Here is a 118,920-nt window from a genome sequence, read left to right as displayed (position 1 = left end):
CAGAAACAGATTCACAGACACAGGAAACAAATTTATCATTACCAAGGAGAAAATTCTGGGGATGGGTAAATTAGGAGTTTTAGATTAACAGATACACACTACTTCACATAAAATAAATAACAGGACCTACTATATAACACAGAAATCTATTGTCTTGTAATAACCTATAAACGAAAAGATTCTTAAAAGGTACATATTTAGCTACACAGATATATAACTGAGGGCTTCCCTGGTGGCTCAATGATAAAGAATCTGCTTTCCAATGCAGGAGATGTAAGTTTGATCTCTGGGTCATAAAGATACCCTGGAGGAGGAAATGGCAACCCACTCCAATATTGTTCCATGGGAAAACCCACGGACAGAGTAGCCCAGCAGTCTACAGTGCAGAGAGACAAAAAAGAGAGGGATGTGACTTAGCGACTGAACAACAAGAAATGCATAAATGAATCACATTGCTGTACACCGGAAATGAACACGACATTGTAAATCAACTACATTTCAATATAAATTAATTTTTAAAAAAGACTGAGATAGAAAAACACGTACCTCACCACGTGACAAAGTATTGGGCTTCCTTCAGTCTTTGGATTTAAATGTTCAAACACTCACATTGGTCTACAGTCCACAGAGGGATGCTTTGAGGTCAAACGTGAAGGCCGTGTGAAGCCCTGAGCTGGGAAATATGATGATCCCTGGGGAATCCCACTGTGAATGCAGGACCTTGCAGCCACAACACCTTTATGATGATAAAAAAGATTACAGATGATATAAGTGGCACAAGTTACATGCTATGTTATCTTGGACATGTGCTATACATCTTGGACATGTGCATATGTAGGTTAGTGTCTCTCAACATAACACGACTGCTCACCGCTAGTTTCACCAGGTGGTAATCCTATGCAAACCCACAGGGGCATGCACACATAGGGACTTCTGTGAAATGGGTCTTGTAAGGAAATTTCTCCACAGCTTCCATCAGTAACCACTGCTGTTTTTCCTTTCCTGCTCTGGCCAATATCATTTTAATCCTAATCAGTTCAACAGCATTTTACTTTTGTTCTTGTTTAAAGAAAAAAAAAAAAGTAAGAATACGAGCAACATCGAAGCACTGCTGTGTCCCAATCATCCATATGAAGATAACAGACCTTTTCCTTGAAATCATCATTTCTTATCTCCGAGGATATCATGACCCTCGACCCATGGCTTTCCAACAGTGAATGTCCTCTGCTCTGGCTGATGTTACTGAACTCTTAAATCATTCAATGAATTGACTGGCATACATATGTGTCAGCAAGGAAATGTGCCATATTTGAGAATGCACAAAACATGTAAATCCAACCATGCGGAAAATCGAGTATACAATGATGGAGGAAATAACTCCGTTTAGGACACAGTGGTGTGAATCCTGCAAGTGTTATGGTGAAAAGAGAGAATAAGCCATATCTGGTAGTTTCGTAAAGTGATGTAAGGTTCCCACCAGATGTCACGTGAGAGATGGGACTGGTCAGTCAGACGACTTCCAAATAGAATATGTTCTGTCCTGACTGGCATCTGAAAGCAACTCAATTATGCAGCTAAGCAGTGTTCATCTATGTGGTTCATCTGGTGAAGTGACGTGAAGTGACGTGACGGTGGGAGGTGGGAGGTGGAGGTGAAGTGAAGTGAAGTGAAGTGAAGTGAAAGTCGCTCACTCGTGTCCAATTTTTGTGACCCCATGAACTATACAGTACGTGGAATTCTCCAGACCAGAATGCTGGAACGGGTAGCCATTTCCCTTCTCCAGGGGATCAAACCCAGGTCTCCCACATTGCAGGCAGATACTTTATCAGCAGAGTCATGAGGGAAGCTGGTAGTGGTAAGGATTTAGCAGAATACAGTGTTACATGGCCTTCCAAGGTGGTACAATGGTTAAAAAAAAAAAAAAAACCTGCCTGTCAACGTAGGAGATGTAAAAGATGTAGTTTTGGCCCCTGGGTCAGGAAAATCCCCTGGAGGAGGAAATGGCAGCCCACTCCAGTATTCCTGCCTGAGAATCTCATGGAAAGAGGAGCCCAGTCCACGAGGTCACAAAGAGTCAGAAGCCATCTACTGATTGAGCATGGATCCATTTACAACCAAAGTGAGCAGTATTTACTCAAGAAACAGCACTGATGGTGGTTACAAAGCACGGGGTCTGTTGTGTCCAACTTGGGACTGCCAAGCTCAGCCCCACCCCCAGAAGCAGTGGCCTTGCTGCTGACACGGGTGCTGAGTAGTCTGCAGTTCTGCATAAATTTTCCTCGTCAGGGATGTTTTCAAAAGAACATTCGTTGATTGGTGCCAACTGAAGGGGAAAAAGAAATATTACGGGTGCCCAAAATGATCATGCAGCTGACCAGCCAAGAGGCCGTGAAAAAATGTTTCAGGGAGATGGGAAAGATGAGGTAGACCTAGAACACTCTGGAGACCTTTGGTAGGTTCCTGGGGGTGTGGAAGGCTGTGTCCAACTGAAAAGCTAGGGGAGTGACAGGAAAGACAGAATAGATCTCTGGTCACCCAGGGCTTACTGTAAGCTACATGCACTTTGAATGCATGTTACACTGATACGAAGGCCTCCAAGCATAAGATATTAGTGACTGATCACTTGAATTGTTCAAAGAAAATGGAACAACGGTGGTTGACTATTATCCTATGCCTCCTGCATGGATCACTGCCTTGTGTTGCAAAGAATATAACCAATATCATTTTGTATTGACCATTTAGTGATGTCCTCTGTAGAAGTCATCTCTTGTGTTGTTGGAAAAGGGTGTTTGCTACAGCCAGTGCATTCTCTTTGCTAAATTCTGTTAGCTTCAGCCTTCCTTCATTTTGTACTCTAACGTCAAACTTGCCTGTTACTCCTGGGATCTCTTGACTGCCTACTTTAGCATTCCAGTCCCCTATAAGGAAAAGGACATCTTTTTTTGGTGTTGGTTCTAGACCGTCTTTTAGGTCATTATAAAAGTGTTAAACTTCAGTTTCTTCAGCATTAGTGTTTAGGGCAGAGACTTGGATTACTGTGATATTGAATGGTTTGCCTTGGAAACGAACAGAGATCATTCTGTCGTTTTTGGGACTGCATCCAAATACTGCATTTCGGACCCTTTTGTTGACTATGAGGGCTACTCCATATCGTCTGAGGGATTCTTGCCCACAGTAGTAGATGTAACGGTCATCTGAATTAAATTCGCCCAATCTGGTCCCTCTTAGTTCACTGATCTCTAGATTGTCAATGTTCACTCTTGCCATGTTCTGTTTCACCACTTCTGATTCACCTTGACTCATGGAGCTAACATTCCAGGTTCCTATGAAATGTTGTTCTTCACAACATCAGACTTTACTTCCATCACCAGTCACATCCACAACTGAGCCTTGTCTTGCTTTGGCTCTGGCTCTTCATTCTTTCTGGAAATGTTTCTCCACTCTTCTCCAGGAGCATACGGGACACCTACTGGCCCAGGGAGTTCACTGTTCACTGTCACATCTTTTTGCCTTTTCATATTGTTCATGGGGCTCTCAAGGCAAGAATACTGAAGTGGTTTGCCATTTGCCATTCCCTTCTCCAGACTTGTGTGGAAAATGGCTAGGCATAACTTAGTGAAGGCATGAGTAATTTCGTCTAGGGCCACCCAAGAAAGACGTGTCATACTGGAGAGTGCAGCCAGAACATGACCACCGGAGGAGGGAGTGGCAACACACTCCAGTATTCTCACAGTGAGAACTTCATGACCTGTATAAAAAGGCAAAAAGTTACGGCACTGAAAGATGAGCAACTCCACCCCATGTCAGAAGCTAGCCGATACTGCTACTGGGGAAGAGTGGAGGACACCTACTAATAAACCCAGAAAGAATGAAGGTATGCTCACTTATCCCCAATGAAAGGCAATGCCAAAGAATGTTCACACTAAAACACAGTTGCACTCATCTCACACACTAGTAAAGTAATGCTCAAACTTCTCCAAGCCAGGCTTCAGCAATAAGTGAACCGTAAAGTTCCAGATGTTGAAGCTGGTTCTAGAAAAGGCAGAGGAATCAGAGATCAAATTGCCATAATCCACTGGATCATCAAAAAAGCAAGAGAGTTCCAGAAAAGCACCTATTTCTGTTTTATTGACTATGCCAAAGCCTCTGACTGTGTGGATCAAAATAAACTGTGGAAAATTCAGAAGGAGATGGAAATACCAGACCATCTGACCTGCCTCTTGAGAAACCTGTTTGCAGGTCAGGAAGCAACAGTTAGAACTGGACATGGAACAACAGACTGGTTCCAAATAGGAAAAGGAGTATGTCAAGGTTGTGTTTTGCAAACCAAAATACAACCAAATCTGCTCCTGGGGAAGGGATAGGAATATACAGGCAAATAGCTTTAGGACATAGTTACAAAGGAAATTCAGTAAAATAATTATCATATAGGAAAAACTGTTGGAGAAACTGGAAATTCATATGACCAAAAAAAATAATAATTTCACCACATTCATTGCTCCATGTTTTACAAGTAACACAGAGAGACTCATAGACCTATATGTAAGACAGAAAGCAAGAAAGACTCTAGAGGTAAAACACAGGTGGATACTCTGTGGTCAAAGTTTAGTTGGTTACTGATTAGAATCTACACCAAGCAGGATCCCACGCTGGGAACAGAACGGCAACAACCAAGCCTCAATCAAAATACATCTTTACATCTTTGTGGGACAACCTTAGGGAAGCACAAGAGAAGCCAGCAACAGAGAGAAAATATTGGCACATCTTTATCTTACAAGGGACTCATGTCCAGAATATCTTAAAACTCTACAAACTTCATAAAAAATAAAAACTTTATTCACTCAGGAATGAACAAATGACTTGCAGAGCCACTTCACATACAGAATCAGTTCAGTTCAGTCGCTCAGTTGGGTCTGACTCTTTGTGACCCCATGGACTGTAGCACGCTAGGCCTCCCTGTCCATCACCAACTCCCAGAGTTTACTCAAACTCATGTCCACTGAGTCAGTGATGTCTTTCAGCCGTCTCACCCTCTGTTGTCCCCTTCTCCTGCCCTCAATCTTTCCCAGCATCAGGGTCTGACAATGAGTCAGTTCTTCACATGAGGTGGCCAAAGTATTAGAGTTTCAGCTTCAGCATCAGTCCTTCCAAGGAACACCCAGCACTGATTTCCTTTAGGATGGACTGGTTGGATCTCCTTGCAGTCCAAGGGACACTCAAGAGTCTTCTCCAACACCACAGTTCAAAAGCATCCATTCTTTGGCACTCAGCTTTCTTTATAGTCCAACTTTCCCATCCATACATGACTACTGGAAAAACCATAGCCGTAACTATCGCACAAAGAGAATGGACATATGGAAATCACCCCTCTTTATTCACTCAGGAAATGGAAATGGCAACTGTAACTGCATGCCATCACACACTATACTATCTGAACTGAACACAGCTGACCACACGAATGTTGGCAAGGATGGAGCAATGGCAATTCTCATCTCCTGTTGGCAGGAAGCAAGAATCAGAAGGCACTGAGATACACCAGCTCCACCCCTAAGTGACTACCCAGCCAGATGAGCAGCTTAGTTCCTTACAAAACCTTGTCTATGAACATGTATCCATCAACACTGCAAAGGATGAAAAGAGGACATACCCTGAAGGCACTATGCAGGGCCAATGGGAACGGATCTACAAAAAACATAGGTATTTACTCAGACCAATATGCTGAGGGAAATAATCCAGATACACACACACACAGATTCAATACTTTAAAAATTCTAAAGAATACCAATTAATGTATTGTGCCATAAAACTGAGGAGTGGGTTCCCAAGTCTGGGCTGGGAGAGCTGGTTGAAAAGCAGCAGAAGTAGGTGTGACAAGGGAGTCCAAGGATAGTTTTGAAGCTGACAGATATACTCAGATCCTAATCGGGGAAAAGTTTTCACAGCTCTATTCATCCAAACTTTATCAACTGTACAATCTGAAATACGTGAGTTTTTGTTGTGTATCACTTACATCTCAAATAAGAGTTTTAAAAACTCATCTTTCAGTTCAGCTATAGCGTTTAGTTCAGTAACACGGGTCTAGGTCAGTTTCTGTATTTTATATCTCTGATCAGGTTCCATCCATGTACTTTCTTATTATGAACATGATCATCATAGTGCTGGTGACCTCATGGGAGCAAACCACCCAAGTGAGTGTCATTTAGAGAGTGGATGCCCTCGGTTTCTTTAATCGAGTGTGCCTGATTCATGGACAGACAGGATGATGGTTGAAAGAACCTGAAGCTTAGTGTCGGGGCTACATATAAAAGAGCAACCTGATAAACCGTAGTCAGAGTACAACACATGTACACCCATGGTGGATTCATGTCAGTGTATGGCAAAACCAATACAACACTGTAAAGTAAAAAAATAAATAAATAAAACTGAGAGAAAAAAATTAATGCAAAATGAAACTGCAATAACGAATTAGGGAAGGATCCTTGAGTAGGGTAGAAGATGAGAATTTGCTCCTGTTGAAAATATTTCATTCAATTTAAATAAAAATATAAAGAAGCCATGGTAATGGTTTTATGCACTAAGTCATGTCCCACACGTGTGACCCCAGGGACTGTAGATTGCCAGATCCCTCTGTTCATGGGACTCTCCAGGAAAGAATGCTGCAGTAGGTTGCCACTTCCTTCTCCAGGAGATCGTCCCGACTCAGGGATCGAATCTGCACCCATCTCTCACATTGGCAGGTGGATTCTTTACCTTTCATGCCACCTGGGGAGCCCAAAGAAGCCACAGAATGTGTGTGCATATGTGTGTAAACACACACACATACACACACACACACAGTTTGTGTGTGTATCATACACAAATACAGTGGAACACTCGTGCATATATATATATATATGTATATATACACACACATCTATGTGTATCCATACACAAATACATGGAATTTGTAATTTGTAATTTTATTTAAACTTGTGCATTTGTAAATACATATATATGTGTTTATATATGTACACACACACATGTATATGTGTGTGTATCAAACATGAATCAGTGGAATACTTGTCAACCATAAAAATGTGAAGTGTACAATACCATGGATGGACTTTGAGGGCATTATGCTAAATGAAGTAAGTCAGATGCAGAAAGGACAAATACTGTATGATATCACTTATATATGGAATTGAAAAAAATGAAACAAACATTTTAATATAACAACAAAGGAGCAGACACAGAGAGAACAAACTAGTGGTGATGAGTGGGATGATGCAAAGTGGTGGGTTAAGACAGGAGGAGTGCAATAAGAGGTGCAAACTACTATATAGAGAAAAAATAATGTACAAAAACATACTGTATAACATAGGGAATAAAAAAGCCAATACTTTTATAACATTAGAAAGAGAAATAAAATTATGCATATCTACATGACACCTAAGAACGACAACAACAAAAACTGTACATCAATTATACTTCAATTGAAATATTAAAAAAAATACCCCTCTGAAGAATGCCCTGATAACTGATTCCTGGTAGAGACACCATATATTTATCTTCTTAAACCAGACAATGTCATCTTTAGTTTTAGAAAATAAGCTTTAAAAGATCTCTTCAATGTGAAAGAAATAACACAGGAGTTTCGTAAGAAGCACAGAATGCCAAAAAGCTCAGCTGCCAAGCAGGATGTCAGAAGCTGATGTCTCTGGAACTAAAGTCTTGTGATAAACCACAGTTTGATCAATATGTATTCTGCCAAGAGACATATCCTATAAAAAGTGGAACCGACTCACAACCTCTTCAACACCTGGGGCGCCCTCAGCTTGTCTAGAAGGAGCAACACAAGAGTCAGAATGAAGATTGTGTGGCCGAGTCTTGTCCTTGTCCTGGTTTGTGCTGCCCAGGAAACTCCAGTTGAGATAGACCCCTCAAAGGTACCCAGAATGAGCTGATCTGCTAGAAGGTCTTGCTTGCTTGTGTGTGTGACTGTGTGTTTGCATGGGTGTGTCTGTGAGGTTGTGTGTGCGTGTGACACAGATTTCGTGTTTATATGTATGACCAGATTGTAGATATACCATGGCCCATTAACTACATGAGATGCTCTTTGTATTTTTTTTTTTTTTGGAGTTGTTGTTCTTTCTCTTTATGTTCAAAAAAAAAAAAAGCCTAACGTGGTCATTCAGAAAGTGATGAACCCATCACAGTCTTTATTGGCTTTCTTTTAGCTATTTCAAAAAACTCCGAATTCTGTGCAAAATTCTCTGAATTCTATGATTTCTGCTCAAATAGGAATCATGAATTCATGTCATGTTATTCAACAAAGTAGGGGGCAGACCTCTTCTTTGTTTAATGAGATTCAATTTACTTCTGCTCTGGGGTAAATGCAGAAGCAAAGATGTTGCTGTATATTGGTGAGGAACCAGAAAAAAAGTCCGACTGATGTTCATGGAAACTTTCTTTCTTAGGTCAGAGGAGACTGGCGCACCATTTACTTAGCTGCGGATAACAAGGAGAAGATTGTGGAAGGGGGCCCACTGAGGTGTCTCTATCGTCAGATTGAATGTATTGATGGCTGCGAATACCTCTCCCTTACATTTTATGTCAAGTAAGCACAATCTGACCCAACTGAGAACAAGGAGGCTGTTGACTTCCAACACGGGGTGCAGTGGGTCATGGCTGTGGAGTTGAGCATGTGAACTCTACTCACAGAAGGGTGTCCTGAAGTACTGGGGCATGGATGGTGAGGAGAGAATTTCTCGTCTGTTTTTCAGGCTTGACGGGACATGCCAGTTGTTCCATGAAGTGGCAAAGAGGCAAGAAGGAGATGTTTACATCATCGAATGTGAGTATCTGAGCTTTTCCAATGGGTTGTCGCATGAAACGTGTTCAGACGGATAGTCTCGGTTCCATCCAAGACTAGATGTCTGAACGGGTGGCCTATTCCCTCTACTCATTACCAAGGCAACCTTGGAAAAGCCAGTTAATTTTTCAGGAATCTCTACTGTCCCACAACATCAGGATGAGGTCCAAGGGTATAATGTCGCCAGTGATGGTCCCTGAGAAGAAGCCCCAGCATGTTGACTCCTTGTGTTCCTTGGGCATGAGGAAGTGCGAGAATATAATGACTCTCTCCTGCACTGTTCTACCTTTTATTTTACCTACATGATCAAATTTGCCTTAAGAAATTCTTTAAATATTTAAAGCTCTTTATTAGCAAGTTCAGTAAGTATAACATGATTAATTGAAAGCCCCAAATGAGAAAACTTACGAGCAAAAATAAGAGCAAAAATTTCAAACTGATTTATACATAATTTGAATGGGACTTTAGCATAGACTTCTATCTCTATAGTTTAAGATAAGAAATAAGTCTCAAATATGAATAGAAATACAAAATTTGAAATGGGCCTTAATATAGACATCTACCTTAGTAGTTGAAAATAAAAGGAAATAATTCTCAAATATGAATATCAATTCTGTAAGATTATATTGTGATCATATGTCCCTATGTTTCATTTTCAAGGAAAAAAATGTACAGCAAAGCACTGTAACCTTGGTCTGATGAATTTATATTAATTTCAAATGTGGACATGCAGTAACAGGATCTAACCTGCAATAATTTCAGAGTATATATGTCCAACATTTTGCAGTAATTTGTACCTGTTTAATTACCTCGTGTACTAGGAAATAAATCTGGATGATGTATTAACTCTCATTCTAACATTATTCATTTAATTTTTTAGAATTCCCTTCTACCCATGACTATACTTGTAAACTCGGTCACAGAATTCCTGAAAATTTAACAGACAGCTCTTGTGAGCTGGTAGGAGATGGTTGAGGTTCAACACTCAGGATGCTTGCAATAAGAAACTTTGTTATCATTTACAGACTCCTCAGGTTAGAAGACTGGATGTCTTAATTATCTTCAGGTGAAAGCAGTGTGTAGAAGGCTTTCCTAGTTCACTAGCTGTCATAACTGGTACTAACAACACACCACTACAAATGTTAATGAGATAAAGTTCACAATTAGAGGGAAGACAGACAATAGCGTGTGAAGCATAAGACATGTTCATTGGAAAGGAAAGCAAATAATCATAGTGAAATTTGAATTCTTTTTCTCTCACAGTCGCAGGTACAAATGTTTTGCGACTGATTCATGCATCAGACCACATGCTGGTAACTTACATTGAAAACTATGATGGAGAGAAGATCACAAGAATAACTAAAGGCGTCGGTATGTACTGTAGCTTATCCAATACAAAGCAGATGTGTTCATATGATCAATATTTTTATAGTAAGGAGAGAGGAAAACACAGACCTTATATTAGTGCTTCCCTGCTGGCTCATATGGTAATGAATCTGCCTGCAATGAGGGAGACCTGGGTTCGATCCCTGGGTTGGGAATATTGCCTGGAGGAGGGCATGGCAACCTACTCCAATATTCTTGCCTGGAAAATCCCCATGGACAAGGAGCCTGGCAGGCTAGAAAATTCCAAATCATTTCCGCCCTCCATTCATTTCATGAGGGTTCATGAAAACCCCAGGGATGGAATTCTAGGATGTAGACAAAGTGGACAGGAAGAGTTAGTGCCGGGAGAAATTCTGAGTCTCAAACCCACCGTGACCTTCTCCGATGTACCACGAAGGACTGCATCTCACTGGGGCAGGCTTAAGCTCACAAGCGAATGATCTGTAGTTTACTCACTAGTTGGGAGAACTGAAACATGATAACATGTTAATTATGTGGACTCTACCCGCCATGGACCCATCTGAAAACCTGTGTCCACGCTCGGGCATGACTGTAGAAAAATACCTGGTGAGCAGAGTTTAGGTGATGGTGGAGGGCAATGGTTATGGTGAGACTTAGCAATCACTACAGCTACGAGCCGGGTGATTCTCTGTAACCTATAAAAGATTCTAACACACACCTCTTCTGCCTTCTTTGCTATGAAATCCAGCCAAAGGAGACAGTTACACTCAAGAAGAATTTCAGAAGTATCAGGAACTGAACAGTGAAAGGGGGATCCCAAATGAAAATATAGAAAATGGCATCAAAACAGGTAAAGCCCCGGAAGACAGCAGGTATCCAAAGTGAAAACACACCACGAGGACGTTCAAGTCAGATTTCCTATTTACAGAGACATCTTTGATAAAAGCTGTTTTGAAATAATCCTTTGAAATAGAGGCATGTCAATGGTAATTTCTCCCCTCATTCATTCTCTCTCACAGACAACTGTCCTGCATAAGAAAAGAGAACATCAGTTTGGGTGAGTAGAAATGTGACACAAACACACAGCTTTTTTTCACTCGGCTCACACTTTCTTTTTTTGGCGGGGGGTTGTACTGCCTTAAGAATGGTTTTCGTATATAACGGAATATTATCTGGCCATGAAAACGAATGGAATAATGCCATTTCCAGCAACATGGATGGACCTGGCGATGATCTTACTGAGTGAAGTGAGTCAGGGAAAGAAAGGCAAATATCATATGCTATCACTTCCACGTGGGATGTAAAATATGATGCAAATGAACCGTTCATAACACAGAAATAGAATCTCATACACGGACAACATTAATAGTTACCAAGAGGAAGTAGGCAAGGGATAAACTAGGAATTTGAACAGATCCACAGTAAAATATATAAAATAAACAATAAAGACCTGCTGGAGAGCACAGAGAAGTATCCTCAATGTCTTGCAGTGATTCGTAAGAACAAGAATGTAAAACGGTATCCATTCACCTACATTTACTGAGGGCGTTCCAGGTGACTCAGAGGTCAAGAATCTGCCTGCCAATGCAGCAGCCACAGGGGCGTCAGGTTCTATCCCTGGGAGGGGAAGATCCCCGTGGAGTAGGAAACGGTACCCCACACCAGCATTCTTGCCTGGAAAATCCAAAAGACAGAGGAGTCTGGCACGCTATAGTCGATAGGACACAAAGAGGAGGACACGACTTAGCGGCTAAATAACAACAACAAATGTATAAATAAATCACGTTGCTTTACGGCTGAAAGTAACACAGCATTGCAAACCAAGGACTTTTCAATTAAAATTAATCAGAAAAAAAAAAAAAGAATAGGATAACAAGGCAGTCCACCTTGCCAGGCGGCAATGGCTCAGGCTTCCTTCGTATTTGGATTAAGTATCTAAACATTGACAGGATAGAGTCTCCTCCATCTCAGACCTCTGAATATGTAACGTAGTGACTCTCAGCGTAAGAGCTGATACAAGACTGCTCACAGCTAGTTTCACCAGGTGGTAATTTTGTGCAACCCCACAGGGACACACACAGAGGAACTTCTGTGAAAAGGGTCTGGTAGGATAATTTCTCTGCTGCTTCCACCAGCAACTGCTTCTCTTTTATCTTTCATGCTCTGGCCAATATCACATTAATCCTAATCAGCTCAACAACGTTTTACTTTTTTTTTTTTTTCATGTTTAAAGAAAAAACGAAATACGCATATGAGCCGCATCGAACCACTAATGTGTCCCAATCATCCAGGTGAAGATATAAGACCTTTTCCTGGGAAATCATCCTTTCTTCTCTCCCAGGATATCAAGAATCTGAATCCATGGCTTTCCAACAATGAATCTCCTCTGCTTTTGCTGATGTTACTGGATTCCTATACTGATCAATAAATTGATTAAAGCACATACTTGTCGTGAGCAAAGGTGCCATGTTTGCAAATGCACAAAACATGTAATTTCAACTAGGCAGCCAATCTAGTGTACAAGGAAAGGGGAGAAAACTCTGTTTAGGATGCATGGTGTGACTCATACAAGTGTCTTGGCGAGAAGAGCGAGTATACCACGGATGGTAGTTTTATATGGTAATATAAGATTCCGACCAGATGTCACATGAGAGATGGAACTGGTTAGTCAGACAACTAGGAACAGAATCTGAGTTGTTCAAAGTGGCACCTGTAAACAGCACAACTGTGGGGTTAGGCAGCATTCATCTGATGTGTGGCTGCAGGGGTGGAAAGGATTTTGCAGAATGCAGACTTACATGGGGTACCAGGGGGTGCGGTGGTAAAAAAAAAAATAGATAAATAAATACACCTACAAATGCAAGAGACGCCTGAGACACAGCTTAGATGCCTAGGTCAAGAAGATGCCCTGGAGGAGATAATGGCATTAATCTTGCCTGGAGAATCCCATGGACAGAAGAGCCTGTCAGGCTACAGTCCATGGGGTTGAGGTTGCAAGATCAGACATGATTTACCAACTGAGTACACACACAGACACACATAGAACAAAAGTGAAGAGTGTTTACGAAAGAAAGAGCACTGATGATGTTTACAAAACACGGGGTCTGTGGTGTCCAACTGGGGGGGGGGTGCTACTCTGAAGCTCAAACCCCAGAAGCAGAGGCCTTGCTGCAGGTGCAGAATTACCTAAAGCTCTGCATACAAGCTCCTCATCAGAGATTTTTCAAAGCAATAGTCATTGATGAGTGCCAACTGATTTGAAAAAAGGAGCATCTTTGGCATCACGTAGGTCATGCCACACGAGCAGACAAGAGACCAGGAAAAATGTGTTAACGGGGATGGGAAAGACCAGGCAGTCCCAGACCACTCCAGAGACCTCTGGTAGAGTCCTGAGGATGTGGAAGGCTGGGTGCACCTGAAATGCTGCAGGATGACAGGAAAGAGCAAAGGGAGTGATCACGTACCCTGCCAGGGCTCACTGTAAGCTGCATGCACCTTGAATGCGAGTTACAGACAGACACAGCTCTCCAAGGTCAAGGTGTTTGTGCCCCCTGACTCCAGCTGTTGCCAGAATACAGAACAAGAGTGGCTGTCGACTGAGCTATGCCCCCTTCACGGATGACGGCCTTGTGTGGTGAAGGGGCTGCCATAACTCAGCGAAGCTATGAGCCATTTTTCGTGCAGGGCCACCCAAGACAGATGGGTCACAGTGAAGAGCTTTGACTGAACATGAGATCCACTGTGGCAAACATGTGATCCATGTGGCAAACATGAGGTCCACAGGACTGGCAAACCACTCTAGTATTCTTGCTCTGAGAGCCCCAGGAACTGTATAAAACGGCAAACAGATATGACACGGAACACAGCCCCCCAGGTGGGAAGGTGTCCGATATTGCTACTGGGAAGGTGTGAAGGACAGCTGCTAATAGGCCCGGAAAGAATGAAGCTATGCTCACGTAGGTCTCACCAAAGCCAGCCAGCCTAAAACAAGAATGAAAGCTAGGAAACAGGAAGCAATAACTGAGCAGTGGAGCTTCTCTAGGCGTCCAGTGGTTCAGAATCCACCTGCCAATGCAGGGAACGCAGACTGAATTCCTCATCGGGGAAGATTCCACATGCTGTATGACAACCAAGTCCATGCACCTCATCACCCGTGTTTGTGCTAAAGAGCCCAAACAAAGAACCATCACCGTGAGAAGCCCTCCAACTGCAAGGAAGGGAAAAGCAGAACACAGCAGTGAGACCCAGTGTGTGTTTTTAAATTAAAAAAAAAGAGCTGAGCAGAGGTTATAAGAAGTGTGACGACTGAGACATACCACTAAAAGAGTTTTTAAAATGCTAAGAGAAAGAGGTGCCGCTGAGCAGAGGTTATAAGAAGTGTGACCACTGAGACATACCACTAAAAGAGTTTTTAAAATGCTGAGGGAAAGAGTTGCCATTTGAATAATGAAAACAACATTAGGAACCAGGCAGGAAATAGGAACCATTAAAAAATTTTGTCTGAAAAACTATTTTCAACGATATTTATCCAGTTGAAAACATATCAAATCCTGAGGAAGAGGGACCATCTCTCATGAGGGGATGAGGTTTAAACAGTTTAAACGTAAAAGTTTAAACAGGATATACGAACGCTTAGAATTTTGCAGGGACTAAAGGAGCAGGAAGGTAGAGTCAAAGAAAAAATGTTGCTGGTGATTTACATAAGAAACAAGTTATCTAACACATCTGTCTCCTGACATGATAGTTACCCCGTGTGCGCGCGCGCGTGTGTGTGTGTGTGTGTGTGTGTGTGATAAAAATGCTTAAAGTTCTGATTTAATCGCATAACAGGTGTATGTGCACACACTTATTACAACCTCTGAAATGAGCACACAGAGTCCTGGCAAGGATGGAGCAATGGAAAGTCTCATCTCCTGTTGATAGGCATCGAAAATCAGAGGCACCTGAGATCCAGTAGTTCAGCCCCTAAGCCTCTACCCAGGAGATAAGATGGCTCACTTCCTTACTAAATCTTGTCTATGAACATGCATTCATCAACACTGGAATGGATAAATGTGGGACATTTCCTGATGATACTATGCAGGAGCAATGGGAAAGGAGTCTACAAAAATATACAGCTGTTTATTCAAACGAATCTGCTGAGGGAAAGAAGTCAGTAACACACACACAGGGAGTTGAATAAGAGGTACAAAGTACTATGCATAAAGTAAATAATATACAAAGATTATTTGAAAACTAAACATTGGAAAACATAGGGAATAAAAAAGCCATTATTTCTATAACTCCAATGGTAGAAATAAAATTATGAATACCTATATGGTACACCTGTAACAAAAAACATTGTACATCAACTATACTGCAATTTCAATATTAAAAAAAAAATATTAACCTCTCAGGAATTTCCTCATAACTGGTGCCTGGTAGAGGCACCACATATTTATCTTCTTAGACGGAAGGTGCCATCATTGGTTTTAGAAAGCAAGCTTAGAGAACATAGGCAAAACACTCTCCGACATAAATCACAGCAAGATCCTCTATGACCCACCTCCCAGAATATTGGAAATAAAAGCAAAAATAAACAAATGGGACCTAATGAAACTGAAAAGCTTTTGCACTACAAAGGAAACTATAAGTAAGTTGAAAAGACAGCCCTCAGATTGGGAGAAAATAATAGCAAATGAAGAAACAGACAAAGGATTAATCTCAAAAATATACAAGCAACTCCTGAAGCTCAATTCCAGAAAAATAAATGACCCAATCAAAAAATGGGCCAAAGAACTAAACAGACATTTCTCCAAAGAAGACATACAGATGGCTAACAAACTCATGAAAAGATGCTCAACATCACTCATTATCAGAGAAATGCAAATCAAAACCACAATGAGCTACCATTACACGCCAGTCAGGATGGCTGCTATCCAGAAGTCTACAAGCAATAAATGCTGGAGAGGGTGTGGAGAAAAGGGAACCCTCTTACACTGTTGGTGGGAATGCAAACTAGTATAGCCGCTATGGAAAACAGTGTGGAGATTCCTTAAAAAACTGGAAGTAGAACTGCCATATGACCCAGCAATCCCACTTCTGGGCATACACACTGAGGAAACCAGATCTGAAAGAGACACGTGCACCCCAATGTTCATCGCAGCACTGTTTATAATAGCCAGGACATGGAAGCAACCTAGATGCCCATCAGCAGACGAATGGATAAGGAAGCTGTGGTACATATACACCATGGAATATTACTCAGCCATTAAAAAGAATTCATTTGAATCAGTTCCAATGAGATGGATGAAACTGGAGCCCATTATACAGAGTGAAGTAAGCCAGAAAGATAAAGAACATTACAGCATACTAACACATATATATGGAATTCAGAAAGATGGTAACGATAACCCTATATGCAAAACAGAAAAAGAGACACAGAAATACAGAACAGATTTTTGGACTCTGTGGGAGAAGGTGAGGGTGGGATGTTTCAAAAGAACAGCATGTATACTATCTATGGTGAAACAGATCACCAGCCCAGGTGGGATGCATGAGACAAGTGCTCGGGCCTGGTGCACTGGGAAGACCCAGAGGAATCGGGTGGAGAGGGAGGTGGGAGGGGGGATCGGGATGGGGAATACGTGTAAATCTATGGCTGATTCATATCAATGTATGACAAAGCCCACTGAAATGTTGTTAAGTAATTAGCCTCCAACTAATAAAAAAAATAAAAAATAAAAAAAAAAGAAAGCAAGCTTAAACAGACCTCTTCAATGTGGAAGAAATAACACAGGGCTTGTATAAGAAGCACAGAATGCCACAATGCTCAGCTGCCAACCAGGATGTCAGGAGATTACGTTCGGGTCACCATGATCTGGTGATTAACCACTGTTTGATCAACAGGTATTCCGCCAAGAGACGTATCCTATAAAAAACTGGAACCGATTCACATTCTCTCCAGCAACTGGGGCGCCCCCAGCTTGTCAAGAAGAGGGACGACAAGAGTCACAAGACGCAGATTCCATTGCTGGGTCTTGTCCTGGTCCTGGCTTGTGCCACCCAGGAAACGCCAGCTGAGATAGACCCCTCAAAGGTACCCAGAATGAGCTGATCTGCTAGAAGGTGTTGCTTATTATTGTGTGCCTGTGTGTGCCTATGTGTGTCAGACGTTCTGTGTGCACATGACAGAGATATTCTTATGTATGTGTATGAACAGATGGTACACATACCACGGTCCACGTATCTACATGAACGAAACACAACACTCGGTCTACCTGCTCTTGGTATTTTTCTTCTATCTTGTTTGTCTGTAGGTAAAACAAAGCAAAACAAAAAGGCAAACATGCCAACATTCATTTTATTAGTATAGCCTCCAAGTAACAAAAATAAATGAAAAAAAAAAAAAAGAAAGTTATGGACGGTCATGGTCTTTACTGGCGTTGTTTCAGCTGTTACAAAAAAACTCTGAATTCTATGCTTTCGGCTCCAACAGAAATCGTGATCTCAGGTCATGTTAATCAGCAACGTAGGACGTGGAACTCCTCTTTGCTGCAGTGAGCCAGTTCAGTCGCTCAGTCGTGTCTGACTCTTTGCAACCCTATGGACTGCAGCACACCAGGCCTCCCTGTCCATCACCAACTCCCGGAGCTTACTCAAACTCCTATCCATTGAGTCAGTGATGCCATCCAACCATCTCATCCTCTTGTCGTCCCCTTCTCCTCCTGCCTTCAGTCTTTCCCAGCATCAGGGTCTTTTCTAGTGAGTCAGTTCTTAGCATCACGTGGCCGAAGCACCGGAGTTTCAGCTTCAGCATAGGTTCATCCAATGAATATTTAGGACTGATTTCCTTTAGGGTGGACTGGTTGGATCTCCTTGCAGCCCAAGGGACTCTCAAGAGTCCTCTCCAACGCCACAGTTCAAAAGCATCCATTTTTCTGCGCTCAGCTTTCTTTACCCTTCAACTGTGACATCCATACATGACTACTGGAAAAACCATAGCTTTGACTAGATGCACCTTTGTTGGCAAAGAAATGTCTCTGCTTTTTAATACACTGTCTAGGCTGGTCATAACTTTTCTTCCAAGCAGCAAGTATTTTTTTATTACTCTTCTTTGCTTAATAAGATTCAGTTCACTTCTCTTCTGTGGTAAATGCAGAACCAAGACAGTGCTGTGTATCGGTGATGTTTATGAGACTGACTGACGTTTATGGAGGCCTTCCTTGTTAGGTACAGGAGAGTGGCGCACCATTTACACAGCTGCAGATAACAAGGAGAAAACTGTGGAAGGGGGACCACTGAGGGGTTACTATCGTCAGATTGAATGTATCGATGACCGCGAATACCTCTGCACTACATTTTATGCCAAGTAAGCACAATCCTCCTCAGCTTAGAACAAGGAGTCTGTTGGCTTCTGACATGGGGTCCAGGCTCCAATGTGCAGTGAGAGGTGTGAGTCAGGGCTGTGAGGCTGAGTGTGTGAACTCTGTTCCCAGAAGGGGGTCCTCAAGCCCTGGGGAGTGAACAGCGGGAAGGAATGTCTTGTCTCTTTGGTTTTCAGGGATGACGGGAGATGCCAGTCATTCACAAAAGTGATAAAGAGACAAGAAGGAGATGCTTTTGTCTCAGAACGTGAGTATTTGATGGGTTGTCTTCCAGAAAACCATGGGACATGTTCAGATGTATATAGTCTTGGTTCCATTCAACACAACTAGATGTCTGGATGGGTGGACCACTTCCTCTACTCATTACCAATGCAACCCTGGAAAAGCCACTTAATTTTTCGGCAATCGGTTCCAGCCCACAACACCAGGATGAGGTCCAAGGGTCGAATGTGGCCATTCATGGTCTCTGAGGAAAATCCCCAGAACACTGACTCCTTGTGTTCCTCGGGCATGGAAAAGTACGTAGACTTACTTAGGATTGTAATAACTCCCTCAAAAAAAATTTTTTTATTTGACCTACATGATCAAATTTGCAATAACTAAAGAAGTTCTTTAAATATTAAAAATTCTTCATTAGCACGTCCAATAAGTAGAACATGATTAACTTAAAGCCCAAAAAGATGAGAACAGCAAAAGTAACAGCCCAAAAGTTTAAACCAATTTTTACATAATTGAAAGGGACTTTAACATAGATTTCTATCTCTATAGCTTAAAATAAGGATAAATAATTCTCAAATATAAATACCAACACATAATTTGAAAGGGGCATTAACAGAGATTCTAGCTCTGTAGTTGAAAAATAACAGAAAATAATTCTCAAATATTAATATCAGTACTGTAATATAATAAGTGATCAAATGCCCATATATTTCACTTTCATGGAAAAAGTGTAGAAAGGAGGATTCTAATCTCTATCTGAAGAGTCTTTTCTAATTTCAACCATGGACACACAGTCGCAGGATCTAATCTGCAAGCCCTGCAGGGTATGTATGTCCAACAATTTGCAATAGACTAATTTGTACCTCTTTTATTAGCTCTTGTACCAGGAAATAACTCTGGATTGGGCATTAAATTTATTTAACTATGATTCATTCAAATTATTAGAATTCCTTTCTAACCATGACTGCACCTCCATATTGGGTCACAAAACTCCTGAAAATTTAACAGTCAGCTCTTGTGAGCTGACATGAGACGGCTGAGGTTCAACACCTGCGAAAGCTGCAGTGAGAAACTCTGCCTCGCCCACAGACTGCTCAGTCTAGAAGACTGGAAGTCTTAATTCTCTTCAGGAGAAGGGGGTGTGGAGAAAGCTTTCCTAGTTCACTAGCTGTCTTAACTGGTTCCAACAACACACAACTAGAAATGTCAATAAGATACAATTCACCATCTGAGGGAAGATGGATGAAAACATGTGAGGAAAAAGACAGACTCAAGGGAAAAGAAAAGAAGTTAATCATATTGAGGCTTGATTTTTTTTCTTTTTCTGTCACAGTCTCAGGTACAAATGTTTTTCAACTGATTCATGTATCAGACAACATGCTGGTAACTTATATTGAAAATGATGATAGAGAGAAGATCACAAAAATTACTGAAGGTGTTGGTACGTACTGTAGTTTTCCAATACAAAGTAGATGTGTTCATATGATTACTGTTTTTATAGTAATGTGAGAACTACACAGATACCTTATATTATGGCTTTGCTGCTGCTCAGACAGGAAAGAACCCACCTGCAATGGAGGACACTTGGATTCTATCCCTGGGTCAAGAAATCCCTGGAGGAGAGCATGGGAATACACTGCAGTATTCTTGCCTGGAGAATCCCATGGACAGAGAAGCCTGGCAGACAAGCGTCCACGGGGTCAGAAAGAGTGGAGCAACTAACCACAGCACCTCATATGAAGAACCCTGGAACAGACGTATGTTCACAAGGAGAAATCAGACTTCATGTGACATGAATCAAGGATATAGAATGTATGTCTGCTAGAAAAATGAGTAATTATATCTACTGAGAATTCTATCAGATGGCATTTTTTTCCATTTATTTTTATTAGTTGGAGGCTAATTACTTTACAATATTGTAGTGGTTTTTGTCCTACATGGACATGAATCAGCCATGGATTTACCAGACCAGGCTGGATGCATGAGACAAGTGCTCGGGCCTGGTGCACTGGGAAGACCCAGAGGAATCGGGTGGAGAGGGAGGTGGGAGGGGGGATCGGGATGGGGAATACAGATGGCATTTTTAAACATGAGGTACACTTGTCCCAGATTTCAAATGAAATATTCCAGGAAACTCCATGAGTTTCTCGCCAAGTATCACACAACAGAGTTGCCAGGTCCTGACGCCAAAGTGAACCAAGGTTTAAATCTGAGTTTAGCAGACTCAGGTCCTGGCCATGGCTGCACTCATCTCTACAACAAACGCTTTCTTCTTCGTCAGAATATTTAACATACTGCCTGAACCTGAACACAAAGCTCTGCAGGCATCTCTCGATGATACTGAATCGTGCAGAGGAAGTGTGGCCAGGCATGTCAATCATTCTGCCATCCGCCCAATCCCCTGGGTTCTCTGACATCCCTTTATCCTTTCTGGTACTATACGGGCATTGGAGGTGGATGGCTGTTCTGTCTCGTATTTGAGGATGACAAAGCCTGAACGAATCCCTGAGTAGTGTGTGTGTGATGTTGTTACCAAAAGTGGGTTCCTGCTGCCCGCCTTTCAAAAGCCAACTAAGAGCCCAGTTTCCTAGGAAGGAATGTCTGCTTTCATTCATATGCCGATGACAAGTGGGGAGAGTGGACTTCTGTCCAAAGGCTGACTGCCCCACCCCACGACTGGCAACCGGTGGGGCAAGGGCTTTTATAGACAGAGGGAGGGGGCTCCTTGCAAAAACAGCAGTCAGCCTCGACAGTCATTTTGAAGTCGGTCATGAGCGGTTGACCAGCGTTATCTGGATGCAGTCAGGACAGTTCATCTTCAGTTCCAGGGTCGCTATCTCCCCGTGCCCTGGACATCAGTTCTCTAAACGGAGGCAGCTTCTGTCATGGCTGCAGTCTGGTCACCATACAGTAAACCTGTCCACTGGCTGGGGGTCTCAGTGTGCATAACACCGCTCACAGGATATGACCCAGAATAATGTCTATTGCCCTTGGGGAGGAACTACAGGTCCCTGTCTTTGCCTCATGACTGCATTACTATTATTTCATCTCCTCTGTCTGTTTTCCTTTGCTATCCGACATTCTCCATTCTCTGATTCAACTTACTCTTTCACTAAAATCCTTCACAGACAAAAGGCAGGCTGAAAATATCAGGGGTGGGGCAAGGAACATAAGGTCCTGCACTGTCTCACACTGTCTCAATGGGGTCAGTGTGCTTTTGAAAATTCCAGATCATTCCCCACCCATTCATTTCATGAGAGCTCATGAAAACCCCAGGGATGGGGTTTTCTAGGATGTAGACAAAGTGAACAGGAAGAGTTAGAGTTGGGAGGAATTCTGAGTCTCAGACTTGCCATGAACTTCTTCAATGTACCAAGAAGGGTTGCATCTCACGGGGGCATGCTTAAACTCACAGGTGAATGATGTGTAGCTCACTCAGTACTTGTGAGAACAGGAATGTGGTATCTTGTTAGCTATGTGGATCTACCCCACGGAAAAATCTGAAGACCTATGTGCACACTCGGGCACGTCTGTGGAAAACTACCTGGAGAGCAGGGTTTAGGTGATGGTGGAGGGCAGTGGTGTTGGTGAGACTTACTAGGCACTACAGGTATCAGCTAGGTGACACTCTATAGAGGATTCTAATGCTAACCTCTTCTGCCCTGTTTGCTATGAAATCCAGGCAGAGGAGACAGCTTCACTCCAGAAGAACTTCAGAAGTATCAGGAACTGAACAGTGAAACGGGGATTCCAAATGAAAATGTTGAAAATGTCATCGAAACAGGTAAAGCCCCAGAGGACAACAGGTATCCGAAATGAAAACACATCACAAGGACATTAATATCAAATTTCCCTTTCACAGAGACATCTGTTATAAAAGCTGCTTTGAAATAATCCCTTGAAATAGAGGCATGTCAATGGTCATCTTTCCCCTTATTCATTCTCTTTCACAGACAATTGTTCTCCATAAGAACAGAGAACATCAGTTGGGTGAGTAGACATGTGACAAATGACAAGGCTGAGCTTCTTTTTGGTAGGCTAACACTTTGGGGAAGGGTTTTTTTAACTTCTTTAAGAATGGGACACATACAGAATGTCATATTACCCAGTCACGAAAAAGAATGAAATAATGCCATTTGCGGCAAGATGAATGGACCTAGAGATGACCTTACTGAGAGAAGTCAGTCAGAAAGAGAAACACAAATATATGCTAAAACTTCCATGTGGAGTCTAAAGTGTGATGCAAATGAACCATTCATAAAACAGAAACAGACTCTCAAACATAGACAAAATTAATGGTTACCAAAGGGTAAGCAGGCAAAGGATAAATTAGGATGACCAGATACACACTAAAATATATAAAATCAACCAAAAAAGATCCACTGGATAGCACACAGAACTCTACTCAATGTCTTGTAATAACTTAGAAGAAGAATCTATAAAAAGGTATACATTTACCTACATATGTATAAATGAGGGCTTCCAAGGTGACTCAGAGGTCAAGAATCTGCCTTCCCATGCAGGGGACACAGGAGAGGAGGGTTCTATCCCTGGGTCAGGAAGATCCCTTGGAGTAGGAAATGGAAACCCCATCCAGTATTCCTGCCTGGAAAATCCAATGAACAGAAGAGTCTGGCAAGATATAGCCCATAGGACACAAAGTTAGGAACACACCTTAGCGACTCAGCAACAACAAATGTATAAATGAATCACCTTCCTCTATACCTGAAACTAATAAAACATTGCACATAAACTACACTCCAATAAAAATCAATTTTAAAAAATAATGGGATGACAAAACATTTCACATTGCCACAGGTCAAAAGCTCAGACTTCCTTAAGTCTTTGGATTCAATATCTAAAGACTGACATGGTCTAGACTCCACAGAAAGATGCTTTGAGGACAAAGGAGGAGATTGTGCGAAGCCCTGAGCTGTGAGTTACGATGATCGCTGGGGAATCCCACTGTGAATGAAGGACCTTGCAGCCACAGCCCATTCATGATGATAAATGAGACTTCAGAAGATGTAAGTGGCACGTTTCACATAGTTTATAATCTGCTACATTTCAGAGCTGTGAATACGTACCTTAGTACCTGTCAACATAAGACCGGATACCAGACTGCTCACAACTAATTTCACCAGGTGGTAATTCTATGCAACCCCACAGGGGCAAACACACACAGATGAACTTCTGTGAAATGAATCTTGCAGGAAAATTTCTCCACTGTTTCCATCAAAAACTGCTTTTCTCATTTCTCCTCTGGGAAATGTCATGTTAACCCTAGTCAGCTCAACAACGTTTTACTCTCCTTTCAGGCTTAAAGAAAAGAATGACGTAAGAATGCAAGCACCATTGAAGCAGTAATGTGTCCCAATCATACGTATGAAGATAACAGACCATTTCCTTGAAATCATCATTCCTTCTCTCCCAGGAAATCACGACCCAGAACCCATGGTTTTCCAACTATGACTGTCCTCTGTTCTTCCTGATGTTACTGGATTCCTAAACTGATCAATAAATTCATTAATGCATATATGTGTAGGAAACAAAGCTTCTACAGGCAAGTGCACAAAACATGTCAATTCAGCTGTGAAGAAAATCGAGTGTACAAAGGAGGAGGAGATATTGCTGTTTAGGGCGCATGGTGTGAATCCAGCAAGTGTGTTCATGAGAAGAGAGAATAAACCACAGACGGTAGCTGTATATGGTGATATAATGTTCCTGTCAGATGTCATGGGAGAGGTGGAATTGGTTAGTCAGACAAGTTCAGATAGAATCTGAGGTGTCCAATGTAACACCTGAAAACAACTCAAGTATGGGGTTAAGCAGCATTCATCTGCTGCAGGAGACACAAGAATGAACCTTTGATCCCCGGGCCGAGAAGACGCCCCAGAGGAGGAAACGGAAATCCACTCCAGGATTCCTGCCTGGTGAACCCCACAGACACAGGAGCCCGGTGGGCTACAATCCATGGGGTCGCAAGAGTCAGACACAATTTAACAACTGACCTCACACACACATACAGCGAGAGTGAACAGCATTTACGAAAGAAGGAGACCTGATGGTGTTTACAGAGCACGGCGTCTGTGGTGTCCGACCAGGGGCTGCCCCTCTGCAGGTCACACCCCAGAAGCAGAGACGTTGATGCTAACGCAATGCAGGTGCAGAGTTACCCAAAGCTCTGCATCAGAGTTCCTCATCAGACACTTTTCAAAGTAATAGTCACTGACTGGCACTAACTGATGGGAAGAAAGGAGCATCATGGGTACCAAATAGATCATGCAACCGGACGGGACAAGAGAGCAGGCAAAATGTTTAAGAGAGACGGGAGAGATGAGGCAGTCCTAGACCACTCAGGGGACCTTCGGTAAGCTCCTGAGCTTACTCCTTGGAAGGAAAGCTATGACCAACCTAGACAGCATATTCAAGAGCAGAGACATTACTTTGCCAATAAAGGTCCATCTAGTCAAGGCTATGGTTTTTCCAGTAGTCATGTATGGATGTGAGAGTTGGACTATAAAGAAGGCTGAGGGCAGAAGAATTGATGCTTTTGAACTGTGATGTTGGAGAAGACTCCTGAGAGTCCCTTGGACAGCAAGGAGATCCAACCAGTCCATCCTAAAGGAGATCAGTCCTGAGTGTTCATTGGAAGGACTGATGCTAAGGCTGAAACTCCAGTACTTTGGCCTCCTTGTGACTCATTTGAAAAGACCCTGATGCTGGGAAAGATTGAGGGCGGGAGGAGAAGGGCATGACAGAGGATGAGATGGTTGGATGGCATCACCGACTCAATGGACATGGGTTTGGGTGGACTCCGGGAGTTGGTGATGGACAGGGAGGCCTGGCGTGCTCTGGTTCATGGGATCACAAAGAGTCGGACACGACTGAGTGAATGAACTGAACTGAACTGAGGATGAGGAAGGCTGGGTGCACCTGAAATGCTGCAGGAGTGACAGAAAAGACAGGATAGGGCATGGTCACGTATCCTGCCAGGACTCACTCTAAGCTAGATGTGCTTTGAATGCTTGTAACAACCACACCGTGGTCTCCAAGCTCAATATATTTGTCTCCATTAACTCGAGTTGTTGACAGAAAATGGAACAGTAGCAGTTGATGAGTAAGCTCTACCTGCTTCCTGGACCACTGCTTGTGAGGTGAAGGGGTTGGCATAACTCAGTGAGGCTATGAGCCTTTTCGTGTAGGGTCACCCAAGATAGACATGTCATAGTGAAGAGTTCTGACAGGATGTGATCCACTGCAGGACGGAGTGGCAGACCACTCCAATATTCTCGCTGCGGGAACCCCATGAGCTGTACAAAAAGGCAAACAGATATGGCACAGAAAGATGAATCCCCCAGGTTGGAAGGTGTCCAGTATTGCTGCTGGGGAAGAGTGGAGGACAGCTCCAAATAGCCCCGGAAAGAATGAAGCTATGCTCACTTGGGTCTCACCCAAGGAAGCTGCCTAAAACAAGAAGCCAATCAAAGAAACAATCACACTGACTTTCGGGTCCAGTGGTTCAGAATCCACCAGCCAATGCAGGGGACACAGAGACTGAATACCTGATCCAGAAAGATTCCACGTGCCGCACAGCAAATAAGCCCATGCGCTACATCAACAACTGATCCTGTGATCTGGAACCCCAACTGGAGAACCATCACCATGAGAAGCCCTCCAACCGCAAGTCGAATAAACCAGAGCATAGCAACCAACACCAGTGTGTGTTTTAAAACTAAAAAAATATATCAAACTGAGCAGAAGTTATAAGAAGTGTGAGCACTGTGACACACCATAAAACAGCTTCAAAAACTCTAAGAGAAACATCTTCAATTTGAGTCATGAAAGCAACATTAGAAACCAGACAGGAAATATGAACCATTAAAAAATTTTTTACCTGAAATATTATTTTCAAGTATCTTTATCCAGTTAAAAATATATATCAAATCCTGGGGAAGATGGAACTATGACAAGTATGCTGAGTTTAATCACTGTTGACATGGGAACCCGTAGAATTTTGCAAGTGTTCAGAAGCAGGAAGGCAGAGACAAAGAATAAAGGTCACTGGTGATTTACATAAGACACAAGTAAACTAACACATCTGTCTCCTCACACATAACCCCGTGTGTGGATGTTTGTCTGTGTGTCTATGAGATAAAAACACATAAAAGTTCTACTCTAAGCGACTGACCAGGTATTTGTGCAATACTATTAGTCATAGTCACCATGCTTTTCCTTGCATCTTTCTTTAAATCACATGACCTCCTTAGGTAATGATAGCTAGACAGGAAAACATACAAAAAAAAAAAAACACAAAAAACAGTAGAACTTACTTAAGTTAATTAAAGCCTTATGTTTGAAACCGACTATCTGCTTATGTTGAGAACTCTGCAGGCAGCATTTATTCAAGGATTATTTGGTTTGGCTCTAAAACATAGCAAAACTGATGCCTTGCTCTTTCAGACACCCTTGGTGAAATGAAATACACACTACTCTGGCTTCCCTTGTGCCTCAGCTGGTTAAGAATCTGTTGCAATGCCTGGAGACCTTGGTTTGATCACTGGGTTGGGAAGATCCCCTGGAGAAGGGAACAGCTACCCACTCCAGTATTCCAGGCTAGAGAAATTCCAAGGACTGTATGGTCCACGGGGTCGCAAAGGGTTGGACATGACTGAACAACTTTCACTTTCAATGATCCATAAATGGATGAGAAATTCTATTTCCACAAGCTTTGAACCATGAATGCTTTGCTTTTGACACAAAGTTGTTGAAGGCCACCCATGTAATCTTCATGTTCTAACTGTCATTAATACTGTCCCAAAAAAGGAGGCAAGAATGGGGAAACACAAACCAAAACACAAACAAATCTGCTCGTGTGGAAGGGACAGGAACATACAGACAAAGAGATTTGGGATACAGTTACAAAGGAAATTCAGAAGGAAATAGTAATCTTATAGAGAAAACTATTGGAGAAATTTGGAGAAGGAAATGGCAACCCACTCCAGTACTCTTGCCTAGAGAATCCCGTGGACAGAGGAGCCTGGTGGGCTGCTATTCATAGGGTCACACAGAACGAGACACGACTAAAGCGACTTAGCATGCATGCATGCATTGGAGAAATTGGAAACGCACATGCAAAAAAAAAAAAAAATATATATATATATATATATGTATATATAAGAGCTTCAATCCTTTCGTTGCTCCATGTTTGACAATTTACACAGAGACTCATAGATCTACATTTAAGACCAAAAGCAAGAAAGACTCTAGAGGTGAAACCTAGAGGTGGATAATCTGTGACCAAAGATTAGGTGGTTACTGATTAGAATAAACACCAACCAGGATCCCACACGGGGAACAGAACATGAATAACCAAGCCTCAATCAAAATATTTACATCTTTGAGGGACAAGCTTAAGGAAACACAAGACAAGCCAGTGAAAGGTGAAAACTATTGGCATATCTCCGTCTGAAAAGAGACTCACATGCAGAATGTGTTGAAAAACGTACTAACTTCACTGAAAACAAACAAACAATTCACTCAGTGATGAACAAATGACTTGCAGAGACATTTACCAGAGAAAATAAACAGACAGCAATTCCACCTCTTTATCCATTCAGGAAATGGAAAGCATGACCGAAACTGGATACAATCACACATTATTATAATAATGAAATGAAAACAACTGACCATACTGAATACTGGGAAGGGCAGACCAATGGAAATTTTCATCTCCTGTTGGCAGAGATCGAAAATCAGAGGGCGCTGAGATCTAGCAGTTCCACACCTAAGTCTCTACCCACGAGATGAGATGGCTCAGTTCCTGACAAAGACCTGTCTATGAACATGCATCCATCAGCACTGGAATGGATAAACATGGGACATGTCCCCATGATACTATGCAGGGGCAATGGGAACAGGGTCTAAAAAATATATATAAAAACATAAATAAGTATGTTTATTCAAACGACTATGTTGAGGGAAAGAAGTCGGAAACACACACATGAGGAATGGAATAAGAGGTACAAAATACTATGTATAAAATAAATAATGAACAAAGATTATCTGAGAAATAAAAACTGTATACAACACAGGGAATAAAAAAGCCAATATTTTTATCACTTCAAAAATAGAAATAAAATGATGAATACCTATATGCTACACCTGTAACAAAAAAAAATTGTACATCAACTATACCGCAATTTCAATATTAAAATAATAGAGACTCCTTGGAGGAATTCCCTGACAACTGGTTCCTGGTAGAGGCACCACATGTTTATCTTCTTTAACAGAACAGGGCCATCATTAGTTTTAGAAAATCAGCTTAAACAGACCTCTTCAGTGTGGAAGGAATAACACAGCAGTTGTTCAAGAAGCAGAGAATGCCAAAATTCTCAGCTGCCAACCAGGATGTCAGAAGACTGCATCTATGTTACCTACGTCTTGTGATTAAACACTGTTAGGTCATTATACACTCTGCCAAGAGACGGGTCCAATAAAAAGTGCCACCAATGCCCATTCTCTCCATTAACTGGGACGCCCTCAGATTCTCTAGAAGAAGGATGACGAGAGTCAGAAGTTGAAGGTTCTGTTGCTGAGTCTGGCCCTTGTCCTGGTTTGTGGGGCCCAGGAAACTCCAGCTGAGATAGACCCCTCACAGGTACCCAGAATGAGCTGATCTGCTAGAAGGCCTTGCTTGTTTGAGTGTGTGAGTGTGTGTTTGCGTGTGTGTGTCTGTGAGGTTGTGTGTGCATGTGACACAGATATTCTTGTTTATATGTATGACCAGATTGTATACATACCTTGCTCCATGTATCTACACGAGCGTAATACAACCCTCTGTGTATCTGCTCTTTTTTTTTTAATCTTATTTGCCTGTATGTAAAAAAAAAGTGCTATCATTCAGAAAGTTATGAACTGTGACAGTCTTTACCGTCATCGTTTTACTTATTTCAAATAACTCTGAATTCTCTGCTAAAATCTCTGAATTTGATGCTTTCTGCTCCAATAAGAAAGATGATTTCATGTCATGTTATTCAGCAAGGTAGGGGGTAGAACTCCTCTTTGCTTAATATGATTCAATTTACATCTCTTCTGTGGCAAATGCAGAAGCATAGATACTGCTCTATATTGGTGACAAACCAGAAAAGAGATTGACTGATGTTTATGAAGAACTTCCTTCTTAGGTTACAGGATGCTGGCGCGCCATTTACATACTGTGGATAACAAGGAGAGGATTGTGGACAGGGGCCCACTGAGCTGTTACTATCATCAGATTGGACGCAAAAATGACTGCAAATACTTCTCCCTTACATTTTATGTCAAGTAACCACAATCATCCCCAGCTGAGAACAAGGAGTCTGTTGACTTCTGACATGGGGTCCGGTCTCCAAAGAGCAGTGAAAGGTGTGAGTCACAGCTGTGAAGTTGAGCGTGCAAACTCTACTGACGTAAGGGTGTCCTCAAGTCCTGGGGAGTGAATAAGGAGGAAGGAATGTCTTGTCTGATTGGTTTTCAGATCTGACGGGAGATGCCAGTTTTTCTCCGAAGAGCTAAAGAGATAAGGAGGAGATGTTTACATGATAGAATGTGAGTATTCCAGCTTCTCTGACGGGTTGTCTTACCCAAACCATGGAACGTGTTCGGACTGACAGTCTCCGTTTCACTGAAAACAGCTAGATGTCTGGACTGGTGAACCATTTCCTCCACTCATTACCAATGCAACCTTGGAAAAGCCATTAATTTTTCAGCAATCAATTCTGTCCCATGACACCAGGATGAGGTCCAAGGTTGGAATGTGGCCGTTGGTGGTCTCTGAGAAAAAGCCCCGGAACATTGACTCCTCATATTCCTCGGGCATGGAGAAATGTGATAACCCACACAGGATAATAACGACTCTTTCACAATTTTTGCTTTTATTTGACCTACATGATGAATTTTGCCTTAACTAAAGAAATTCTTTAAATATTAAAAGTTCTTCATTAGCAAGTTTACTAAGTAGAACATAATTATCTTAAAGCCCAAAAATGACAACAAGTAAAGTAAGAGTGAAAATTTCAAACTAGTTTTTACATAATTTGAAAGGGACTTTAGCAGAGACTTCTATCTCTATAGCTTAAAGTAAGGAGAAACAATTCTGAAATGTGAATATCAATACATAATTTGAAAGGGGAATTAACATAGATTTCTATCTGTAATTAAAACAACAGGAAATAAATCTCAAATATTTATATCAATACTGTGACATTCTATTCAGTGATCAAATGTCCATGTTTCATTATGATGGAAAAAAATGTACAACAGAGCACTCTGATCTTGGTCTGATGCATTTATTTTCCACTGTGGAACACAGACACAGGAACCAATATGCAATCATTTCAGTGTTTATGTCTGACATGTTGCAATAGACTAATTTTTACCTCTTCTATTAGCTCTTCTACTATGAAGTACCTCTGGATGATGTACTAACTTTGATTTAAATAAGATTCATTTAAATTTTTTCAATTCCTTTGTAACCATGGCTGTGCTGGCAAACTGGGTCACAAAATTCCTGGATGTTTAAGTCAGCTCCTTTGAGCTCGGATGAGATGGCTGAGGTTCAACCCTACTGCAGTCGCAATGAGCAACTTTGCTATCATTCACAGACTGCCCAGTCTAGAAGACCGCACGTCTTAATTCTCTCCAGGAGAAGGGGGTGTGGAGAGAGCTTTCCTAGTTCACTAAATGTCTTAACCAGTTTTAACAGCACATCACTAGAAATCTCAGTGAGATAGACTACCATCTGAGGGAAGGCTGATGATTGCATGTGAAGAATAAGACACTCTCAAATGAAAAGAAGTTAATCATATTGAGGTTTGATTTTTTTTTCTCCTTCTGTTACAGATGCGGATACAAATCTTTTCCAAGTGATTCACATACCAGCCAATATGCTGGTAACTTATTTTGAAAACAATGATGGACAGAAGATCACAAAAATAACTGAAGGTGCTTACAGGTACTGTAGCTTACCCAGTACAAAGCAGATGTGTTCATGTGATCAGTATCATTACAGAAAGGAGAAAGGTATGCACATCACTTATATTAGGGCTTGACTGGTGGCTCAGATGGGAAAGAAGCCACCTGCAATGCGGGAGCCCTGGGTTGGGAAGATCCCCTGGAGGAGGGCATGGGAACCCCCACCAGTATTCTTGCCTCAAATCCCCACGGACAGAGGAGCCTGGTGGGCTACAGTCCATGCGGTCGCAGAGAGTTAGACACAGCTGAGTGACCAAGCAGAGAACTTTTTTATAGCACACTGAACAGACGTGTGTCCACAAGGAGAGTTCAGATTTCATGTGACGTGAGTCAGCGATATAGAGTTTGTCTGCTAGAGAAATGAGGCCCTGTATCCACTAGGATTCCATCAGATGGCTCTTTCAAAAGTGAGATACACTTATCCCCCCCGATTTCAAATGGAATACTCCAGGATGTTCCATGAGTTTCTCACCAGGCATCACACAACGGAGTTTCCAGGTCCTGAAACCAAAAGGAACCGAGGTTTAAGTCTGAGTTTAGAAAGCTCAAGGGTCCCGGCCATGACTGCATTCATCTCCACCACAAATGCTTTCTTCTTTGTCATGATCTTGAAAGTACTGCGTGAACCTGAACACAATGCTCTGCAAATACCACTGGATCACACTGAAGACTGCAGAGGAAGTGTGGTCTCGAATGGCAGTCATTCTGCCATCCGGCCAATCCCCTGTGTCCACTGACATGTCCCTTCATTCATTCTGATCCTACACCCTCATTGGAGACAGGTGGGTGTCATGTCTGGTCTTTGAGGATGACAAGCGTGAGTTTTTCCCTCTGCAACATGTGTGATGTTGTTATTAAAAGTGGGTTCCTACTGCCCACCCATCAAAAGCCAAGTAAGAGGCCAGCTTCATAGAAAGGAAATTCTGCCTTTGTTCAAATGCCCACAACTGGGAGGAGGGGGGACTTCGGTCCAAAGGCTGACTGCCCCACCCCACAACTGACTCTCAGGGAGTTAGAGCTCTACAGACAGACGGAGGGGGCTCCTTGCAGAAGCAACAGAGTCAACGCCGACAGTCACGCTGGAATTGGTCACCGGTCTGACAGACCTCATCATGATCAGTTTAGGCACAGTTAATAGACACCTGCAGGGTCACTATAATCCCATCTCCTTGAACTCAATTCTCTGAACCGTGGCAGCTTCTGTCATGGCTACAGTCTGGGCATCCTGTAGTTAACCTGTCCACCGGGTGAGGGTTTCAGTGTCTGTAAGACAGGATATGACCCACAATAGTATCTACTGCCCTTGGGGAGGAAATAGAGGTTCTTGTCTTTGCTTCATGAATACATTAGCATTTGGTCTCCATTGGCGGTTTTCCTTGCTTTCCCATGTTCTCACTGTTGACTAAACTTCTTCCTTGACTAAAATCTTTCACAGACAAAAGGCATGCAGAAAACACGGTGGGTGGGGTAAGGAACACAGGGTCCCGTACTGTCTCAATGGGGTCAGCGTGCTTCTGAAAAATCCAGATCATTCCCCTGCCCCATTCAGCTCATGAGGGTTCATGAAAACCCCAGGGATGGACGTCTAGGATGTAGACAGAGTGGACAGGAAGAGTTAGAGTTGGGAGGAGTTCTGAGTCTCAGACTCTCCATGGCCTTCTTTGATGTGCCACGGAAGACTGCATTTCACTGGGGCACGCTTAAACTCACAGCTGAATGATCTGTAGTTCACTCAGTAGCTGTGAGAACTGAAACATGTTAACTGTGTGGACTCTACCCTCACGGACACATCTGAAGACCTCCGTGCACACTCAGGCACGTCTGTAGAAAACTACCTGGAGAGCAGGGTATGGAGACGGTGGAGGGCAGCGGTGTTGGTGAGACTTACCGATCGCTACAGGTATGAGCCACGTGACACTCTATAACCTATAAAGGATTCTATTGCACACGTCTTCTGCCCTGTTTGCTACGAAATGCAGCCAAAGGAGACAGTTTCACTCAAGAAGAACTTCAGAAGTATCAGGAACTGAACAATGAAAGGGGGGTTCCAAATGAAAATACAGATAATGTCACTGAAACAGGTAAAGCCCCAGAGGACCACAGGTATCCTAAATGAAAACACATCACGAGGACATTCAATTCAAAATTCCCACTGGCACAGAAATCTTTTTCAAAAGCTGTTATGAAATAACCCTTGGAAAGAGAGGCATGTCAATGGTCATTATTCCCCATATTCATTCTCTTTCACAGACAACTGTCCTCTATAAAAGCAGAGAACATCAGTTGGGTGAATGAAAATGTAACACATACAACACTGAGCTTTTTTGCACTAGGTTAATACTTTGGGGGGTGGCTGTTTACTGCTTTAAGAATGGAATACATACACGATGGAGTATTACCCACCCATGAAAAAGAATGAAATCATGCCATTTGCAGCAACATGGATGGACACAGAGATGAACTTACTAAATAAAGTCAGTCACAAAGGAAAGTGAAATATCATGTGATCACTTCCATGTGGAATCTAAAATATGATGCAAATGAACCATTCATAAAACAGAGGCAGACTCTCAACATAGAAAACATTAATGGTTACCAAAGGGGAAGCAGACAAACGGTAAATTAGGAGTTTGAGATGAGCAGATACACACTAAAATATATAAAATAAACAACAAAGACCTACTGGAGAATGCAGAGAACTATATTCAATGTCTTGTAATAACTTTCAGAAGAAGAATCTAAAACTGTATACATTTACCTACATATATATGAAAGTGAAGGCTTCCCAGGTGCCTCAGAGGTCAAGAATTTGCCTGCCAATGCAGGAGACACTGGAGAGGCAGGTTCTATCCCTGGGTCGGGAAGATCCCTTGGAGTAGGAGATGGTAACCCATGCCAGTGTTCTTTTCTGGAAAACCCTTTGGACAGAGGGGTCTGGGAAGCTGTATTCCATATGCTCACAGAAGAGTGGGAAATGAATCAGTGACAAAACAACAACAAAAGTATAAATGAATCCCTTTGCCGTATACCTGAAACGAACAAACACTGCACATCAACTAAATTAGAATAAAAATGAATTGAAAAAATATGGGATAACAAAACGCTTCACCTCGTCATGTGCCAAAGGTTTGGGCTTCCTTAGAAGCCCACTGATGCAAATACCCAAACACTGACACTGGTGTAGCCTCCACAGTGAGATGCTTTAAGGACAATAGAGGAGCCTGTGTGAAGCCCCGAGCTGTGAATTATGATGATCATTGGGGAATCCCACTGTGAATGAAGGACCTTGCAGCCAAAACACCTTCATGATGATAAATGAGACTTCAGAGGATGTAAGTGGCACAGGTCACATAGGATATTATTTCCTACATCTCAGATTTCTGATTATGTAACGTAGTAACTCTCAACCTGGCAGAGGTCACATATGATATTATTTCATACATCTCAGACTTCTGAATACACAATATAGTAACTCTCAACAGAAGAGTTCATACTGGTCTGCTTACAGCTGGTTTCACCAGGTGGTAATTCTATGCAACCCCACAGGGGTACACACACAGAGGAAATTCTGTGAAATGGGTCTTGTAGGAAAATTTCTCCACTCTTTCCATCAACAACTGCTTCTATACTTTCTTTCATGCTCTGGCCAACATCATATTAATCCTAATCAGCTCAACAATGTTTTACATCATTTTCATGTTTAAAGAAAAAATAAATAAAGTAGGAACATGAACAGCATCGAAGCACTCATGTGTCCCAATCATCCAGATGAAGATAATAGACCTTTTCATTGAAATCATCATTTCTTCTCTCCCAGGAAATCAAGGCTCTGAACCCATGGCTTTCCATCTATGAACCTCCTCTGCCCTTGCTGATGTTACTGGATTCCTAAACTGATCAATAAATTGATTTTTTTAATGCCCATATGTGTAGAGAACAAAGGAGCTCTATTTGCGAATGCACAAAAGATGTAAATTAAATTAAGCAGGAAATTGAGTGCATGATGAAGGAGGTGATAACTCTGTTTAGGACGCATGGTGTGAATCATGCAAGTCTTTTCGAGAAGGGAGAATAAAGCACAGATGGTAGTTTTATAGGGTGAAATAAGGTTTCGACTAGGTGTCACGTGAGAGATGGAACTGGTTAGACAGACAACTACACACAGAATCTGGGCTGTTCTAAGTGGCACCTGAAAAAACTAAACTATGTTGTTAAACAGCGTTCATCTGCCATGGGATTGCCAGGGGTGGTAAAGATGTTGCAGAATGCAGTCTTACATGGGCTTCCAGGAGGTGCAGTGGGAAAAAAAAAAAAAATACACCTATCAACACAGGAGACACATGAGACGCAGCTTCGATCCCTGGGTCGAGAAGATGCACTGGAAGAGGAAGTGGTAACCCCCTCCAGTATTCTTGCCTGGAGAATCCCATGGACAGAGGAGCCTGGCGGGCTACAGTCCATGGGTTTGCAAGAGTCAGACACGATTTGTCAACTGAGCACAAAAACACACATAAGAGAAGTGAACAGTGTTCACTGAAGAAAGGGCCCTGATGGTGTTTACAAAGCACGGGGTCTGTGGTGTCCGATGGGGAGGGGCTAAGCTGCAGCTCAAACCCCAGAAGCAGAGGTCTTGATGCTGCTGCAGATGCTGAGTTACCTAAAGCTCTGCATGAAAGTTCCTCATCAGACATTTTTTCAAAGTAACAGTCATTGATTGGTGCCAACTGATGGGCCAAAGGAGAATCAAGGATACCCCACAGGTCATGACACTGGACTAGACAAGAGACCAGAAAAAACGTCTAAGGGAGATGGGAAAGATGAGGCAGTCCCAGACCACTCTGGAGACCTCTGGTAGGCTCCTGAGGACGTGGAAGGCTGGGTGCACCTGCAGTGCTGCAGGATGACAGGAAAGACAGAATAGGGCACTGGTCATGTACCCTGCCCGGGCTCACTGTAAGCCGCATGCACCTTGAATGCATGTTACAAACACACACGGCACTCCAACGTCAAGGTATCTGTGTCCACTGACTCGAGCTGTTGACAGAAAACGGACAGGAGTGGTTGACAAATAAGCACTACACCCTTCACGGATTACTGTGTTGTGTGCTGAAGGGGCTGGCGTAACTCAGGGAATCTATGAGCCATTTCGTGTAGGAACACCAATGACAAACGTGTCACAGTGAAGAGTTCTGACAGAACATGATCCACCGGAAGACCGAGTGGCAAACCACCCCAGTATTCTTGCTGTGGGGACACCACGAGCTGTGTAAAATGGCAAACAGATACGACACTGAAAGATGAGCGCCCCCCTCCACCGGTTGGGAGGTGTCCAACACATTGCTCCTGGGGAAGAGTGGAGGACAACTTCTACTAGGCCCAGAAACAATGAAGCCATGCTCACTTAGGTCTCACCCAAGGAAGCCACCCTAAAGCAAGAACTAAAACTCAGAAAGAACAACCTGGGCAGAGGGACTTCTCTAGGCGTCCAGCGGTTCAGAATCCACTGCCAATGCAGGGGACACAGACTGACTTCGTCATCGGGGAAGATCCCACATGCTGTATGACAACAAAGTCCATGCACCTCATCACCTGTGCTTGTGCTAAAGAGCCCAAAAGGCAGAACCATCACCGTGAGAAGCCCTCCAACTGCAAGTAGAGAAAAGCAGAACACAGCACCGAGACCCCAGTGTGTGTTTTTAAATTCAAAAAAAAAAAAAAAACTGAGCAGGGGCTGTAAGAAGTGTGACCATCAAGACACACCATGAAAAGGCTTTTAAAAATTCTAACAGAAAAAGTTGCAGATTGAATGATGAAAGCAACATTAGGAACCAGGCAGGAAATATCAAGCATTAAAATTTTTTATCTGAAAAATTATTTTCAGGAATCTTTATCCAGTTGGCAATATATCCAAATCCTGGGGAAGAGGGATCCTCTATCACAAGTGGGTTCAGTTTAATCAGTGTGGATATACCAACTCTTAGAAGTTTGTAGGGAGATAAGGATCAGGAAGGAAGACTCAAAGGAAAAATGTCACTGGTGATTTACATAATACACAAGTGAACTAACACATCTGCACCTCACTATACCCCCTGTGTGTGTGTGTGTGTGTGTGTGTGTGTGTGTGTGTGTGTGTGTCTCTGTGTTAGAGATAAAAATACTTAAAAGTTCTCCTCTAAGCAACTGACAGGTTATAGGTGCAATCCTATTTGTCGTAGTCACCATGGTGTTCATTACATCTTTCCTTAAATCACATGAGCTCTTCAGATAATACAATCAACAGAAAAACACATAGGAAAAAAAAAATAGAACTTAAGTTGATTAAAGCCTTATGTTTGAAAGTGAATATCTGCTTCTGTTGAGAACCCTGCAGAGTCAGCGTTTACTCAAGGATTATTTCTTTTGGCTCCAAAATGTAGCAAAACTAATGTCTTCCTATTTCAGGCACCTTTTGTGAAAATCAAAACAGACATACAATACTCTAATGATCCACAAATGGATGAAAATTCTACTTTCACAAGCTTGTGAACCGTGAACATTTTGCTTTTGACACAGAAGTGCTGGGGGCTAGTCATATGACCTTCATCCTCTAACTGTCTTTATCAGTGCCTGAAAGAATATATCTACATTGGGGAAATTCAAACCAAAACCCAACGAAACCTGCTCTTGGGGAAGGGACAGGAATACACTGACAAACAGATTTTGGATACAGTTACAAGGAAATTCAGTGAGATAATTATCGTATAGGGAAAAATGCTGGAGAAACTGGAAATTCATTTGACAAAAAAAAATAATAATAATAACTTCAACTTATTCATTGCTCCATGTTTTACAAGTAGCACAGACTCGTAGATCTATATGTAAGACAGAAAGCAAGAAAGACTCTACAGGTAAAACACACGTGGATACTCTGTGGCCAGACATTAGGCGGTTACTCATTAGGATATACACCAAGCAGGATCCCAGACCGGGAACAGAACGTTAATAACCAAGGCTCTATCAAAATATTTACATCTTTGGGCAACCACATTAAGGAAGCAGAAGAGAAGCCAGCAATGGGGGAAAGACACTGGCACATCTCTATCTTAAAGGGGACTCATATCCAGAATACTTTAAAAACCTACAACCTTCATAAAAAATAAACACAATTCACTCAGGAATGAACAAACGACTTGCAGACACACTTCACAAAGAGAATGGACAAATGGCAATCGCCCCTCTTTATTCATTCAGGAAGTGGAAATTGCAGGTGTAACCGCATCCCATCACATACTTATCATACTATCTAAACTGAACACAACAGACCACACAGAATGCTAGAAGGGATGAAGCAACAGCAACTGTCATCTCCTGTTGGCAGGAAGCAAGAATCAGAAGGCACTGAGATCCACCAGTTCCACCCCTAAGTGACGACCCAGCAGATGAGCAGCTTAGTTCCTTACAAAAACTTGTCTACGAACATGGATCCATCAACACTGGGAAGGATAAAAATGGGACAGACCCTGAAGATACTATGCAGGGCCAATGGGAATGGATCTGCAAAAAATGTAGGTATTTACTCAAATGAATATGATGAGGGAAATAAGCCAGATACACACACACTAATTCAATTTTTGAAAAATTCTAAAGAATACCAATTAATCATCTATTGTGCCAGAAAACTGAGGAGTGGGTTCCCAAATCTGGGCTTGGGGAGTTGGTTGAAAAGGGCTGGAGCAGGTTTCACCGGGGAGCCCAAGAGTAGTTTTGAAGCTGACAGATATACTCAGATACCACCTGGGGGAAAGTTTTCACAGCTCTATTCATCCAAAGTTTATCAACTGTACAATCTGAAATATGCGAGTTTTTGTTGTGTATCAGTTACATCTCAACCAAGAGTTTTAAAAATTCGTCCTTCAGTTCAGCTATAGAGTTCAGTTCACTAACACAGGTCTAGTTCAATTTCTGTATTTTAGGCTTCTAATTAGGATCCATGCATTTACTTTTTTATTATTACCATGATCATTATTTCTTCTACTAAGGGATTCCTGTCCACAGTAGTAGATATAATGGTCATCTGAGTTAAATTAACCCATTCCAGTCCATTCCAGTTCGCTGATTCCTCAAATGTCAACACTCACTCTTGCCATCTCCTGTTTGATCACTTCCAATTTGGCTTGATTTATGCACCTAACATTCCAGGTTCCTATGCAATATTGCTCTTCACAGCATCAGACCTGACTTCTGTCACCAGTCACATCCACAACTGGGTGTTGTTTCTGCCTTGGCTCCATCTCTTCATTCCTTCCAGAGTTATTTCTCCACTGATCTCCAGTAGCATACTGGGCACCTACCGACATGGGAGTTCATCTTTCAGTGTCCTATATTTCTGCCTTTTCATACTGTTCATGGGGCTCTTAAGGCAGGAATACTGAAGTGGTTTGCCATTCCCTTCTCCAGTGGACCACATTTTGTCAGAACTCTCCACCATGAACCGTCTGTCTTGGATGGCCCTCCACAGCATGGCTCATAGTTACACTGAGTTAGACAAGGCTGTGGTCCATGCGACTAGATGGGTTAGTTTTCTGTGATGGGGGTTTTCAGTCTGTCTGCCCTCTGATGTAAAAGGATAAGAGGCTAATCAAAGCTTCCTGATGGGATAGACTGACTGAGAGGGATACTGGGTCTTGTTCTGATGGGCAGGGCCATGCTCAGTAAATCTTTAATCCAATTTTCTGTTGATGGGTGGAGCTGGGTTCCCACCCTGCTATTTACTTGGGGCCAAGGTAATGAAGATAATGGTGACCTCCCTCAAAAGATCCCAGGCATGCACTGCTACAGTCCGTGTCCCCAACTCTGCAGCAGGCCAACACTGTCCACGCCTGCGCCAGAGACTCCCGGACACCCACAGGCAAGTCTCCTATGGGCTCACTGCTCCTGTCTCCTGGGTCCTGGTGCGCAAGCTTCTGATGTGCCCTCTATGAGTCTATTTCCCAGTCCTACGTAAGTTCTGGCTTCTCTACAGTGGGGTTAATGGCGACCTCCTACAAGAGGACTTATGTTATACCCACACCCAAACTCCCTGACCGTGCGGCAGACCACTGCCAACCCATACCTCCACCGGAGATGCTCAAACACAGTTCTGTCTCAGTCTCTGCGGGATCTCTGGGTCCTGGTATGGAAAAGGTTTGTTTGGGCCCTCTGAGAGTCTCTGGCAGGAACGGGGTTTGATTCTAAATGCAAATTCGCCCCTCCGACTGTCTTGCCATCTTAGAGAAATGGAGTAGCCATCATAGTCAACAAGACAGTTGGAAATGCAGTACTTGGATACAATCTCAAAAACGACAGCATGATCTCTGTTTGTTTCCAAGGCAAACCATTCAATATCGCGGTAATCCAAGTCTATGCCCCGACCAGTAATGCTGAAGAAGCTGAAGTAGAACAGTTCTACGAAGATCTACAAGCCCTTCAAGAATTAGCACTCCAAAAATATGTCCTTTTCATTATAGGGGATTGGAAAGCAAAAGGAAGACGTCAAGAAACACCTGGAGTAACAGGTAAATTTGGCCTTGGAGTGCAGAATGAAGCAGGGCAAAGACTAACAGAGTTCTGCCTAGAGAATGCACTGGTCATAGCAAACACCCTCTTCCAACAACACAAGAGAAGAATCTACACATGGACATCACCAGATGCTCAACACCAAAATCAGATTGATTATATTCTTTGCAGCCAAAGATAGAGAAGCTCTCTACAGTCAGCAAAAAATAAGACCGGGAGCTGACTGTGGCTCAGATCATGAACTTCTAATTGCCAAACTCAGACGTAATTAGAGAAAGTAGGGAAAACCACTAGACCTTTCAAGTATGACCTAAATCAAATCCATAACAATTATATAGTGTAAGTGACAAACAGATTTCAGGGACTAGATCTGATAGACAGAGTGCCTGATGAACTATGGACAGAGGTTCATGACATTATACGGGAGACAGGGATCAAGATCATCCACAAGAAAAGGAAATACAAAAAAAGCAAAATGGCTGTCTGAGCAGGCCTTACAAACAGGTGTGAAAAGAAGAAAAGTGAAAAGCAAAGGAGAAAAGGAAAGCTATACCCGTTTGAATGCAGAGTTCCAAAGAAGAGCAAGGAGAGATAAGAAAGCCTTCCTCAGTGATCAATGCAAAGAGACAGAACAAAACAATGGAATGGAAAAGACTAGAGATCTCTCACAAGAAAATAAGAGATACCAAGGCAACATTTCATGCAAAGATGGGCTCAATAAAGGATAGAAATTGTATGACCTAAAAGAAGCAGACGATATTAAGAAGTGGCAAGAACACACAGAACTGTACAAAAGAGAGCTTTATGACCCAGATAATCACAGTGGTGTGATCACTCACCTAGAGCCAGATCCTGGAAAGTGAAGTCAAGTGGGCCTTAGGAAGCATCACTACGAACAAAGCTAGTGGAGGTGATGGAATTCCAGTTGAGCTATTTCAAATCCTAAAAGATGATGCTGTGAAAGTGCTGCACTCAATATGCCAGCAAATTTGGAAAACTCAGTAGTGGCCACAGGACTGGAAAAGGACAGTTTTCATTCCAATTCCAAAGAAAGGCAATGCCAAAGAATGCTCAAACTATCACACAATGCACTCATCTCACACACTATAATGCTAAAAATTCTCCAAGCCAGGCTTCCATAATATGTGAACTGTGAACTTCCAGATGTCCAAGCTGGTTTAAAAAAAGCAGAGGAATCAGAGATGAAATTGTCAGCAACAGCTAGATCATCAAAAAAGCAAGACAGCTCCAGAAAAAAAGCTATTTCTGCTTTTTTGACTATGCCAAAGCCTTTGACTGTGTGGATCACAATAAACTGTGGAAAATTCTGAAAGAGGTGGGAACACCAGGCCACCTGACCTGAAACTTGAGAAATCTTATGGCATCTGGTCCCATCACTTCATGGTAAACAGATGGGGAAACAGTGGAGACAGTGTCAGACTTTATTTTGGGGGGCTCCAAAAATCACTGCAGATGGTGACTGTAGCCATGAAATTAAAAAGACGCTTGCTCCTTGGAAGAAAAATTATTACCAACTTAGCATATTAAAAAGTTGAAACATTACTTTGCCAACAAAGGTCTGTCTAGTCAATGCTATGGCTTTTCCAGTAGTCATGTATGTATGTGAGAGTTGGACTAAAAAGAAAGCTGAGTGCAGAAGAACTGATGGTTTTGAATTGTGGTGTTGGAGAGGACTCTTCAGAGTCCTTTGGACTGCAAGGAGATCCAACCAGTCCATCCTAAAGGAAATTAGTACTGAATGTTCATTGAAAGAACTGATATTGAAGCTAAAATTCCAATACTTTGACCTCCTCATGCAATGAGCTGACTCATTTGAAAAGACCCTGATGCTGGCAAAGATTGAAGGCAGGAGGAGAAGGGGACGACAGAGGATGAGATGGTTGGATGGCATCACTGACTCAATGGACATGAGTTTGAGTAAGCTCTGGGAGTTGGTGATGGACAGGGAGGGCGGGCGTGCTGCGGTCCATGGGCTCGCAAAGAGTCGGACACGACTTAGCGACTGAACTGTACTTACGATCATCACAGTGCTGGTGTCATCCTGGAAGCAAACTGCCCAAGCGAGTATCATTTAGAGAGTGGCTGTCCACAGGTTCTTTAATCTAGTTTGCCTGATGCATGGACAGGTAGGAGGATGGTTAAAAGAACCTGGTGTCAGGGCCTACATGTAAGGCAAAAATCTCATACGTTGCACTGAGTGTACTTATAACCTAAAAGCAAAATTGAACTGGAGAGACAAATTTGGGAGGGATCCTTGAGTGGGGTAGAAGATGAAAATTGGCTCCTGATGAAATTTTTTTCGTTAAAATTAAGTAAAATATAAAAGAAACCATGGTAATGATGGTTTAGTCACTAAGTCATGTCCAGCACGTGTGACCCCAGGGACTGTAGCCCGCTAGGCTCCTGTCTGCATGAGATTCTCCATGCAAGAATACTGAAGTTGGCTGCTATTTCCTTCTCCAGGGGATCATCCCAAGATCCCAAGTCAAGGATGGAATCTGCACTCATCTGCAGGTGGATTGTTTACCACTAGCAACACCTGTGAAGCTCAAAGAAGGCATAGGAAATATCCATATCCATATATATATGTGTATACACACACACACACACACACACACACACACACACGTTTGTATTTCTTATTCTATTTATATTTATATGCATCAGTTCTGCTCAGCCGCTCAGTCATGTCCGACTCTTTGCAGCACCATCAACTGCAACCAGCCAGGCCTACCAGTCTTTCATCACAGTCCAGAGTTTGCTCAGACTCATGCCCACTGACTTGGTGATGCCATCCTCTGCCGTCCACTTCTCCTCCCACTTTCAATCTTTCCCAGCATCAGGGTCTTTTCCAATGAATCAGCTCCTCACATCAGGTGGCCACATTAGCAGAGTTTCAACCTCAGCATCAGTCCTTCCAATGTATATTGAGGAATAATTTCCATTAGGTTGACTGGTTGGATCTCCTTGCAGGCCAAGGGACTCTCAAGAGTTGGAGAAGTCCAACACTACAGTTCAAAAGCATCAATTCATCAGTGCTCAGCCTTCTCCATGGTCCAACTCTCACATCCATACATGACTCCCGGAAAAATCACAGCTCTTAGTAGACGGACCTTTGTTGAAAAAGTAATGTCACTGCTTTTTACTATGCTTTCTAGCTCGGTCATAGCTTTTTCTCCCAAGGAGCAAGTGTCATTTAATTTCATGGCTGCAGTCACCAGCTGCAGTGATTTTGGAGCCCAAGAAAATAAAGTCTCTCACTGTTTAGATTGTTTTCCCTCTATTTGCCATGAACTGATGGGACCAGATGCTGTGATGTTAGTTTTTGAAGGTTGAGCTTTAACACAGCTTTTTCATTCTCCTCTTTCACCCTCCTCAAGAGGATCTTTAGTTTCTCTCACTTTCTGCCATAAGGGTGGTGTCTTCTGCATATCTGAGGTTATTGATATTTCTCCAGGAAATTTTGATTCCAGCTTGTGCTTTATCCAGCCCAGGTTTTCACATAATGTACACTGCATATAAACTAAATCAGCAGGGTGACAATATACAGCCTTGATGTACTCCTTTCCCAACTTTCAACCAGTCTGTTGTTCTATGTCCGGTTCTAACTGTTGCTTCTTGACCTGCATACGGATTTCTCCGGAGGCAGGTGCGTGGTGTGGTGTTCCCATCTCTTGAAGAATTTTCCACAGTTTGTTGTGATCCACATAGTCAAAGTCTTTAGCGTAGTCAATAAAGCAGAAGTAGATGGACTTCCCTGTAGCTCAAACAGTAAAGAACCTTCCTGCAATGTAGCAGACCAGGGATCAATCCCTGTGTTGAGAAGATCCTCTGAAAGCGGGAATGGCAATCCACTCCAGTATTCTTGGCTGGAGAATTCCATGGACAGAGAAGCCTGGCAGGCTATAGTCCGTGGGGTCGCAAAGAGTCAGGCCCGACTGAGCAACTAACACACACACAGATGCTTTTCTGGATCTCTCTTGTGTTTTTGATAATCCAATGGATGTTGGCAATTTGATTTCTTATTCCTCTGCCTTCTCTAAATTCGGCTTGAACATCTATATATGTATACACACACACATACACACATCTGTTATATCCATACACAAATCAGTGGAACACTTGGTAACCATAAACATGTGAAGTTTAAAGTAATGTAGATGGACTTTTAGGGTATTATGCTAAGTGAAATAAGTCAGATGGAGAAAGACAAATACTGTATGACATGGCAAATGACTGTGACAGTTTATGACTCTATGAATCATAACATGTTAAGATGTTTTTAAGCCCACAGACAAATAAGATGAAGAAAAAAATAAAAGAATGGATAGCCAAAGGGTTGTAATCTACTTCAGTTCAGTTCAGTTCAGTTCAGTCACTCAGTCGTGTCCGACTCTTTGAGACTCTATAGACTGCGGCACACCAGGCCTCCCTGTCCATCACCAACTCCCGGAGCTTACTCAAACTCAAGTCTATCGGGTCGGTGATGCCATCCAGCCATCTCATCCTCTGTCGTCCCCTTCCCCTCCTGCCCCCAATCCCTCCCAGCATCAAGGTCTTTTCCAATGAGTCAGCTCTTTGCATCAGGTGGACAAAGTACTGGAGTTTCAGCTTCAACATCAGTCCTTCCAATGAACACCCAGGACTGATCTCCTTCAGGATGGACTGGTTGGATCTCCTTGCCATACAAGGGACTCTCAAGAGTCTTCTCCATTCTACTTACATGTGCAAAATAAAAAATAAAACAAACTCCAGAATATAACAAGAAAAGATACAGAGAAGAAACTAGTGGTGATATCAGTGGGGTGAAGAAAAATGGTAGGTTAAGACCGAAGGAGTGGAATAAGAGGTACAAACTACTATGTTAAAATAAATAATGTATAAATATATATTATAAAACACAGGCAATAAAAAAGCCTACATATTTATAACTTCCAAAGGAGCAATAAAATTATGAATACCTATATGGTATACCTATAACAAAAAATATTGTACCTCAAATATATTTCAATGTCAATATAAAAAAAATACAGACCCCTCTGAGGAACGCCCTGATAACTGATTCCTGGTAGAAACAACACATACTGATTTTCTTAAACTAGACGGTGCCATCTTTACTTTTAGAAAATAAGCTTAAACAGACCTCTTCAACATGAGAGAAATAACACACAGGTTGAGGATGTGTGTCTTGGACTCTTTGAGGACAGACAAGAATATAAATATCACTGTCCTGGAAATACCTCAAGTTCTCTGAGTCCTTATTTACTCTGAAGACTTAATGTCCAGATCCAACTGCGGCTTCTCTAAAAATAAATCTCTCTATGAGAGCCACAGAAAACCACTAAAAAAGCTCAGCTGCCATCCAGGATGTCAGAAGATGACGTCTATGGAACCACATCGCTTGATTAACCACTGTGTGATCATTATGCATTCTGCCAAGACACGTATCCTATAAAGAGTGCAACAATTCAAAACCTATCCAACAACTGGGATGCGTTCAGCTTCCCTAGAAGAAGGACCACAAGGGTCACAAGATGAAGGTTGTGTTCCTGACTCTCCTCTTTGGTGTGGTTTGCGGGGCCCAGGAAACTCCAGCTGAGATAGACCCCCTCAAAGGTACCCAGAAGGAGGTGATCTCCTGGAAGGTCTTGCTTGTTTGAGTGTGTGTGTCTGTGTGTGTAGTTGTTTTTGTGTACATGTAAGAGATAAGCTCATTTATATGGATGATCACATTGTATCACGGACTGTGGTCCAGTGAGCAAAATACAACCCTTTGTTTAACCGGTCTTTTATTTTTTCTTCATCTTATTTGTCTCTAGGCTAAAAAAAAAAAATTAACACACTATCATTCAGAGAGTCATGACCAGTCATGACATGTTTTATTTCAAAAAACCCTGAACTGTACGTTTTCTGCTCCAATAGGAATCATGAATTCGTGTCATGTTATTCAACAAGGTAGAGGGGAGAACTCTGCTTAATAAGGTTGAATTTACTTCTCTTCTGTGTGAAATGCAGAAGCTAAAGGTGGCGCTGGGTACTGGTGAGTAACCAAAAAAGATATTGACTGATGTTTATGGAGACCTTCCTCCTTAGATTCCAGGAGAGTGGCGTACCATTTACTTAGCTGCGGATAACAAGGAGAAGATTGTGGAAGGGGGCTCACTGAGGGGCTACTATCGTCAGATTGAATGTATCAACGACTGCGAATACCTCTCCATTGCAGCTTATGACAAGTAAGCATGACATCCTCCCCACAATGGAAAGCAAGGAAACTGTTGATGGTGGACATGGGGTCCAGGCTCCAATGTGCAGTGAAAGGCGTGGGTCATGACTGCAAAGTTGAGGGTGCAAACTCTATTCAAGGGCATCCTCAAGGGCTGGGTAATGGATGGAGAGCAAGGAATGTCTTGTTTCTTGGTTTTTCAGGGACGATGGCACATGCCTGTTACTCAAAGAAGTAGCAAAGAGAAAAGAAGGCTATGTTTACGTCATAGAATGTGAGTATTCCAGCTTTTGGGATGGGCTGTCTTCCCCAAACCGTGGAACGTGTTCAGTTCGATAGCCTCGATTCCATCAAAGACAACTAGACGTCTGGATGGGTGGACTGCTTCCGCTACTCATTACCAATGCAATCTTGGAAGAGCCATTTAACTTTTCAGCAATCAATTCTGTCCCACAACACCAGGGTGAGGTCCAAGGGTGGAATGTGGCCATTGATGGGCTCTGGGAAAAAGCCCCAGAATGGTGACTATACTTGTTCCCTGGGCATGGTGAAGTGCGAAAGATTATATATATATTACATATATATATGTACATATATACATATATGTATATGTATACATACACAATACACATATACATATATGTATATACATATATAACATATGTGTATGTATATATGTATATACACATACACACATACATATATATACACACATATATGTGTGTATGTATGTACATATAATATATATTATATAATTTATATTATATAATTATATATTATATTATATATATAATATATATATTATATATTAATATAAAAATGTTAAAAACATTAATTTGGGGGTTTTCCCCTATTCTATATATACATATATAATTCTATATATATATAATTATGTAATTATATTCTATAATATATATAAAATTATATATATTATATATATAATTATATTCTATAATATATATAAAATTATATATATTATATAATATATATATTATATATTAATATAAAAATGTTAAAAACATTAATTTGGGGGTTTTCCCCTCTTCTATATAATATATATAAAATTATATATCATATAATATATATGTATATATATCATATATATACATACATATATATTATGTACATATATGTATGTGTGTATATATGTATGTATGTATATGTATATATATTATATATGTATGTATGTATGTATCTATATGTATATGTGTATACATATATATAATTATTCTAAGATTATAAAGACTCAAAATATTTTTTTATTTCACCTACATGATCAAATTTGCTTAAAATGAAGAAATTTCTTAAACGTTAAAAGTTCTTTATTAGTAGCTGTAGTAAGTAGAACATGATTAATTTCAAGTCCCAAAATGAGAACGGCTAAAATAAGAGCTCTGCAATGCAGGAGACCCAGGTTCAATACCTGGGTTGGGAAGTACCCTGGAGAAGGAAATGACTACCCACTCTAGTCTTGCCTGGAGAATCCCATGGACAGGAGAGTCTGCTGGGTGACAGGCCGAGGTTCACAGATGTCAGACACGACTGAGTGATTTTTTGCTTCACTTCAAAATAAGAGCAAAAATTTTAAACTAATTTTTACATATACTGAAAGTGATTTTAGCATAGACTTTGATCTCCACAGTTTGAAACAACAAGAAATATTTCTCAAATATAATATCAACACATAAGTTGAAAGGGGCACTCACATAGATTTCTATCTCTGTAGTTAACAATAATATGAAATGATTCTCAAATGTTAATATAAACACTGTAACATTACATGAAGTGATCACATGTCCATGGGTTTCATCTTCATTGAAAACATATACAACAGAGCACTCTCATCCTGGTCTGCTGCAAGTATTTCAATTTCAACTGTGGGCATGCAGCCACAGAATCTAATCTGCAATCATTAAAGAGTATATATGCCCAACGTTAGGCAACAGGCTAACTTGTACCTCTTTTGTTACTTCTTGTGCTAAGAAACAACTCTGGATTATGCAGTACCTTTCATTTTACTAAGATTCATTTAATTATTTAGAATTCCTTTCTAACCGTGACTGTACTTGCAAACGGGGTCACAAAATTCCTGAAAATGTACCAGTCAGCTCTTGTGAGCCAGTATGAGATGGTTGAGGTTCAACTCACACTATAGTTGCAACAATCAACTTTGCTATCGTTCACAGAAGGCTCACTATAGAAGACTGGAAGTCTTAAAGATCTTCAAGAGAGCGGTGTGTGGACAGGGCATCCCTACTTCACTAGTTGTGTTAAAGACTCTAACAATGCACCACTAGAAATGCCATTGAGACAGAGTTTACCATCAGAGGGAAAATGGATGATAGAGAGCATGTGAAGAATAAGACATGTTCAGCTGAAAAGGAAAGAAGTTAATCATACTGAGGTTTGAATGTTTGTTCTTGTTTTGTTTTTTGGTGTTTTTTTTTTTCCCTGTCACAGACGCAGGTGCAAATACTTTGGAACTGATTCATGTATCAGAAAACATGCTGGTGACTTATGTTGAAAACTATGATGGGGAGAAGATCACAAAAATGACTGAAGGTCTTGGTAAGTCCTGTAGCTTATGCAGATGAGCTCATACGATCAGTACTTTTATACTAAGAAGAGAGGCACACACCTTACAATAGGGCTTCACTGGGGGCTCAGATGGGAAAGAACCCACACCCAATGCAGGAGACCTGGGTTTGATCCCTGGGTAGGGAAGATCCCATGGAGGTGGGCATAACAACCCACTCTAGTATTCTTGCCTGGGAAATCCCCACGGACAGAGGAGCCTGGCGGGCTACAGTCCATGTAGTAGCAAAGAGCTCACAGGACTATGACCCAGAACAGTATCTATTGTCCTTGGGGAGGAATTACAGGTCCTTTTCTTTGCTTCATGGCTACATTATTATTATTTGGTCTCTTGACTGTTTTCCTTTGCTTTCCCACATTCTCATTTCTCTGATTAAACTTATGCTTTGACCTAAATACTTCACAGACAAAAGGCAGGCCAGAAACATGGTGTGTGGGGCAAGGAACACAGGGTCCTGTTCCGTCTCACTAAGATGAGTGTGGTTTTGAAACTTCCCCATCATTCCTGCACCCATCCATTTCATAAGCGTTCATGAAAACCCCAGGGATGGACTTCTAGAATGCAGACAAAGTGGACAGGAAGAGATAGAGTTGGGAGGAATTCTGAGTCTCAGACTCACCATGACCTTCTTTGATGTCCCATGAAAGACTGTATCTCACAGCGGGATGCCTAAGGTCTCAGCTGAATGATTAGTTGTTCTCTGAACTGGAGTGTAATGACATGTTAACTATGTGGACTATCTACCCGCTGGACACATCTGAAGACCTGTGTGCACACTCAGGCACGTCTGTAGAAAAACAGCTGGAAAGCAGGGTTTAAATGATGGTGGAGGGCAGTGGTATTGGTGAGTCTTACTGGACACTACGGGAACGAGCCAGGTGGCACTCTATAACCTATAAAGGATTCTAATGCACACGTCTTCTGCTCTCTTTGCTATGAAATCCAGGCAAAGGAACCAGCTACACTCAAGAAGAACTTCAGAAGTATCAGGAACTGAACAGTGAAAGGGGGATTCCAACTGAAAATACAGATAATGTCATAGAAACAGGTAAAGCCCCAGACAATGACAGGTATCCAAAATGAAAGACATCACTAGAACATTCAATTCAAATTACCTATTGGCAGAGATGTCTTTAATAAGAACTGTTTTGTAATAATCTTTTGAAACATAGGCATGTCAATGATCATTTTCCCCCTTATTCATTCTCTTTCACAGACAGTTGTCCTCCATAAGAACAGTGAAGAGTGGTTGGGTGAGTAGAAATATGACACATACAACCTATTTTTCTCTCAGTAGGTTAACACTTTGGGGGAAGGGGGCTTACTGCTTTAAGAATGGGATACATACATAGTGGAATATTACTCACCCAGGAAAACAAAAGAAATAGTGTCATTTGCAGCAACATGGATGAAGCTAGAGATGATTTTACTAAGCAAAGTAACTCAGAAAGAGAAAGGCAAATATCATATGCTATCATTTCCATGTGGAATCTAAAATACGATTCAAATGAACCATTAAAAAACAGAGACAGACTCAAACACAGACAAAATTAATGGTTACCAAAGGGGAAGCAGGCAGGCAAGGGGTAGATTCGGAGTTTGAGATGAGCAGATACACACTAAAATATATAAAATAAACAACAAAGACCAATTGGAGAGAGCAGAGAACTATACTCAATGTCTTCTAATAACTTTAAGAAGAAGAATGAAAACAGGTATACACATACCTAAACATATATGTAACTGACGGCTTCCCAGGTGACTCAGAGTTCCAGAATCTGCCTGCCAATGCAGGAGACACAGGAGACGTGGGTTCATCCCTGGGTCAGGAAGATCCTTGGTTCAGGTACCCCACGCCAGTATGCTTGCCTTGATAATCCAATGGACAGAGGAATCTGGGAATCTATAGTCCATATGGCCACAGAAGAGTGGGACACAACCCAGAGAGAAAACAACAACAAATGTATAAATGAATCACTTTGCTCTATACCTGAAACTAACACAACATTGAACAGCAACTGCATTTCAATAAAAATTAATTTTAAAAAATGGGATGAAAAAACACTTCACCATGTCAAGTGTCAAAAGCTTGGGCTTCCTTAGTCTTTAGATTAGAATATCTAAACCCTGACATCGGTCTAGAATCCACAGTGAGATGCTTTACAGACAATAGAGGTGGTGGGAAACCCTGAGCTATAAGATAGGATGATCGCTGGGGAATGCCACTATGAATGAATGACCCTGCAGTCACAACACATGCATGATGATAAAGGATATCACAGAAGATATAAGTGGCACAGGTCACAGAGCATATAGTCTCCTACATCTCAGAGCTGTGAATGCATAACGTAGTAACTCTCAATATCAGAACTGGTACTGGACTGTTCACAGCTGGTTTCACCAGGTGGTAATTCTACAGTACCCCCAGGGATACACACACAAGACAAACTTCTGTGAAATGGGTCTTGCAGGAAAACTTCTCCACTGCTTTTCCATCAGCAACTGGTTCTACTCTTTCTTTCATGCTCTAGCCAATATCATATTAATAATCATCAGCTCAACAACTTTTTCCATTTTTGCATGCTTAAAGAAAAACATGGAGTAAGAATGTCAGCAGCATTGAAGCACTCATGTGTCCCAATCATCCAGATGAAGATAGGAGACCTTTTCCTTGAAATCATCATTGCTTCTATCCCAGGAAATCATGACCCTGAACCCAAGGCTTTCCCACTATGAATATCCTTTGCTCTAGCTGATGTGACTGAACTGTTCAATAAATTGATTAATGCACATATTCATAGTGAACAAAGGTTCTATGTTTTCAAGTACTCAAAACATGTAAATTCAACCATGCAGAAAATCGAGTGTACAATGAAGGAGGAAATAACTCTGTTCACGATGCACGGTGTGAATCCTGAAAGTGTTTCTGCAAAACAACAGAAGGTAGTTTTTATATGGTGAAATGAGGTTCCAATCAGATGTCACACGAGAAAGAGAACTGGGGAGTCAGACACCTTCAAGTAGAATCTCAGCTGTACTAAGGGGAGCTTGAAAACAACTCAGTGATGATGTTAGGCAGCATTCATCTGCTGTGGGGTTGCAGGAGGTGGTAAGGTTTGCAGAATGCAGTCTTACATGGCTTCCAGGGGTTGCAGTAGTAAATATATATACACCAAAAATACCTACCAATGCAGGAGACACAAGAGACACAGGTTCAATCCCTGGGTAAAGAAGATGCCCAGAGGAGGACATGGAAATCCAATCCAGGATTCTTTTTTTAAATTATTCATATATTTTGTTTATTCAATAAGTGTTGATAAGATCTTTTCTTTTTATTTATTTATTTAATTTCAGGCTAATTACTTTACATTGTGTAGCGGTTTTGCAATACATTGACATGATTCAGCCATGGGTGTCCATTTGGCCGCCATTCTGAACCCCCTTCCCACTTCCCTCCCCATCTCATTGCTCACGGTCATCCCAGTGCACCAGCCCTGGGCACCCTGTCTCATGCATCAGACCTGGAATGGTCATCTATTTCACATGTGATAATATACATGTTTCAGTGCTATTCTCTCAAATCACCCCACCCTCGCCTTCTCCCACAGAATCCACAAGTCTCTCCTTTACATCTGTGTCTCTTTTGCTGTCTTGCATACGCTCATCGTTACCATCTTTCTAAATTCCATATATATGCATTAACATACTGTATTGGTGTTTTTCTTTCTGTTTATTTCGCTCTGTATAATAGGTTCCAGTTGCATCCACCTCAGTAGAACAGATTCAAATGTATTCTTTTCAGTGGCTAATAATATTCCATTGTGTATATGTACCACAGCTTTCTTATCCATTCGTCTGCTGATGGACATCTAGGTTGCTTCCATGTCCTGGCTATTGTAAACAGTGCTGTGATGAACAGTGGGGTACACATGTCTCTTTCAATTCTGGTTTCCTCAGTGTGTATGCCCAGGAGTGGGATTGCTGGGTCACATGGCAGTTCTATTTCCAGATTTTTAAGGAATCTCACACAGTGGCTGCACTAGTTTGCATTCCTGGCAGCAGTGTAAGAGGGTTCCCTTTTCTCTGTACCCTCTCCAGCATTTATTGTTTGTAGACTTTTTGAGGGTGGCCATGCTGACTTCCGTGAGATGGTTCCTCACTGTGCTTTTGATTTGCATTTCTCTAATAATGAGTGATGTTGAGCATCTTTTCATGTGTTTGTTAGCCATGTGCATGTCTTCTTTGGATAAATACCTGTTTAGTTCTTTGACCCATTTTTTGATTGGGTCGTTTATTTTTGTGGAATTGAGCTTCAGGAGATGCTTTTATATCTTTGAGATTAATTCTTTGTCAGTTGCTTCATTTGCTATTATTCTCTCCCCTTCTGAAGGCTACCTTTTAACCTTGCTTATAGTTTCCTTCTTTGTGCAAAAGCTCTTAAGTTTAATTAGGTCCCATTTGTTTATTTTTGCTTTTATTTCCATTACTCTGGGAGGTGGGTCATAGAGGATCCTGCTATGATTTACATCAGAGAGTGTTTTGCCTATGTTTTTCTCTAGGAGTTTCATAGTTTCTGGTCTTACGTTTAGATCTTTAATCCATTTTGAGTTTACTTTTGTGTATGGTGTTAGAAAGTGTTCTAGTTTCAACCTTTCCAAGTGATTGACCAGTTTTCCCAGCACCACGTGTTAAAGAGATTGTTTTTTCTCCATTGTATATCCTTGCCTCCTTTGTTGAGGATAAGGTGTCATAGGTATGTGGATTTATCTCTGCGCTTTCTATTTTGTTCCACTGATCTATATTTCTGTCTTTGTGCCAGTACCATACTGTCTTAATGACTGTAGCTTTGTAGTGTAGTCTGAAGTCAGGCAGGTTGATTCCTCCAGTTCCATTCTTCTTTCTCAAGATTGCTTTGGCTATTCGAGGTTTTTTATATTTCCAAACAAATTGTGAAATTATTTGTTCTAGTTCTCTGAAAAATACCATAGTGGCTGGATAGGGATTGCATTGAATCTATAGATTGCTTTGGGTAGTATACTCATTTTCACTCTAGTGATTCTTCTGATACAAGAACATGGTCTATTTCTCCATCTATGTGTGTCCTCTTTGATTTCTTTCATCAGTGTTTTATAGTTTTCTATATATAGGTCTTTTGTTTCTTTAGGTAGCTTTATTCCTAAGTATTTTACGCCTTTTGTTGCAATGGTGAATGGAGTTGTTTTCTTAATTTCTCTTTCTGTTTTCTCATTGTTAGTGTATAGGAATGCAAGGGATTTCCGTGTGTTAATTTTATATTCTATAACTTTAATATTTATTGATTAGCTCTAGTAATCTTCTGGTGGAGTACTTAGGGTTTTCTATGTAGAGGATCATGTCATCTACAAACAGTGAGAGTTTTACTTCTTCTTTTCCAATCCGGATTCCTTTTATTTCTTTTTCTTCTCTGATTGCTGTGGCCAAAACTTCCAAAACTATGTTGAATAGTAGTGGTGAGAGTGGGCACCCTTGTCTTGTTCCTGACTTTAGGGGAAATGCTTTCAATTTTTCACCATTGAGGATTATGTTTGCTGTGGGTTTATCATATATGGTTTTTATCATGTTGAGGTATGTTCCTTCTATGACTGCTTTCCAGACGGTTTTTATCATAAATGGATGTTGAATTTTGTCAAAGGCTTTCTCTGCATCCATTGAGATAATCATACGGTTTTTATCTTTCCACTTGTTAATGTGGTGTATCACACTGATTGATTTGCAGATACTGAAGAATCCTTGCGTTGCTGGGATAAAGCCCACTTGGTCATGATGTATGATCTTTTTAATATGTTCTTGGATTTTCTTGCCTAGAATTTTGTTCACGATTTTTCCATCTATGTTCATCAGTGATACTGGCCTATAGTTTTCTTTTTCTCTTCTTCTTTTTTTTATGGTATCTTTGTCTGGATTTGGTATCAGGGGGATGGTAGCCTCATAGAATGAGGTCGGAAGTTAACCTTCCTCTGCAATTTTCTGGAAGACTTTGAGTACATGTTAGCTCTTCTCTAAATTTTTGGTAGAATTCAGCTGTGAAGCCATCTGGACCTTGGCTTTTGTTTGTGCCCACTCCAGTATTCTGCCCTGGAGAATCCCATGGACAGAGGAACCTGGCAGCCTACAGTCCATGGACTGGCAAGAGTTACGACATGATTGATGAACTGAGCACACAAACACACATGCAACAAAAGTGAACAGTGTTCACTAAAGAAAGGGCAACGATGGTGTTTACAAATCACGGGGTCTGTGGTGTCCGACTAGGGGGAGCTCCTCTCCAGCTCAAACCCCACAAGCAGAGGTCTTGCTGCAGATGTAGGTGCAGAGTTGCCTAAAGTTCTTCAGAAATGTTCCTCATCAGACATTGTTCAAAGTAATAGTCATTGGTTGCTGCCAACTGATGGGCAAAAGGAGCATCATGGGTACCCCACAGGTCATGACACTGGACTAGACAAAACACCAGGAAAAATGTGTAAGGGAGATGGGAAAGATGAGGCACTCCACTCTGGAGAGCGCTGGTAGGCTCCTGAGGATGTGGAAGGCTGGTGCACCTGAAATGCTGTGGAGTGAGAGGAAAGAGAGAACAGGGCACTGGTCACATACCCTGCCAGGGCTCACGGTGAGCTGCATGCACCATGAATGCACATTCCAACCACACTCTGGTCTCCAAGGTCAGGATATTGATGTCCGTTGACTTGAGTTGTTGACAGAAAACGCAACAATAGTGGTTGACGACTAAGTTATGTCCCCGTCGTGGATCACCGCCTAGTGTGGTGAAGGGGCTGGCATAACTCAGGGAAGCTATGAGTCATTTCATGTAGGGTCACCCAAGACAGATGGGTCACAGTGTAGAGTTCTGACAGAACGTGATCCACTGGAGGAGGGAGTTGCAAACCACTCCAGTACTCTTGATGTGAGAACCCCACAAGCTGTGTAAATTGGCAAACAGTTATGACACTGAAATATGACCTCCCCTGCCCCCCAGGATGGAATGTGTCCAATACTGCTACTAGGGAAGAGTGGAGGACAGCTACTAGTAGCCCCAAAGAATGAAGTGATGCTCACTAAGGTCTCAACCAAGCAAGCCAGCCTAACACAAGAACTAAAACTAAGAAACAGAAAAATTAACTGAGCAGAAGGGCTTCCCTAGGGGTCCAGTGGTTCAGAATCCACCTGCCAGTGCAGGGGCCACACAGGGAATCTTGATCCTGGAAGATCCCACAAGCTGTAACAACAACAAAGGCTACACAAACTCTGCCTGTGCTCCAGAGCCTGAGCAAGAAAACCACCACAATGACAAGCCCCGAGGCCATAACTAGCAAAAGGCAGAACACAGCACGTAAGACCAAGCGTGTGCTGTAAAACTGCGGGAAAAAAAAAAAAAAAAAAACCCTTAGAAGAAGTTTTAAGAAGTGTGACCCCTGAGATACCCCATGAAAATACTTTTTAAAAAATTCTGAGGGAAACAGCTGCCATTTGAATAATGAAAACAACATAAGGAAGCAGGCAGGAAATATGAACCATTAAAAAATTTTTATCTGAAAAATTATTTTAAAGGCTCTCTATCCAGTTGACAAAATATCAAATCCTGGGGAAGAGGGATCCTCTAGCACAAGTGTTTTAAGTTTAATGCGTGTGGATATACCAACTCTTAGAAGTTTGCAGGGAGTTAAGGAGCAGGAAGGTAGAGTCAAAGAAGAAATGTCACTGGTGATTTCCATAATACACAAGTGAACTAACACATCAGTTACTCACTTTACCCCATGCGTTTGTGTGTGTGTGTGTGTGTGTGTATGAGATAAAGACACTTAAAAGTTCTGCTCTAAGAGACTGACAGGTTATATGTGCAATCTTATTTGTCATAGTCACCATGCTGTTCATTACATGCTTCTTTACATCACAAGAGCTTCTTAAGTAATTATAACTAAACAGGAAAAAACACACCAAAAAAAAAAAAAAAAAGCAGTAGAACTTAAGTCAGTTAAACTCTTATGTTTGAAACTGAGTATCTTCTTATGTTGATAACTCTGCAGCCAGCATGGACTCAGGGATTATTTCCTTTGGCTCCGAAATGTAGCAAAATTAATGCCTTGCTCTTTCAGACACCCTTTGTGAAAATCAAAAGAAATATGCACTGCTCTAATGATCCATAAATCGATGAAAATTCTATTTTCCCAAGCTTGTGAATCGTGAATGCTTTGCTTGTGACACAAACTTGTTGAAGGCCACGCATGGGATCTTCATGTGCTAACTCTCTTTAACACTTCCCAAAGAGAGAACAAAGATTGGGGAAATACAAACCAAAATACAAACAAATCTGCTCTTGGGGAAGGGACAGGAATAACAGACAAACATATTTTGGATACACTTACAAAGGAAATTCAGAAGAGAATAATAATCTTATAAGGAAAATTGCTGGAGAAATTGGGAATTCATATGACAAAAAAATATAAATAACTTCAACTGTTTCTTTGATCCCCATTTTACAACTAACACAGAGAGACTCAAAGACATATATTTAAGATCCAAAGCAAGAAAGACTCTAGAGGTAAACCACAGGTGGACACTCTGTGACCAAAGATTGGGTGATTACAGATTAGGATATACACCAAGCAGGATCCCACACTGGGAACAGAACATTAATAACTAATCTTCATTCAAAATATTTACATCTTGGAGGGACAATCTTAAGGAAACACAAGTGAAGCCAGCAACGGGGGAAAAATATTCGCACATCTCCATCTGAAAACAGACTTATATCCAGAATATGTTAAAAACCTATAAACTTCATAAAAAACAAATAATTCACACAATAATGAACAAAGGACGTCCAGAGACACCTAACAAAGAAAATAGACAAATGGCAAATCCACCACCTTATTCATCAAGGAAATGGAAAGTACTTCTGAAACTGGATACACTCACACAATTGTTACAATCTCTGAAATGAAAGCAATTGACCACACAGAGTCCTGGCAAGGATGGAGCAATGGAAATTCTCATCTCCTGTTGACAGGCATTGAACATCAGAGGCACTGAGATCCAGCAATCCAGCCCCTAGGCCCCTACCCAGGAGATAAGATGGCTCACTTCCTTACTAAATCTTGTCTATGAACATGCATTCTTCAACACTGGAATGGATGAAAGTGGGACATATCCCAATGATACAATGCAGGGGCAATGGGAAAGGAGTCTACAAAAATATACAGCTGTTTATTCAAACGAATCTGCTGAGGGAAAGAAGTCAGTAATGCACACACAAGGAGTGGAATAAGTGGTACAAAGTACATAAATAATATTCAAAGATTATTTGAAAAATAATGATTGGAAAACATAGAGAATTAAAAGGCCAATATTTTATAACTCCAAAAGGAGAAATAAAATTATGAGTACCTATATGGTACACCTGTAACAAAAAATACTGTACATCAATTATACTGCAATTTCAATATTAAAAAGAAATTATTGACCCCTCTGAGGAAGTCCCTCCTAAGTGATTCCTGGTAGAGATACCACATATTTATCTTCTTAAAACAAAGGTGCCATCATTAGTTTTAGAAAATAAGCTTAAACAGACCTCTTCTATGTGAAAGAAATAACACAGGGCTTGTATAAGAAGCACAGAATGCCAAAATGCTCAGCTGCCAACCAGGATATCAGAGGATTACGTTTAGGTCACCATGATCTGGTGATTAACCACTGTTTGATCAACATGTATTCCGCCAAGAGACGTATCCTATAAAAAGTGGAACCAATTCACAACCTCTCCAACTACCAGGACACCCTCAGCTTCTCTAGCAGGACGACAAGAGTCCCAAGATGAAGGTGGTGTTCCTGACCCTCCTCTTTGGTCTGCTTTGTGGGGCCCAGGAAACTCCAGCTGAAATAGACCCCTCAAAGGTACCCAGAATGAGCTGATCTGCTTGAAGGTCTTGCTTGTTTGATTGTGTGTGTATGCGTGTGTGCTTGTGCATGTGTGTGTGAGGTTGTGTGTGCATGTGACAGAGATATCTTTGTGTACATGTATGACCAGACTGTAAGACTTCTGTGGCTGACGTATCTATGTGAATGTAATATGTCTTTGGTATTTTTCATTTATCATATTCATCTGAAGGTAAAACAGACAAACAAGTAAAAAAGCCTAACAAGCTAACATTCAGAAAGATATGAACTGTCACAATCTTCACTGGCATTGTTTCAGCTATTTCAAAAAACTCTGGATTGTCTGTAAAAAAAGTCTGAATTCTATGCTTTGTGCTCCAGTAGGAAAGATGATTTCATGTCGTGTTATTCAGCAAGGTAGGGGGTGGAACTCCTCTTTGCTTAATAAGATTCAATTCACTTCTCCTCTGTGGTAAATGCAGAAGCAAAGGTAGTGCTGTGCATTGGTGAGTAACCAGAAAAGAGACTGACTGACATTGATGAAGACCTTCTTTCTAGGTCACAGGAGAGTGGCGCACCATTTATGTGGCCGCGGATAACAAGGAGAAGATTGTGGAAGGGGGCCCACTGAGGTGTTATAATCGTCAGATTGAATGCAAAAATGACTGCGAATACCTCTTCATTTCATTTTATGTCAAGTAAGCACAATCCTCCTGAACTGAGAACAAGAAGTCTGTTGGCTTCTGACATGGGGTCCGATGTCCAATGTGCAGTGAGAGGTGTGAGTCAGTGCTGTGAGGTTCAGCCCTATTCAACTCTATTCCCGGTGGGGTGTCCTCAAGCCCTGGGGAGTGAATGGTGAGGAAGGAACATCTTGTCTGTTGGGTTTTTCAGATTTGACGGCAGATGCCAGTTTTTCTCGGAAGAGCTAAAGAGACAAGAAGGAGGTATTTACATCATAGAATGTGAGTATTCCAGCTTCTCTGATGGGTGGTCTTCCCCAAACCACGGAACGTGTTTGGACTGAGAGTCTCCATTTCATCCAAAACAGCTAGATGTCTGGATTGGTGAACTATTTCCTCTACTCATTACCAATGCAACCTTGGAAAAGCCATTAATTTTTCAGCAATCAATTCTGTCCCACAACACCAGGATGACGTCCAAGGTTGCAATGTGGCCATTCATGGTCTCTGAGAAAAAGCCCCAGAACACTGACTCCTCGTGTTCCTCAGGCATGGAGAAGTGCAATTACCTCTGTAGGCTAATAACGACTGTTTCACAATTTTTGCTTTCACTTGACCTACATGATGAAATTTGTTTTGAATAAAGAAATTCTTTAAACATTAAAAGCTCCTCATTAGCAAGTTTAGTAAGTAGAACATGACTAACTTAAAGTCTAAAAATGGAAACAGTTAAAATAACGGCAAAAATTTGAAACTCATTTTTAAATAATTTGAAAGGGACTTTACCATAGACTTATCTCTATAGCTTAAAATAAGGAGAAATAATTCTCAAATATGAATAACAATACATAATTTGAAAGAGGCATTAACATAGACTGCTATCTCTGTAGTTGAAAGTGACAGGAAAAAATTTTCAAATATGAATATCAGTGCTGCAAATTTCTATTCAGTGATCAAATGTCTGTATGTTTCATTTTCATGGGGAAAAAATGTACAACTGAGCACTCTAATCTTTGTCTGATGCATTTATTTTCATTTCAACTCTGGACAAAGAGCCACAGGATCTAACCTGCAACCATTTCGGATTATATATGTCCAACATTTTGCAATAGACTAATTTATACCTCTTTTATTACAACTTGTACTAGGAAATAACTCTGGATGAGGTACTGACATTTATGTTAATATCATTCATTTAAATTTTTGAATTCCTTTCTAACCATGCTTGTGCTTGCAAACTGGGTTACAAAATTCTTAAAAATTTAACAGTCAGCTCTTGCGAGCTCGCATGAGATGGCTGAGGTTCAACACCTGCTAGAGTTGCAGTAAACAACTTTTTATCATGCACAGACTTCTCAGTCTAGAAGACTGGAAGTCTTCATCTTCAGGAGAAGGGGGTGTGGAGGAATCTTTCCTAGATCACTAACTGCTCAACTACTTCTAACAACGCATCACTAGAAATCTCAGTGAGGCAGAGTTCACCATCCAAATGAAGACTGATGATAGTATGTGAAGAATACGTGAGGCTCAAATGAAAAGAAAATAAATTAATCATATTGAAGCTTGATTTTTTTTTCTCTCTGCCACAGTCGCAGGTACAAATTATTTGCAAATCATTCATGTAACAGACAACATGCTGGTATTATATTTTGAAAACCACGATGGACAGAAGATCACAAAAATAACTGAAGGTTGCGGTACGTACTACAGCTTACCCAATACAATGCAGATGTGTTCATAATGATCAGTATTTTTACCAAAAGGAGAGAGATACACACATAACTTCTATTAGGGCTTCCCTGGTGGCTCAGATGGGAAAGAACCTACCTGCAATATGGGAGACCTGGGTTTGATCCCTGGGTTGGGAAGATTCCTTGGAGGAGGGAAAGGCAATGCACTCCAGTATTCTTGCCTGGAGAATCCCAGGGACAGAGGAGCCTGGTGGTCTATACACCATGGGGTCACAAAGAGTCGGACATGACTCAGCAACTCAGTACAGCATCTTCTATGAAGCACATTGGAACAGATGTGTGTTTACACGGAGAATTCAGACTTCATGTGACGTGAATCAGGGATATACAAAGTCTGTCTGCTAGAAAAATGAGGAAATGTGTCCACTGGGGGATTCTATCAGATGGCTTTTTTTTTTTTAACGAGATACACTCATCCCAGAGATCCAAGGAAATCTTTCAGGATGCTCCATGAGTTCCCTGCCAAGGATCACACAAACAGAGTTGCTGGGTCCTGACACCAAAGTGAAATGAGGTTTAAATCTGAGTTTAGAAAACTCACAGGTCCCGGCCATGACTGCGGTCATCTCCACGACAAATGCTTTCTCCTTTGTCACAATCATGAAAGTGCTGCCTCAGCCTGAACCCCGCGCTCTGCAAATACCACTGGATCACCCTGAAGACTGCAGAGGCAGAGTGGTCTAGAATATCAGTCATTCTGCCATCCGGCCAATCCCTTGGGTTCACTGCCACATCCCTTTATCCCCTCTGCTATCATATCCTCATCAGGGATGGGTGGGGGTGTGCCTGTTCCCTGAGGATGACAGAGCATGAGTGTTTCCCTCAGTAGCATGTGTGATGCTCTTACCAAATGTGGGATCCTGCTGCCCGCCCTTTAAAAGGCAACTAAGAGGCCAGCTTCTTAGAAAGAAAAGTCGGTTTTCGTTCAGAGGCAGACAACTGGGGGGGAGAGTGGACTTCTGTCCAAGGGCTGACTGCCCTACCCCACAACTGGCAAACAGTGGGACAAGAGCTTTTATAGACAGAGGGAGGGGGCTCCTTGCAAAAACAGAAGTCAGCTCCAAAAGTCATTTTCAAATCGGTCATCAGTGGTCTGACCAGCATCATCGTGATTGTTTTAGGCACAGTTAACCAACAATTCCCTATCTTCCCATCTCCTTGAAATCAATTCTCAGAAACATGGGAGCTTCTGTCATGGCTACAGTCTGGTCAGCCTGTATTTAACTTGTCCACCAGGTGGAGCTTTCAGCGTCTATAAGACAGCTCATGGGATATGACCCAGAAGAGTATCCACTCTCCTTGGGGAGGAAATAGGGGTCCTTGTCTATGCTTCACGACAACATTATTAATATTTCATCTCCTCTGTCTGTTTTCCTTTGCTATCCGACATTCTCAATTTTCTGATTCAACTTATTCTTTGACTAAAATCTTTCACAGACAAAAGGCAGGCTGAAAATAGCAGGGGCGGGGCAAGGAACATAAGGTGTTACACCGCCTCAATAGGATTAGTGTGCTTTTGAAAATTCCAAATCATTCCCCACCCATTCATTTCATCAGAGTTCATGAAAACCCCAGGGATGCCATTCTAGGATGTAGACAAAGTGGACAGGAAGCATTAGAATTGGGGCTGATTCTGAGTCTCAGACTTGCCACGACCTTCTCTGATGTACCATGAAAAACTGCATCTCACCGCGGCATGCTTTAAGCTCACAGCTGAATGATCTGTAGCTCACTCAGTAGTTGCAAGAACTGGAATGTGGTAACATGTCACCTATGTGGACTCTACCCTACGGACACATCTGAAGACCTCTGTGCACACTTGGGCACGTCTGTAGAAAGATAGCTGGATTTTAGGTGAGGGTGGAGGGCCGTGGTGTTGGTGAGACTTACTAGACACTACAAGAGCGAGCCTCGTGCCTCTCTATAACCTATAAAGGATTCTAACACACACCTCTTCTGCCCTGTTTGCTATGAAATCCAGCCAGAGGAACCAGTTTCACTCAAGAAGAACTTCAGAAGTATCAGGAGCTGAACAGTGAAAGGGGGATTCCAAATGAAAATATTGACAATGTCATCGAAACAGGTAAAGCCCCCGGAGGAAAACAGGTATCCAAAATGAAAACCCATCACTAGGGCATTCGATTCAAAATTCCCATGGCACAGATATCTTTTTAAAAAGCTGTGATGAAATAATCCTTGGAAACAAAGGCATGTCAATGTTCATTATTCCCCTTATTCATTCTCTTTCACAGACAACTGTCCTCCATAAGAACAGAGAACATCAGTTTGGTGAGTAGAAACATAACGCATACAACACTGAGCTGTTTTCAGTAGGTTCACTCTTTGGGGGAGGGGGGTTTCACTCTTTTAAGAATGGGATACATACAAGATGGAATATTACTCAGCCATGAAAAAGAATGAAATCATGTCATCTGTAGTAACAGGGATGGACCAAGAGATGATCTTACTAACTGAAGTCAGTCAGAAAGAGAAAGGCAAATGTCATATGCCATCACTTCCACGTGGAATCTAAAATATGATTCAAGTGAACCATTCATAAAATAGAAACAGATTCTCAAACACAGACAAAATAAATGTTTAGCAAAGGGGAAGCAGGCAAGGGGTAAATTAGGAGCTTGAGATGAGCAGATACACAGTAGAATATATAAAATAAATGACAGAGACATAGTGGATAGCACAGAGAACTATACTCAATGTATTGTAATAATTTATAAAGAAGAATCTAAAAGGTGTACATTTACATACAGACATGTATAACTGAGGCTTTGGAGGTGACTCAGTGGTCAAGAATCTTCCTGCCAAAGTGAAATGGGTCTTGTAGGAAAATTTCTCCACTGCTTCCATCAGCAACTGGTTCTACTCTTTCTTTCATGCTCTAGCCAATATCATATTAATAATCATCAGCTCAACAACATTTTCCTTTTTTTCATGCTTAAAGAAAAACATGAAGTAACAATGCAAGCAGCATCAAAGCCCTCATGTGTCCTAATCATCCAGATGAAGATAGGAGACCTTTTCCTTGAAATCATCATTGCTTCTATCCCAGGAAATCATGACCCTGAACCCAAGGCTTTCCCACTATGAATATCCTCTGCTCTAGCTGATGTGACTGAACTGTTCAATAAATTGATTAATGCACATATTCATAGTGAACAAAGGTTCTATGTTTTCAAGTACTCAAAACATATAAATTCAACCATGCAGAAAATCGAGTGTACAATGAAGGAGGAAATAACTCTGTTCACAATGCACGGTGTGAATCCTGAAAGTGTTTCTGCAAGATGAGAAAATAAACCACAAAAGGTAGTTTTTATATGGTGAAATGAGGTTCCAATCACATGTCACACAAGAAATGGAATTGGTGAGTCAGACACTTTCAAATAGAATCTCAGCTGTACTAAGTGGAGCTTGAAAACAACTCAATGATGGTGTTAAGCAGCCTTCATCTGCTGTGGGGTTGCAGGAGGTGGTAAGGATGTTGCAGAATGCAGTCTTACATGGCTTCCAGGGATTGCACTAGTAAATATATATATACCAAACATACCTACCAATTCAGGAGACACAAGAGACACAGGTTCAATCCCTGGGTCGAGAAGATGCCCAGAGGAGGAAATGGAAATCCAATCCTGTATTCTTTTTTTTTTAATTATTCATATATTTTGTTTATTCAACAGGTGTTGATAAGATCTTTTCTTTTTATTTATTTATTTATTTCAATTTTAGGCTAATTACTTTACATTGTGTAGCGGTTTTGCCATACATTGACATGATTCAGCCGTGCGTGCACATTTGGCCCCCATCCTGAACCCCCTTGGAGAAGGCAATGGCAACCCACTCCAGTACTCTTGCCTGGAAAATCCCATGGACGGGGGAACCTGGTAGGCTTCAGTCGGTGGGGTCGCTAAGAGTCGGACGTGACTGGGTGACTTCACTTTCACTTTTCACTTTCATGCACTGGAGAAGGAAATAGCAACCCACTCCAGTGTTCTTGCCTGGAGAATCCCAGGCACGGGGGAGCCTGGTGGGCTGCCGCCTATGGGGTTGCACAGAGTCGGACACGACTGAAGCGACTTAGCATCAGCAGCTGAACCCCCTTCCCACTTCCCTCCCCATCCCATTCCTCAGGGTCATCCCAGCGTACCAGCCCTGGGTACCCTGTCTCATGCATCAGACCTGGAATGGTCATCTGTTTCACATGTGGTAATATACATGTTTCAATGCTATTCTCTGAAATCACCCCATCCTCGCCTTCTCCCACAACTCCAAAAGTCTGTTCTGTACATCTGTGTCTCTTTTGCTGTCTCGCATACAGGGTCATCATTACCATTTTTCTAAATTCCATATATATGCGTTAACATACTATATTGGTGTTTTTCTTTCTGACTTACTTCGCTCTGTATAATAGGTTCCAGTTGCATCCACCTCAGTAGAACAGATTCAAATGTATTCTTTTCAATGGCTAAGGAATATTCCATTGTGTATGTGTACCACAGCTTTCTTATCCATTTGTCTGCCGATGGACATCTAGGTTGCTTCCATGTACTGGCTATTGTAAACAGTGCTGTGATGAACAGTGGGGTACACGTGTCTCTTTCAATTCTGGTTTCCTCAGTGTGTATGGCCAGCAATGGGATTGCTGGGTCATATGGCAGTTCTATTTCCAGATTTTTAAGGAATCTCACACAGTTCTCCATAGTAGCTGTACTAGTTTGCATTCCCAGCAGCAGTGTAAGGGGCTTCCCTTTTCTCCGCACCCTCTCCAGCATTTATTGTTTGTAGACTTTTGGATAGCAGCCATTCTGACTTCCGTGAGATGGTTCATACTGTGGTTTTGATTTGCATTTCTCTAATAATGAGTGATGTTGAGCATCTTTTCATGCGTTTGTTAGCCATGTGTATGTCTTCTTTGAAGAAATATCTATTTAATTCTTTGACCCAATTTTTGATTTGGTCATTTATTTTTGTGGAATTGAGCTTCAGGAGATGCTTTTATCTTTGAGATTAATTCTTTGTCAGTTGCTTCATTTGCTATTATTCTCTCCCCTTCTGAAGGCTACCTTTTAACCTTGCTTATAGTTTCCTTCTTTGTGCAAAAGCTTTTAAGTTTAATTAAGTCCCATTTGTTTAATTTTTGCTTTTATTTCCATTACTCTGGGAGGTGGGTCATAGAGGATCCTGCTATGATTTACATCAGAGAGTGTTTTGCCTATGTTTTTCTCTAGGAGTTTCATAGTTTCTGGTCTTACGTTTAGATCTTTAATCCATTTTGAGTTTACTTTTGTGTATGGTGTTAGAAAGTGTTCTAGTTTCAACCTTTCCAAGTGATTGACCAGTTTTCCCAGCACCACGTGTTAAAGAGATTGTTTTTTCTCCATTGTATATTCTTGCCTCCTTTGTCAAAAATAAGGTATCGATACATGCATGGATTTATCTCTGGGCTTTTTATTTTGTTCCTTTGATCTATATTTCTGTCTTTGTGCCAGTACCATACTGTCTTGATGACTGTGGCTTTGTAGTAGAGCCTGAAGTCAGGCAGGTTGATTCCTCCAGTTGCATTCTTCTTTCTCAAGATTGCTTTGGCTATTCGAGGTTTTTTATATTTCCAAACAAATTGTGAAATTATTTGTTCTAGTTCTCTGAAAAATACCATAGTGGCTGGATAGGGATTGCACTGAATCTATAGATTGCTTTGGGTAGTATATTCATTTTCACTATAGTGATTCTTCCAATCCATGAACATGGTCTATTTCTCCATCTATGTGTGTCCTCTTTGATTTCTTTCATCAGTGTTTTGTAGTTTTCTATATATAGGTCTTTTGTTTCTTTAGGTAGCTTTATTCCTAAGTATTTTACGCTTTTTGTTGCAATGGTGAATGGAGTTGTTTCCTTAATTTCTCTTTCTGTTTTCTCATTGTTGGTGTATAGGAATGCAAGGGATTTCTGTGTGTTAATTTTATATCCTTCAACTTTACTATATTTATTGCTTAGCTCTAGTAATTTTCTGGTGGAGTACTTAAGAGTTTTCTATGTAGAGGATCATGTCATCTACAAACAGTGAGAGTTTTACTACTATTTTTCCAATCTGGATTCCTTTTATTTCTTTTTCTTCTCTGATTGCTGTGGCCAAAACTTCCAAAACTATGTTGAATAGTAGCGGTGGGAGCGGGTACCCTTGTCTTCTTCCTGACTTTACGGGAAATGCTTTCAATTTTTCACCATTGAGGATTATGTTTGCTATGGCTTTATCACATATGGGTTTTATTATGTTGATGTATGTTCCTTCTATGCCTGCTTTCCGGATGGTTTTTATCATAAATGGATGTTGAATTTTGCCAAAGGTTTTCTCTGCATCTATTGAGATAATCATACAGTTTTTATCTTTCCACTTGTTAATGTGGTGTATCACACTGATTGATTTGCAGATACTGAAGAATCCTTGCGTTGCTGGGATAAAGCCCACTTGGTCATGATGTATGATCTTTTTAATATGTTGTTGGATTTTCTTGCCTAGAATTTTGTTCACGATTTTCCCATCTATGTTCACCAGTGATATTGGCCTATAGTTTTCTTTTTCTTTTCTTTTTTTTTTTTTTTTTCTTTTTTCTTTATGGTATCTTTGTCTGGTTTTAGCATCAGGGGGATGGTAGCTTCATAGAATGAGTTCGGAAGTTAACCTTCCTCTGCAATTTTCTGGAAGACTTTGAGTACATGTTAGCTCTTCTCTAAATTTTTGGTAGAATTCAGCTGTGAAGCCATCTGGACCTTGGCTTTTGTTTGTGCCCACTCCAGTATTCTGCCCTGGAGAATCCCATGGACAGAGGAACCTGGCAGGCTACAGTCCATGGACTGGCAAGAGTCAGACAGGATTGATGAACTGAGCACACAAACACACATGCAACAAAAGTGAACAGTGTTTACAAGGGTAATGATGGTGTTTACAAATCACGGGGTCTGTGGTGTCCGACTAGGGGGAGCTCCTCTCCAGCTCAAACCCCACAAGCAGGGGCCTTGCTGCAGATGCAGGTGCAGAGTTGCCTAAAGTTCTTCAGAAAAGTTCCTCATCAGACATTGTTCAAAGTAATAGTCATTGGTTGCTGCCAACTGATGGGCAAAAGGAGCATCATGGGTACCCCACAGGTCATGACACTGGACTAGACAAAACACCAGGAAAAATGTGTAAGGGAGATGGGAAAGATGAGGCACTCCACTCTGGAGAGCGCTGGTAGGCTCCTGAGGATGTGGAAGGCTGGTGCACCTGAAATGCTGTGGAGTGAGAGGAAAGAGAGAACAGGGCACTGGTCACATACCCTGCCAGGGCTCACGGTGAGCTGCATGCACCGTGAATGCACGTTCTAACCACACTCTGGTCTCCAAGGTCAGGATATTGATGTCCGTTGACTTGAGTTGTTGACAGAAAACGCAACAATAGTGGTTGACGACTAAGTTATGCCCCCTTTGAGGATCACCGCCTAGTGTGGTGAAGGGGCTGGCATAACTCAGGGAAGCTATGAGTCATTTCATGTAGGGTCACCCAAGACAGATGGGTCAGTGTGAAGAGTTCTGACAGAACGTGATCCACTGGAGGAGGGAGTTGCAAACCACTCCAGTACTCTTGATGTGAGAACCCCACGAGCTGTGTAAATTGGCAAACAGTTATGACACTGAAATATGACCTCCCCCGCCCCCCAGGATGGAACGTGTCCAATACTGCTACTAGGGAAGAGTGGAGGACATCTAGTAGCCCCAGAGAATGAATCTATGCTAAGGTCTCAACCAAGCAAGCCAGCCTAACACAAGAACTAAAACTAAGAAACAGAAAAATTAACTGAGCAGAAGGGCTTCCCTAGGGGTCCAGTGGTTCAGAATCCACCTGCCAGTGCAGGGGCCACACAGGGAATCTTGATCCTGGAAGATCCCACAAGCTGTAACAACAACAAAGGCTACACAAACTCTGCCTGTGCTCCAGAGCCTGAGCAAGAAAACCACCACAATGACAAGCCCCGAGGCCATAACTAGCAAAAGGCAGAACACAGCACGTAAGACCAAGCGTGTGCTGTAAAACTGCGGGAAAAAAAAAAAAAAAAAACCCTTAGAAGAAGTTTTAAGAAGTGTGACCCCTGAGATACCCCATGAAAATACTTTTTAAAAAATTCTGAGGGAAACAGCTGCCATTTGAATAATGAAAACAACATAAGGAAGCAGGCAGGAAATATGAACCATTAAAAAATTTTTATCTGAAAAATTATTTTAAAGGCTCTCTATCCAGTTGACAAAATATCAAATCCTGGGGAAGAGGGATCCTCTAGCACAAGTGTTTTAAGTTTAATCAGTGTGGGTATACCAACTCTTAGAAGTTTGCAGGGAGTTAAGGAGCAGGAAGTTATTGTCAAAGAGAAAATGTCACTGGTAATTTACATAATACACAAGTGAACTAACACATTAGTTACTCACTTTACCCCGTGTGTGTGTATGTGTGTGTGTGTGTGTGTGTATGAGGTAAAAACACTTAATCTGCTCTAATCGCCTGACAAGTGTATGTGCACACACTTATTACAATCTCTGAAAAGAAAACAACTGACCCCACAGAGTCCGGGCAAAGATGGAGCAATGGAAATTCTCATCTCCTGTTGACAGGGATCGAACATCAGAGGCACTGAGATCCAGCAATCCAGCCCCTAGGCCCCTACCCAGGAGATAAGATGGCTCACTCCTTACTAAATCTTGTCTATGAACTTGCATTCTTCAACACTGGAATGGATGAAAGTGGAACATATCCCAATGATACAATGCAGGGGCAATGGGAAAGGAGTCTACAAAAATGTACAGCTGTTTATTCAAACGAATCTGCTGAGGGAAAGAAGTCAGTAATGCACACACAAGGAGTGGAATAAGTGGTACAAAGTACATAAATAATATTCAAAGATTATTTGAAAAATAATGATTGGAAAACATAGAGAATTAAAAGGCCAATATTTTATAACTCCAAAAGGAGAAATAAAATTATGAGTACCTATATGGTACACCTGTAACAAAAAATACTGTACATCAATTATACTGCAATTTCAATATTAAAAAGAAATTATTGACCCCTCTGAGGAAGTCCCTCCTAAGTGATTCCTGGTAGAGATACCACATATTTATCTTCTTAAAACAAAGGTGCCATCATTAGTTTTAGAAAATAAGCTTAAACAGACCTCTTCTATGTGAAAGAAATAACACAGGGCTTGTATAAGAAGCACAGAATGCCAAAATGCTCAGCTGCCAACCAGGATATCAGAGGATTACGTTTAGGTCACCATGATCTGGTGATTAACCACTGTTTGATCAACATGTATTCCGCCAAGAGACGTATCCTATAAAAAGTGGAACCAATTCACAACCTCTCCAACTACCAGGACACCCTCAGCTTCTCTAGCAGGACGACAAGAGTCCCAAGATGAAGGTGGTGTTCCTGACCCTCCTCTTTGGTCTGCTTTGTGGGGCCCAGGAAACTCCAGCTGAAATAGACCCCTCAAAGGTACCCAGAATGAGCTGATCTGCTTGAAGGTCTTGCTTGTTTGATTGTGTGTGTATGCGTGTGTGCTTGTGCATGTGTGTGTGAGGTTGTGTGTGCATGTGACAGAGATATCTTTGTGTACATGTATGACCAGACTGTAAGACTTCTGTGGCTGACGTATCTATGTGAATGTAATATCTGTTTTCGGTATTTTTCATTTATCATATTCATCTGAAGGTAAAACAGACAAACAAGTAAAAAAGCCTAACAAGCTAACATTCAGAAAGATATGAACTGTCACAGTCTTTACCGGCATTGTTTCAGCTATTTCAAAACACTCTGAACTGTCTGCAAAAAAAGTCTGAATTCTATGCTCTGTGCTCCAGTAGGAAAGATGATTTCATGTCGTGTTATCCAGCAAGGTAGGGGGTGGAACTCCTCTTTGCTTAATAAGATTCAATTCACTTCTCCTCTGTGGTAAATGCAGAAGCAAAGGTAGTGCTGTGCATTGGTGAGTAACCAGAAAAGAGACTGGCTGACATTGATGAAGACCTTCTTTCTAGGTCACAGGAGAGTGGCGCACCATTTATGTGGCCGCGGATAACAAGGAGAAGATTGTGGAAGGGGGCCCACTGAGGTGTTATAATCGTCAGATTGAATGCAAAAATGACTGCGAATACCTCTTCATTTCATTTTATGTCAAGTAAGTACAATCCTCCTGAACTGAGAACAAGAAGTCTGTTGGCTTCTGACATGGGGTCCGATGTCCAATGTGCAGTGAGAGGTGTGAGTCAGTGCTGTGAGGTTCAGCCCTATTCAACTCTATTCCCGGTGGGGTGTCCTCAAGCCCTGGGGAGTGAATGGTGAGGAAGGAACATCTTGTCTGTTGGGTTTTTCAGATTTGACGGCAGATGCCAGTTTTTCTCGGAAGAGCTAAAGAGACAAGAAGGAGGTATTTACATCATAGAATGTGAGTATTCCAGCTTCTCTGATGGGTGGTCTTCCCCAAACCACGGAACGTGTTTGGACTGAGAGTCTCCATTTCATCCAAAACAGCTAGATGTCTGGATTGGTGAACTATTTCCTCTACTCATTGCCAATGCAACCTTGGAAAAGCCATTAATTTTTCAGCAATCAATTCTGTCCCACAACACCAGGATGACGTCCAAGGTTGCAATGTGGCCATTCATGGTCTCTGAGAAAAAGCCCCAGAACACTGACTCCTCGTGTTCCTCAGGCATGGAGAAGTGCAATTACCTCTGTAGGCTAATAACGACTGTTTCACAATTTTTGCTTTCACTTGACCTACATGATGAAATTTGTTTTGAATAAAGAAATTCTTTAAACATTAAAAGCTCCTCATTAGCAAGTTTAGTAAGTAGAACATGACTAACTTAAAGTCTAAAAATGGAAACAGTTAAAATAATGGCCAAAATTTGAAACTCATTTTCATATAATTTGAAAGGGACTTTAGCATAGACTTATCTCTATAGCTTAAAATAAGGAGAAATAATTCTCAAATGTGAATATCAATAAATAATTTGAAAGAGGCATTAACATAGACTGCTATCTCTGTAGTTGAAAACGACAGGAAAGAAATCTCAAATATTAATATCAGCACTGCAATATTCTATTCAGTGATCAAATGTCTGTATGTTTCATTTTCATGGGGAAAAAATGTACAACTGAGCACTCTAATCTTTGTCTGATGCATTTATTTTAATTTCAACTCTGGACAAAGAGCCACAGGATCTAACCTGCAACCATTTCGGATTATATATGTCCAACATTTTGCAATAAACTAATTTATACCTCTTTTATTACAACTTGTACTAGGAAATAACTCTGGATGAGGTACTGACATTTATGTTAATATCATTCATTTAAATTTTTGAATTCCTTTCTAACCATGCTTGTGCTTGCAAACTGGGTTACAAAATTCTTAAAAATTTAACAGTCAGCTCTTGCGAGCTCGCATGAGATGGCTGAGGTTCAACACCTGCTAGAGTTGCAGTAAACAACTTTTTATCATGCACAGACTTCTCAGTCTAGAAGACTGGAAGTCTTCATCTTCAGGAGAAGGGGGTGTGGAGGAAGCTTTCCTAGTTCACTAACTGTCTTAACTACTTCTAACAACGCATCACGAGAAATCTCAGTGAGGCAGAGTTCACCATCCAAATGAAGACTGATGATAGTATGTGAAGAATACGTGAGGCTCAAATGAAAAGAAAATATATTAATCACATTGAAGCTTGATTTTTTTTTTCTCTGCCACAGTCGCAGGTACAAATTATTTGCAAATCATTCATGTAACAGACAACATGCTGGTATTTTATTTTGAAAACCATGATGGACAGAAGATCACAAAAATAACTGAAGGTTGCGGTACGTACTACAGCTTACCCAATACAAGGCAGATGTGTTCATAATGATCAGTATTTTTACAAAAAGGAGAGAGATACACACATAACTTCTATTAGGGCTTCCCTGGTGGCTCAGATGGGAAAGAACCTACCTGCAATACGGGAGACCTGGGTTTGATCCCTGGGTTGGGAAGATCCCTTGGAGGAGGGAAAGGCAATGCACTCCAGTATTCTTGCCTGGAGAATCCCAGGGACAGAGGAGCCTGGTGGTCTATACACCATGGGGTCACAAAGAGTCGGACACGACTCAGCAACTCAGTACAGCATCTTCTATGAAGCACATTGGAACAGATGTGTGTTTACACGGAGAATTCAGACTTCATGTGACGTGAATCAGGGATATACAAAGTCTGTCTGCTAGAAAAATGAGGAAATGTGTCCACTGGGGGATTCTATCAGATGGCTTTTTTTTTTTTCAACGAGATACACTCATCCCAGAGATCCAAGGAAATCTTTCAGGATGCTCCATGAGGTCCCTGCCAAGGATCACACAAACAGAGTTGCTGGGTCCTGACACCAAAGTGAAATGAGGTTTAAATCTGAGTTTAGAAAACTCACAGGTCCCGGCCATGACTGCGGTCATCTCCACGACAAATGCTTTCTCCTTTGTCACAATCATGAAAGTGCTGCCTCAGCCTGAACCCCGCGCTCTGCAAATACCACTGGATCACCCTGAAGACTGCAGAGGCAGAGTGGTCTGGAATATCAGTCATTCTGCCATCCGGCCAATCCCTTGGGTTCACTGCCACATCCCTTTATCCCCTCTGCTATTATATCCTCATCAGGGATGGGTGGGGGTGTGTCTGTTCCCTGAGGATGACAGAGCATGAGTGTTTCCCTCAGTAGCATGTGTGATGCTGTTACCAAATGTGGGATCCTGCTGCCTGCCCTTTAAAAGGCAACTAAGAGGCCAGCTTCTTAGAAAGAAAAGTCGGTTTTCGTTCAGAGGCAGACAACTGGGGGGGAGGGTGTACTTCTGTCCAAGGGCTGACTGCCCCACCCCACAACTGGCAAACAGTGGGACAAGAGCTTTTATAGACAGAGGGAGGGCCTCCTTGCAAAAACAGAAGTCAGCTCCAAAAGTCATTTTCAAATCGGTCATCAGTGGTCTGACCAGCATCATCGTGATTGTTTTAGGCACAGTTAACCAACAATTCCCTATCTTCCTATCTCCTTGAAATCAATTCTCAGAAACACGGGAGCTTCTGTCATGGCTACAGTCTGGTCAGCCTGTATTTAACTTGTCCACCAGGTGGAGCTTTCAGCGTCTATAAGACAGCTCACAGGATATGACCCAGAAGAGTATCCACTCTCCTTGGGGAGGAAATACAGGTCCTTGTCTATGCTTCATGACTACATTATTATTATTTCATCTCCTCTGTCTGTTTTCCTTTGCTATCCTGACATTCTCAATTTTCTGATTCAACTTATTCTTTGACTAATATCTTTCACAGACAAAAGGCAGGCTGAAAATTGCAGGGGCGGGGCAAGGAACATAAGGTGTTACACCGCCTCAATAGGATTAGTGTGCTTTTGAAAATTCCAAATCATTCCCCACCCATTCATTTCATCAGAGTTCATGAAAACCCCAGGGATGCCATTCTAGGATGTAGACAAAGTGGACAGGAAGCATTAGAATTGGGGCTGATTCTGAGTCTCAGACTTGCCACGACCTTCTCTGATGTACCATGAAAAACTGCATCTCACCGTGGCATGCTTTAAACTCACAGCTGAATGATCTGTAGCTCACTCAGTAGTTGCAAGAACTGGAATGTGGTAACATGTCACCTATGTGGACTCTACCCTCACGGACACATCTGAAGACCTCTGGGCACACTTGGGCACGTGTAGAAAAATAGCTGGATTTTAGGTGAGGGTGGAGGGCCATGGTGTTCGTGAGACTTACTAGACACTACAAGAGCGAGCCTCGTGCCTCTCTATAACCTATAAAGGATTCTAACGCACACCTCTTCTGCCCTGTTTGCTATGAAATCCAGCCAGAGGAACCAGTTTCACTCAAGAAGAACTTCAGAAGTATCAGGAGCTGAACAGTGAAAGGGGGATTCCAAATGAAAATATTGACAATGTCATCGAAACAGGTAAAGCCCCGGAGGAAAACAGCTATCCGAAATGAAAACCCATCACTAGGGCATTCGATTCAAAATTCCCATTGGCACAGATATCTTTTTAAAAAGCTGTGATGAAATAATCCTTGGAAACAAAGGCATGTCAATGTTCATTATTCCCCTTATTCATTCTCTTTCACAGACAACTGTCCTCCATAAGAACAGAGAACATCAGTTTGGTGAGTAGAAACATAACACATACAACACTGAGCTGTTTTCAGTAGGTTCACTCTTTGGGGGAGGGGGGTTTCACTGTTTTAAGAATGGGATACATACAAGATGGAATATTACTCAGCCATGAAAAAGAGTGAAATCATGCCATCTGCAGTAACATGGATGGACCAAGAGATGATCTTACTAACTGACGTCAGTCAGAAAGAGAAAGGCAAATATCATATGCCATCACTTCCACGTGGAATCTAAAATATGATTCAAGTGAACCATTCATAAAACAGAAACAGACTCTCAAACACAGACAAAATGGATGGTTACCAAAGGGGAAGCAGGCAAGGTGTAAATTAGGAGTTTGAGATGAGCAGTAAAATATATAAAATAAACGACAAAGACATAGTGGATGGCACAGAGAACTATACTCAATGTCTTGTCATAATTTATAAAGAAGAATCTAAAAGGTGTTACATACAGACATGTATAACTGAGGCTTTGGAGGTGACTCAGTGGTCAAGAATCTGCCTGCCAATGTAGGAGACATGGGTTCTATCCCTGATTGAGAAGATCCTTTGGAGTAGAAAAGGGTAACCCACGCCAGTATTCTTGCCTGGAAAATGCAATGGACAGAGGAATCTGGCAAGCTATAGTCCACAGAACACAACAGGTAGGACACGACTTAGCGACTAAACAGCAACAACAAATATATAAATAAACCACTTTGCTGTACTGCCGGAAGTAACACAACGTTGCAAATCAAGGACGTTTCAATAAAAACTAATTTACGAAAAGAACAGGATAACAGAACATTCCACCTTGCCAGGCGAGGGATGGGGCTTCCACAAGTGTTTGGATGTAAATGTTCAAACACAACACTGGTCTAGATGCCACAGTGAGATGCTCTGAGGACAGAGGAGGAGGCTGTGTGACGCCCCGAGCTGTGAAATACGATGACCCCCGGTGAATCCCACTGTGAATGAACGGACCTTGCAGCCACAACACATTCATGATGATACACGAGACGACAGAAGACATAAGCCGCACAGGTGACAGAGGATATAGTCTCCTCCATCTCAGACCTCTGAATGTGTAACGTAGTGACTCTCAGCCTAAGAGCTGATTCGGGGCTGCTTACATCTGCTTTCACCAGTTCTATGCAATCCCACAGGGCCACACTCACAGAGGGACTTCTGTGAACCTTGTAGGGAAATTTCTGCATTGGTTCCACCATCCACTGCTTCTATCTTCTCTTTCATGCGATGACCAACATCATATCAATCCTAATCAGCTCAACAATGTGCTTTTTTTTTTCATGTTTCAAGAAGAAAGCAAAGTTAAGAATATGAGCGGCGTCGCAACACTAATGGGTCACAATCATTCGCAAGAAGATAACAGACCTTGAAATTGTCATTTCTCCTCTCCCAGGAAGTTATGACCCATGACTTTCCTACCATGAACCTCCTGTGTTCTTGTTGATGTTACTGGATTTCTAAACTGATCAATAAACTGATTAACGCACGTATGTGTCAGTGAGGACATTTGCCATACCTCTAATGCACAAAGCATGTAAATCCAACTATGCAGAAATCAAGTGCACAATGAAGCAAGTGATAACCCTGTTTAGGACCCCTGGTGTAAATCCCAAAAGTGTCTTGGTGAGAAGAGAGAATAAACCACAGATGGTAGTTTTACATTGCTTTGCCTGGATTGCAGTGAGAACAACATGCAATAATAATATGCAGTGTCTACAAGTGAACCTATTTTTAACAAAACAGAAATAGACTCTCATAGACATACAGAGATCAGACTTGTGGGTGCCAAGAGGCAGGGGAGGGATCGGGTGGGAGTTTGACATTAGCGGATGCAAACTTTTATATGCAGGACAGAGAAACAATAAGGTCCTACTCTAGAGCACAGAGAAGTATATCCAGTCTCCTGAAATAAACCACACTGGGAAAGAATATCAGAAAAAGAATGTCTGTATAACTGAGTCACTAGTCTGTACAGATCAGTTCAGTCGCTCAGTCGTGTCTGACTCCTTATGACCCCATGGACTGCAGGACGCCAGGCCTCCCTGTCCATCACCAACTCCTGCAGTTTGCTCAAACTCATGTCCATTAAGTCAGTGGTGCCATCCAACCATCTCATCCTCTGTCATCCCCTTCTCCCCCTGCCTTCAACCTTCCCCAGCATCAGGGTCTTTTCTAATAAGTCGGCTCTTTGTATAAGGTGGCCAAAGTATTGGAGTCTCAGCTTCAGCATCAGTCCTTCCAATGAATATTCAGGGTTGATCTCCTTTAGGATGGGCTGGGTGGATCTCCTTGCAGTCCAACGGAGTCTCAAGAGTCTTGTCCAACACCACAGTTCAAAAGTATCAATTCTTCAGTACTCAGCTTTCTTTATAGTTCAACTCTCACATCCATACATGACTTCTGGAAAAACCATAGCTTTAACTAGACAAACTTTGTTGGCAAAGTAATGTCTCTGCTTTTTAATATGCTGTCTAAAAGTGAGGTAAAATGGACATTTGTGTTGTCTTAGTCGCTCAGTTATGTCAGACTCTCTGTGACCCCATGGGCTGTAGCCCACCAGGCTCCTCTGCCCATGAAGTTCTCCAGGCAAGAATACTGGTGTGGGTTGCCATTTCCTTCTCCAGGGGATCTTCCCAAGCCAGGGAGGGAACACAGGTCTCTTATGTCTCCTGTGTTGGCAGGCAGTTTTTCTATGATCTGAGTCATTAGGGAAGCCCTTGGTAACTAAAAAGACAGTTCTGATTTTTCACAGTTGAAATTGGTCTGAGAAACAGCACCCACTTGATGGGACTTCCCTGGTGGTCCAGTGGTTACGACTTCACCTTTCAAAGAATACAGTCCATTGAATCGCAAAGAGTCAGACACGACTGAAGTGACTTAGCGTGCAACCACCTTACCTTTTTCTTTGTGGGTTGGTTGATCGATACTTCTCTTTATTAGGTGCCTGGAAAGGAATCGTTCACCCTGGAGATAATACATTAACAAAAAATAGGAGCCTGTTCTGGTTGTTTTTTTTTTTTTTTTCCCATCTTGGTCATTGAAGGGGTCCGATTCAGTGTGGCTGCTCCCAGGGTGATGGAATTGGGAACTGTTATTAGTTTAATCGTCCAAATGCCTTTCCCTGTAGGCCACTTACAGAACACTTAACAGAAGGCCCCAAATTGTGGGAGACAGCCAGATGGACTAGGACACAGTCTCATTTGCTGTTGAACTGGAGGAGCAGTTAATGGTTGGCATGGGACGTGGGCGGACGGGAGTGAAGCAAAGCTAAAAGGAAATGCCTGCTAATAGACAAACATATGTAAAACAGGGTATTTTGTAATTAGATGTCTTTGGCTTGTTGGAGCAGAGGGCGGTTGTCTCTGGGAGTTTGACTTGCAAAAAGCATGACCTAGCCTCAAGCCAGAAAATATGTATTCAGTGCCAGTGTTTAAGGAGATACCATGCATTTCCTGAGATAGGCGAAGACTCCCAGACTTCCAGATTTGTGTCAACAGCATCAACTGTTCACGGTTCATAAACTTGTGAAAATAGAATTGTTTATCCATTTGTAGATCATTACCCTATTATATACTTCTACTGATTTTTTCTCCAGGTGACCTATCTGAAACAAGAAGACATTAGGTTTGCTATGTTTTGGTCTGAGATCATCATCATGTTCTTCTTCTTCTTTTTTTTGTTAATATTTATTCATAGATTTATTTGTTTTTCTTTTGTTGTTGTTGTTAATATTTATTTATACATTTATTTGGCTGTGTTTCGTCTTCGTGGCGGCATACGGGATCTTTTGCCATGGCACACGGACTGTAGTTTGAACTGTAGGGATTGAACCCACGACCCCTGCATTGCAAGATGGATTCTCAACCACCGGACCGCCACGGAAGCCCCCAGGGCCATTCTTTCAGCAACCCTTTTCCCCAGACTCAGAGAGACAAGCCCCTCCCCATCACCTAGAGACTTCTGTGGGGCCTTGTGAGACTGCGTGAGCTAGAATCGTCGTTACATGGACACTCATTCTCTAGGCGGCCGTGTTTTCAGGGCTCACCGTTTGCCAACAAAGAGGCAAGCTTTATAAACGTTAATCGTAGCTGAGTAAAAGCTTGAGACGAGCTGACCCCTCAGCCTAAGAAGATGGTAGTGTGTGATATGCTAGTATGTGAATGTCGCTCAGTCGTGTCCGACTCTTTGCGACCCTATGGACTATGCAGTGTGGAATTCTCCAGGCCAGAGTACTGGAGTGGGCAGCTGTTCCCTTCTCCAAGGGATCTTCCCAACCCAGGGATGGAACCCAGGTCTCCCACATTGCAGGTGGATTGTTTTACCAGCTGAGCCACAAGGGAAGCCCAAGAATACTGGAGTGGGTAGCCTATCACTTCTCCAGGGGATCTTCCCAACCTAGGAATTGAACTGAGTTCTCTCGCATTGCAGGTGGATTCTTTACTAACTTAGCTGTCAGGGTAGCCCCCATAACCTAATAATAACCTAAGAAGATATACAGTTTCAAACATAAAGTTTTAAGTAAAGGAAATAAGTCCTCGTGTTTTTTTCAATTATATGAATACCCTAGTAAATTCATTGTAGTGTAATATACATGTGTGGTAAAAAAAAAAAATACATGTTTCAGTGATTTATAGTCTCATTCTCTGTGAAGAAGAATTTCAGAAGCAGGAAATGTGGGCTTTCCCTCCGTTATGTGAATCTTTAAATACGTTTTGGAATTCAAACTATTTTGAATTTCGGCTAATTAATGTACCATCCAGAGTTTAAAAAAGTTTTGCACATCTATTGTGCAAGTCTTTCTGTGCACAATATTAAAGGCAGAAATGGGTTCTCTTTCCCAGAAGCACAGTCTGCCAAGGATCTAGGGCGTTGGGAACTATGGTGAGGTGCTTACTGACTGATAATTATTTCTTAAGAATTAAATGGCAGCAGCTGTCTCCCTGACTCAGCGATTCATGCACCTCCCATCTCTTGACCAAACCCCCACTTCCTGTTGGGGAAGTGGAGCGAGTTATGGAAACTCTGAATCCTTCTGTGCTTGAGAAGAGTCACCCCTTCACTCGTCAGGTTATTAGAGAAACGTCTGTAAAGTGTAGCACGTGTGGTGTCTGTGTGCGGTCTTGCAGTGACCTGTCCCCATTAACTACAGAGTCGTCCCCGCGGTGTTCAGTCCAGAACCAAGAAGAATTGCATGCACACAGACACACACGCAAGGAGGAATCACATGCAGACACAGACACACAGACACACAATCACGCACACACACAGACATGCAAACCCACACACTCACAGACACACACATGCAGACACACACACACACAGACACACACACCCACCCATCCTCAGTCTGTAAGCACACAGCGGCTCTGGTTTCATGTCAGTGCCATTTATTTTGTCTTGCGGAACTTGGCATGTAGTAAAGCCTGGGGCTTGGTTGGCCAGGACCCCAGGACCCCTCCACAAGTTTCAAGATTCCTGTCCCATCTCGTCTGTGGTGTTGCAAGCAGTGTCCAGATGGGTTAGAAGCAAGATCAGAGGCCTGCTCTGCTTTGCCTCTGAAGCCTCGACAAGACTATTTAATTTCCCTAATGACGACGGTCCAGCCAGACTAAATAATAATAGTTTAGTTGTTATAGCCGCGCTTCCGGGAAACAAACTCACTCAGAAGGACAATGCAGATAGTGGAGTGCAGTTTATTACACCGGCGGGCCCAAGGCAGAGTCTCCTCTTAGCCAAGGACCCCGACCAGCATTTGTGAAAATCTTTTATACCCCATGTGTATGTTTCCAAACCCACCAGCCCAAATCCCTTGAGGCTTACAAAAGAAGGGTAAATACAATAACCCCATCGTTCACGTGTTATGTGTTCCGCGGTTACATTCCAGCCAGTTAATAACGGATAAGCCTGTGGTTACATTCCGATCCGGAGGCGGGGTGATTAGTGTCTGTTTTCTCTTAGGCAATGAGTAACCTGGATGTGATCTTCAAGGTTCCCCTGCCCAGAGGGGGTCTTATCCTTCCATTGTCATTCCCACAAGCGCGAAGCACAGAGTTCAGAGTCCACTGGAGAGGTGGCCGCGCACGACAAGCACGGACAGGCCTGAGGTGGGGTCCAGGCCCTGTGAATTCCTTCTTCATTCCCCTCTCTTGATGCTCTTAGTTTCCATAACAAGCATCATTTATTGAGATATATTGTACCTTAGCCCTCCTGCCACCCACGTGAGAGAATGCTATCAACCTCTGGGTTACAAAATTCACAAGGCAACAATTCTTTTGGGTCTAGGGGACGGTCTCCAAATCCAACTTTCTGTTCTTTTTGTTCCCAGCAAATAGTAGCACGGGCAATCAACTGTCCTTTCTCAGGAGTCATCCAGAAATATTCATCCCAGACCTGGTAGTATTGCTCAAGGTACTGGGAGGCCTGTCCCCCTTTTGTAAGGGAGCCCTTTTCCTCTTTAATTTTCATATATGAGGTATAAGCCTTTGTTATCTCCATAAGGCTGGTGTTCATGTTAAATGTAACCCTATGTCCCTGGCCCATTGATGGCTTCTTCTTACACCAGGAGAGCAAAGAAAGGTTATGGTTGGTGAGAGAGAGGAAAGTTCCTTTCTGTTGTTCTAAAAAGGAGCACAGTGGTATAAAGTCCCCATAACGGAGTGGCAATACCCACCAGGGGAGTCTGTCCATTACTGACAGGGGCATAGCCCCAAGTACCCAAGTTCAGAATTGCATTGGTGAGGCCGAGCAGCAGGAGTCGTTTACCCAGCTCCATCCTGTAGAGGGCTCATCCAGGACCTAGTTTTCTTCTTCCTCCTCAGAATGATCTTGGTTTCCCGTGGGTCGGTGGGGTCCTTCTGGGTGGTCCACTCGGCGTCCTCCGGGTCAGCGTGGTATGCCTTCTTCGTTCTGGTGTGATGGATCAAGGGACAGTACCTGCAACTTTAACTGCAGTAGGGGTAGTTAGAATAACATAAGGGCCCTTTCACTAAAGGGTTAGCAAATCATGTTTCCAATCTTTGACCCATACTTGGTTACCAAGTGTAAACTCATGAATCTGTTCCCCAAGGGGGAACGGCACCCTTTCTTGTACAAACTTAGTTACCCGATTTATTACCTTACCCAGTTCCATCTGCTGTGAAATCCTATCTGCCCTCACCTGAGGCAAATTTGTTGATACCTGTTTTATTATGGGAGGAGGCCTCCCATACAGAATTTCGTATGGAGAATAGCCTTGGGACTGTGGGGTCATGCTGAGTCTGAGCAGAGCCGTTGGAAACAAGTCCACTCAGGAGCAGTCAGTCTCTCTGATCCACTTGGAGAGTCTCTTTAAGTGTCTGGTTGGTTCATTCCACCATCTCAGAACTCTGGGCCTATGTTCAGTGTGCAGTTTCCATTTTGCTCCCAGTTTGCAGAGCAAGTCTCTTCCCAGCAGGGGTACTGGGACAGTGCTGCCAAAGGTTTTGTAGTAGTACCGACAGTTCTGCTCCTGTATCCACCACGAAGTCAGTGTTTTGGTCCCCCACTTTTACGGTTACCGTGGGCTCTCAGGGACCTGATATCTCTGAGCCCTGGCAGCCCTAGTTAATTTCCAAGTCAGCAAGCCCCACAACTGCGGGAGCTTCCTCTTCCTTCCTTGCCTTAGGGCATTCATTCTTCCAGTGGCCAAAAGCTTGGCACCGGGCACACTGGTTTGGCTCTAACGGGCCCGGGGCCTCCCTTGGGACAGGTTGAAGGACTGTCCTGTCCCTGGGGCAGATGAGGTTTTCCGGAGGGCCCGAGGTAGACTTTCCCAGAGCAGCAGCTTGCACTGTAAGTCTCTTGTCTGTTCTCTTTTGTTCCCTCTGGCTCTCTGGCAGAACGCCGTCTCTGCTTAATTCCAACGTCTCCCTCCCCTTCTTGTCAGTACTGACCGGGAGAGGCGGGTACAGCTTGGGTGGTTCGGTTGGAGCCGGATCCTGGAAGTGTTGGCCAGAGGCTTCTGTCACCGGGATCGGAGCCTGTCCAAACGGCGGCTCTACGACCTCCGGGAGAGCTGGTGGAAGAGCAGTGGATGTTGCAGAAACTTCACCTGGCCCTGGGTCGGGCATTAAGGCGGCCTCCGGTCCTGGTGAAGCACTGGGAGGCAGGCACATCATTATCCAGCATGGGGGAGGGGTCAGGTCATCCCCGTCCAAATCCTGTAGAACTTCCTTTTTCATCATCAGTCAATTTTTCTGCCCTTAATGTCTTTCCCTTTCCCTTCTGGATACAGAACCTTGTCCAAGTAGGAGGGTCTCAAGCTAACCCTAGCCACGAGTCAATAGATGGATATTGATCCAGGTGTCCTGGCTCTCCTGTAACTACTGGATAGACTGCTTCCACTATTTTTAAGTTCACGGTGTTCTCTGGTGGCCATCCTACTCTCATAGAGGGCCATTCGACCACAGAGTATGTGAAGGCAGTTAGGCTTCATCTTCACCCCATAGTCTCCTCCTAATCCCTTCTTTAAATTTTTAATCATGCACTCCAATACAGTTGCCTTAGATTCACTTCCCCCCATCTTGCTTACCTTCTCAGACCTTCTTCTACTTTTCCTTTTCGTTCTGTCTACGAAGTTCTCAGTACCCTATGTACTTCTCATATTTCCACTCAGTGACACTTAAATTGCCATTCTGCCTCCTTCCTAATTGGGGTGAGAAGAGCCTTACCTGCCAGATCCCAGAGGGAGAAGGGGATCGGCGTGTCGTCACCCGCCGGTCAGCACAGCTGAACCAGAACATCACATGGTCCAAGACTGTTTCTCCCTTAAAGTCTATTCTGCCTTGGTGGGCTTGAAAACACAGATGGGTTAAATATCCCATGTCCCAGGCCATCTCTGGAAAAGCCAATTCATACTCACTTCTGTATCCCCCTCCTTCTAGCCTAACAATTCCGAGGGGGTCAAGAATTTCACAGCAGACAGGACACCTCCTGGGGGAGGGCAGAATACGAGCATACAAGGACCAGTTTCCTATCCTAAAAATCCCCTGGCAATCGCTTGGTACTAATTTTCCCCGAGATGGCGTGGACACACCTCCTAAATGACCTTCACAAATTTCCTTCCTAAACCCTAGCACGCTCGTCGACCTGTGTACAAACCAATCGCCGCCTGCCTCTTCCAGGCTCCTGTGGGTCCCCGCTCCTTCTAGTCCCTCCCAGGGGGGTGATCAGGCCCCCTCTTCCACCCTGCCGGGTGGGCTCCTCCTCACCTGAGCGCTCAGTTCCCTGCTGCCGTCCACTACCTGCTGACGTGAAAGGTCCGGGTGTTGAGAAGCAGAATCCTTCCAGAGGGGCGAGGCGCCTTCCCCGCTCTAGGAGATTCAAGCTACAAAGCCTCGGGGTGGCCTCAAATGAGACCTGTCTCCTCAAAGTGAGGAGTTTCCCGGCCAATGCACCAAATGTTATAGCCACGCTTTCTGGGAAACAGACTCACTCAGAAGGACAATGCAGATAGTGGAGTGCAGTTTATTACACCGGCAGGCCCAAGGCAGAGTCTCCTCTTAGCCAAGGACCCCGACCAGCATTTGTGAAAATCTTTTATACCCCAAGTGTATGTGTCCAAACCCACCAGCCCAAATCCCTTGAGGCTTACAAAAGAAGGGTAAATACAATAACCCCATCATTCACGTGTTATGTGTTCCTGCGGTTACATTCCAGCCAGTTAATAACCGGATATGCCTGTGGTTACATTCCGATAGATATTGCCCGGAGGCAGGGGTGATTAGTGTCTGTTTTCTCTTAGGCAATGAGTAACCTGGATGTGATCTTCAAGGTTCCCCTGCCCAGAGGGGGTCTTATCCTTCCATTGTCATTCCCACAAGCGCGAAGCACAGAGTTCAGAGTCCTCTGGAGAGGTGGCCACGCACGACCAGCACGGACAGGCCTGAGGTGGAGTCCAGGCCCTGTGAATTCCTTCTTCATAGTCATTAAGCAAAGCCAGGGACCTTCAGTTCCTCCTCAAGGGCTGTAGATGATACTCTGAGCCATGTTCTGTGGGCTGTCTTAGAGCTACCAAAACCCTCACCAGGTGGAGAGGTTAAGTACACAATGACCAGACGGCAGCCAGGACATAAGGTGACACAATTCCAAGAACTAGCCTCAAGAAGTGGGAACGGAGGGACCCTGGAACTCAAGGTTAACTGTACCTAAAACAGTCAAGATGACAGTGAGCAGACAACCAATGATCAGTTTCGAGTTGACTGTCAGAGCTGCCTGCTCTTTGTCCGTGGAGCACCCTCCCTTTGGGTATGAAAGCTGTTACCCCCCGCCCCCCCCGACTGTCATTTGAGGGGGGCGGGGAGTCAGCCTTTGGACAGGAGTTCGGTCTCCCCCTCTCCTTTGTTGCCGGCTTCCAAAATAAACTTTCCTTCCCAGCAACCTGGTCTTTTCACTGGCTTCGCAGCAGGGAGCAGCCAGACCCCACTTTCGGTTGCAGGAGGAAGTTGCCACGTTGGTAGGTTGTTCCACTTCACTTCTGATTAGAACTCCATGTTCGAACATCCCATCATTTTTTTTTTTTTGATCCCCTCTCTGTGCTGTGGGCATAATGGGAGTACTTCCAGTTTGGGGCCTTTGAGGACAAACCGGCAGGCAGTTGGCTTTCCTGAGAGGGGACTTAATCATCTTACAGAAACTCCTAGGGGGGATACTGCGGAGAGATTGCCGTCAATGTACATGTGTAAGGGAAGCAGGAAGGAGCTTGTCAGAGTGGCTGAACTGGTTTTCTTCCTCCCCTTCAGGGCCCCATGACAGCTAAGTAGGCTCGCTTTTAAGAACACTGAAGGGTCTGTAAGGAGAGACACAATGAAGGGCAACAGCGGCTGTCTTTTCATTTGTCTCCACTGGCCGACTCTTCTCGGCATCAAAGAAGGTGGTGCCGGGAAATAAAATATATACGGTAGTAAAGAAACCCCTGCTGATGCAGGAGACCTGGTTTTCATCCCTGGGTTCGGAAGATCCCCTGGAGGAGGAGATGGCAACCCACCCCAGTATTCTTGCCTGGAGAATCCCATGCACAGAGGAGCCTCTGCTGTGTTATTCAGTCGTGTCTGCCGCTGCTGCTGCTAAGTCACTTCAGTCGTGTCCGACTCTGGGCGACCCCATAGACGGCAGCCCACCAGGCTCCACTGTCCCTGGGATTCTCCAGGCGAGAACACTGGAGTGGGTTGCCATTCCCTTCTCCAGGGGATCTTCCCCACCCAGGGATGGAGCCCAGGTCTTCCGCATTGCAAGCGGATTACTTACCGTCACTAAGCCCCACTCCTGTGACCTCCGTGGACTGTAGCCCCCCAGGCTCCTGTCCATGGGATTCTCCAGGCGAGAACACTGGAGTGGGTTGCCATTTCCTCCTCCCAGAGGAGCCTAGTGGAGTACAGTCCATGGGGTCATGTAGAGTCGTACAGACTGAGCGACCGAGCAGTAAGTAGCCCACGTGTCTCTACTCTAGCGGCCACGCTGCAATCATGGGGTAATCCATGATTAACCACTACCCTGAATTTCTTGTTTGTTTTTATTGAGGTAAAAGTCATAGAATAATAAAACATATTATTTGAACCACATTTAACTGTACGCTTCAGTGGCAGTAAGCACATTTGCATTGTTGTGTCCTGCAAGGATTTATTTATCATCTTTGGCCTAGTTATTATGTTGTTTTTGTGTAAGGTTATATCCAACTCTTTGTGACCTCATGAATCACATGAATCCAACTGTTTCTGGTGTGTTTGTACGGTCATATCCTTGCTTTTGTGTAAGGTTCTATCCAACTCTTGCAAAACCCCATATAGCCCGCCAGACTCCTCTGGCCATGGCATTTTCCAGGGAAGAATACTGAAATGAAGCTACACAGTCATCAAGACAGTGTGGTACTGGCGCAAAGACAGAAATATAGATCAGTGGAACAGAATAGAAAGCCCAGAGATAAATCCACGAACCTATGGACACCTTATCTTTGACAAAGGAGGCAAGGATATACAATGGAGAAAAGACAACCTCTTTAACAAGTGTTGCTGGGAAAACTGGTCAACCACTTGTAACAGGATGAAACTAGAACACTTTCTAACACCACACACAAAAATAAACTCAAAATGGATTAAAGATCTAAATGTAAGACCAGAAACTATAAAACTCCTAGAGGAGAACATAGGCAAAACACTCGCCGACATAAATCACAGTAGGATCCTCTATGACCCACCTCCCAGAGTATTGGAAATAAAAGCAAAAATAAATGGGACCTAATGAAACTTAAAAGCCTTTGCACAACAAAGGAAACTATAAGCAAGGTGAAACGACAGCCCTCAGATTGGGAGAAAATAATAGCAAATGAAGCAACAGACAAAGGATTAATCTCAAAAATATACAAGCAACTCCTGCAGCTCAATTCCAGAAAAATAAGTGACCCAATCAAAAAATGGGCCAAAGAACTAAACAGACATTTCTCCAAAGAAGACATACAGATGGCTAACAAACACATGAAAAGATGCTCAACATCACTCATTATCAGAGAAATGCAAATCAAAACCACAACGAGGTACCATTACACGCCAGTCAGGATGGCTGCTATCCAAAAGTCTACAAGCAATAAATGCTGGAGAGGGTGTGGAGAAAAGGGAACCCTCTTACACTGTTGGTGGGAATGCAAACTAGTACAGCCACGATGGAGAACAGTGTGGAGACTTCTTAAAAAACTGGAAATAGAACTGCCATATGACCCAGCAATCCCACTCCTGGGCATACACACCGAGGAAACCAGATCTGAAAGAGACACATGCACCCCAATGTTCATCGCAGCACTGTTTATAATAGCCAGGACCTGGAAGCAACCTAGATGCCTATCAGCAGACGAATGGATAAGGAAGCTGTGGTACATATACACCATGGAATATTACTCAGCCATTAAAAAGAATTCATTTGAATCAGTCCTAATGAGATGGATGAAACTGGAGCCCATTATACACAGTGAAGGAAGCCAGAAAGATAAAGACCAATACAGTATACTAACGCATATATATGGAATTTAGAAAGATGGTAACGATAATCCTATATGCAAAACAGAAAGAGAGGCACAGATGTACGAACAGAATTTTGGACTCTGCAGGAGAAGGCGAGGGTGGGATGTTTTGAGAGAACAGCATCGAAACATGTATATTATCTATGGTGAAACAGATCACCAGTCCAGGTGGGATGCATGAGACAAGTGCTTGGGCCTGGTGCACTGGGAAGACCCAGAGGGATCGGGTGGAGAGGGAGGTGGGAGGGGGGATCGGGATGGGGAACACATGTAAATCCATGGCTGACTCATGTCAATGTATGACAAAAACCACCACAATATTGTAAAGTAATTAGCCTCCAACTAATAAAATTAAATGGAAAAAAAAAAATACTGGAGTGAGTTGCCATTTCCTTCTCCAGGGAATCTTCCCCACCCAGGGATCCAACCTGGGGATCCAACCTGGGTCTCCTGCATTGTAGGCAGATTGCTGTCTGAGCTGCACTCTAGACGGTGGTTTTACATTTCAATTATTTATTTTTATTTTTGACCAGACTGGATCTTCCTTGCGGCACACAGGCTTCCTGTATTTGCGGGGAGCCAGGGCTACTTTTCTTTGGGATCGAAGGCTTCGCAGTGCCTTCTCTTGATGCACAGCACTGCTCCGCAGGCTCACCGGCTTCAGGAGTGTTTCTTTCTATATACGTGTGTGTGTGTGTGTGTATATATATATATATATATATATTTTTTTTTTTTTCTTTGAAAGCTTTACTCTTTAATCAAAGCCCTACAGAGAGTTACCTGTCGTCCAGCCAGCAGGCAGCCTGCAAGGCTGCGTGGTTGGGTGCAGTCTTTCCAGGAACGTGGAGTGTCAGCTGCGCCTGGTTGAGCTGAGCGGCTGGCTGGCGCCACATGCCCCTCCCCGCGCCTGTGCGTGTGCACGTGCGGGGTACCCTCGTGATCGCGGGGGGCCGGGGGCGCGGTCCTGCCTGCACAGAAGAACCCGGGGCAGGTTTTGTGCTCATCTCCTGTGCGCCGCTGGGCTCACTGCGCTGTCTCTATGCGGCCTGCGTGCCTCTGTGTGCGCGCGGGGTATCCTCGTGATCGCCAGGGGCCGCCGGGGCAGAAGCACCCGGGGAAGGCCTTGCACGCATTTCTCCTGTCCCTCTGGCCTCGCTGCATCGCCCCGACCGGGCCTGCAGCTTCATCTCCTACCATCCACCCGCCGCCGCGGCGGACTGGCGGCCGGGTCCTCCCATCTGCCTCGCCTGGTGCCGGCTGGACGCCCTCACCTTCTACCACGCTGGGCGTCTGCACTTGCTGGGCGTCTGGCCAGACGAACTTGGTTCAGTGACCGGTTCAGAAAGCCAGCAGGAGCCAGTCCTTTTTGGAAAATAAGTTTTTGAAGTTATTTATTTATTTTTGGCTCTGCTGACTCTTCCCGTTGCTTTTGTGTGGGCCTTCTGTAGTCATGTGGAGTGGAAGCTTCTCTTCCTTGCAGTGTGGGGTTTTTCATTGTGGTGTCTTCTCTTGTCCTCCAGCATGGACTCAACACTTGTGGCTCCCAGACTTGGTTGCTCCAGGCGACATGTGGGATCTTCGCGGAGCAGCCCCGTGTCTCCTGCATGGGCAGGCGGATTCTTTATTTTTTTTTTTTAACAGAATACCATTTATTATTGATGGTTTTAATTAAGTTAGTGAAGCTAAAGAGAAAATTAGGCATAATTTATGTATTTGATAGCTTAGTGCAAGTTAGCTTTACGTTTAGATCCATCATTTTGAAGTAACCAATCAGTTCAGTTCAGTCGCTCAGTCGTGTCCCAGTCTTTGCGACCCCCATGGACTGCAGCACACCAGGCTTCCCTGTCCATCACCAACTCCCGGACTTTACTCAAACCCCTGTCCACTGAGTTGTTGTCACCAGTGTTATACATATTTGTATATGTCTATACACATTTGATGGATATATTGCTCATTATTCCAAACATACTTTCTAGGTTCTAATGTTTATTTGCAAAACATCTTGGTATTTATAGACAATAGCTATTCATTTCCATGATAGAGTTTTACAAATGATCTTTAAATTTAGTACTTTTTTGGTCATGGGAGTATTCTGATATATGGTTGTCAAATAATAATAATGATGTTTGCTCTACATTTTTAAAGAAAGCACAGCAATTGACTTCCTCCATCAAGCACTCAGTTTAGATCATTGTGGTTGGCAGGCGGATTCTTAACTGCAGAGCTACCAGGGAAGCCCAGTGATGGCTTTAACCATGAGCTGTGCGCATTGAGGAATGCTGGCTTGTTCTGTGAGGATCAGACGTCCTGCTCTGGTCATCTGTTTGGGGAACCAGCCACGTGTATCACAGAGCAGCCTGCAGTGGATGACTGAGTCATAGGACCCTGAGACGCAGACACCCTGGATCCTTCCAGTCCCGCTTGGAACAACCCCACCAAACTCCCTTCCGGGGCCCTGGCTCTGAATGCAGAAAGGCCAGGCTTCTCTCTGTGTCCTGCTCACTGTAAGCCGTGACGTGCTTTTTCCTTCTGTCTCGGCATCCCTGACGGCACATCCCATTACTCACCAAGGGGTGGGGGGGCTGGCCTGGTAAAGGGACTCAAGGCAGAGGCCTCCGGCTTTTGTGTGCCTGCGGTATTCACCAGGAGACCACGTGCTGAGTGAGGAAGACTGAGCTAGTGCAGGTGATGCAAGACCAGCTGAGCTATTTCAGGTCCTGAAAGATGATGCTGCGAAAATGCTACACTCAATATGCCAGCACACCTGGAAAACTCAGCAGTGGCCACAGGACTGGAAAAGCTCAGTTTTCATTCCACTCCCTAAGAAAGGCAATGCCAAAGAGTGCTCAAACTACCGCACAGTGGCACTCATCTCACACGCTAGCAAAGTGATGCTCAAAATTCTCCAAGCCAGGTGTCAACAGTACATGAACCGTGAACTTCCAGATGTTCAAGCTGGTTTTAGAAAAGGCAGAGGAACCAGAGGTCAAATTGCCAGTATCCATTGGCTCATCAAAAAAGCAAGAGAGTTCCAGAAAAAACATCTACTTCTTTATTGACTATGCCAAAGCCTTTGTGTGGATCACAACCAACTAGAAAATTCTGAAAGAGATGGGAATACCACACCACCCGACCAGCATCCTGAGAAATCTGTAGGCAGGTCAAGAAGCAACAGTTAGAACTGGACATGGAACAACAGACTGGTTCCAAATATGAAAAGGAGTACGTCAAGGCTGTATATTGTCACCCTGCTTATTTAACTTATATGCAGAGTACATCATGAGAAACGCTGGGCTGGAAGAAGCACAAGCTGGAATCAAGATTGCCAGGAGAAATGTCAATAACCTCAGATATGCAGATGACACCACCCTTATGGCAGAAAGTGAAGGTGAGATTAAAAAAAGCCTCTTGATGAAAGTGAAAGAGGAGAGTGAAAAAGTTGGATTAAAGCTCAATATTCAGAAAACTAAGATCATGGCATCTGGTCCCATCACTTCATGGCAAATAGATGAGGAATCAGTGGAAACAGTGAGAGACTTTATTTTTTTGGGCTCCAAAATCACTGCAGACGGTGACTGCAGCCATGCAATTAAAAGATGCTTGCTCCTTGGAAGAAAAGTTATGACCAACCTATCCTAAAATAAATCTAGACAGTGGGTGGCAAAAATGAAGTCCCTATGGAGTGACTCAGCTGCTAGCTCCAGATACCTAAGAAGTCTCCGTGATTACTTTTCAGCTGACTTGTACCTATCTGTAAATGTCATAATTTCCAGGAAAACATCATGGTCTTAATAACCCACCTTTCTGGAATGAAAATGAAAGCGGTATGAGGAAAGATACTTCTGGGTGACTGTTGGAACATTTTATGCTTCAATGATTGAGTTAACAGTCTCCTATTTAGTCTTTTTTTTCTCCTGACCATTTAAGTAAAATACTGAGAACATTTAAGAATGGCTCTCTCCATCATTTGTGTGAGTGCTAAGTACACAGAACAAAATGAAAATGAAGAAAGATATATGTCTGCAGATATGGAAGATATACAATGTGTACATTCCTATGTGTACAAATATATGCTGTTACTTAATAGAGCCTTTTAAATAAATCTCTCACTTTAATGCTTTTAGCAGTGTGCATGTTTGTTTCCTTCTTTGATTTAATTATCTTTACCAAAACTGAACTAATTAAACTGAGTTTCAAGAATTTTAGCAAGGAGAAGGAAAGGGAGAGACAGAGTCAAATGAATCATAGTGTTGCTTTATAAATAGTTCTCTGTAAGGACGATACAAAGGAAGCAACAGAAAAAGAAAAACTGGATCATAAAAAATTGCACTAAAGTCTGAAATAGATACAGGATGGATGTAGGATAGATACCCATGAACCCTGACACTTGGCCAAGCATGGATAATTGAACCTCATATCAAAAATTCTTAAAGTCACATTGAATAATGCAATAATTACAAGTACGATGGTGAGTACGTATTATAGGCAGAGAATGAAAATAACACAAGGATGTATGTACACTGCATAAAACAGTAAAACTCTATATATATGTCTGTTAGTCGCTCAGTCATGTCTGACTCTTTGAACCCCATGGACTGTAGCTTTTCAGGCTCCTCTGTCCATGGGATTCTCCAGGCAAGAACACTGGAGTGGGTTGCCATTCCCTTCTCCAGGGGATCTTCCCAAGTCAGGGGTCAAACCTGGGTCTCTCGAGTTGCAGGCAGATTCCTTACCATCTGAGCCACTAAGGAAGCCCTAAAACTGTACATGGTTGAGTTTAAAATACATTGTTTGGACTTACCCATCAAGATAAATATATAAGTAAACATTGTTCTAGATGTCTTTCAGCTCCTTAAAAAAAAAAAAAAAATCACGCTTTTGAATGCAAATATATTGATCTTATTTCCTGGAAATAAAACCTGAACACTGGGTTGTAAACGCCTACCAATATTCCTTATACATATAAAATCATCATTTCTTACTCCAAGTGCTTGTTTTAAAGTTAAGAGGTCCTATTTATAAAATGGCTGGGGATGACGCGTTATTTACAGAGCACTAAAACAGAAGTTATTTTGTACGTTGCGTGAACAATCAACATTATAGCATGAATATAGGATATTAAATGGAATTTTTTCCCTTTTCTTTCTTATGTAGTACAACATAATATACACATTTTTTACATAAAACTCACGCAGTTAAATAGGAACAAAAGGTAAAGTCTGTCCCTACTTTTAACATTCTCAACCACCTAGAAAGACTTTCATTACTTATCATCTCACTGTAGATATAGATTAGATATTAGATATGGACAGACATTATGCAAATATAGAAGGTGGCAGTGATGATAGCTAAGTTTTCTATAGAATAACATTCAATTATTCAGTTTTACTCATGGAAACACACGCACTATAGACACACACACACTCACACACACACAAAAAATGTCATGATAAAAAATGTTTCCAGTGATGATTTGGGACTTCCTTGTAAAGAATCCGTCTGCAGAAGACCCAGGTTTGATCCCTGGGTCAGGAAGACACCCTGAAGAAGGGAATGGCAAGCGACTCCAGTCTTCTTGCCTGGAGAATCCCATGGACAGAAAAACCTCGTGGGCTACAGTCCATGGGGGTCACGAAAGAGCTGGACATGACTTAGTGAGCAAACAACAATGTTGTGCTGCCTGATCTTCATGAAAAATTATATTTCTGTTGACTATGTAAAATTTGCCAACTATTGGCAAATGTAAAAATGAAAGGAATTCATGACGAAAGGAAAACAACTATACATTGAGAGTTCTACCCGAGGAAATACAATAGACAGTTATGAGATGTATTTCTAAAACATAAAACATCAGGTATACCCTGTTAATATTTACAGGGACAAACTGTTACAGATTTCACACTCTGATTAACTTTCTATCAGTATGCAAGCAAGGAGATGATTGTGTTTGAAATCAGGAGATAAGGCATTTATATTTGCTATGCTAAGACGATTTTTTTTTTTTATGAAGCTAATTTCAGGTAGTGAAGTTCAGATTAATCAGAGGAGGTGTGTGTATTTAATAGTCTTCCATAAAAATCTAAAGTTATCCTCTCAAAGTAAGTAGAATGCAAGTGGTTTCCAGAACATCAATTAAGTACCCTTATTCCAATTCTGGTCCTGATCAGTACAAATGAGACAATTTATGTTACAAGTATTTGATTCTTTTCCCCCCTTAGAGTATTAAAAAGCAGAGAGATCACTTTGCCAACAAAGATCCACCTAGTCAAAGCTATGGTTTTTCTAGTACTGATATACAGACGTGAGAGTTGGACCATAAAGAAGGCTGAGTGCCAAAGAATTGATGCTTTTGAACTGTGGTGCTGAAGAAGACTCTTGAGAGTCCCTTGGACAGAAAGGAGATCAAACCAATCCTAAAGGACATCAACCCTGACTACTGATTAGAAGGACTGATGCTGAAGCTGAAGCTCCAATACTTTGGCCACCTGATGCGAACAGTCAACTCCCTGGAAAAGACCCTGATGCTGGGAAAGATTGAGGGCAGGAGGAGAAGGGGGCAAGAGAGGATGAGATGGTTGGATGGCATCACTGACTCGATGGGCATTAGTCTGAGTAAACTCTGGGAGTTGGTGATGGACAAGGAGGCCTGGCATGCTGCGATTCATGGGGTCAGAAAGAGGCGGACATGACTGAGTGACTGAACAACTTAGTGTTATATGGCAAAACTGGTATGTGTTATCGGCTGTCTTATTGGGTAATTATGGAATGTGGACCGAATTCCACATCTACAAATAAGCTGTGAAGCGCTGAGGGTGGCATGGACTTCATTTCCTGTTGTGAAAGAGAAAGTGAAGTTGCTCAGTCGTGTCCGACTCTTTGCGACCGCATGGACTGCAGTCTACCAGGCTCCTCCGTCCATGGGATTTTCCAGGCAAGAGTACTGGGGTGGGTTGCTATTTCCTTCTCCAGGGAATCTTCCTGACCCAGGGATCGAACCCAGGTCTCCCGCATTGCAGGCAGACGCTTTACCGTCTGAGCCACCAGAGAAGTCACCTGTTGATGTTCATTTCCTGTTGGATGCCCTGCACTTCAGGCAGCAAGGAAAACACTGACGATTCTGCTCCTTGATCCGGCTTCCAGTCCACCCGGATCAACAGGATGGGAAACACGGTCCCACTCCACCTCCCCAGGACAGGCGGGTGTGCACACAATGAAAAAGGAGGCTCCCTGGGACGCCGCGAGGCCCAAACCAGGAGGGAGGAACCACGAGTCTTCATCGGCACCCATGTACAGAAGAGGTTTGCGGAGGACATGAGTGTGCTTGTTCTGTCACCTCTCTTGCATTTTTCTTTCTTAATTAATTATTATCGCAGTATAGTTGCTTTACGGTCTTGTGTTAGTTTATAGTTTATAGTTGTGTTAGTTTCTGCTGCCCAGCAAAGCGAATCAGCTTTATATATAAATGTATCTGCCCCACCTGCCCACTTTTGGGGGTTTCCTTCCCATTGAGGTCATCACAAGAGAATTCAGTAGTGTTCCCTGAGACATACAGGAAGTTCTCATTAGTTATCCATCAATAATGTTTGACTTCCCCAGGGGTTCAGTGGTACAGAGTCTTCCCGCCAATGCAGGAGACGCCAGTTGGGTCCAACTGACCCAGGTGTGTTGGTAGCAAGAGGTGATTCATTTCCATCATTTCAGAGATGCACTTACAGGAAATAGCTTCCATGTACTTACTCATCCAGAGCTTCGCAAGTGGCTCAGTGGGTAAAGAATCCACCTGCCAATGCAGGAGATGTGGGTTTGATCTCTGGGTCAGGAAGATTCCCCTGGAGGAGGAAATGGCAACCCACTCCAGTATTCTCACCTGGAGAAATCCCATGGACATTGGAGCCTGGCGGGGTCACAGTCCATGGGGTTGCAAAGAGTCTGATACGACTGAGTCCGCACATCAACAGTATGTATTTCCACTCTGGCTCCTCTTCACCCACCTAGAGTGGTCCAGACAACACACCTGAAAGGTGCATGTCCTCCGTCATTAATCAGAGATATGCTTTATGGATCTAACTATAGTTTCCAAATCGATGGTCACGCTTGTGTCTGGATTAACAGTGTTCAATCCCTAAAACCTCACTTTTGTCATCACAAAGCAGCCGATTCATTTGGCAATCTGGACGGTGGGTTGCCACCTCTTTTCCACTCGGCAGCTTTGTTTCTGAAGAAAGTTATATATCCCTTCTCTGCCAGGCAGGAATTCTGCAGACATGCATGCCTCCGACTTTAAAAACACATTCCTATACACGTACCACGTCTTCTACAACGGAGTATGATGCAGCCATTAAGAATAATGAAATAAGGCCATTTGCAGCAAAATGGATGAACCTATAGAGTGTCATTTTCAGTGAAGGTAGTCAGAGAAGGAGAAATATCGAATGATACCCCTTATTAAGTGAACTTGCTCAGTCGCGTCCGACTCTCAGCGACCCCATGGACTGTAGCCCACCAGGCTCTTCCATCCATGGGATTCTGCAGGCAAGACTCCTGGAGTGGGTTGCCATTTCCTTCTCCAGGGGATCTGCCCGACCCAGGGATTAAACTCGGGTCTCCCACATTGCAAGCAGATGCTTTAACCTCTGAGCCACCAGGGAAGCCTATCCCTTATTAGTAGAATCTAAAAAGAAATAATACAAGTGAAGTTATAAAACAGAAAGAGACTCAGAGACTTAAAGAACAAACTTAGTATTGCCAGGGAGAGGGAAGTGTTGGGGGAAGGGATAGTCAGGGAGTCTGGGATGGACATGGACACACTGCTGTATTTACCAAGGAAAACCAGCAAGGACCTGCTGGACAGCACAGGGAACCCTGCTCAATACTCTGTAATAACCTGATGGTCACCAGGCGGAAGGATGGGGGAAGGGATAGTCAGGGAGTCTGGGATGGACATGGACACACGGCTGTGTTTACCATGGAGAACCAGCAAGGACCCGCTGGACAGCACAGGGAATTCTGCTCAATGTCACGTGGCAGCCTGGATGGGAGGGGAGTTTGGGGGAGAATGGATACATGTGTATGGATGGCTGAGTCCCTTCACCTGGAACTATCACAACAGTATTAATTGGCTATACCTCAATACAAAATAAAAAGTTTGAAAAAAAAAATGCATACCTGACCCCAGGACAGGTTATGTCCCACAGAACTGCTAATAAAGACACGTGTGCTTGTGTATTTCTCTGTCACTGACACTCATTCGTAAATAAAGCTTCCCCACATTTTATGGCTATTTAGAGGTTTTTCTTCTGTTTTTTGAACAGGCGTTTTGATGAGAATTTGAGGGAAGACTTGAAGTACAGCTGTGTAAGAAATAGTAATAATACATCTCCCGTCTCACTTTGAAAACAAAAATATATGGTGTTTACTACATGACTGCCCTACATACGTTACATATTGTAATTCAGATAATTTTATGCTCTTAATTAGCTTAAGTAGCTAATGAATTCACCTTGCTGAAAACATTGTGATAATTATGTAAATAATTTGACATATGTTACAAGATTGTTTCGTATAAAAACAGACATAGATATATACAGTTAAGTCTGTGTTTATTTTTAATAGCGATACATTCCCATGCAAAATGAATGCAGGAATACCCACAGTGGCTGACACAGTTTGTGTTTGAGTCTGCAGATGAACTAGTGATATTCTTTCACTTGAGGACACCTGCTTTACAATGGCATGTTAGTCTTTGCTATACAGGAACATGAATCTGCCACAATTATGCGTATATCCCCTCCCTCTTGAGCGTCCCTCCCACCCCGCCATCCCATTCCTCTCGGTCATCACAGAGCACCGAGTTGGGCTCCCTGTGTATCCCCTGATTTCTTCCCATGTGGTGGATACACGGAGGACACCAGTAACATTGAACACAGGATGTGTGAAAGGTATTCTGCCATCATTTGCAACATTACAAACGCAAAGCTATTCACAACTTTTCATTTTATTACCACGAAAATCTTTGAAGAGTAGAGGGAGAGAGCAAAGATGACACTGTCTTGGTGTATTGTTACAAGTGACATATTATTAAAAGGAGATGCATGCCAAGAGAACAAGCAGGTGTCTTGTCATTAAAAGGGCTTCCCAGGTGGCTCAGCTGATAAAGAATCCGTCTGCAATGTGTGAGACCTGGGTTCGATCCCTGGGTTGGGAAGATTCCCTGGAGAAGGGAATGGCTACGCAGTCCAGTATTCTGGCCTGGAGAATTCCATGGACTGTATAGTCCACGGGGTCACAAAGAGTCAGACCCGACCGAGTGACGGTCACTTGTCATTAAAGACAGCACCTTCACAGTGATGTCTATCTCCTGTAACCACTCCAGCCTCCCCAACTCCCCCAAGCCCCCCATCCCCCTGTACTGTTTTGCTTAGGACTGCCTTGGGTACTGTGCTTAGTCACTCAGCCGTGTCCAACTCTTTGCGACCACATGGACTGTGGCCCTCTGGACTCCCGCGTCCATGGGATTCTCCAGGCCAGAACACTGGAGTGCATAGCCGTTCCCTTCTCCAGGGGATCTTCCCAACCCAGGGATCAGACCCAGGTCTCCCGCCTTGCAGGCGGATTCTTTACTGTCTGAGACACCAGGGAAGCCCAAGAAAATGGAAGTGGGTAGCCTACCCCTTCTCCAGGGGAACTTTCTGACCCAGGGCATGCTCCAAACGCCTCCATGAGGCTGTTTCCTTACCACTGTAACCTGAGGGAGACCCAGACAGACACTTCAGTGTATTATACATAATCCCTTCTGTTCTCAAGAGCTCCTTGGCATTTCCAGATGATTACAGATCCCACTCAACAAGCAAAGTGCTGACTTTACATGCCCGCAATCTGCCTGTGAGTGTTTATATCTTATGAGGGAAATAATTTTTATGAGATGGTTGAGTGGTTCCACATGTGAGGTCCGCGTGGGTCACCGGCTCATTCTTGAGTCCTTCACGCTGGCAAGACATTGCAACTAGGAGATGGTGATGCCGGCACTATAGGGAACCCGTATTAATTATCGTTCCTTAAGATCAACAGTTTTTAGCTTCTTATTAAGAAATGTAATCAGATTATGGTGACTGCCGACAGGCAATTAGTTGCAGACACTGAGTTTTCAGCGGATGATGAACTTAAGACAGGGACGTTTTCAGAATCTAATGCAGCGTGTTGCAACCAGTCCAACCAGCCCATCCTAAAGGAAATCAACCCTGAATATTCATTGGAAGGATTGCTGCTGAGGGTGAAACTCCAGTCCTTTGGCCACCTGATGCGAAGAACTGACTCATTGGAAAAGACCCTGATGCTGGGAAAGATTGAAGGTGGGAGGAGAAGGGGAAGACAGAGGATGAGATGGTTAGATGGCATCACTGACTTGATAGACATGAGTTTGAGCAAGCTCCAGGAGTTGGTGATAGACAGGGAAGCCTGGCGTGCTGCAGTCCATGGAGTCGGAAAGACTCAGACACAACTAAGCAACTGAACTGAACTGCAGCGTGTTGTCCTGATTCTAAAGCTTGTAATGATCATGCAGACTTTTGCACATGTAAATAGAGTATCTGCATAGTGTCCAAAAAATATCTACTTGTGAAAACGATTAGCCTGGTCCACAATGTTCTCCTATGGCAATTAGAATCATTCCTCTAAATTTGTGGGCTTTTTTTTTTTTAGCTAAACCACACAGCATACAAAATCTTAGCTCCCCAACCAGGGATTGAACGCATGCAGCCTACAGGAAAGTCATCGGTATTCATGATGATGCAGAGAGAAGCTACAGGGAGAGTGCATTTTAAGTGCCGCCTTCTACTACTGATATTTTCTAATGAATAAGCAACTTTCCTCACTGGAAGAGAGGATAATATACGCAGTATGTCTGAATACATCATCTATTAGGATTATGTGCTTAGTTTGGGAATTTTGTTGTTGTTCAGTCGCTCAGTACTGTCCCATTTTGTGACCCCATGGACTGCAGCACTCCAGGCTAACCTGTCTTTCACTGCTTCCCATAGCCTGCCCAAACTCGTGCCCATTGAGTCGAAGAGGCCATCCAACCATCTCATCCTCCGTCGTCCCCTTCTCCTCCTGCCCTCAGTCTTACCCAGCATCACGGTCTTTTCCAGTGAGTTGGCTCTTCACATCCATATACATTCTTTTTTTTTTTTTTAAAGACTTTTTTTTTTTTTTGATGAGGACCATGTTTAAAGTCTGTATTGTACTTGTTACAATATTGCTTCCTTTTTCTGTTGTTTCGTCATAAGGCATATGGGATCTGAGCCCACCCCCACCCCCAAATGGGATCAAACCCACACCTCCTGCATTGGAAGGTGAAGTCATAACCACTAAACCACCTTCAAATTCCCTCTACTTCTTGCCAAAGAGAACTTTGGGGCAGTAATCGTGAACACTTTGAAGGAGCCTTGAAAGGTTGAAAGGGTTAGTTCCTCAGTCGTGTCCGACTCTTTGAGACCTCATGGATGGTAGCCCGCCAGGCTCCTCTGTCCATGGGGATTCTCCAGGTAAGAATGCTGGAGTGGGTTGCCATCTCCTTCTCCAGGGGATCTTCCTGACCCAGGGATGGAACCTGGGTCTCCTGCATTGCAGGCAGATTCTTTACCACTTGAGCTACCAGGGAAGCCCTTGGAGATGTCCTATCCCATCTCTTGAGATTTATGTATGGAAGCACTGCAGACCCTGATCTGGAAGTCTCTGATCAGAGTGAAGGGTGAGTATACACATTTCAAGTTCCTTTTACAGAGTACCAGTGGTCATTCATAATTACTGTGGCAATGTTTGTTTTTTTTTTCATCATCTATGATTTCCAGGTCTACAGTGAGAGTAATTTATCCATGAAACCACAGGATACCCTAGGAAATATGAACCCACAGTTGACCTGACGGAAGCTGATGTTCACTCTCCCTGCCTCCCCCAATGCTCCACTCCACCCCACCCCATTTCCTAAGGTGCTGATCCACTTCCCAGGTGGGAATCCAATCATTGTATTAGTTTGCAGGGGATAAAGACTCGACTGACACTTTCCTGTATCTTTTCCTCTCTCTCTGCTTTTCTCTTTCTGTCTTTCCCCCTCCCCATCTGACCATGTCCTCAACCTCACACCTGGAGAAAAGATGCAGAAGGAAATGGCAACCCACTCCAATATTCTTGCCTGGGAAATCCCATGAACAGAGGAGCCTGCTGGGCTATCGTCCACAGGGTCGCAAAGAGCTGGACACAACTGAGCGTGCAGGAGATAGAGAAAAGCAATGATCTTTATGCTTTCTGATTCATTTCAAATTACTACAAAAGTAAGTCAACTTTCCTTTATTACTCCCACGGAGTCGATATTATATCAGTTCAGTTCAGTTCAGTTTAGTTCAGTTCAGTCGCTCAGTTGTGTCCGACTCTTTGCGACCCCTTGGACTGCAGCACACCAGGCCTCCCTGTCCATCACCAACTCCTGGAGTTTACTCAAACCCATGTCAATCGAGTCAGTGATGCCATCCAGCCATCTCATCCTCTGTCGTCCCCTTCTTCTCTTGCCCTCAATCTTTCCCAGCATCAGGGTCTTTTCAAATGAGTCAGCTCTTTGCATCAGGTGGCCAAAGGACTGGAGTTTCAGCTTCAGCCATCAGTCCTTCCACTGAATATTCAGGACTGATTTCCTTTTGGATGGACCGGTTGGATCTCCTTGCAGTCCAAGGGACTCTCAAGAGTCTTCTCCAACACCACAGTTCAACAGCAAAGTATATCACATATAAGATCCTAAATGAAATCTGAAATAGGGGAAGCTGGAATTATCATAGGGTCTTATAAGACCCAGTATGGAATCTGAAATAGGAGCACAGCGCCTAAACCTTTTCCTTCTCCTAACCCATATCAGTACATTCACAATCAAGTTTATTGTTTTGATGACCTTCTGAGGAAACAGGAGAGTGGGCCAGCTCTAGGTTGAACACTTTTTTTTTTTTTCCCCAGACAAAACACAAAGGAAGTTCTCTAAATTATAGAAGAAAGTCTTGTCTCTGAATCAGCACATCTGATACCCACATCTGTCCCCAAAGGCAAGAATTAGTTCTGTGGAGTTTCCAACATAAGTTAATGCGCAGTTTAAAAGCTATTAGGCCAAACTCCTTTTATCATAATTAATTGCAAATTAGAGAAGCACATTCATTTTTAAAAGTTAGCTCATTTGCATACAGATTGTATGTACATATATGCAGAATAAATATTCTTTCCACTTCAAATTCTATTCATGTATAGCAGTATATTTCTTCTGAAAGTTAGGGTTCTCTCCCCAAAGATGAGAATGATTCAGTTAAAACTCTCTTCTAGTTTTTACTAGAAAAAGCTTTTGGAAAGCATCCTAAAATCATTCCTCTTTCCACTAGGAAGCTAATAAAGTATGAAGCCAGAACACACACACACACACACACACACACACACACACACACCCCGAATCTAACAAGAAAAATGCTTTGGAAGAAATAGTATTTTTATTACTTTTTTAATTAGATTTAATCTCTTGCCTTAGAAGTAATAAAAATTATTTTTTTCTTTTCCAATTGATTTTGCTTTAGAGAAGCACAGATTTCTCTGCATTTTCATGCCAAAAGAAAAGATCCTTGGTGAGTTCCGAATGGCACAGGATACAAAGTAATCATTTTCGATTTGGAGGGAAAATGATATTTCTATAAAAACGATAATCCCCAACTCTGTAAATTGAGCACAGTGGAGATAACCAGTCCACCAGCTCCAGACATCCAATGCTGATTTGTAGAAGCAAGCTATTAAAGGAACTGTCACTTATTTCAATTAAAATAAAAAATTACATAGTTTTACAATTTTGTTATTTTAATTTTGTCTTACTTGTTCATGTTTGAACTTCCAACTTAGATATTACTCTTCTCTTCTTGAGCAGCATCATACTTCAAAAGTGCTTTTTTCCTAAAATTCAAGTTGTTTTTTTTTTAATGCAGAAACTTGAGTCTAAATAACCTATTAGACCACATCATTTAAAACAAGCAAACAAAAGAAAAAAAAAAAACTTCACTACACTGGGATCTTATTTCTAGCCACTCAACATCAAGGTTATTATTTTCTAGATACAACAAAAGTAATTCTCCGATATGCTTTAGCTTTATCATTGTTGGAGTAGGGCATGGCAACCCACTCCAATATTCTTGCCTGGAAAATCCCATGAACAGAGGAGCCTTACAGGCAAAATAGTCCATGGAGGCACAAAGAGTCTGAGTGACTAACACTTTATCACTGTATTTTCCACTCATGACATGATCCCTTAAAATCAGTGGCTTGGTACTAACATGTTGGCCAAAGATACTGATTTCAGAGCCACTTTTCTTTTAAACACATGCAGAGAGGTGTGCTGACTGCTTTCTTTGGGAACTTGCGATGAACTCCTTTTAGTAAATGTGAGCATCAGCGTCTGGTATTTAAATTACCTATCTTTCTCACACATATTACACTCACAGAGGGAAAGTAAATGAAAATAGCATATGCTTCCTGGTCCACATGTTAAACAAATATTTTCTTATGACAAAGGGAAAGGAAAATATAAATTTGTGTTATATGTTTAACAAGAAAAAAAAATCATGTTAACCCAAAATACCAAAGATGAACAAGAATTAACCATTTTCATTTCATGAGATTAAATAGTGAATGACACATTGGGGAGAAAAAGATGTTAAGGTATGCATATACATTTGTATTACACATACTGCATTATAATATATGATATTGTAGATGGTACATTATATATTAAAATGTGTGTTTTACAATCATAACTTATAATTATTTGTTATTTCTTAGAAATAGTTGTAACAATTGACTATATTTATATTATTAATTATATTAGAACAATTATATATGTAATATATATAACATAAATGTATATTTTATATATATGACATAAATGTATATGCTAGTGAAAGTGAAAGTCACTTGGTTGTGTCCGACTCTGTGACCTCATGGACTATACAGTCCATGGAATTCTGCAGGCCAGAATACTGGAGTGAGCTGCCATTTCTTCTTCCAGGGGATCTTACCAGCCCAGGGATGAAACCCCCCTCTCTTGCACTGCAGGCAGATTTTTTAGCGTCTGAGCTACCAGGGACGCCCACAGTTAACAATACTGTGTTGTGTATCTGAGGTTACTGAGAGAGTCAATTTTAACGGTCCCCATCACAAGGACAATAGTTTGTAACGATGCATGTGTTGGATGTTAATTAGATTTATTGTGGTGATCACTTCACAGCGTATACACATACTGAATCACTGTGTTCTATGCCTGAAATTAATGTAATGCTCTACCTCAGTTAAGTCTCTCTAAAAATAAATTTTAAAACGCATATTATATTTATCTGAGAAAACTCAAAAATTAATCCTAACCCCACCCCTGACTCAGAAACTGCTGTTTTTGCTGTGGAGACTCACCCTGTATCATATTTTGGTATAGAAATCCTTTGTATCATCAGAGATTCTACCATCTAAATAAAGACAGTTAAGAGGCTTCTGGGCTTCCCTGGCAGCTCAGAGGTAAAGATTCTGCTGGCAATGCAGGAGATGCAGGTTCGATCCCTGGGTTGGGAAGAGCCCCTGGAGGAGGACATGGCAACCCACTCCAGTATTCTTGCCTGGAGAATCCCATGGACAGAGGAGCCTGGCGGGCTATAGTCCCATGGGGTTGCAAAGAGCCAGACAAGACTAAGCGGCTAATATAACATGCCTCTCAAGAGGACGTGATAAACATCATTGAGCCGTGCATTTTCCCAGTGGCTTCAGTGCTCTGGATTTCCTGAGTGTCCGTGTTGACGATGCTGGAACAGAGACACAGCCAGGAGGAGAGGGGATCACGGATGACCGCTGTCCCCGCAAAGGAACCGGCGTTGACGGTGTCGCTCTGCTTCCTGGACAGATGCCGTTGTCAAGGCTACAACCTCAGCACCACGCTCCTCCCGCTTAGAGGGAGAGACCGCTGCCTTGTCTGGGTACCATCTCCACAAAGACTTCGTGTGTCCTCTCTCCGTGTCCCTTCCTTATTCTTATCTCCATCAGCAAGAGAAGAATTGCTCTGGGAGTGAAAGCCCTGTGCCTTCCTGACGGAGTCCCCAGACTGAGGGCCCTTCCAGGCTGTGTTCCAGCAACTCTGATTCCTTCTCAACTTGCCCACAGTCCTCATCAACTGCTCACCTACCTATCTGAGAAACGCCACAGGGACCCATGCTCACGGGGTCTGATTTAGTCCTTCCTTATGGAAAGTCGCCGTGTTGTTCATCATTGCAGCAGTCCTGGTGGTGGTTGGTGGTTTAGCCGTTAAGTCGTGTCCGACTCTCTGCGACCCCACGGACTGCAGCCCGCCAGGCTCCTCTGTCCGTGGGGATTCTCCAGGCAGGAATACTGGCATGCGTAGCCTTTCCCTTCTCCAGGGGATCTTCCTGACCTAGGGATCAAACCCAGGTCTGCTGCACTGCGGGCGGAGTCTTTACCAACTTTCAACTTTACCAACCTGCAGGGAAGCCCCTACAGCAGTCCTACTTATTATCAATTTATCATCAATTAAATGTAAGGAGCAATGCCCAATCAGCGCATTACTAATGCTAAAACAAGAGGGACCGCTTATGCAATGTACTCAGAGCACCGTTTTTCCCATTCAGGTGTTTCACAATGTTTCTATTCTTTATTAAATTTATTAATTTTTAAATGAAGGATGATAGCTTTACAATATTCTTTCTGAAAATAGCTTTTTTATTCCTCAACAAATTGTGATATGTGAGATTTACTGATTTGGGCAATTAGCTAATTTTTCATTCATTAGTTGGACCATAAAGAAAGCTGAAAGGAAGTGAAAGTCGCTCAGTCGTTATCTGACTCTTTGTGACCCCATGGACTATACAGTCTGGAATTCTCTAGGCCAGCATACTGGAGTGGGTAGCCTTGAGCATCCAAGAATTGACGGTTTCAAAATGTGGCACCGGAGAAGACGCTTGAAATTCCCTTGGACAGCAAGGAGATCCAACCAGTCCATCCCCAAGGAAATCAACTCTGAATATTTATTGGAAGGACTGACGCAGAAGCTGAAGCTCCAATACTTTGGCCACCTGATGGGAAGAGCTGACTCACTGGAAAAGACCCTGATGCTGGGAGGGATTGGGGGGCAGGAGGAGAAGGGGACGACAGAGGGTGAGACGGTTGGATGGCATCACTGAATCAATGGACATGAGTTTGAGCAAGCTCCGGGAGATAGTGATGGACAGGAAAGCCGGGCATGCTGCAGTCCATGGGGTCACAAGGAGTCAGACAATGACAATGAGACTGAACAAAAACACTCACTGGTTGACCCACTGGAACTATTTATATTTATAGATTTTATAAGGGCTTCGCTGGTAGCTCACCTAGTAAAGAATCCGCCTGCAATGCAGGAGACCCTGGTTTGATTCTTGGGTCGGGAAGATCCCCTGGAGATGGGGTAGGCTACCCACGCCAGTATTGTGGGGCTTCCCCGGTGGCTCAGTTGGTAAAGAATCCACCTGCAATCCGGGAGACCTGGGTTCAATCCCTGAGTCGGGAAGATCCCCTGGAGAAGGACATGGCAACCCACTCCAGTATTCCTGCCTGGAGAATCCTGTTGACAGAGGAGCCTGACAGGCTACGGTCTATGGGGTTGCAAAGAGTCAGATATGACTAAACACAGCACAGCAAAGACTTTATAAATGCCTGACGTTAAGTGATGAACTTGCTCCTCAGCGTCCCAGTGGCCACCATCTGCAGGGTCTTAGCAATTCTGAGTTCCAGCACGTCTGAGTCTCTGTCTGGAAAGACAGATCACGGGCCTCCACGAGAGACAGGGGAAAACAAGAAAAGCCCTAAACGAATGCAGTGAAATTCTCCACCTCATCCTGTGTAGGAATTGTCCGGCTGGATCCGGTATCACTGATTTTCTTACAATCACAAATACTTCAGAGCAATTTGAGGGAAGTGAGTCAGACATGACTGAGCAACTGAACTGAAGAAGTTACGGACTAGATATCAGATCCTATTATTAAAGAACAAACTTTTTTTCTCTCGTGTCTTCCAAAAAGGAAAAAATAACATTTAAAAAAGAAAAAAAAAAAACAGTTGTTTTGGTGATGTGAATAGACTGGGTGACTTGCAGGGGGATTGTTTAAATGCTGAAGGGCAGGAAGAAGACAGGGCAACGGCTCAAGGGAATAAGGGAGCTTCATATACAGGTTCGCATAATGAAAGTCTTTATTCCCCTTTTAAAAGAGCCTATTGTTTCCTTGGGAACATTACTGTTCATATTCAACTACACTCAGGAGGCCAAGATCATCTGAATCATTTTAATTCTCAGTTAATTTTTTTTTTTTAAATGTCTCCGAACTCACTCAAGCGTTGCCAGAATCTGAGACTTTTCGATGCCCGAAGTATGTCTGTTGCCAAACTGAGAAGGTAAGTTTTACCGTTTTTTTTTTTTCTTTTTTTTCTGTCTCAGGATTTTACACACTGCAGCTCAGCGTGAAAAGCAATGGGAATTTAACTCTTAAAAAAAAAAAAAAAAAATGAAGACTAGGATGGACTTGTCCGGTGGCAGTGTGGATAAGAATCTACCCACCAATGCTGGGGACACGGGTTCGATCCTTGGTCCTGGAAGATCCCACATCCCACGGATCAAGTAAGCCACCACAGTGAGAAGCCTAAATGCCTCAGCCAGAGAAAGCCCACGCACAGCAAGGAAGACCCAGCACAACCGAAGATAATTTAAAAATAAATAAATATTTTAAAAATGAACCCTTTCTGCATCTAAACACACAACCCTGTGGACGATACAGTCCAGGGAATTCTCCAGGCCAGAATACTGGGGTGGTATCCGTTCCCTTCTCCAGGGCAATCTTCCCAACCCAGGGATCAAACCCAGGTCTCTGGCATTGCAGGCAGATTCTTTAGCAGCTTTGTGAGCCACAAAGGAAGCCCATCTAAACACACACTAAACTGAAATACAGGGGAAAGACAAAAATAGCTCATCTAGAAGTTGACTGAATGGAAGCTGAGTTCTTGTGCTTCTGACCAGCTGAAATTTAGCAGGAGTGCAAACTGCTCTTTTTCTCTCATTTGTTTCCCACCCATCCCATTCAGAGTTTTTTTTTTTTTTTTTTTTTGGTATCCTATCAACATTTCTACCTACATCAGTTTGAGCAAGCTCTGGGAGTTGGTGATGGACAGGGAGGCCTGGCGTGCTGCGGTCCATGGCGTCACAAAGAGTCCGACACAGCTGAGCGACTGAACTGAACTGAACCTACATTTTGAGTGGAGGGGTAGAAGCCAGTGAAACTGTAGGATATCCTGTGCATTTATGTAACGGTGAGTATCCTGAGGTTTGGATGTAAATACCACTACTGGGGGCTCTGTCATTTTTCAACGGATTCATCTTTCTTTCACCCAGTGAACAAATTATCAAACGTAGGCTCTATTCCCAGTCCTGATGTAGGAGTCTGGGTCACGTCAGCAAAGCAAACTGTCACGGGCATCTAGCCCTGAGGCCTTACATTCAAGGGGAAATGGATGGAGAAAAGGAAAAAAAAAAAAAAAGAATGAATAAAATAAACCACAGACGATGGGGAAAAAAAATATAGCTGTTACGGAAAAAAATAATCTGCTCTACCCCCTCAATTCTATAACAATGGATTATTATACTTGCTTTGCAATTTCTTTTTTTTTTAACTTTTTATCGTGCATTGAGGTAGAGCAGATGAACAGGCTTATGTAGAAGTTGATTGAATTAGTTCTTGTCCTTCCCATCATCTGGAATTTAGCAGGAGTTCAAACTGCTCTTTTTCTCTCATTTACTTGTTTTACTCCCAGGTGGGGCTCGTGGTAAAGAACCTTCTTGCCAATACAGGAGACATAAGAGACAGGAATTCAGTCCCTGGGTGGGGAAGATCCCCTGGAGGAGGGCATGGCAACCCACTCCAGTACTCTTGCCTGGAGAATCCCACGGACAGAGGAGCCTGGCGGGCTACAGTCCACGGGGTCAGAAAGAAGTGAAGGACAATGAGTGCCTGAGAAACACACATACACACAGCCAGTTTACAATGCTGTGACAATTTCCGGTGAACAGCTAAGGGACTAAGCCGGACATTTCATTTCTCACGTAACAAAAACCTGTGAAGTCTGACACAGAATGACTAAAGAATATTAATACTTCCTAGTTTAAAAATCTAAAATGTTTCCAGGTAGATCGGATATTTAAGTGTAGAACTATTAGAACCAATTTTATTGAAGATTTGATTACAAAAGGATCTTATTGAATGCTTATAATAAACGAATGATACGTTAGATCGGCACATTTGTTGTCTATTAATCAGAAAAACATATGGAGTTACTGAAAGGAAGAGACCCTGATGTGGGAAAGATTGAAGGCAAGGGGAGAAGGGGAAGACAGAGGATGAGATGGTTGGATGGCATCACCTACTCGATGGACATGAGTTAGAGCAACTTCACCAGGGAGATGGTGAAGGACAGGGAAGCCTGGCGTGCTGCAGTCCATGGGGTCACAAAGAGTCACACATAGTGACTGAACAACCACAAAATTTTTATGCTAAATCCTAATGTCTTGTTTCTTTATTGACTCTACCCCAATTCAAAAATAACAAGTATTTTTTTTTTTTTAAGGAATGTATTGTACAGTACAGGAAAATATAGCCATGATTTTGCAATAACTTTCAATGGAGTATAATCTCTAAAAGAGTAAAACTACTGTACTCAAAACGTAATGTATTTACTTGGTACATTTCCTGTCTTATTTGTTACATATATTTGACAGTCATGTTAGTTTCTTACTCTCTTTTATTTGGGGTAATATCATTAAAAAAAAAAAAAGAGCAAATGACAACTTAGGAAGCCCCCTAACTTAACCACCATGCAGTATCATTATCATCTTTACTGACTTAACGCTGCTGCTAAGTCACTTCAGTCGTGTCCGACTCTGTACGACCCCATAGACGGCAGCCCACCAGGCTTCCCTGTCCCCGAGACGCTCCAGGCAAGAACGCTGGAGTGGGTTGCCATTTCCTTCTCCAATGCATGAAAGTGAAAAGTGAAAAGTGAAGTCGCTCAGTCGTGTACTGACTTAATACTGTAGTGCAAAATAATAAATCTTAGAACATCATCTAAAATTTCTCCCAGGAAAAATTAAATATATGACAGTAAAAGCCCATATAATCTATAATTTACCAGTTGGTGCATTATCACAGGACAACATAAAGGAAGTTGATGATACTTTTTATTACCTAGTGATACTTTCCCTTGATTTCCCTGGTGGCTCAAGTCGGTAAAGAATCCACCTGCAATGCAAGAGACCACCTGCAATGCAAGGGACCCAGATTTGATCCCTGGATCAGGAAGATCCCATGGAGAAAGAAATGGCAACCCACTCCAGTATTCTTGCCTGGAAAATTCCACGGACAGAGGAGCCTGGTGGGCTGCAGTCCATGGGGTGCCAAGAGTCGGACAGGACTGAGCGACTAAACCACCACCAATCTATAAAAATATGGAGTCAGTCTGTTGTACATCTGAAACTAATGTAACAATGTAAATTAATATATAGTAAAAAGGAGAAAACAAACAAACAAAAAAATCCAAATGCCCAAAATGATAGTACTTGGAGAGGGAGCCTTTGGGAGTTGATGGAGCCTCCTAAGGGGATTAGTGACTTTACAGAAGAGACCCCCAAAGAGAAGGAAATGGAAACCCACTCCAGTATCCCTGCCTGGAAAAGTTCATGGACAGAGGAGCCTGGCTGGCTGCAGGCCATGGGGTTACATGACTGAGCAAGCGGGCAAGAGGGTGGAGGGAGATGGGTTGGTAGCAATAAACTGGTAGAACTAAAAAAGAAAAAAGAGAGAGAGAAACTCCAGGGAGCCACCGGCCCCTTCCACCTGGTGAGGTCACGCCTAGAAGACAGCCTTCTGTAAAGGGGTGTCTTCTGTAAAGGGGTGCCTTCTGTAAAGGGGTACCTCCCCAGACCATGAATGCGATGCTGCTCTGACGTTGGTTCCATGTGGGAAGTCAACATCTGTGGTTCACCAGTCAAGGCAATCTGTATATTCTGTTACAACAGCCTGGACCGGACTAAAACAAACCACATGTTGCAAATGTATCTCAAGCTTGAATTATGACTGAAAGCAAGACGCTGGTTGAGGAATGGCCTACAGAGTCGTGGAGAGGGAACCTTCACCGTCTGCAGTGACAGAACCCTGTCTCCTCTCGGGAGCTGATTAAAGAGGCTGATCCGCAGACCCTGGTCCTGATGTTCTGGGGGGCGGGGTGGGTGCGGGGCTCGGGGAGATCCCCCATCTCCTGGGAGGGAGGAAAGAGCAAGCCAAGAGCATGTCCTTGCAAAGGCCAGCCTGTGTTCAACTCTGCACAGCTCAGCGGGCCTTGCTGCCTGCCAGACTTCTTGCCCACTCTGCCTGCAAACAGAGACTCTGGCTATAATATGATCCGAGCCACACTGGCCCCCACTGGTTCTCCGGGGAGACCTCCGACCCCTCCCAGGTCCCGCTGGGTGCCTGTGAGCAGAGCCCAGCTCTGCAAGGCTCCATGGAGACCGGACGTGCGGCTGCGCCCGGGAATTCCAGGAGGCCTGCGGGGAAGGCTGGAATGTGGAGCTTCGGTTTGCACGGAAGTCGCTGAATTGAAAGGGGGAGCGGGACACCCCAGCGGGGAGCCCTGCCTACAGTCAGGCCGGCAGAGGTGGGGGGCGCCCGGGGGTGGGGGAAGAGCCCCGCTCAGGATCCCCTGGGTGGAGCCACGGCTGACCCGGGGAGAGACGCCCTGCACGGGGAAAGGGGCTCCTCTTCGACTGGGACCCTCTCCCTCGGTCTGTGCCTCTCCACACCACACCCCACTTGCTCTCCGTCTGTGTGTCTCTCCCTCCGCGCTTGTCTGTCTGTCTCTAGCTCCTTGACTCTCTCTCTGTCTCTCTCTATCCCTCTCTATCTCTCTTCACTTTCTCTCTCTCAAATCGGAGTTCACTTGTCCCCCCCAAACAATCCTGAAACAGTCCTGAATCCTCCATGCATGAAGCCACTCCTCTCAAATTCTTGGGAGTAATTCAGTCAACGCTTAAATACAGGATAAGAGACAGTCCCCAACTGCACAGTATTCACCAAAGGAAAAAAAAAAAGAAAAGGATAATACCCTCTGCCTGCCACCCCTCTGAGGATGGAGTGAGACTATAAAGCCGTCTCACGCTGCGCGATGAAACGGTGCTAATAAAGGCTTGTGCCCCTGCAGGAGAGGTGGGAGGGAACCCTCTACTGGAAGGAACTGCCGTTAATTACATTTCCCTATTTCCATGCCAACACAGACACTGTGTAGTTCTGTACAATGCCGAGTCCTTGAATTAATATTCTTTCCTTTGTGCCGGGGTCTTGGAAAAGAAAGTGGGATTTTTAGTTATTTTAAAGTGAAAGATTACATGAAAATATCACATTTATGTATTTTATGTATGTTTTATAAATATATGTATAAATATGTATGCATATATACATATACACATATATTTTATATATATAGACAGAGAGAGAGAGAAAGGGCTTCCCGGATAGCTTAGGCGGTAAAGAATCCACCTGCAATGCAGGAGACCCCGGTTCGATTCCTGGGTTTGGAGGATCTGCTGGAGAAGGGAACGGCTACCCATTCCAGCATTCTGGGGCTTCCCTTGTGGCTCAGCTGGTGAAGAATCTGTCTGCAATGCGGAGACCAGGGTTCAATCCCTGGATTGGAAAGATCTCTGGAGAAGGGGATATATATATATATACACATTCAGAGACAGGAAATATGTATGTGTGTGTGTGTGTGTGTGTGTGTGTGTGTGTATAGACAGAGAGGAAATATTTATATACACATATATGTATATAGAGAGAGGAGACATGTGTATATATATGTATATATATATAAAGAGAGAGAGAAAATATGTATAGATATACATAGAGGAATATACACATATATAGTCTGTGATTCATATTTGGGGGCTGCATATTTCTTTTAGGGGCTTCCCGGGTGGCACTAGAGGTAAAGAACCTGCCTGCCAATACATAAGACACCCGGGTTAGATCCCTGGGTCAGGAAGATCCCTTGGAGGAGGACATGGCAACCCACCCCAGCATTGTTGCCTGGAGACGCCCAAGGACAGAGGAGCCTGGTGGGCTACAGTCCATAGGGTTGCAAAGAGAGACAGAGAGGACTTCACAATTAGACAATCCATGAAGTGTACATACAGCAATTTCTGTCTACCTATCCATCCATGGGGTTGCAAAGAATAGGACACGACTGAGCACGCACACACACACACACGTGAACTTCATGAAACGCAGGATGAACTGTCCCTACATCACTGAACAGAAGATGAGATTTCTACAAGGATTCAACCTCCCGGATTGCAGAATAAGTAGTGCATCTCTGATTCACAGTGCAAGTAGGCAGCTCCACTTAAATAGCACCAATTGTCAGTCTGAAAGAGCAACGGGTCCTTACTGATTTCCTCAGGGGTGTCTGTCACCGTGTTATGGAATGATTACTGCCTGCTTGCAGAGAAGACAGCTCTTGTTATTGTCTGAAAAAAAATAAAAAACCACCTTCTGGTCAACAAAACCATGTCTCTCTTCCCCTAACGTATTTCAGAGCCTGGAGCAGCTGCAAACCGGACCCCGCAGAGAGCTGATGCTCTGAGTATATGTTATGTCATTAGACGTCACGTCTTCTCTGATGGCTCCACGAGGACCTTCAGAAAGGGTCTCACCCGTCAGTGGGATTCTTCACCAATCTTCGTTGTACTTACACATAATTGATGAAACAAACTAACACGGATTCATTTTGTGTAAAAAGTAATTATAACGATAAGGAATGAAGTCTTTGGACATATCAATCATCATATTGCTAATGATATATCTATCATAATGTATAGATACAATGTATAATACATTAATACATCATATAATGTTCACTAGCATAGTAACATGATTTTTCCATTATATGGCTTCTTTCACTGTTCTCAAAGGACTGATATGATGAAATATAAAGCATTTATTTTGCATGAAAATGATTCTTTAAATTAACTAATTTTAATTGGAGGCTAATTACTTTACAATATTGTGGTGGTTTTTGCCATACACATTGCCATGCATTCATACACTGACATGAATCAGCCACAGGTGTACATGTGTCCCCCTAGGAAATGACTTTCTAAATAGCGTATCCTTCAGTTCAGTTCAGTCACTCAGTCATGTCCCACTCTTTGCGACCCCATGGACTGCAGCACGCCAGGCCTCCCTGTCCATCACCAACTCCCGGAGTTTACTCAAACTCATGTCCATCGAGTCGGTGATGCCATCCAACCATCTCATCCTTATGACATCCTTATATTTGGTCGGTCAAAAAGCTGATTCAGGTTTTTTTAAAACGGTGTTAACATGAAAAAAATGAACAGACTCTTCGGCCTACCCAATACTACCTTAGTAGACGAAATTATATCACTCTGTTAATACATTAATATTATGTATAACATATAAGTGGACTTCCCTGGTAGCTCAGACAGTAAAGATGCTGCCTGCAATGCTAGACAGCCGGGTTAGCAAGTTCCACTATAGAATGTCATAATTCTATTATATTTGTTGTTGTTGTTTATTTGCTCAGTGGTGTCTGACTCTTTGTGACCCCACAGACTGTAGCCCACCAGGCTCCTCTGTCCATGGGATTCTCTGGGCAAGAATACTGGAACGGGTTGCCACGCCCTCCTCCAGGGGAACTTCCGGAACCAGGGATCCAACATGCATCTCCTGCATTGCAGGCAGATTCTTTACCACTGAGCCACGTGGAAAGCCTTTCTATTATACAGGGCAACCATATTATTATGTTTACACACAGTCTTTCTATTCTGTGACAAAGCTAAATGCCTTCTACAGGTCACGGTGACTGCCTTGGGGCACAGACACATTCAGCAGTAGTATGTTATTACTGTCTGTACACGTGAAAAGAAGCAAAAATTGCTCCGTGGGAGAAGGTAACGCCTCTTAACAGGATGGGGATGTGATCTCAGTTGTTCACAGGCAGGGGTGAGAACACTGCAGGTGCTGAGAGGGTTGACCCTGGAGTCCCTTCTCATCATCAGGTCAGTTCTGTCACTTGGTCATGTCCGACTCTTTGCGACCCCAGGGACTGCAGCACGCCAGGCTTCCCTGTCCACCACCATCTCCCGGAGTTTGCTCAAACTCATGTCCATTGAGTCAGTGATGACATCCAACCATCTCATCCTCTGTCGCCCCCTTCTCCTCCCGCCTTCAATCTTTCCCAGCATCAGGGTCTTTTCAAATGAGTCAGCTCTCCGCATCAGGTGGCCAAAGGATTGGAGTTTCAGCTTCAGCATCAGTCCTTCCAATGAATATTCAGGATTTCTCATCTCAGGTGCCCGTTTGCTGTCAGACTGCGGCTGAGTCACATGCCTACCCGCCCACGGCAGGCAGGTACACACGTACTGGCATCGTTTTCAGCCACAGCTGGTTAACAAAAAGCAGGGCGTGCCAGAGACAGAGGCAGTGACAGCCATCCAGGGAGTCAGAAATCAAAGCCTCCCAACTTTCCCCTCTAAGGCCTGCCCTGTAACACTGACCTGGGAACATGTGAGATGTTCTCTGCTGAGATGCTGCTGAGAACATCTGCTTGCGTGTCGCTGGTCCGTCCCGTCGAGGACCGGGACATCCCTCTGTCTTAGAAGAGCCAGAAGCAGGCCATGGGGAGTATTCTGTTCCTCTGAGCTCCTCCCCTGTCTTCCCTCCTTTCCTGTCTCCTGTTATGCCCTCTTTCCCGCCCTGCCCTTCCATCCTTCCTCACTCCCTTTCCCCTTCCTTCTCTTTCTCCATCAATCCTTCCTTCCATCCTTTTCCCCCCCTCTCTGCTTCCTTTCTTCCTCCCCCGCCATCGATCATTTCTCACAGTGAGACCACTGAACTGAGCTGTCCGGCAGCTCACAGCAGAGGATCTAAAATTACTCTGTGTGCCTGCATCCTCAGTGGCTTCAGTCGTGTCTGACTCTTTGCGACCCCGTGGACTGCAGCCTGCCAGGCTCCTCTGTCCATGTGATTGTCCAGGCAAGAATACCGGAGTGGGTTGCCACTTCCTTCTCCAGGGCATCTTCCCGACCCAGGGACGGAATCCACCTCTCTTTTGTCTCCTGAATCGGCAGGCAACGTTGTTTCTGTTTTTGTTTTTTCACTTATTTTTATTAGTTGGAGGCTAATTACTACACTGCACAACCTGGGATATTACATCAAAATGTGGGCTGGCAAAACGGAAATGGTTCATGTCCAAGAGAATGAAACAAACAGAATTCTTTTTTTTTTTGGTGTAACAGTATGCCAAAAGATTCCAGCAAGAATGAAAACCACTCTGTAAATGGATCTCCTTGCTGTATCTTTTTGGTCTGCTACATTTCAATTTCATGTGCGGGTGGATTTTATTTTCTTTCTTAAAACACATCTAGGATTTGCTTTACGAGCCTTTCATGAAAATTAATATAAGAGCGAAGATTTGCATGCATTAGTCTGGTCGCCTTCAATGTGTTGAATCATTTAATCCTTACAAAATTTTGAACCACTCTTATTACATTTTTACAGACAGAAGTGTGGACCACAGAGACTAAGTTATCCAATATCATACCTTAGTGACAAGGCCAAAATACACTGGGTTGGCCAAAACGTTTGGGTTTTTCCAACGCAAGCCGGAATGAAGTTTTTGGCCAACCCCATAAAATGAAAGATAGGATTCTAAAACCCATGCTCTATTCTATTTTATAGACTTCCTCCCATGAAGAGTGTCACTTGCTCAGTCGTGTCTGACTCTTTGGGACCCCACGGACTGTAGCCCACCAGGCTCCTCTGTCCATGGGATTCTCCAGGCAAGAATTCTGGAGTGGGTCGCCATGCCCTCCTCCAGGAAATCTTCCTGACTCCGGGATAGAACTCCGGTCTCTTACACCTCCTGCACTGGCAGCCAGGCTCTTTACCACTAGTGCTACCTACAG

The 118,920-nt window shown here is 42.8% G+C and overlaps 5 protein-coding genes and 1 pseudogene across 5 annotated transcripts; all 6 read left to right on the top strand.

The window, feature by feature from the left end:
- Positions 1 to 7,770: 7,770 nt before the first annotated feature.
- Positions 7,771 to 11,255, top strand: LOC122690084 (allergen Bos d 2-like). The gene is made up of 6 exons (XM_043897047.1): positions 7,771 to 7,925; positions 8,457 to 8,596; positions 8,763 to 8,833; positions 10,115 to 10,222; positions 10,947 to 11,048; positions 11,218 to 11,255. The coding sequence occupies exons 1-6, from the start codon at positions 7,845 to 7,847 to the stop codon at positions 11,232 to 11,234; spliced, it is 519 nt and encodes a 172-aa protein (XP_043752982.1). The 5' UTR covers positions 7,771 to 7,844; the 3' UTR covers positions 11,235 to 11,255.
- A 2,561-nt stretch (positions 11,256 to 13,816) lies between these two features.
- Positions 13,817 to 22,763, top strand: LOC122690614 (allergen Bos d 2-like). The gene is made up of 7 exons (XM_043897496.1): positions 13,817 to 13,876; positions 17,145 to 17,289; positions 18,410 to 18,548; positions 18,741 to 18,811; positions 20,117 to 20,224; positions 22,466 to 22,567; positions 22,737 to 22,763. The coding sequence occupies exons 1-7, from the start codon at positions 13,817 to 13,819 to the stop codon at positions 22,751 to 22,753; spliced, it is 642 nt and encodes a 213-aa protein (XP_043753431.1). The 3' UTR covers positions 22,754 to 22,763.
- Positions 22,764 to 24,941: 2,178 nt separating this feature from the next.
- LOC122690613 lies at positions 24,942 to 33,913 on the top strand (annotated as a pseudogene).
- Positions 33,914 to 46,871: 12,958 nt separating this feature from the next.
- LOC122690087 (allergen Bos d 2-like) lies at positions 46,872 to 51,424 on the top strand. The gene is given in 6 exon segments (XM_043897051.1): positions 46,872 to 46,968; positions 47,432 to 47,585; positions 47,779 to 47,849; positions 50,036 to 50,143; positions 51,118 to 51,219; positions 51,388 to 51,424. Coding segments are annotated over 6 exon segments (534 nt in total). The 5' UTR covers positions 46,872 to 46,886; the 3' UTR covers positions 51,405 to 51,424.
- Positions 51,425 to 59,943: 8,519 nt separating this feature from the next.
- Positions 59,944 to 65,675, top strand: LOC122690085 (allergen Bos d 2-like). The gene is made up of 7 exons (XM_043897048.1): positions 59,944 to 60,098; positions 60,639 to 60,778; positions 60,975 to 61,045; positions 62,353 to 62,460; positions 64,496 to 64,597; positions 64,767 to 64,803; positions 65,474 to 65,675. The coding sequence occupies exons 1-6, from the start codon at positions 60,018 to 60,020 to the stop codon at positions 64,781 to 64,783; spliced, it is 519 nt and encodes a 172-aa protein (XP_043752983.1). The 5' UTR covers positions 59,944 to 60,017; the 3' UTR covers positions 64,784 to 64,803; positions 65,474 to 65,675.
- A 6,222-nt stretch (positions 65,676 to 71,897) lies between these two features.
- LOC122690086 (allergen Bos d 2-like) lies at positions 71,898 to 76,759 on the top strand. The gene is made up of 6 exons (XM_043897049.1): positions 71,898 to 72,052; positions 72,595 to 72,734; positions 72,931 to 73,001; positions 74,309 to 74,416; positions 76,452 to 76,553; positions 76,723 to 76,759. The coding sequence occupies exons 1-6, from the start codon at positions 71,972 to 71,974 to the stop codon at positions 76,737 to 76,739; spliced, it is 519 nt and encodes a 172-aa protein (XP_043752984.1). The 5' UTR covers positions 71,898 to 71,971; the 3' UTR covers positions 76,740 to 76,759.
- Positions 76,760 to 118,920: the final 42,161 nt, after the last annotated feature.

Source organism: Cervus elaphus, chromosome X, assembly GCF_910594005.1.
Source record: "Cervus elaphus chromosome X, mCerEla1.1, whole genome shotgun sequence".
Taxonomy (NCBI): domain Eukaryota; kingdom Metazoa; phylum Chordata; class Mammalia; order Artiodactyla; family Cervidae; genus Cervus; species Cervus elaphus.
Note: the sequence above shows the minus strand (reverse complement) of the source record. Positions and strands in the feature narration are given on the sequence as shown.

Coding starts and splice junctions, on each gene's coding strand:
- LOC122690086 (XM_043897049.1), top strand. CDS start 71,972: ATGAAGGTGGTGTTCCTGACCCTCCTCTTTGGTCTGCTTTGTGGGGCC. Junction 72,053..72,594: donor CTGAAATAGACCCCTCAAAG/GTACCCAGAATG, acceptor CCTTCTTTCTAG/GTCACAGGAGAGTGGCGCAC. Junction 72,735..72,930: donor TTCATTTCATTTTATGTCAA/GTAAGTACAATC, acceptor TGGGTTTTTCAG/ATTTGACGGCAGATGCCAGT.
- LOC122690085 (XM_043897048.1), top strand. CDS start 60,018: ATGAAGGTGGTGTTCCTGACCCTCCTCTTTGGTCTGCTTTGTGGGGCC. Junction 60,779..60,974: donor TTCATTTCATTTTATGTCAA/GTAAGCACAATC, acceptor TGGGTTTTTCAG/ATTTGACGGCAGATGCCAGT. Junction 62,461..64,495: donor AAAAATAACTGAAGGTTGCG/GTACGTACTACA, acceptor TATGAAATCCAG/CCAGAGGAACCAGTTTCACT.
- LOC122690084 (XM_043897047.1), top strand. CDS start 7,845: ATGAAGATTGTGTGGCCGAGTCTTGTCCTTGTCCTGGTTTGTGCTGCC. Junction 7,926..8,456: donor TTGAGATAGACCCCTCAAAG/GTACCCAGAATG, acceptor TTTCTTTCTTAG/GTCAGAGGAGACTGGCGCAC. Junction 8,597..8,762: donor TCCCTTACATTTTATGTCAA/GTAAGCACAATC, acceptor TCTGTTTTTCAG/GCTTGACGGGACATGCCAGT.
- LOC122690614 (XM_043897496.1), top strand. CDS start 13,817: ATGACGGCCTTGTGTGGTGAAGGGGCTGCCATAACTCAGCGAAGCTAT. Junction 18,812..20,116: donor AGATGCTTTTGTCTCAGAAC/GTGAGTATTTGA, acceptor TTTCTGTCACAG/TCTCAGGTACAAATGTTTTT. Junction 20,225..22,465: donor AAAAATTACTGAAGGTGTTG/GTACGTACTGTA, acceptor TATGAAATCCAG/GCAGAGGAGACAGCTTCACT.